The sequence below is a fragment of the Leuciscus leuciscus genome, assembly GCF_965113295.1.
Source record: "Leuciscus leuciscus genome assembly, chromosome: 23".
NCBI classification, from domain to species: Eukaryota; Metazoa; Chordata; class Actinopteri; order Cypriniformes; family Leuciscidae; genus Leuciscus; species Leuciscus leuciscus.
In genome coordinates, this window is record NC_138747.1 from 8,126,447 (window position 1) to 8,270,625 (window position 144,179).

The 144,179-nt window shown below is 38.8% G+C and overlaps 1 protein-coding gene across 1 annotated transcript; it reads left to right on the top strand.

Moving 5' to 3' along the window:
- Nucleotides 1-26,047: 26,047 nt before the first annotated feature.
- pcdh17 (protocadherin 17) lies at nucleotides 26,048-97,049 on the top strand. Its single transcript, XM_082156059.1, has 5 exons — nucleotides 26,048-26,570; nucleotides 27,331-30,133; nucleotides 55,956-56,014; nucleotides 56,144-56,316; nucleotides 94,860-97,049. The coding sequence occupies exons 2-5, from the start codon at nucleotides 27,653-27,655 to the stop codon at nucleotides 95,558-95,560; spliced, it is 3,414 nt and encodes a 1,137-aa protein (XP_082012185.1). The 5' UTR covers nucleotides 26,048-26,570; nucleotides 27,331-27,652; the 3' UTR covers nucleotides 95,561-97,049.
- The last annotated feature ends 47,130 nt before the right edge of the window (nucleotides 97,050-144,179 follow it).

Below are 144,179 nucleotides of genomic sequence, written 5' to 3' on the forward strand. Positions count from 1 at the left end.
ATTCCTTTCAGGTCAAGGGCTCGGTCCATTGATCTGGATATTTAATTTCATTCAGGAAAGCCCATTTGCAGAGGGATTCCATCTCTCTCTCTCTCTCTCTCTCTCTCTCTCTCTCTCTCTCTCTCTCTCTCTCTCTCTCTCTCTCTCTCTCTCTCTCTCTCTCTCTCTCTCTCTCTCTCTCTTTCATTCAGCAGTTTCCTTAGTTCAGCTCCTTAGTGTAGTTTTCAGAGGGGAGAATAGGCTGGTCTTCTCAATGACGATAACGTGAAAATGAAGAAGAGAAGGAACGAGGGAGAAAATAAGAGTGTGTGAAATGGCTTGAGTCAGTCTCTAGCGAGTGGCATCAGCAGGGTACCTGTCACTCGAGAAGGAGAGACAGGAAGACTGTGAGAAACACTAGCCTTTCTGAATGCGGAAAACAATAAAAACTTCTATAATGTACTCATTTTTAGCAAATGCTGATTTATTTGTGTGCAAATGACGTATACAATTATCAAGAAAATAACAGTTACTGAACTTAGTCAACTGTTTAGCATGTGTTGCAAAAGAATGCATAAAAATATAACCATAATGGTTGCACTTTATTTTACAGTACATGCACTTGCATACTATCAGTACTTACCTAAGAGAGTACTGGTTAATATAAGGTAACTACATGGTTATGGTTAGGTTTAGGGGTAGGTTCAGGGTTAGTACCTAGTTATTGTAATTACTATAATAAGTACATATATGTACATGTTAAATAAAGAAAAAAAAATCTGTTTAAATACTAGTTTTTTATCTAAATCTGCCAAATATACATTCCCCTAATGGCCCCGTTTATCACCATTGCATTTGTTATATAGAATATCATATAAATAAATAATAATGTACAGCTTTCATTAAAATAGCATGCTTGTGGTCTTTGCAGATTTCTTTTTTTCCCTAAAATGCTTCATGCATTGTGTTTTTTTTTTTTTTTTTTTTTTTTTTTTTTTTGTGTGATTTATTACCATTATAGTATTTATTTATAGCTTTTATTTTTATATTTTCAGTTTTCATTTTAATTTAAGTTTTACTTATTTTGTTTGTCTGTCTTTTTCATTTGTTGCTTTTTATATTTCTATTTAGCCTTAATTAACTTTTTTTTTATTTCAGTTTTAGCTATAGAAATTTTAGCAGCATACTTCAACTTCAACTTATTTTATTTCAGTTAGTTGCCAGGCACCATTTCCAATTTTTGTTGTAGTATTTCAGCTCAACAGAAGAACATTTCTGTTATGTTTACATTTACTGGACTTGTCAAGCTCACAATTTATTTTGTAAATAATGAATGCACAAAATAAATTATTACGTTAAATAATAAACTCCTTGATAAACTTTTACAGAAAAACTAAATTAAAGATTTTTTTTCGGGGGGCACAAATGACAAAATGATAATAATAATATGTGAATAATGTGTTTGTAATGTGTGGTTATTTGCTAGTCAGACATTTTTGCACCCTTTGCAACACTTTAACTTTATAACATTCAGCTCTGATGTGCGACAAAACAAAAATGTTTTGTTTGAAATGAATTGACAAACCTGGTGAGATTGCAATGGTTAATTCATGTATTTCAACAATGCAAGAGCCATGGGTGTGTGCCGAGTGTGCCAAGTGTTTACATCTTATCAAGCATCAGTGCGACTGGCAAAACAAGCACAGTCTTTCCAAACACTTCTGCTTGTCACAACATTCTCTGCTCTTATTTGTCTCAGCTAATGCTAATAAGCCTCATGTCTCACCTCTGTTCTAAACTAGGAACTGCAGAAAATACTCCGCTTGGTTTGTTGCCCGCTTTTCTGAAATCATGTGAAACCCACACATCACATCTTGGCTGGTGCTCACTGACCTGTTTGCGAGTTGTAGCCCCAGACAGAAGCCAGTGCTAAAAGCTTTGGCTCTGCGGTGTGACGGGAGAGAGATTGTGGGGGAGTTTGTGTGAGATTGAGGTGTCTCGTCTCAGTTTAATTATGGCCTGGAATGTAATCCAGTGTAGAGTTTCTCTGCAAACTGTGCTGCCCTCTGCTTTCTTGATTGACACAGGGGTTAAAATGAGTCTCAGTCAGAGATAAAGTTAGAAGGACTGCAACTGAGGGAAGGCAGGAGAGAGAAGAGTGCAAATTGTAGATGTTCACAAATCAGCGCCGTCTTTAGTGGTCACTTATGGACAGCGTTTGGGGGTAACGCATTACAAGTAATGCAAGTTATGTAATCAGATTACTTTTTCAAGTAACTAGTAAAGTAGTGCATTACCTTTAAATTTACAAAAAAATATCTGAGTGACTTTTTCAGATAAGTTTGTTCATTGACACTACTCCTGTCCCCATGTTGAGAGAAATCAGGAATAAATGCAGAGGCGTTGTGTGCGCTGTGTAAACATGATGGTTACTGTAGTTGTGAGAATGCATTTACTCATCTCACTTGCACAAAAACAGACTCAGTTTTCCTCAAAATAAATAAAAACAGTGAAATGCAAACCGAGAATATTATGCAAACCTGCAATAATTAAATATGTTAAACAACACAAATATACTTTATGTATTTAATCTCACTTTATTAACCAATGTCTTTACTGCTGATCTTTGATGATCCAATTCAACCATAGGAATCAGCAAAAAATGACGTTAGTGTAGTGTCTTTATTTTTTTATTTTTTTTATTTTTTTTTTACTGTTGAATTAAGAGAACTTATTTCGCCCTATTCTTCTGCAATCCAGAATGGCAGCACAGATGAAAGGCTTGTTTGAGCTGCGCCCTCTACTGTACAGGTGTGAATTTGCACTTCCTTCAGCCGGCTTATTCACTTTTGTCGTGAAAGGGCCTTTTAGTGGCAAAAAGTAGAACTTTTTAGTTGTTTAGTTATTAAAAAACAAACAAACAAACAGACCCAGCCCAGGTCCGAAGAAGTAACATAACATAATACTTTCCAAAAAGTAACACAATTATATATATAGGCTAAGGGGCAAATCGCTAGGCCACTGAGATTTTTCCGGTCTGTCTGGATCAGAAAATGAAAAACAAATAGAGTGCAATTTATGGTCTTTTAGAAGCCATTATCACAAAAGAAGATCACCAGGGTGAACTTTCTTCCTTCTCTCACTGTTTCCATGCTCTCTTTTACTATAAATGTCACTTATTCTTTTGGGATTCTGTCATTTTTCTTCTGAAGGTGAGGACACAACACACATTCTCTCTGTCTCACACACACACACACACTAAAGTAACCTTCAACAGTCCTCCTCCAAAACCAATAGCTGTATTTTGGAATTGAAATTCTAACAAAATATTCTTACTATGTAAGTATGTTTAGTATATCTAGTAGTAGGTTAGTGTACATTGACCTTCCATTTCCAGTGTGATGAATGAATCTGACTTAATTACAGCTGCTATGTTTAACTCTGTCTTTCTGTTAATATCTCTGTTTTTATTTCCCAGAAGTAATTCTGAAAGCCATTCACAAGCTTAAAGACTTCAAGCGACAACAATGCAGCATACTACTCTTCGAAGAATTTATCTTGGAATAACCCCTGCTGTGTCGAATAATGTTTATAAAAACAGTAGTAATCAGGAAGTAGTAAGCTAGATAGATATGCAGTTTAAACAGTTTTCTTTCCTGATGTTTTTTTTTTTTTTTTTTTTTTGTTAAAATAAGAAGTTGGGGCGCAATATATCGAAGGGTAAAAAAAAACCAAAAAAAAAAAAAAAAAAAAAGCTTAAAAAACAATTTTAGTTTGTAATACCCTTTAGTACTTTTCAAAATAAATGGAATAATTGGAAGAATGTTTTACAAGAAAGTGCTATTTCTTACTACTTCAAAATATCATGTTTAATTCAGTGTGTTACTTGGTCTTTCTTTGTAATTATTTTTGACATTTACTAGCAATTTCTGAGTGCAAATAGTTTTTACACCCTTTTTTCTTTTTTTTTCTTTTTTTTGAGGGTGGAACAATATAAATTATACGAGCACAACTTTGCCGTTGCAGGCAGGACTAAAAGCCATTTGAAATTGTCTTTAAAGTGCAGAAACAGTGCAAAGTTGATTTCTGGAATAGTCTGAAAGAAATTGTAAGTGTTTAGGGGTGAAAATCTAATGAAATGTGTTATACTGTTTGTTGCTGCAGAAATTCGGGTCTACATCTTTAAGCACTGTCGATCTGACTGCCCTTTCAGCAGACGGATGGTATCATTCAGCCACCAAACAGCAGTGTCATGATCACACCGTATCGCAGGTCCTCTAAAATGACCCTTAGTTGCAAAAAGAGAGGGAGAGACCGTGAGACGCCTAAAGATGATGAAGTGCTTCCACAGGCCTAGCTGATGGACTGGGGGTCAAAGGTTAGGCTGCAATGTGCTGTTTTCCCTCCTCTCTCCCTCCCTTCCTTTCTCTCTCTCTCTCTTTCAAAGTGTTACTCTCTGTTACATCCCCACATCAAAGAGGACTGACTATTCTATCAATTTCAACCTGGGGAAATACCAAGATACAACAGAGAGAGCAAAGGAGATGAGAGAGAGCGAGAGGGAAACAGAGAGATGAGTGTGTTTGGTTGCTAAGGAACTGCTTGGTCGAGCTCAGATTGTACTTTCTGGTGTGTGTCAAAGTGATGGTGTGGAAACAGGAGGAACATGAAACCACTTTCTCTCCTTATTTTCATCTCCTGAAAAGAGAGATAACCTCCAATCAGAACACACGCATCGGGTCCGAGACCTCTCTTTAAGAGGTTAGATTGTAGCCGGGCCGCTTTACCTCATCAAACTTTATGGTTAACCTCCCATCTCTGCCTTAGCACACCGCTGTTAACCTCGCATCTGTATCGGTGTGAACTTTACTGTTAACCTCTCGTCTCTACCTCTGCAAGCTTTATTATTCTCCTGTGTAGCGCAATGAAGCACGTGTTTTAAAGTGAATAAAAGTCATAAACGGAGAAAGTATGAGGACTTGATAAAAGATAAGGAATGAAAGTCCCATCTTTCAGTTAAAAGAGCCAATCAGTTTATTGGTAGATTAGCAGGGCCGACCTGAAAAATACAATTTTTCACTTAGTTTGTTTTTAGTTAAAGTCACAATTATGATGACATTTGTCCCAGATGTTATTGGTGATTTGAAAAATGTCATTGGAGCATAAGCTCAGCCACCAGTTCTGGAGATCTCAGTCTATAAGTAGATAGGAGAGACTACGTGCTTTTCAAAAATCGAACACAGAAATAGCCGCCAGGGACCAAGATGGCCACCAAGTGAACTGACTTGCTTTAAATGGAACTAAATCTGATAAGCAAGAAGCGTTTAAAGCTATAAAGTTCATGTAAATCTGAATTTTTTTCCCCTAACCAGATACGGCAGGACATTTAGTATTTTTCTTGGTTTCTAGAGAGTGCATGCCTGATGTATTTTTGCAGGCCATCCCAGCAGTTAGCATCACCCTGATTCCATTGACAAAAAGCCAACAGGATTTTTCCATTGGCTTTTAGAATATTGCAGAAAATAAGCTGTGTCCAAACAAAGTTTATGATCCGTGCACGTTTTGTTCACATATGAACGCAATCTAAATTTTGTTGGAATCTACAAGTTGAAAAGTCTGAGTTTACCGGTTTGCCATGTTGATGTTTAATGTCCCCAAAAACCTTTGTAGTCCCATTAGCCACTTGAGTCCCCAGCATGAGTTTAAGGCGACTGTTATTTTAGAACGCAAAGTGTGTCGATTCGAGGCTTCTCGCAACCAACTTTTTGTCCAAACAATCCTCAATTGTGTGGTGTCATTACGATTATTTTACTGCTCCCAGTCGCGTCGCTGCACGCACAGTCCCAAATCGTAAATATCAAACATGTTTTTCTTCTCAAGTCACGTTCGATCTTGTGAGTCTCTATGAGATCTTGTCTCAGCACTGTGAAAATGTTACAATCAACAGGTGTGTGGTCTCGTCCGGACACATTTTCTAGTGTGTGCATTCGGAGGATTATAATGCTAAAAATCGGTTTAAACTGTACTGTGCTCTCCCAGAGTTTTAAAATCGGTTAAAATCGTGTTTCGGGGGTGGAGGGGACAAATTTAGGGCAAAAAAATGATCTGAGGGGGCAGTGTCCCCTTTTGCCTCCTCGTGGCGCCAGGCCTGATGCCTACCCTAGTATGCAAACAATATATATATATTTTTATTTTATTTTTTTTATCATACCCTCATTGGGGGCTGAGCCCCCCTAATATTGAAATCCTAGAATTCTATTTTTAAATTCTTCTTCTAGTCTTGATTGATGGTCAGCTGGTCTGGTCAGGGCATTTTTTGATTGTTAATTTGTATATATGCCATATATGATTGTGATTGTGATGTCTGTGGGAGTATACTGCAAATTACTTTCCCTAAGGGGATAAATAAAACTAACTAACTAGAATCGCGCCTGGGTGAGTAAATGATGACGGAGTTTAAATTTTTGGTGTACTATCCCTTTAAAACATAAAACATATTGGCTTTGATTGCATGGTGTTGCATGGTGTCACAGAAGACGACTTGTTGCTGGAAACCTATAGAATCACACCTGGTTAGGATGCTTATATGGTCTATGAGAGCGACAGAAATATATGCAAACAGATTTGAATAACTATATGCAATGTAAGGGCTTGAGGCCAGTGAGCTCTATGGATGTAATTATGGAGAAGGCGTGGTGGAGGGATGCCAGAAGAATTTTGTTAGGGGTGAGTTGAGCAGCCATGTATACAGTACATCCTTAGAGATGTGATTAGCATACTTCTATGAACCTTTTGTTTACTTTATTATTATTATTATGTTCAATTTTTCATGTCACCGGTATGAGAGTTATAATCATTTCTTGGTACCGTTGTCCACGTTCATAATGTACATGAACATTTAGAATACAAATCAAGTTATTATGTAATTCCTGTGTTTTTTTTTTTTTTTGCTTGTTTTTTCACACATGAATTCACACCTCGTTCCACAGGAGGCCAACGCAAATAACAGCAATTACGATAACCACATTCACGCAAAATAACTGTGTTTAATACCTGCTCCTTATGGGTCACACACACACACACACACACACACACACACACACACACACACACACACACACACACACACACACACACACACAGTCTGTTTGTGTTTGTGTGTGCATATGAAAAAGCAGAAAGTTTGTGATCAGCAGAGGCCACGGGTTAAAAGTTATAAATAAAAAGAATATGAAAGCACAGAAGACAGTGTCAAGGTTGAAGGCAAAATAAATAAATGACAGTGAATGACAAAAGGTTATAAATCATCATTCATTGAAGATAAATAAAATGAAGGCCTTGTCATTTGAGGACAGCTCTCAAGCACCAACATAGCCAAAATCTCGTTTTAAATTTCTACCTGGCTTGTTTATCTTATGAAAGAGGAAGTCATTGCAATGCTACATAAACAACAATATTGTGTTACAGGCTTCATTTGCCTAATGCTTACTGATGAGATTTAATCTGTCCTTCATGCACAGACACTTTCACAATGTCCTGGTCTTTGTCCTTAGTCCCTTAGTAAGAAAAAAGAAAAAAAAAAGGGAAAAAAAAATATCTCAAATACATACTTAGCATTAAAGTTTGAAGCATTAAAGCATCAGATTGATACTTGATGATTTTTGTTGTGTCGTATATATAAAGAGTTTGTACAATGAAAGTCAATGGGGTCCAGTGTTGTTTAGACACCACTGACATTCAAAATAACTTGTTTTGTGTTTCACAAAAGAAAAAAGTCATACAGGTTTGTAATGAACACTGGTAGCACAGATAATAAACATGACAAAATGCCATGTTTTTTTTTTATTTTATTTATTTTTTTTGTTTTTTTTTATACATGCTGATTGAACTGTTGCATTTCTCTCTAGATTTGTTCTATTCTATTTTTCTACAATGTGTTTTTCTTACAATATTGGATAACAGCCAGATCTCTGAAAAGATCAAGTCTTTTTGATACTACAGAGAGTTAAAGTTTAAAGTTTTAAAACAAACATAATATGTTGATTTTGAAATTATTGTTATTACTTATTTTTACACAGAATCATCTCTGTCTCTGAGACCATAAACAAAGACAGTAAAGTCAATCTAAAATGAATCAGAATCAGAAAGAGGTTTATTGCCAAGTATGTTTGCACACACAAGGAATTTGGTTTGGTGGCAGAAGAAGCTTCCAGTATGCAGAGACAGCAACAACAGTACTCACATGGTAAAATAAAATATTAACATATATGTGAATAAGATATTCAAATAGAACAGAATAATGGAAGTGTTAAATTATGCAAAACAAGTGTGCTGCCCCACAACTCTTCTGTTCAAACACTGATCTGTTTTTCCACCATCTCTCAGACTGCTTAAAATGAGTGAACAAGCTTTGAATATTTCATTAGTTCGCACATATGATTACCTGAAATACAGAAGCTCTTAAGATAAGGTGCAGTTTGTGCTGAGGCAGTTTTGGAGGTACCACTAGGTGGGGTAAAAGAGCACATGAGAAGTGATTCATGTTGAACATAAATCATTAAATGCACTGTCCCAGGACTATTAGCATTGAAATTGATTTTTGAAATGAGCTATACTAGAAATAATTAAGCCTAAATGTGGATAGGATGTAGGGCAAAATAATAGCTTGCCCAGATGTCTGTTCATTTGTATGCAGTGCAAATATTGGGTCCAGTATGGAAACCAGGCAAAATGGGCTTGTACTGTATAACATTTAAATTCAACACAAAATATTATTTTTAAAAACATGTTTTTTAAACATATATATATATATATATATATATATATATATATATGAAAAAAAAAGAAAAGTCCTAGTTTGTGATTCATCAGTGCATCAGTGTAAATGTTTGGCTATGTAATGTTTAATCAAAATGTGATGAATGTTGTTCCACTATCTATCTATCTATCTATCTATCTATCTATCTATCTATCTATCTATCTATCTATCTATCTATCTATCTATCTATCTATCTATCTATCTATCTATCTATCTATCTATCTATCTATCTCTCTCTCTCTCTCTCTCTCTCTCTATATATATATATATATATATATATATATATATATATATATATGTATGTATATATATATATATGTATGTATATGTATGTATATATGTATACTGTACATATGTATATATTTTTTATATATATATTTATTTATTTATTTATTTATTTATGATCAAGTCAGGTCCCTCCTTCCATTCTTTCCCTATATCCGGTTTCATTTGACCTATTATGTCCTTTTACAAAGTCTTGATTTTGTTTTTGGGGTCTACTCGAATACTTTTTCGGGTTGGGGAAAGCCCTGGCAAACTACTTCGGAAAACCCATTGCCAAGAAAATTTGTGTACAGTCTCTTGCGTTTGGCGAGAGATGGCCATAGAATGACCAAGAGTTGGATACGACTGAAATGGTAATATAGACAGAGAGAATACGCTTTCATGCTTGAATGTAAAAAAAATAAAAAATCACAAATGTAATATTGTTGCAGCACCTCTCTTCCCAGTCTGTCAGTAACGCTATGTTTACTTCATGTCTCTATGAAGCCCCTCTTTCCGAAAAGCACAATGTGCTCTGATTGGTCAGCTGGACCAGTGTGTTGTGATTGGTCAACCGCTTCAAGTGTACTTCAGAAATACCACGCCCCTCACCATAACTGTAGCTGTGTCCCAATTCAGGGGCTGCATCCTCCGAAGACCGCATTTGAAGGCCGATTGCGTCACAGCGGCGCGACGAAGGCTGTCCCAAGTTGAAGGATCCTTCTAATGCTGCCAACCATCAGTGTTGCCAAGTCCGAGATTTTCCCCGTGGAATTGGGCTACTTTTAAGTTGTTGCCGCGGGTAAAAAAATGTTATGCTGGTTGGTTTCCATCCCCATAAGCACGATTTCGATGCTCCAACACCGCCAAAACATCCCTCAGACGGTGGAGAATTCGGCCGCCCGATAGAGAAGAGCCGATGGGCTTTTTGGGCTACTTTTGTTGCACAGACCTGGCAACCCTCCGTTCTTACCAATCTTTTTTCCCCGGGCCGCGAAGGATAGAACGAGGAACCAGCACCAGCCAAGAGAAACAAGACCGAGAGGAGGAGCTGATTGATATATTTAGGGAGGACATGAAGTTTCAGAGAGACAGAGCAAGGAGAGAATGGACAGATTGTTTTCTCTTCTTGACAGATTGGTGGAGAAATAAACTTTTGGTTATGTGAATTAAAATTTGTAAATCAAACAATCTTATACATAATTTTTTTGGTAAGTTATAATTTGTAAATTAAACAAGAAATAATTTCTGTGCATTGTTTATTTTTGTAATGCAAGTTATAACTTGTAAATGTAATAAAGAAATTATTCTGTAAATAAATTTTTGTCATGTCAATTAATTTGTACATTTGTACATTATACTCACAGTACATTTTACAACTATTTACAAGATAAGTTACTTTTAAAAGCTGCAGTCCGCAGTTTTTCCTCTTTGTCGCCATCTCTGTTGGAAATCTGCAATTGGAGTTATTCGCGGAATTATCAACTTTACGTGGGTTGTGCCTCGGCATGGCACAGCGTGGATGAATCCAATGTTTTGAGGAGAATGTGTGGCTGTCAGTCACCGTGCCGGTGTGGATACTGTCATTGGCAATCACAGATTCTACTTTCTGGAAGTATGACCAAAATAAGAATTTTCACCGGAAAATGTCGTCTGAACAAGTAACATCCACTTTTGTTCTGACCAACTAAGGGGAAAAAAGCATTGCAGTAAATCGCGCCGATTAAATCTAACGCTCGCTTATCATATCACGTCAAACCGTGCAAATTATACTTTGTTCTCAAATTGTTAATGTTAACAACATCAGCATTGCGTGACTACATTTAATGCCCTCCCGATATTTATCCTTGTTTTCGCATGGGCCGGTTGCAGTCTCTTTTTTTCTCTGAAGCCTTTCGCGTTTCAGAACGGGTGAATCTCCAATTGTCACTGGTGATTGTCGTTTGAACCTTTCTGGATCTGCCATCAAATTGCTAAGTTTAATTATATCAAGTGCTGTGAGAAAAGGCTATAAATCTCCACCTCCAACATCCTCACACGCAACTTAGCCTACTAGCCGAGACACCTTCTTTATGTGTACAGATGTGACGTAATAACGCAAAGACATGCTCGAATTTCCCTCGGAAATCCACCAGTACCACTGGAATTAAACACATTATTACAAGCTTACCATTTTGAATCGAGCTAAGGCAAGCAGAGAGTTTTGAACACTGGCTGGTTATGTACTTGCTCAAAGATTTATTTTGAATAATTTTTAACCCAAAAAAGCTACGGACTGCAGCTTTAAGATAAGAAATACAAAATAAAAATTTAAATGAACAGTATATATAAAACAGATTGGAAGAAAACATTTTTCTGTAGACTTTTATTGAGCTGAGCAGGAGATCGTGGTGGTGCTGCACACACAATAGAGACACTGGTAAAGCCTCTGCCGGTGGGACATCATCGGGGATGAGTGCATATTTCCACTGTCTACCAACAGGTTTGTAGCGCTGACTCAGACGTGGGCTGCCATGTCACTGAGATGTTCTCAGAAAGAGGGAAGAATAAAAGAAATTAACTCACATACTCAAAAATCAAACCATAAAATATTTTAACATGCAAAACCGTTCTATGAGCTAAACTCTGCAGGACAGCAGCCCTCCAGGACCGAACGTTACCTATCCCTGATCTATAAGACATATTTTTAGTGTTTCTATTATATACTGTTCATATTTTTTTAAACAATATCTAATATCAAAATCTAATATCCATGTGTAAAAAAGTCAGTTTTTCATAAAAAGTACAATATTTGCCTCTGAGATGAAGTGGAGTTGAATCTAAAGTACTTCAAATTTATACTTTAATCCAGAGTAAATTTATGTCGTTACATTCCACCACTGGTTATTTGGAAAATGAAATTAACAAAATGTATTGTCACATTAACAAATTGTTGCTAGCTGTGTCCTGGGAGTTGTTCAATGGGACGTTTTGTCGCCTAGCAATTGTGACAGCCATTATGACGAGCGGCAGTAACATTGGTACTGGACTTTACATATAAAACTTTTTATATATATATGAATATATATATATATATATATATATATATATATATATATATATAGTTACTGCCTAAAACAAAACGGGGTTGAAACCCTATCTAAAAATGTACATAATAAAGTCTAAATAGTATAAATAGCCTATGTAAAATCACAGACTGATCACATATAAGTCAACATTTGAACCTTTATTGTATTATACATATTTTTTTCTTTCATTTTTATCATTAGATACATTAGATACAGGAATTGGGACACAGCTTGTGAGTTTCAACACACTACTAACACAACTCTCAAACCCCACTCCCCCCTCTCCCCTCTTTTTTTCTTTGCTTTTGCCTTGGGCAGGAATTATTTAAAGTTCCCCTGTGGTGAAAATCAAGCTTTTAATGTTGTTTATATGCCTATGTGGTGTTTTTAATATGCTTTAGGACAAACCATGTACAAATTCATAAGTCAACACTTATACGCTGAGTATTTTCTCCTTATAACTGCATTGAACCAAAAGCAGTCTCAAAACCGTGGTTTAAAATCGCTGGTGTTTATGACGTCACAAACTACCTTGTAACCAATCACGTCAACGTGTGGATCTCTGAGCTGGTGTGAGTGAGTAAAGGCGGGACTCATTTGCATATTCATAAATCCGCATATACTATATGAGGTAAGGGTGTAGAGTTACATTCAAGCTATTTTAAGACACAAATACAAATACATAGAAATACACAAGGAAAAAAAACTTTTAAATACATATTTTTTGTGATCAAAGAGGAGATCTAAGGGATACAATTATTGACTTCAGGGGGACTTTAAGTGAGAAATATTGTGACATGTACCTTACCAGAAGAAACTTAAGACTAAAATGGAGGCATTTCAGTTTAGAAACAGTGCTTACTAAGAACTCCCTTTGTAGTGGACTTTGTAACTTTGCAGACCTTTTTCCTTCTCAAACAGCAACATTACACACTAACGAAAGTTGAAAATGTACAAAAGCGTCCTCTTTAATACTAAACCTGTGCCTAATTGTCTCTGTATTAAAATCTATGCTAGTTCATACCGTTCATAAATACATATGTACTCACCCCAAGTAATCTGACATGTTGTTACTGTAGTGAGATACAACACGCTGTGAGGTAATGGGTAAATTTAGGTCGTCCCTGTATTTCCCGAGAGAATAAAATCACTGCTAAACATCCTTAACCACATAACACAGCTGACACTCAACAGTCATAAATAATAGAGATGGTAGTGTTTTGCTCTTTATAGACAGCACATTGGGTATGGAGGAATGGTGTGCCAGGAAGAAAGTAGGGAATACTGTTTATTTCACTCCTCCTTGATTCCGCCTGGCATTAAAGAGTGCAGAGCGATAGGGAGAGAGTGAGAGCACATGTGAGCAGGCAGAAAGAGTGAACACAGCTCATGCATGAGGGGACACGACACTTGAAATGGGTTACATGCCTGACTTGGCTTTGTAGCTGAAGATAATAGCAGGAACCAGCTGTGAATTGCTGGTTCGATACCTGCACAAGCACGCTTCCATTTATACACCGCGGAAACACAAGCCGGCGCGTAGAACGAGGGAGAGAGAGAGAGAGGCAGAAGGAGAGCGAGAAAGAACAAACACTTAACAGCTATTTAGGGAGAGGATGAGAAGAGGAGAGAGGAAGGAGGAGGCAGAGAAAGTCAGAGAGAGAGTAAGAGTGATTTGTTTTATCTCAGCGGTGAGAAGCATCAATCTCTAATCATTGTCTCTTCACAGGTGCATCAGTGGGACATAGATCCGTCTGACAGCTATTTAAATAGGTGCTATTTTAGGGGGCGGAAATACATCAAGAAAGATGGATCAATATGTTTGGGCGCAGGCAAATTTGCCTTTGAAATCCTCCGAACAGCTGGATTCAACCAAATGTTTCATGTGTGGTATACTATTTTGTCCAATCAGCATCTAGAACCGGAATTATCTGTTTTATATTTAGCGATTGACTGATTTTGATCCTTCTTCTGTCAGTTCCAAAATCTGTTGGTAGCATTGATATACATATTGAAACTCAATGGGGTCGCAACCACACTAGACTCCATTGACTTTCATTGTATGGACAAAAATACAATGAGACTCTTTAAAATATCTTCTATTATGTTCCACAGAAAAATAAAAAGAAAGTCATACAGGTTTGGAATGACATGAGGCATGGCAAAATGTTTTATTTATCACATTTCTGCAGGGAATCCTGACGTATCTTCCCATTGAAAGCCATGGAGTGCGCTGGGCTGAGTGGTTAACCCCACCCTGTTAACTAACACTGTCAACCCTTATTTCCACATCAAAGTGTGCGTAGAAGGCATTGTGAGATCATAAGAGGCTGCTCTTAACGGAAGCGCACTGGCAAAAATACGAGTCAAGATGAGTTCGATGTGACTGAGTGTCTTATTCTCAGAGCCCCTTTTTTCCTCAGAAGTATTTTGGACAGGTTTGTAACGTGATCCAGCAGTGCCTCAATGGAATTATGGCCTGGTTTTCATGGGTTTCTGCTACTTCAGTCAGAAAAGCAGTGTGCAATTTGCTGATGCTCAATTTACCCCTTCATAATATGAATCCAAGCTTTTCAAAAAAAAGTTTTTTCTAAATTCACACAAAAAAAAAGGTAACACTTTACTTAAGGCCTTTAATGCATTATAAAAGTATTTTAATATGTTAATTATGCCTTCAAATTCACCTTATAATTCATTGTATGTTATAATAGTTATGATATTTTAATGTATTAATATAACAGTTGTACTGTAATTATCGATTCATTGTTGCACCTTTAGAAAGTATAGTGCTTTAAAACACCTTACAAATAACCAACTTCAGAATCTGCAAATATTATACTGCATTTCAACTTTGGTTACAGTTATTTTAAATATATATACTGTATAATGCATTAAAACATATATGAATACCTTTATAATGCACTGTACATAAAGGCTTTAAGTAAAATGTTAAAAAAAATATATAATAAATTAAAAGGGACAAAAAGGTCATGTTTCTTCCCAAAATGAAAATATGTAAATAATACATTTTAGTTTGCTTAAAGGAAATTAAGCCTATTTTAGGACAATACAGATGTTACCATTGTATTTTATTTACTGTATTTTTTTTTTATGTTTCTCTTCAAATTCATATTACTGTAATGCATTGCAATATTGCGTTACTCCCTAAAAAGTAACTAATTGGGTTACTTAGTATACTTTTCATGGAAAGTAATGCATTGTTACTTTGCCGTTACTTTTTTAATAATATTAATTATAATCATTTGGTACATTTATAGAGAATTTTTAGGAATTATATAGGAATTTTTAATGATCGCAGAGAATCAGGACCTTGGTTTAATGTCTCATCTGAAAGACGGTGGCTTTTTCTCACCTGGTGCAGAGCTGGGCTTGCTTGTTTGTATTTTAATAACAAAAAACATAAAATTTTTGGCAAAGGCATTTTTAAACCAAAATTTAAATATATAGGCCTCAGACCAAAGGACATGCTAATTTAAGCCTGTACAGTAGAGGGCGCAGCTCAAACAAACCTTTCAGCTGTGCTGCCATTCTGGATTGCAGAAGAATAAGAAGAAAGTTCAACACTCTTACTTCAGCAATACAAACAAAAAAATGTATTATTGGTATGGTTGAATTGGAAATCATCGAAGGTCAGCAGCAAAGACATTAGTTAATAAAGTGATATTAAATAATTTTACTGTAGGTTTGCGTTTGCATTTAACTGTTTTTATTCATTTTGAGGAATACTGAATCTGTTTTTGTCCAAGTGAGAAGAGTAAATGCATTCTCACATTTAGTGTAGAACTACAATAATCATCAGGTTTACACAGCGCACACAACGCCTCTGCATTTATTCCCGATTTCTCTCAACATGGGGACAGGAGAGGTGTCAGTCAATAAATGGGAAAACAAAGTAAATTTTGTCACTTACAGTATATGAAAAGGCAATTATTTTGTTGTAAATTAAAAGTAATGAGGTACTTTAGTTACTTGAAAAAAGTAATCTGATTACTCGCGCTACTTGTAATGCATTACCCCCCAACACTGTAAAATATGTATACATAGTGTTAAAATAAAAAGGTATTTCAATAAAAAAGAAAAACATGTACTATGATAACAAAATGAGTATTATTATAATGAGAACCTAATGAGGTCACCATTGAGAATAATTGGAATAAAACCAAAAAAATGTCTAGTAATTATAATTTTGGGCAAACTTTTGCATAATCGTCTTAAATAAAATACATCTTTTTAAAAAAATGTATCTGTACATATTGGGATGAACTGCGACTATTGTCCCAAATTGATCCTAAAAGCTTTTATATGAAAAAGGTCTGTAATGGGCTATAACCAAAAAACAATTTAAACAAAGATGATGTACTGTACATGATTTCCAATCTTCCAAAGTAACCGAAGATAAATAAGTGGAGAAATCCAATGAATTGTTCTCCTCTTCGCTTCCTGCTCGGTCTCTTTCCTCCAAAATGACCCCTTGTCCTCGTTTTTCTCTTCGGGTGAATAATAACAATAATTGTGGGCTAAATTGCAGCTTGAGAACAGAGTCGCCTGACAGTAGCTTCCTCAGGCACGATTCAGCCTCATCCTGGCTCTGTGACACGGTCTCCAAATATCCATCTAAAACATGTATACACATATACCTTTCATTGTTTAGTGCATTATTACATTACATTTTTTGTAAATGCATGACTCTGTCACCCTTAAGTGGTTCTCTCATTTGATATATACACTATAAAGACTCCAAGCAAAAAAACTCAAATAAAGTGTAATTGAGAGGACAAAAAGTGAACTAGCTTGTGTGAATTAGTCAAGGACAAACTAAATTAAGAGCTAAGAAAAGAATTTCATCCTTGATAGAGTCTTTGACCTTGTTATAATTACTTTGTTGGTTGGAATGAAGAAAGGAGTGAATGTTTGGTTCTGTAGAGTAACCTGACGGAATATGGAACGGAATAATTTTAACCTCATTCAGTCCGATTTTTAACACCAATAATTGCAACGTTACATTGATGTTCTCCGGGAGCGATATTGAGAGAGATTTTTTTGTTTCTGATTAAAGTGACGATGGATTTATTGAAGATTTCGTGTTGATTCACATTATTAATTCATGAGTCAGGCTGTCAATCATGTGAAAACACTTCTGTGAGCTCTCAGCAGACACACACACACATACACACTTGTCATACAGTACTGTAGATGTGAGAGCGGGGGATTTATTTACTGTGAATAGGATGCTTCACCTACAAATATGCAACCAAGAGCATAAAAGTGACTTTTTTAAACATTCTCCATGGCATTCTTTTTGTAGCTCAACTGGTAGAATAGCAACACTAAGGTTTGATTCCCTGCAGGGAAAACACAAACTGATCAAATCTATACGTGCAGGTAAAGCCTCTGTTTATTTAATGGCTCATGATTGCTTTCATCACTTAATCTGTCAGTATTTATCTGCATGTTGATAAGACACACAGTTTGTCCACTGTTGCTCAGTGTGTCCAGCTGAATGCTAGTTATTTTAGTCAAGTAATTTATTATGAAGGCAGTATTACAATTTTGTGGCTGTTGTCCATGATATAAATACATACACATCCCATAGAAAAATAGAATGTATATGTATGTTATATTAACATATTATTTATTCATGATTTAACAGTACACATTATTATTATTATTTATTCATGTGCTCTTGCAATCTTTAATACAAATAACTTTCCCTCCATCTTGCAGCAATATCTCTTTTACTGTCACGGTTTCAGGACCACCTGTCACTCACTTGACATCACAACAATCCAATTGATTGACAAAATCAAGTCCCACCCTGTAATTTAAGGCTCTTGTTTTAGCACAGTGTTTGATTGACAGGTGAGTAGGTGGTCCATTGCTATAGGGATGAATCAGGATAGATTACAGTTCACACCGCACGTGTGATGTGGTCGCATGTGTTTTTCACTAGCTGTTTTGAGTGATCGGCTCGTCAAACATTTTACACGGCCCGTTTGTGAAATAGATTTTAATTTCGGGTGTAAATGGGTATGAATGTCTTTTCGTCCTGATTTTTCCCATGCTCTTCTATTAGCTCTGATGTGATATCTCTTTCTTGCTCAGTATACAGTACATATGGTATCAGACATTTAAATGTTATAATATATTGAATAATTACCATGAATTGCATAGGTCTGTTGTATTTTGCGGTATGCAAAAATATTAACGTGGCATGAGCTAAAAAGGAAAGTTTTACTTTATCTTTACAGTTTGAGGTTTTTAAATTTTGCTGAATATTCTCAGTAGATTAAATTCTCAAATCATGTTTAACCTCCTGGCAAGCTAACCTATATTTACTCCAGTCTGCGATGTATTTTCTTTTTCTTTGTGTAGTTTCATTCATAGTTTTCGAGGATGGCGGCATCGTGGCTTTTTGTTACATGCAATTCGATCAATCTCAGACTTTTCCCAGTGAACTATTAGGGTGCCTTCATTAAAAACTTTAACGATTTAAAACAATTTCTTTACATCTTTAGGGCTCATGTGCCTCGCCTGAAATCATGTGCTGACCCAACTCCCCAGAACAAAGAAAAAAAAATCCCTCTGACCCATTTTAGTGTGAAGTAGTGCAAGTTTCTATTCCGTCCTTACGGCTGAGATGAACAAATGAGAGCGCGGAGGCCATCCCCGCCTTCTATAAAGAGCATTGTCTCACACAAACCAATTTATTGCAATTCCCACTAGGACAGAAATAGATTTGAGTATAGTGATTGTGCGCTGTTTTCATATAGACAATGATCATGCCCATAGGGCTGGAAAATGAGAGAAACACAGAGAGGAAGGCAGTGAAAAGGGATGTAAAAGTGCTGAGATGTTGGGCTGTGGAGACTGGTTAACTATCCCACATCTACAATGAACACACTCAATGGGTTCGTACTGTAACGGCCCGTCAACACCTCGAGCGCAAGACACAACAAAACCAGGAAGCGTGTATGGAGTGGAGTGTTTCTCCTTGTGGCTTGCTTGCAGTGTTGACACTTCAAAGTTGGCTTTGCTTCAGGGCTGATCAATAATCACATGTAGAGCATTAGTTTCTCCTGCCAAGTCTGTGTCCTGTTTAGATATATACACCAACCCTGTTGAGGCTTAAAACAATGGGCAACTCAATATGATGAATGCGGAACAACAGCATTACACACCAATTACAGTGAACGGAAAATGTGGGTGTTTGTGTTCAAGTGGGTTTTAGTTTAAAGAAGCAAAAACAATATTCTGATGGGTAGATGTACAGTCTATGTGTGGGATGTGATTTGAGTTAGGCTGAAAAGAGCTTTTAAAGGAATGTTCCAGGTAAAATACAGCAACTGAGGCATAAAACTTGTGTCTCAGTTCATAAAATAAAGCAAAAATCATGTACAGTAATGAACGTGAAATAAAAAAGTTTATGGGGCAAGGCATTTCACCTGAACACACTTTTAAGAGCATGATTTGGGATGAATTGGACAGCACCAGATCATTCATTTGTACCAAATAATTCTTATTGGGTATACCAAATATTTAACAAAAATACAAGCTTTTTCAGAGTGTAAGTCTCTGGAATAACTTGCCAATTTCTGTTAGAACGGTTACCTAGTTTTAAGAACTTGCTTAAAAAACATTTATTTTCAATAGCTTTTAACCAGGTATAACTTATCTAATTTGTATTGTATTTCTATTTTGTCTGACTTTATGTGTATTACAGCACTTTAGGTCGACCATGAGTTGTGTTAAAGGTGCTTTAAAAAAATAAATACAAGAAGACAGTAAGTGCATTACTGCAACAGATGCTGTCGAGAGTTGATATACCATTAATCAATATTTTATTTGGGTTTGTTTATGAGTAGATCTGTTGATGGACACTACCACACTGTTAAAGCTTGATTTATGCAAATGTTGATTGCCATGCTTTTTTATTTACTTATCTTAGATTTTCTATAAATTTATAATTTACACATACTAATTAGAAACGATACATACTGGAAATTTGCAGTTGACTGTAAATAACAAGTTGTGCAAGCTGTATTTATTATTTGGTGAGCTTGGGTTTAAGGTTATAGCGGAATGATTTCACTAATGATTGAAGTCATATGTAACTTCCTGTCATCTCCTGCATTATAAGAGTTGTTAGTCTCATAACACAGTGGTGATTAAATGGTTTGTCTGTGTGATTTCTGTAAGGTAGAACGAATTCAAGAAAAAAAACGATTAAATTATATATGTGGAAGATAGCAAGGAATTTAATGTGTTTTTATATGGCCAAAGGGGCTGCTTTTAATGTAAGCTCAAGAAACGTTCAGCTGTTTATTTCTGAATTTAATCTTCAAAACATCAATTAAAGTGGTATATTTGTATGTGCATGCAGTTTAAATCACTGTCATCCACTGATCTCACGTTCTCAGGGTGTTTCAGACTGACGAAACATTAATTAGAATTTCGCCTTTGTCAGCTTATCTCACACCTGCAGGACAGAAGTGAAAGAGAGAAAAAGAAAGAGAAGTTTGGCTCCACGGGGAGCAGGTGGAAGAAGAAAAGAGAGAGCGAACCCTGAAGTTCATCAATGCGCTCCCAATTTCTATAGTGGCAGGGCGAGTTTAACTAAGATTGAATCAAAATCAGAAATAAAGGTAAATTGTGATTTTGATTTTACCAAGTACATGGTGCCATTTACTCAGAAAAAATCGCAAGGTTTATAGATGCGCTTAAATTGAACTCCTTTTTACCTGAGCGCTGTGTTTTAGATAGATAGATAGATTGATTGATAGTTTTGTTAAGTCAATATTTTTACTGAATGCTTGAGTGACACTCATAAAACCAACGCTATCTCACGACCAATTCGTACGAATTCGTACGAATGATAAAAAGATGGCTAATTCGTACGAATTCGTACGACCTCACTCGTACGAATTTGTACGATTTGTCTAAACCCACGTGATGGGTAGGTTTAGGGGCGGGGTCAGGGGTAGGTCATTCGTATGAATTCATACGAATTGGCCAATTCGTAAAATATGTACGATTTTGCAAAAATCGTACTAATTCGTACGAGTGAGGTCGTATGAATTCGTACGAATTAGCCACTTTGTAAAATTTGTACGTTTTCCCGTGAGATCGGGTTGCATAAAACAGACATCAGCTGTTTTAAATTAATGGGTTAAGTGAATGATTCATTGACTGATTCATAAGGACACTTGTTTCATACATGAATGAATCAGTGTATTGAACGAATCGGTTGAGCGAATGAGTCAGCATCTAGCTCAAAGAGTCTCTGAAGAAACCCCACCACTAATGCCCAGACAGATAATGTGTCTTAGTATAACATCACCTGCTAAATTAATAAATGTAAACTTAAATCTAAAGTCTAATTGGATGCTAACCATTTTGTTCCATAAGCAAGAACATATAAGGATGTAAGAGTGTACTGTATGTTGATAATGGCATGTAATTCTGAACTTTAACCCACATCTGTCCTCATCACAACAAGCGCGCACATACAAACATATTCTAACTCATTCAAATATTATGCCTGGACTTACTGATGGGTCCAACCAAATCTGTTTTCAGTTTATTCTGTTTGTTCAGTGTAAATTAGTGAGATCTCTCTATACATCCAGCAACTCAGGTAACAAAGGTTCATGGTCTGCTACAAAAAAACATACATCCACTTTCTTGCACTTTTACTTAGAATCCAGAATGGCACACAAACACCTCAGCGTCATGTCTCTGAATCCAGCTTGGCAAGGTTCTCACAGACAGACATCACCTCAGCATCATTACCAGTCCTCTGAATGCAGCATGGCAGGGACTCCACACAGAAAGAGCGAATGAAGCCAGCAGACCTGTCGCTCTCTCCTCCTCCGCTCAGCCAAGGCCCTCCTGCTGTTAGGCGGATTGAGGGTGGCTAGCAGGGTAAAGTGGAAACCTTCTTCTCTCAAACTGCTCCAGGTCTGACCCAGACATTTATTGCTTGGCTCGCGGTGAGATGGACACTGGGGCTTTTTCTCTTGAGGTGTTGTGGTGTCTGATCTGAAAGCCTGCTTAACTGTTCTCAACACTGAATGCCCAGTAGGGGTGGGTGGGTGAGACCAGCTGTGTACTTCTATCACTAGTTTATTGACCTTTCGGTGTGTGGGTGGCCTGTGATACAAGTCATGATAGATAGATAGATAGATAGATAGATAGATAGATAGATAGATAGATAGATAGATAGATAGATAGATAGATAGATAGATAGATAGATAGATCTATCTATCTATCTATCTATCTTTCTGTGTCTGACGGACAGACGGACGGACGGACGGACGGACGGACGGACAGACAGACAGACGGTCTGATAATTAGATAGATGATAGATAGACAGACAGACAGACAGACATACACAGATAGATAGACAGACAGACAGATAGTCTATCTATCTATCTATCTATCTATCTAGACGGGCGGACGGACGGACGGACGGACGGACGGACGGACGGACAGACGGTCTGATAATTAGATAGATGATAGATAGACAGACAGACAGACAGACATACACAGATAGACAGACGGATATATAGTCTGTCTATCTATCTATCTATCTATCTATCTAGATGGACGGACGGACGGACAGACAGTCTGATAATTAGATAGATGATAGATAGACAGACAGACAGACAGACAGACATACACAGATAGATAGACAGACAGATAGTCTGTCTATCTATCTATCTATCTATCTATCTATCTGTCTGTCCGTCCGTCCGTCCGTCCGTCCGTCCGCCCGTCTAGATAGATAGATAGATAGATAGATAGATAGATAGATAGATAGACTATCTGTCTGTCTGTCTATCTATCTGTGTATGTCTGTCTGTCTGTCTGTCTATCTATCATCTATCTAATTATCAGACCGTCTGTCTGTCTGTCCGTCCGTCCGTCCGTCCGTCCGTCCGTCCGTCCGTCCGTCCGTCCGTCCGTCCATAGATGTGTGAAATTTTCTCTGCTGTCATTTTGCGAGTGCAGGGACAGAAAAGCTCTGATCTAACACACCCCTCCATTCCCTTACCATTGCAAAACAGAACAAGAGGAGAAGAGAGCAAACGCAGATGAAAATGTTACTGGAAAGGGCAGCTACACTGAACAAACCGCCTCCTCTGAGAATTGTCCTCGGCAGACATTAAAAAAAAAAATTCATTTTGTAGCACATAAAAGCCTCATCTCCATAGAAGGAAGAGAGAAGGAGACAGAGACTCTGCTTTTCAGGCAGCCAGTCCAAAAAGACCAGGCCCTAGCACAGTCTTAATACCTGAAGAAAAACTGTGCCATTAAATTGAAATTTAATCTTCCAAATTGTGTTTTAATATAGCTATTTGCTTCCATCCGTCCAAATGTGTCTTCTTTCGCGTGTCTTAAGGCAATTTAATTGGACTAATAGAGACAGCTGTTAATAACAGGGCTTCTATTGTGTGGCATTGGTGGTTTTCCATCAAGGCTGGACCCTCAGGACACACTAGAGTTTGAAGTAGATTCAGTTGGAATCCAGAAGGGAGCTTTCGGCTTCTACAAGCAACAAGAGATTTGACTCAGCACACACGCAAACACATGTGCCGTATGGCTTCTCTCATAAAGTCCCTCAAAATCCACTGAATTAATTCACATGTGAGCTTCAGCTTGCCAGTAACGCCATATGCATCTTCTATGTCAAGAAGAGGCATAAGAGGGAAGATGCAAAAAAGATGGATAAACACCCCCATCCTATAACACCTCATGAGTAGGACATATGTGCGCCACTTCCCAGAGAACAGAAAAACCTCATCATCGAAGTCAAGAGAAAAGGTCACGCTCAAGGTCAAGGATACAGCAGCCCACATTGAGCCTGAACGGGAAGATTTACAGCTGAAGCACTATCAAACGCTGCTCTATCAGCGCATAATCAAAGGGCATTAGAGACAGAGAGGCTTCAAACAGCCTGCATTACAGAGGCAGCCCTGTAATGATATGACAATGGAGAAGCATCTCTAGAATATTAAGGGACCATGCGCTGGTATTCACAATGAATTCAGACAGCGGCTCCAATCCCCATGTCGGCTGATGATGAGCTAGGCCCATGCGATCAGCAAATGAAAACTTGCGTCAGACAAAGGCAGCGGATCTAGAACCGTTTTTTTGTTACGTGCCATATCAAAAAGGATTACAGCACATGACTGACGCTTGATCAGTGGATAGGGGTGATTGCTACCTAGATATCTTTATTTTTGTTTCAGAGAATTGCACTACATTATAAATGTATTAAATATATAATTATTATTAGATACTATTAAACTATAATTATATAAATTAAAAAAATATATATTTTGTTATTAATATATATATACAAACTGTATATAAAATATACTGTATATATATATATATATATATATATATATATTCAATATTTATTTATTTGTTTCTTATATGGATAAAGTCATTATCTATATGAAATACACAAATAAATATTTTATAAAGATATGTCATAAAATATGTACACAAATAAATATTTAATATTCAATAAAAATACGATATAAAATACAGTATATACGCAATAATAACAATATAATATACAACATTAAATATACTATAAGTACGCTATGTACAATAAATTTGTACACACACACAACGCACGTAATGTGCCGTCATGAACTTCACAGAGTGAAAAACGAGGGGAACTCTAGTTGAAGGTTCAAAGATGTCCACTAGAGGGCCCAATGAGCTGATGGAAGCATCTTGTGTTTTTCTATTCCATTTTCATCCTTCAGCTGCTTGGCACAACTCATAAAGCATTTATATAGCATTTTAAAGCTAAATGTTGTGTTCCTGAGTGTAGACTAGTCTGAAAACCTTAAATATTTCCATGTTTTTCCTATGTATTCCAATATTCAAGATCATTTTAAACGTGGCTGTCTGTCTTAAGAGACATTCTATAAACTGTTTTATAATCTCTCTGTCTACCGGACATAATTGATAAACATATAGAAACACATAGATGCTACCTCTCATGCCATACTTTTTCTCCTATCTAATCATTACAGATATTGAGAATTACTTCAGCTAATGGACAACTCATTAAATAGTGACTCTTCAGAACTCCTGTTTTTTTGTTGTTTTTTTTTGTTGTTGTTTTTTTGTTAGTTCTAAAAATACCCTTTTCTGTTGTTTTTCTCTCCTTCTTTAGAGCCGAAGGTCAAATGTAAAGTCAAAAGAGCACCAACATTCTGAGAAAAAGGAGAAACAAGACAGGCATGCAACTTCAACCTATTAAACTGCCCAGTTAGTTCTAGAAAGCTCAGTGAATAAGACCAAATTATGATCTTGTGTAGCCTACAGGCAAATAAATGTAACGTTTCTGCTTGTTCATTCATCTAGCTCTTGTTCATTAGTACCTCTTCATCAACTCCAAACCAGAAATATGTTTATTTTAAACATATTATACTGGATATCATTCAGTATTGTTATAAATTATATTAATAGCCTATTGTTAGTATTAATAACAGTCACTAGTAGTAATAGTCACTATTATTATTCTAGTAAAACAAAACAAAAACCACCCCGTGCTGTGGGTGGGAAACAGACTGACCAATTTGCGAATATTGCCTATTCTGCCATGAGAGTCGCACAGTTTCTTTAACGTAACAATTTCCAACCCCGCTTGTAGCCCTCAAAGTACAAGAGTCTTTTATAAACTCCCGTCTGCGCTCAGAATCGCGTCCACATCACTCACATAAAGGACCTCTTTGAAAGCCCCGCCTATAATTTGAATTCCTAGAATCTGATTGGCTACGTTACCCCCTCCTCCTTCATCCATTGGTTGGCGGCGGATCAGTAACAATGTTTAATGCACTATGAGACAGAGTGAGACAGTCAGAGAGAGAAACGCACAGAGGAGGCTGAAGGGACACCGGCACGCCACAGTGCATTTATTCCCGTACCGTTATTGACAGCTGGTTTTTAGTGACAGTCGGATTGGACAGAACACTTTCGGTTGATTTCTACATTTAAACTTTGGACTCTCTTGTGTTTCCTCTTTTCGGTTATTTTCTACTGGGGACTAGACGGATAGCCTCCCGAGGGGCCAGGACGCATTTATCACGGGGATGTCTCACCCCGCATCATTGCAGTATAAGAGGCTGTTCGCGCTGGTGATATCAACGGTTGTGGATGTACATTTTACGCCTGGGACAAGATATATGTCCTGAAGCGTCTACAGCCTGAGTCCACGAGCGCAGGAGAGTCCCTGCATCCTAATCAGCCTCATTGACATTACAAGCGCACTTTTGGGGAGCACTTTATTTTTCCATACAGTCTAGTTGGAGTTTTTTCCACTCATCGGAAAGGTGCATTAAGGATGTAACTCGTCTTTGGTGATGGTTGTGCTTAGACTGGATAGCAGGCTACAGGTAAGTCTGTGTGATGTTTCTCGTTATCATTCTGTTTCAAAGTGTCACCCTGGAAGAAGAAAAAAAGAAAGAAAAGATGAGACGACATGTCATATATGCTCCCTGAGCTGCTGGATGCGCACAGTGTCAGTGAGGATGCAACAGCTTATACTCGTATTTATTCAATAAGCGCAGTATAAATAACCATCTAGGATTGTGTTTCATTTTCCCTGCTTTATGCGACTATGTAAGAATTGTATTTAACAGCAGGATTATGCCGGTTAAGAGGCTTATTTCAACGCTTTTGCATTCAAGGGATTGCCTTAAGACAGCAAGGTAGGCTATAGATATGGCATCAGTTAAGCAGCTGTTTCAGGACGCAGGGACACTGAAAGAGATTTGTCCGTTTTTATTTGCTCACCACCTTTATCCATAATTGCGCGTTTGATGCGCGTAACGCTCTTCGTGCCACATGGCGCATCCTCGACGCATTGCTTAGCCTACATGTTGAGAGCAGAATAACACAAACATCCACCTGTGTTTAGTGGTAAAGAGCTCGACGCATCTCAAGGTTAGATTGACATGCCATCCACGTCGTTCGCCAGGGAATGAGGAATTACGCATTAGAATTACGCGGTCACAGTACAGAGAAAAAAAGCGCATATGTTGAGACACGAGGTGTTTGTTTAAATCATTATGTCAGGATTTACATGATTAAGTGTAATATTACATGCAATAATATGAAATAGAAATGTTTTTTTCTTTTCTTTTTTCATTACAGGCGAAGAGGCTGGGAAAGGCTATTTCTTTGTGGAAACTGGATTGTGATTATGCCTCCAATGCGCCTGGGCGTTCAGCAGAATATAAATTAGCTGTACAGCCTCACCGTTTGTTGTAAAAACTCAGGATAAAGGGAGCTCTGCTAAGAAAAGAGCATTCAAGCTTTAAAAAAAAGCCCACATAATGACTTTATACATTTTTTATCATGAATCAGCAGCATGTGTGCTCAGTAATTGAAAGTATAAATTGTGATATTTCTGGGAAGATCAACAGGTCGGAGGCGTAAAACGCATCACAAACCTAAGGCACTCTCACTGAAAGGGATGCATCTTTCTGTTTTCCTTTTCCTACTTTTATGGGCGCAAGCCCTGACGTTGAAAAACTTGAACTACTCAATACCTGAGGAGAAAATTCAGGGCGTCATTGGAAACATTGCCAAGGATGCAGAGCTGGAACTGGGAGAGCAGGGGAAGAAATCCAACTTCAGGGTGTTGGAGAACTCCGCCCCACACCTTATTGATGTGGATCCCGAAAGTGGGCTATTATACACTAAACAGCGGATCGACAGGGAATCACTGTGCAGACAAAACTCCAAGTGCCAGCTCTCTATGGAAGTGTTTGCCAATGACAAGGAGATCTGCATGATTAAAGTTGAGATACAGGACATAAATGACAATGCACCAAGCTTTCCTTCTGATCAGATCGATATTGACATATCTGAGAATGCAGCCCCAGGCACACGTTTCCCCTTGGCTGCTGCCTACGACGCTGACACTAGGGAAAATGGCCTGAAAACATATCAGATCACGCGGGATGATTACAGTATATTCTCTTTGGATGTCAAATCCAGAGGGGACGGAACTAAATTCCCTGAATTGGTCGTTCAGAGGTCCTTAGATCGAGAGGAACGTAGCCATCACACTTTAATTATAACTGCCACAGATGGAGGGGAATATCCCAAATCAGGAACAATGCAAATCAATGTTAAAGTCACTGATTCCAATGACAACAGCCCTGTGTTTGATCAGCCCTCATATGTAGTAGAGATCCCTGAGAATGCACCCCTAGGCACAGTATTGATAGATTTAAATGCTACAGATACCGATGAAGGCATTAATGGGCAGGTTACTTATTCTTTTAGCTGTTACGTCCCAGACAGGATCAAAGAGCTGTTCTCAATAGACCCCCGAACGGGTGTCATAAAGATTCAGGGTAAAATCGACTTTGAGGAGAACCCAATTATAGAGATTGATGTTCAGGCAAAGGATCAAGGCCCCAACCCAATTCCTGGCCATTGTAAAGTCACTGTTAAAGTGCTTGACAGGAATGACAACTGGCCGTCAATAGGTTTCGTTGCGGTGCGTCAGGGGGCGGTTAGTGAAGCAGCAACTCCAGGGACAGTTATTGCGCTTGTCAGAGTCACAGACAAAGACTCAGGCCGCAATGGGCAGCTCCAGTGTAGGATTTTGGGAAACGTTCCCTTCAAGCTGGAGGAGAACTATGATAACTTCTACACAGTAGTGACTGACAGACCTCTGGACCGGGAGGTAAAAGATGAGTATAACATTTCTATTGTGGCCAAAGACAATGGCAACCCTCCCCTGAACTCAACAAAGTCTTTCACTGTTAAGATTTTAGATGAAAATGACAATGCACCCCGCTTCACAAAAATGGTCTACCTTCTCCAGGTGCCTGAAAACAACATCCCAGGGGAATACCTGGGTTCTGTTCTGGCACATGACCCAGATTTAGGCCAAAACGGTACTGTGTCCTATTCCCTCCTTCCCTCTAATGTAAGCGAGGAATCTATCACTACATACGTTAACATCAAACCGACTGATGGTGCAATTTATGCCCTGAGGAGTTTTAACTATGAACAAACCAAGTATTTCGACTTTAAAGTCCAGGCGAAGGATTCTGGAAACCCTCACCTGGAAAGCAACACCACTGTCCGTGTGAGCGTGCTGGATGTCAATGATAACATTCCTGTAATTGTCCTTCCATTACTTCAGAATGACACTGCTGAGATCCATGTACCTCGGAATGTGGGAGTCGGACACATTATCACCACCGTGAGAGCGGTGGACAACGACTTTGGTGAGAGTGGTCGGCTCACCTATGAGATCTCGGATGGGAATGAGGAACACCTGTTCGAGATTGATTCAGTGACAGGCGAGGTACGGACAGCCCAGCCACTTTGGGAGGAGGTGGCACCTGTTGTGGAGCTCATCATTAAGGTCACTGACCATGGCAAGCCGTCACTTTCCGCCATGGCCAAACTTATCGTCAAAGCTTACTCAGGGCCCTTACCGGAGGGTGAACCGCGCATCAACGCGGAACACCACAACTGGGACATGTCGCTCCCGCTAATAGTAACCCTGAGTATCATCTCGATCATGCTCCTTGCAGCTATGATCACCATCGCAGTCAAGTGCAAACGGGAGAACAAGGAGATCCGCACATACAACTGTCGCATCGCTGAGTACACTCACCCACAACTCGGCAAAGGCAAGAAGAAGAAGCTCAACAAGAATGACATCATGCTGGTGCAGAGCGAAGTGGAGGAACGGGACACCATGAACGTGATGAACGTTGTCAGCAGTCCCTCTCTGGCCACCTCGCCCATGTACTTTGACTACCAAACACGTCTGCCCCTCAGCTCTCCAAGGTCAGAGGTCATGTACCTCAAACCCACTGCCAACAACCTCAGCGTTCCTCAAGGACATGTTGGCTGTCACACCAGCTTCACCGGACCTGTTACGAACACCACTGAGACGCCAGTGAACAGGATGTCAATAATACAGGTAGGAAGGACAACTTATATTCTTCTTCCTTATTACCCTCCATCCCCCTCTCATCCTGCTCTGTCTCACTAGGTCAATACATGAATGGATGAGTAGATGTATGTGCATACAAAGCAGCGAGGGAATCATAATGTGGGGGGGAGAGGAAGGGGATCACAACCAGTGATAATATGAAACACGAGTCGCTCTCCACTCCTTGCCAGATGCCGAAGAGCACCTCGCTATCGTTTTTTGAAATCTAGCTTTGCTCATATTGTTTCAGGTAATGCGTTAAGAGGAAATTGAGTATGGAACATAACTCTGTTCTGGAGATATTGTTTTGATGTTACCTCTGGTGTGGAGAGATTTGATGCACTGACAGGTTCAGCCCTGAAGGTTTGTTATTTCATAACGGCCGTACTGTGATGATTTGCTGCTCTTGCCTAGAATATTTTTCCAGCTACTATATTGCGAATGAATAGAGCTTCAATCAATATGTAGTTTCCTGTGGCGCTTTGAATGTAAGGTTCCTACACTTTGCCTCTTACAATGACAGAATTGATGTTTTCATTTTTTTTCCAATACATGAAAATGTGTTTTCATACAATGTAATGTAATTTATCTTGACCTCAAACATTTCAATTTTCAGCCTAAACCTAACACCCTTAACATTTTACTTATTCAGCAGGTTTGTCACCTTCATACTCAAGAACGTTGTGACAATCCTCTCTCTATTAAAGACGTTCAGACCGCATTTCACCACAAGAAAGAAAGAGCTTTCCCAGATTTTCCTCATTCCTTGCTAATGCGTCTTTGTGTGGAGCGATTTGGTTAAGCCAGTGACAACTTATGTGTGTCTATGCTGCTAAGCCAGTTTAAAGTCATTTGAAATCTGTCGTGTCAGATGAGGCTAAAGTCACCTCTTTAAACTCTGTACATCAGGTGTGCGTGTGTGTGCAGCATCTGAGATTACAGCTGGCAAAATTTTTTATTTAGCTCTCTCTCTCTCTCTTGCTTTATTTTATATACATATTTCTTTGTAGTATTTCTACTTAGGGTTGTCTTTTGTAGTTAACTCTCTGAGAATGTGTATATTATCACATGTTGCTTTTGCTCATATTTAGGGTTAGTGATTTGAACAAACCTCCAACATTAAGTATTTAACTTTGGCGCAAAACTCATCCCACAGTGTTGCTATAGAAATGAAGTAAACAACCACCCAGAGCACATTAGCATTGTGGCTAATTGAAGCATTGTGTTTTTGTGGATAAGCATGAATTTGTGAGAGCAAGTATTGATAGTAAAGAGCATGTTATTCTCAACAGAGCATCTTGAATTATATTATGCATGTTTTGAATGGGTATCTTGTGTGATTAACCTTCTCTAGATCTGTGTGTTTGCTTCTGCGTGTGTCTGTTCATGATTGTGTGAGTGAGTGTGTTGCTATTCATTGCTATTCATTGCATCCCAGCTGCAGGTCAGAGGTCAGAGTGAGGCCCATTATTCTGGGCCCTTTATTAATTAGCAGAATAACTGCATAGGCTTCATCAAATCACAGACTCAGGCACTACAGCATAGATAAATGCTCTTCTCTCTCACTACCATCACTCTGTCTCTGAAAACAAACAAGTCCCAAAACACATACATAGAGTGCATGCTGTGTTTACACAGATCCATATAGTACAGGATATACTCTCCATTATTTACAGCAGAAGTGTGGCAGGAGGCAGATCTGCTATCCTGTTACTGAGCCCGTAAAACAATCTGGCCCTCCTCTCCTCTGGCCTGGAACAGAGAGAGAGAGAGAGAGAGAGAGAGAGAGAGAGAGAGAGAGAGAGAGAGAGAGAGAGAGAGTGGGATTAAAAGAGAGCCATAGAAATGTGAATCCCAGTTGAGAGGTTATAAAAAATGTTAGAAATCTCTCCCTTTCCAGTCCCTGTCGATCGATGTGTCCGGGGGCTGTCATCTGCATCTGTCATCAGAGCTAGAGATAGCCTGAAAGGTGAAAATAAATGGATATATAAACAAATATATAAATATACAAACTCACACAGTCCCCACTGGTTGCCACACAGCTGCACAAGGGAATTGTAAATGCTTTCCATCAGGCCCGGCGACAACAAGAGGGTAAGACCCGGGGCTCCGTAATGGTGTTTTATAATAACTGATCCAGAGGTTACGAACAGCTGGCCGTTGAAGTAATACGTCTGAAATGAAAAGAGGTTTAGGGTCAATTACAGCGCCAGGGCTGTGTGCTCTCAGAAAGCACAACAGAATGAGGGGTATAATTCGATTGGCCGAGAAAAGTTTCCTGGATAAACGGATGTAATAACGTTTAATTGCACCACAGGCGTCCAAATCTATTACTTAATGGCGAAGAGAGGTTTAAGAAAATCTTCAGTGGTCGAGATCAGGGGATTTTCCCTTCTTTTCTTTTTTTTTCACCTAGAGAGCATTTCAAATTCGTCCTCATGTTTTAAACATACTTAACCTCAGATCTGAGGCCAGAAAAAAAAAAGCTAAGATTTATTTGCAGACTTTTTGTTAAATCCTTTCTTTTTTTTTTTTTTACACACTCAGGAAAATTAATTCCCTTGCTTTATTTGGGCTTAATTTACTGTTAAGGTAAAGATAATGTTTTTACTGTTACTTACCTTAGTTTGAGAGAGTGGAAATGTGTGTGAGGATGAGCCAGAGGCTGCTGTGAGCATCAGCATTGGTGATCCAGGCTATAAAAGTGTCCCCAAGGTGGCGACAGTCTGCCTTCAGTTCAGAGTACTGTGAGCACATAGCAAAGTGAATGAGGCTTGATTTGAATGCACATGCTGTGTTCGCTTTCAAATTTATGTATTTTTTCTCTATGCGTGTCAATGTAATGATGCTTATGAAGTGAAAATTGCATGCAATTTAAAATCTTTTGATGCTTTCATCTGTTTGTTTATCCTAAATAGAGAGGTCAAATGAGTCACTTAAGGTCAAACCGGTAAGGCAGGAGTAGCAATTCATGTAGCGCTGGGGGAGGGCACACACTCCGGTTGTAAAGGTCAGCGTTTGGAGGGAGTTTTCTGCTGGACAATAGTGATGCCTCTCCAGGGATTGTCCGTCTGAGTTGTTTCTTTCCATTAAATGCACTTAATGCAGAAAGAGAGGAGTGGAAAATAGATGACAACAGATCACGCTGTTGAGTAACTGCCTTGATATGAGGGCTGTAGTTGTGCTTGTGGCATAATGTTGTTGTGTCGTGCAGTGAAGTCGCAGTGTTTCATGGAGATTGGGTTTCTGTCAACTTGTTTTTGCAAAATTGTGCGATAAAAGCAGCTGTCAGGTAATCAGATTGCTGCACGAGCTCTAAATGTATTGCTTTGGGAACTGAAGCGAAATACTGTCAAATGGCAAGGCATGAGACTGAGAGTCAATGTCTGACAATCTGTTTAGTGCCCTCTTTCTCTCTCTCTCTCTCTCTCTCTCTCTCTCTCTCTCTCTCTCTCTCTCTCTCTCTCTCTCTCTCTCTCTCTCACTGTGTGTGTGTTTTGCAGTGGGACAGCAGGAGTGTGAGCACAGTCATGCATGCTAATGGTTCTGTCCTTCCATGCTGCATTATACGATACATTGTGTGTGTGTGCGGTGTGGGAGGGGGATTAGTGTGTGTGTGTGTGTGTGTGTGTGTGTGTATGTGTGCTGGCAAATTGAGTCATAACAATTCCCCTTGATGAGTGTAACAGCCCATTGTTTGTCCTTCAAGTTCTCTTCTCTTCTCTTCTCTTCTCTTCTCTTCTCTTCTCTTCTCTTCTCTTCTCTTCTCTTCTCTTCTCTTCTCTTCTCTTCTCTTCTCTTCTCTTCTCTTCTCTTCTCTTCACTTCTCTTCTCATCAAATTGCAATTGCAAAAATGGAGTCTATAGAAAAAAAAGTAATTGTAAAGATGCATTTTCTCCCCTTTAAGCCTGAGAAATACAGCATTTGTTTATGGTTCTGAGTTAAAGACAAAAGACTGAGAGAGAGAGAGAGGGAGAGAGAGGAAAGATAATCATTTTTTTAAGAGGTGTTTTTTTTTTCCCCTTCTTCTGCCCCACCTTGTCCTTCTTTAGCTCTTGCGTATTAAATTTGTTCTTTCTTCTGCCCTTGGTGTCTTGTTCATATTTTCAGATGGCGTATTTGCGCTGAATTATTGATAGCCGGTTTTGATATACGCGTGTGATCGATGTGTTCTGCAGTATATGAGGGAAATCTAAACAGTACTTGTCTGCTAGGCTTAAACGGTGCACATGAGACCCTATACAGTAAATCCTGCCTTTGTTTGTTTGATTTCTCCAGCTTTAGTCCTTCTAGAGTTGCAGGGGTTTTATTTCTTTACCTCGTGATTTGTGTGGCTGTTTATTGCGCGCGTGTGTATTCCGCACTCATCCGATCCTCTGCTATATTTACCGGCTCATTAATAAATCATCAGATTTAACAGAACAAGACAAGACCAGAATGCCACGATAAACGTCTGAAATTTCTCTCACCACTTCATGTTAACAGCAGAGAGCGTCGCCACAAAACCTCACTTTTTAAAATCATATTTCAGAGAATGTGTTCATATTTTGGATGAATGTTGTTCATAAGAATGCCTTCTTCTGAAATAGATTGACGCACAACCATCTATGTTGCACAAGTAGACACCATATTTGACAAGTTTTTTTTTTGTATTCATCTGTGAAGAAGCCTTGGGTTTCAAGTGGTTTAGATACAGATTAGAAGAAGGATTGAGATTAGCCCAGTTCTTCGGGAGATGAAAATCAATCCTGCAAAGCCAGAAACAACAAAAAAATCCATCCGTCTGTCCTCCCCTCCCTTCCTCCTTCACGTGGTTGCTGAGTTTCTTTGGGTGCGCTGGAGTGTGTCAAAACCTCGGCATGAAAAATGTAGCAGGGAGGGTGAAAAGATCTCTGTAGTTTTTTGGCACTCATTTATGTGATTAATTACTGCAAAGCTGAAGTGTATAGATATGTGTATAATAGCAGAGACATTTGTTGAACTGCATATATAATGTATGGCAATTCTGGAAATCCAAGTAATGCCGTTGAATTATTTATTGAGTTGTATACTTAATAACCCAGCTCCGTCCACCCTGCGTGGATTTGGAATCCCAGACCCGTTTGGGAACCAGCGGGCCGAGGCCATTAATAACTCATAAACGCATTCGTAATTTCACCCCGCCTTTGTACAGTTCCGCTTGAACGATGGAATTAATCATGAGAAAGTCATTGTGCCGGAGTCGTTGGGCTAGATTGACGACGTGGCTTCAAATGCACAGACGAATGAATGAATGGATGAATGACTGATACATATGGTTCTGAGAAATGAACGGATATGAGAGGTTGTCGGATTTCTTCCTATTCTTTTTCGTGACCAAATACATCTTATCTAAGTGAATTTGAAGCCAGAGACACTGCTATAGTTTACAGTGTTCCAAGTGTGCTGATATTTCATATTTTGTCAAACTGTAGGCCCTGTGAACATTCAGAAAAGAAACTTAAATATCTTATAATTCAAATAAATCTTTAAACACTTTATTTTTAGGATGCTTAAAAGCTAGAATTGTATATATCCTACATAAAAATGAAATTGTTATCAAACTTTTTTGCACAATTTGAAAAATAAATAAATAAAGAAGCTTGATTGAAAGTGACTTTTTTTGTCACTTTTGTCTCCCAAACAAGTACATTTTCTTTTGAGAACATTTGTTAGGATTTATTTGTTGGTGTGAAAACGATGCCACAAGTGTGGGACAGTTTTTGAAACATTTATAAACAATTTTCTCATAAATATTGAAGTGGCTGACTTTGTTTAGATAATTTTATGCTTTTAATAATTCATTTTTTAATGATGGATTTTCATATTTTAAGATTGAAAGTCTGAGTCTGGGACAAGAGCTGTGTTGATCTAGGAGAGTTGTGTAGTTTGAGATGTTAGTTTTGTCATTTTTGCAAAGGGTTGCAAGTAATGCTCCCATAGTGCAGAGGTTATTTAATTACTTAAGCAAGCACCAAAACCTAAAGTGTTAAATGTGAAAAAAAGATAAATAATCCAGCAAATGTTATAAGACCACAAGATTTGACCCTTGAGGCAGAAAACATTGAGGCACTTAAGCTAATTTGCTTGGTCAATGGAAAGGAACTCATTGATGGACATACTGTATTGGTGTGGAACATCCTAAACTGTTTTATGTTCAAGTTTTTAAATCATATATAGAGCATTATGTAGTCAGTGTACTTTTTGGAGTTTGTTTGAACTATACCTGCATGTTCTTTCTCTCTATTGATTTCACAGTAAACACCATGTTCCTCTATCCTTGGCCACAAGGATGTTGCACGATGGGGTGTTTGGGAAACAAGTCCTAGTTACTCACTGTCAATATTTGTAGCAGTAATGGCTAAAGCTAGCCTTGCTAACGCTTCAAGGCATTGGCGTTGGAGTTGCTGTCAAAGGTTTGGTTGCTTATGTGCTTGTTTGTTTTGGATGGTAGGATAATCTAACCCTGATGTACATGGTTTAGACTGTGTCAGTGATGTCGGGCAGAGTGACGCCCACATTTCAGATGGCTTATGGTTGTGTGTGCTCTCTCTCTCTCTCTCTCTCTTTTTCTGGCACCATTTTCCAGCTAGCCCTTTTAGCCATGTGGCGCTTAGATTTTGAGATGAGACACTCAATCAGACAAGTGCTCTTTAATTAGAAACGAAAACATCATCTGCATGTTTAAATGATGCGGATGCTAAGCTAGCAGTCTGCTAGGTTACATGTGTCAAATGGCTGACCTTTGCCATTGTTCCTTCACTCTGAATGCTGGAGCAACTTGTAAATAGTTGATGCAACAATGTGGCGGCTAAACACAAAGTCAAATCAAATTACAAGTCCTTAATAAAAGAATCCAACACTGACAGTGGACCAAATAATTTAACACATGGCTTAAGTTTGTGCTGGATGTAATGAATTAAATGAAATCCTACACACTGATAGTGAAAGACTACATTCAAATTGTAACAGAATAGATTAGATCTGTTTTAGTGCTTTTGCTTTGAGTTGTGCTCTTTTTCTTTTTCTACATACACATGCAGTAGAGAGTTGATTTAACTTAAAAAAAAGAAGAAAAAAGAAAGAAAATTGGGGTTAATTGTGAAAATTGTGACATTCAGGTGTTAATATTTTTTTCCAATGTCTTTTAAATTGATTTTGATTGTCTGATTCAATTTTTTTTTCCTTTTATCTCAATGTATCTTTTCTGTATGTCTTTGTAAAGTGCTTTGAGATGCAACTTTTAAAAGCGCTATATAAAATAAAGTTTATTATTATATTATTATTATTATTAAAAGTTGCCATATTTGATATTTACTTCAATTGCTGTGGTTACAGGTGTTCACATATAGACAGAAAATGGGTCTCGTTCACTAATACTTGCGTGGATTATTCGTATCTATATGCACAGAACCATTTGAGAAAATGTTTTGGTTACACTTTATTTGACCATATTTAGTTTACAGTGTACTTCCCCAAGAATGTACTGGTAATATTATGTAACTATATATAGTTATATAGTTACATTATATTACCAGTACATATACTTTATACATGTTACATATACTTTATGTAACATGGGTTAAGTTAAGGTTTAGGGGTAGGTTCAGGGTTAGTATAGGCTAACTATAAGCCAGTTATTGTAATTGCTATAATAAGTACATAGTATGTACATGCGGGAAATGACTGTAAAATAAAGTGCTACCAAATTTCCTCCTAATTCACAACGCATGCATACACACATGATTGTTTCCCTAAATTCCCTAAGTTCTGGTGTTAATGAATGTAGAGTATTCTAAATGAGCAACTATGTAAGGTTAGTAATTTACATAAATCACATCCAAACCATTCCCATATAAAATCTTTTAGAGTTTCTTCACTCTCAGCAAACATATGACACTCTCTAAAGACATGCGATTATTGCGTCCATTTGATTTCAGTTCAGTTGTTCCTTTATTTTAAAAGACATTTAAGTACGAAAGTGATTGAGACCCAATATTCGAACCACTACTGCAAGATAATTGAATGAACAGGCAAACCGCGAGTCACACCTGTTAGTAAATGTGGTTGTCAAATCCAGACTTTGTAGCCAAAGAAAACAGCAGCAACTTGCTTCTAAATTCTACTCTCAATCAATGCAAACAGATCGTTTTCTCTTCGTCTTCACGGCAAAAACACACACAGCTGTCTGTTGCAGCGCGTTTGGCCACAGGGAAGCGAGTCCTCACAGCTCTCTGCTGCGTCCTTTCTCTGTGTGTCAGAAATCATGGAGCATTGTTCAATCACAAGCTGTGCTTTCAAGCACCATCTCTCCTTTTATTATGTGCAGATTGCGTCAGTTCCCCTGCAGGGCCACTCTAGACCCCGAAGGGTTCTTGGAATACTTCCCACGGGGCTACTTCTGCTAAACTGTTTAAATGGCAGTATCCACTTAAGGATGTTTGTTTGCTTCTCTTTTATTTACTTCTTTCATTTTCTTCTTTACCCCTGGTTTATTTATCAAAAGACAAAGTTCCTACATTAGCATTATATTTCACAGAGCACACATCTGGGAATTTACATGTAGATGTTGTAGAAGGTAACGATAAAAACGGCATCCTGTTTCAAAGTCAAACGATGGGGAACATGTTTTATTAAGTGTTGGCAGTTGTCCAATCAACAGATCTTTTTTCTTTCAACAGATGTTTTCTCAGGTACATTATCACAGTGGGAATTGTGGCCTTTTTTTCTGGGAAATAAAAGAGAGATCCATTTCCCACCTCCTTTCCTTCTTCTTTTTCTCGCATCATGTCGTTTTACAGTTTGAGGAACTCTTTGCAAATTTCCAACGGACATGTTGCAGGTTGCCAACGCACTTGTCCTGATGTCATAAATGTTGTCAGAGAAAATAGGTAATTAAAGAAATCCCGGTGGCATAAACAATAATTTTGCGCAGCTCTCGTCCGCCTCAGGGTGATGTTCGAACAAGTTCTTCGTACTCCTCTCATATCTTATTCCTCATACTATCCACTAGCTTTAGTGAAATACCTAAAGATAGCTCCTGGCTCTAGGCCTGTCTTTCCAGTGAGGTGTTGGGCACAGAGATGATGGCTCTCTTTCGAGATATCGGATTGCCATGTGACAGGACCGGCTGGTAACATAAACCCTGCATCTGTGGCCCGGTCAAGTTTAATGAGTGAGCTTGTCAGCACTCATGTTTTGTACACAGTCTTATATGTCTACAGTTACATCTTTTCACCTGCAGCTCTGCACTGATGGGCTGAGGGCTGTCAGCATCTAAAGATAATGGCTGGCGGTTTATATGGGGCTCTTATTTCTGTTTGTTTTTAGTAAATACAATGTGAAAATGCATGACTGACAAAAACCTTTTATTTGTTTATGGTCAGTTTTTTTTTTTTTCACTCTATTTCTCTGTCTGTGAGGGTGATGTCCTTACATGTATGCTTGGGTTCAATAATGCAGCCTTCAAGCAGAGACATACAGTAAGAAATATTTATAAGTTGACAGGTGACAGAATTCTAATAGGAAAATGAATGGGAGAGATGTCAACGCTCATTATGGAGGCTGTGGGAATGGAAGTTCTGCCTTTTTATTATTTTATTTTATTTGCTGTAGAACACCAGTTTACTTTTAGCCAGAGTGTGATTTGTCAGATTTGATTTGCTAATTCGAAAATATGTTATTGAAAATATAACATAATATAAAAACCGTTTTGGAGATTCTAGTCTTTCCTCATTCAAGTATACTCTCAGTAAAAAATGGTACAAAAGCTGTCACTGGGACGGTACCCTTTTTAAAAAAGTTTCCAATGTACCATTTAGGTACCAGTATGTACCTTTAAGGTATTAATATGCACTATTTGGGTTCTACTCTCATGCATTTTATTTGCTTTATTTCTTTTTGCTTGCTTTCTCAAAAATATGAATACACCCAACTGTATTCATACCAAAATCCTTTTAACAGTAGATTCTTGCATTCATCTTTTAATTGAATCAGTGTACAAGAAGCTGGTATATTATGAAACATTTACTTTTACATAGAACTAAGGGAGATAATATTGAACTTTTAATGACTGTTCATCAGTTTAGTATAGTAGACAAATGCAAAGTTTCTGAAAGTTGATTGTAAATCAATGCCGCACTCAAGTATCTGTATTGTTTCACAGCACTTAAACACCAGAACAAAGATTAGCGTATAGCCATCCACTTATATTTACAAAAACAGTATATCAAAACATGCTCAAGTTACAAGCAAATATCGAAATTAATGTCTTGAAGGCCGCCCCATCTTCCGTCTTTAAGAGAGGCATCATTGGCGCCCTTTTAAAGTTAGATCAATCCACAGTCTCTGCACGATTGATTGATCCAAAGAGCGAGAGGTTCATAAAGGGCCGATCCAGTCGGAGAGTTGTTTTCTAAGAGACCACTAACACACTCGGAGCTGATAATTACAGCCTCGCTTTCTCTTACATGCTCTCTCTATGCTTTTGTCATTTCACATCAGAAGTGCAATGGCTCATGTCGCTGACAACTAAATCCAAATTTCGGACAATTAGATTATCTTGTCACCATAGCAAACTTCACACCTTTTCATCAATTGATTTTGTTAATAAATGAAGTGGTGCTCTCAAAATCTGTTGCCTCCATTCTGAGCCGGATCTAAGGTCAGTGGATATTCAGGGCTTAGAGCTGCCTTTCTGACTGGTTGTTTTTAAAGGGATAGCTCACCCAAAAATGAAAATTCTGTCATTTACGCATGTCAGTCCAAACCTGTACGCATTTCTTTCTTCTATTGAACACAAATGAAGATACTTTGTGTGTTTTTGTCAATACAATAAAAGTCAACCCCTTTGATTTTCATAGTATTGGTACTGTTGATACATTCATCAAAATATCTTCTTTTGGAACAACACAAGGGCGAGTATATGAGATAATTTAAAGATAAAAGGATAAAAGTACATTTGGAAGGGTAAACTATAATTGTTGGATTTTAAGTTTGTAAAGTTCATATCTCAATAAAAGAGGTTTGCAAGTACTGCAAATGTCCTGGCTTGTCTTAAACTTTGCCATCAAAATCCTCAAGCACATCTATATATTTTTATGTCTGGATAGATAGAAAATTAGACCGTAAAAAAGCGAACAGGTTTAATATATCTGGTGTTGACTGTAGAACATAACGCTAAACGATAATTTATACAAGCTTCAATAATGATATTGTAATTTATGCCGATAGTCAAAAGTCTATCTTGTCTTAATTATAGAACATAATTACAGCCCTAAACGGATTTAATAGTGACAAAAATGATCAGACATGAAAACCAGTAAAGACAAGTTGAGAAGAAGAAAAAAGGATTTGTTCAGGCCGGAATCCTGATGAGAAACCGCCATGATGATGAGTCTAACAAAGGAGTCAGTGTTTTCACAACAACCAAAAGGTATAGCAAAGCCAAAGCGGAGGTCACATTCAGAAAGAAAAAAAAGAAAAAACTCATATGGAATTTTATTCAGAACTGTTGGGAAGGCGAGTGGAGAAGTCAATCATTCCTCTATATAGGAAGAAAATATTGGAGGGCAGAAAGGAGAGAGACATCAATTGACTCAGTTCCTTTAGCTCTCTCAATCTCCCGTTTGAAGGTGGAAATTTAAGCGCGTTTGAAGGCAAGGTCGGCCGAGTTTATAGCTTTAGATTATGCAATTGTTTCTTCAGGGGTTTGCTGATTAATTCCATACTCTGGCTGACAGGTTCTTAATGCACAGCAGACAGGGCTGCATCGGGACGTTCTGACAGCATTGTATTAAGCAAACCATGCTTTTCTCAATTTATACACACACATAAAGAGAGATGCACGTAGCTGACCCTGAGAGAAATGGAAATGGAAAGAGAGAGAGTCACCTTGGAGTGAAAGACAATTGTTCTGAGCGCTGCCACAACAGTAATGCGTGCAGGCTTTTATGTGCGAACGTGTGCGTTTTTGTGTGAGGCATCTCTTTCTGGAGTTGTTTGGAGAGCAGTCTAGCGGCTTAACAATGCTTTCTTTCATTACTATATTGAACCATATTATATATTTAATTTTCTTCTTTGCTTATGAATTGTTTATCATCTCCCCATGACCTAAATTGGAGGCTCTGTTGCTCTGTTGAGTCATTTGGCAACATTTTAATCTTTATCAAAGCATGTTGGATTGCAGAGGAAGGCTGCTGCGCTAATGAATGGAGTCTAATGGAGTCTGGTCCCACAGTTTCTGTATTCTATGCCTGGCTCATGGGAACCACTTTATGTGGTCTGCTGTAGATTATATCATGTAAAAAAAAAAAAAAAAAAATTAAAAAAAAAAATTGGTATGCTGTAAATGAATTTGGGAAGAGATCTGAAACTCATTTGCTCAGCTCGTCTTCCAGAAAGCTCAGAGAGTGGAGATGTTTAACCACCCTCCTTTCATTATGCATCGCAAAAAGCTGTAGCTAGTTTGTTGATTTTTAATTAGTGGTGCTTGCTCTAAGGTTCATGCTATCATTCATCCCTATATTCATAGGGATGTGAACAGAACATGAGAACTACATCTCGGCATAGACATGACCCCCTAAAACAGCTTAGCAGCCACCTAGAACACCCTTGAAGCACCTCAAAATCCCATACCAACTAACTAGAACACCCTATCAACTAGAGCTGCACATTAAAAAATCATGATCTCGATTCAAACACCTACACGATCTCATTCCTAAATGACAACAATTCGCCTGTGTCACAGGCTCATTGGAAAAAAATTCCTGTGGCAAAATTTTAGCAAAACACGAAATACGTACCCATATGTACATATCACTGCAGTTTCTAAAAGAAATGAACACTAGAGGCAGTAAAACAACAAGCACTTTTAATCGTTTTCACACAAAATTATGATTACTGGGGAACATTATGGATTAATAAATACTTGTTTTCACGCGGCTCCTTGCACAATTATGTTTTGACCTTAAAACACTTTTTACCATAGTGCATGATTTGTAAACGAATATATTTTGGAATTTAGATCACTTAAGCAGCTCCATATCTTCATTAAGCATTAAGCTTGCTCATTACAAAAATGTACTTGTGATGTGAAGAGCTCGGGTACGAATCCCGTGCAAGACAAGTCACGATAATGAAGTAATGAAGCGAGTACATTTTTATGAGTGAGTCATTGAATCATCCATTCAAACTCAAATATATATTTTTTTATAATTCATTCAATGTAATTAAACATTTTAAATAGACTGCAGCAATTAACATTTTGTCAGAACCTCTAGTAAATTACATTGTTTAGTTGTCTGTTGAGAATCGTGATCTCTCTTTGAAACTAATAAAATATGATTCTCAATTTATCCAAAATCATGCAGCTCTACTATCAATCAACCCCCCAAAACACAATAGCAACCAACTAGAACACCTTAGCAGCTAACTAAAACACTACAACCCCTTGCAACTCCCTCAAAATCTCCTAGTAGCAATCACACAGAATGCCCTATCAATCACCAAAAAGCACACAAGCAACCAACTTGAAACATGACAGCAGCTTTTGCACAAGTAAGCAACACTCATATTTGTGAGAAAAAAAGAAAAGAAAAAAAAAATCTGGTTCTATATAGTCTTTGTGGCAGAGCGTAAGTGTAAGTGTATCACAAAGCGTAAGTAAAAAAAAAAACAGTGGGAACATGAATGTTTTCGAGGTCAACAGCTACACACAGTCTCTCTTTCCTATCTCCTAAACTGCTACTAATTAATCTTTTGCTGTTACTTGGATTACAGGGTTGAGGTCTGGAGCCTTTAAGAGCCAATCAGAGATTAATTGTGTTGGACATAACATACTCTGAAATGAGTTTTCTCCTCCATTACTTTGTTTTCAAGCCACCTAGTTATTTAATAATTTTTTTAACTGATTTCACACAGTGGCCTGACGGGTCTGTGGAGATTGTTCCTGCGTGACGGCGGGAAGCGGTTTGGCGTGAAACAGCCTCTATTTTGAGAGAGCGTGTGAACTGCTGTGTTAGGAATTTCAGGGAGAAGAGGAGAAGAAAAGCGATATTTCATTCCCCGAGGCTGAACATGTCACTGATGCGGTTTGGTGATACCAACACAAACGGTCCAGTGACATAGCCAGCATCCCATTTTATACTTCTCCTCTTCTTAAAAAAAAAAAAAAAAAAAAGCTTCCATTAACAATAGCTGTGTTCATAAAAGCATGCTTATATGAGAGATGAGAGGCCAGCTCATATACTCATCACTGCGCGTTAATGCATTAGTATTTTCAGCATTCGGACCTCTGAGAGGGTTGCACATAAATAATCCATCATTTCTCCTGCAGAGATCAGGTTCGTTCATTTATTCACATAAGACTTCCCGATACGTGCATAAGGTTTCTTAATACACACAACACTTTTAAGGTCAGTGGTTCTAAACAGGTCCTTCACATTCTGATTTGTTCAGATAATCATGCATATTTACTAGGATAGCAACATAAATATGCTTAAAACACTTCTTATAGTTTATATATATATATTAGAGGTGCCCGATTCTGGATAAAGTAAGAATCACGATACTTATGTGATCATTTGAATTATTTTAAGACAGAAATAATGATTCTGTGTGGTTGAAAAGCTTGTTTGTAAAATTGTTTCATTCCTATGCATTGCAAAGGCTCTCTCTGGCTCAGTGTCAGTGCCAACGCAGATCTAAATGTTCCGGTGTGATTTTGTCAAAGGATTAATAGACACAGGCGAATTGTTGTTTTTCAGAAATAAGATCGCATGTGTGATGAGAACCGCTAATTTAGCTAGTTTCTTCCATACGCACACACACCCACGTTGCAAAGGCCAAACGCAGCATGACACCAGGGGGTGGCTTAGGCAAAGCTGTTGATAGCCTCAGCGCCCAAATCACTAACAGGTGGTCAAAGACTGGGCTGGGCTCACCGTCTGCAAACTGCATGGGGTGTTTTTCAGTGGATGTCTTTTCTAAGGAAAGATTAAGAGGTCTTTGACCTGGTGCACACTAGTTCTAACACCTTCTTTAGCAGAGTTAACCCCATTGGTGAGAGCTGTAAGGCTATTGGCAGAGGGGTTATCGTGCTTAAATAGGTTTAGCTTGGCGTGCCCGTTATCTGTTTTGCGTTTGAAAGACGACCAAGTGTTGTTACCTCAGTTCAACTCCGGATCCAACTTCCAACACGCTCCCACATTCAACCTCTCAGATACTTATCCAGTGATAATTTGATCTTCTGCGTCGAGGCCGGAGAACCCCGACCACAGCTCCATTTAAGTTCCCAGCTCCAGCCTTTTAACAGCGAGCAGATAGGGCCGACATCGAGGGCCGACGTCTAGTTGGATGTGTTTTGTGGTTTGGCTTGAAGTTTTCAAAAGGCCTCCGTTACGTAAAATGGAAAAACTAATAATGGAGGCTCCAGCAACACAGAGAATTGCTTCGTGCACTTCTCACAAACATGGACTGTAAAAGTTTGATGCACAAGTTGAGCATTTATACGGCTTAGGTTACAGTTTGTCTCTCAATCTCGTTTTCGTGTCATGCCTCATTGTCTTTAATGAGGAGATATATTTGGGAAGAAGCAGGTTGATATAGCTAGCTGCTAAGAAGCTTGGGCAGATTTGAGTGTATTGATTTTTCCTGTTCTAAATCTGTTGTCTCCATCTTACGCTCTTTAAAGGTACAGTAAGAGATTTCTGGTAAACGCTGTTGATATTTGAAATCACCAAAACAAACACGCCTATACCCAAAAGCATCACACCCATATCTTGATGCCTCTGCCCCCACATTCACGTACAGTACATGCTATGTAACACAGGCAATGATGTCATCAATAAGTGAAAGCTATGATAATTCCAACGCAATCTCTCAGTCATTTGTTTAGGGGTGGGGTTAGTGGTGATGACGCTTTCTGAAAAATCGTACGAATTCGTACGAGTGAGGTCGTAGGAATTTGTATGAATTAGCCACCTCGGAAAATACGCAAGAATTGCAGTGAGATCGGGTTGGATAATTTAGGTTGAATGTCTAATTCATTCCGATATTAAGGCGGGACCTCCTGCCTGATTATACCCGTTCTTTTTAAAGTTATATTCCCCTGACATTTTCCTCTTTTGTATTTTCTCTGCCATCTCCCTCTTTCTATAGTCGTTCTGCTAATGTCCGTCTTGTGCACCGAGCTCTCTCTCCTCTCCTATCATGAGTGGACACGCCCCTTACTGCTGATTGGCTACAGGTGTGTTTTGGTGCTCGGTCCGATCCATTTTTCAACAACTTTTTTCAAAATATCGCTTACTGCTGCACCTTTATCGTTTGAATTCTTCTACATTAATATGTTGTGCCTTCTCTGTATGCATTACATTTTTTTGTTCCCTTTCAGTTAAATGTCAGGAGTCCATCTCTTCTCTCAGCAAGCTAAACAGTAGAGCATGGTGCTAGCAAAGTCATGAGTTTGATTCCCTTGAAATTAATCAAGTGGTACATTGCATTCAGGCATTCATTTAAGGATGATTTGAATTTGAACGCATGAATGTAAAACTTGTTTTGTTATGATTGTTTTGTAATGTTAATGATTATCTTTGGGTTTTGTGTGTGAAATGTTAAGGACTGCTATCTTGATTCATTTTTAGATGCATGCCCCAAGATATCTTCTGATTCTGCAGAGATCCTCATTTTAAAATATTGCTTGCAGTAACTTCTCCTCATTTATACAAAATGTTATTCTGATAGCAAAAAGCAACAAAAAGCTGTGTGGTTCAGTTGGATCATTTGTCTTCACATACAGCTCATAACTGAATCAAAATAAAAAACAGGCTGTGAGATGAAGAGTGTTTGTTTATGAATGTGAGAGGCCGCAGTGGAGCAGATCTTTAGCGTGTGTCTGAGAATGTTTGTTTTTGAAGTGCTCTAAAAGCTTTGTGCTCTTCTGCGAGGTGTCCTCAGGGAGGTCTGGACCACCAGTGGTGGAGAATCAGGAGGAATCCACAATCTGCTGTGTGAGGCTCTGAGCTTTCAGGAGCGACCTCGGACGATTAACAAATCAATTACACGCCGCTGCATTTCGTTACAGAGGAACATGTGCCATAGCTCTGTAACCTCAGCATGAAGCCGTGCCGATTCGAGACACCCTGCACTCTGACCAACCCCTGACGGCACTGCTCCAGCCGTGAACCCAACGGGTGACCTTATCCAATAATAGAGAGAGTAGATTGCACATGTTTGTTTGTCTTCACATTCACTGAAGCAGAAGTGTGCTTGACATTTCCAAAGCAGTACCTCGACTCTCAAAGCCCCCAGCGGAAACTTTAACACCCTTCCGCTTAAGAAACACGTTCAAGAAATGGTGTCATAAACCCATAACCACTCTTAATTAGTGCACGGTCCATTTGTGGACATCTCTATTTCGAATATAAACCTACATTATCTCAAGTATCATGTTTGCGTTTGTAGAAACCAGCTTTTCTTCTGAACTACAGGGTTCAAATAAGGATTAACTGTCACGCTGTTTGATGTTAACCGTCTCATCCGGGGTTCTCTTCTGTAACACCTTTTTGAAATTCTAATTAGTCCCACACACTTCATCCAAATGAAATAAAATTATGTGGGAGATTTCTGCACAAGTAATACATGCAGTGCAACGTGGGAAGTGAGGTTGTTAAGCTGGGCACATTTCGGCCGAACCGCAGGGCTCGCTACTTGAAAGGGAATAATACAGGAACAAGAGGTGCACATCTTTGAACAAATTCGTTTTGAGCAGGATCCCCCCCCCCCCCCCCCCCCCCCCCACACACACACACACACACACAATTTCATATCTTTGAAAAGAATGAATCAGATTTAGATTCTCCATCTATTGCCTTCTTTCCCTCAGTTTCCTTTAATCCTACAATATATATGCACATTATTATTATAAAAATATGAATATGAACTAGAAGAAAATGTAAAAAATTCATTTTGAGCAGGATTATATATATTATATATACAACATTTTATGGTACTAATATAAATATGAAAAAGAAGAAAATATGGTTAATTTTTTATTATTTTAAAATGTGTATTGTATATAATTTTTTCATATTGTTTAGAATGGGATGGCACAAAACCGTTTATAAACACATTATATATTGGAATGTTATAGTTCATATAGATATTTTTATTAATTGGAAAAGCCACCTGTTTCCTACAATAACTCTTGCTCCCTAAAGCCTTAGAATGGTTAAACCATCCACCATGTTTCGACTCAGAGAGGTTATCCCTTGTATCACACCTCTAATGTGCTTAACTAGAAAGCCAAGCCACCTCTCTCTCTATCTCAAGCTCTCGTTCTCACCCTGTCCCTCTATCCTTGACGTCTGCCTCAGGTCTCACCGTTGTATCCTAAATTTCCTAGAGAGTCTGAGCATGAAAAATTACACTGGCAAGAGCCTTTTTATATCTCATAATGAGCTTAAGAAATGTATTTTCCACTTCGCTTGTTTTTAAGAACAACGACCAGAGCTGTAAGGACGAGTTGAATGTCAGAAAGCCTTTTGTTTCTCACTCAGAAAACCTGAGAGGCTTCAATAAAGCAAAATGAAAGTTTTGAAATGTGTTTTTTTTTTAGTTTTTTTTTCAGTGTACTCGTACTAGAAAAGGACAGCTGCCATCTTTTCTGTTAACATAGTTATGGGATTATGTTCTGCATTTCCCGAGAGAAAATTGGGTCTTATCTGGTCTGTATGACAGTTGCCACTGACTGCATCCATGTCAGCCGGACACAGGCGGTTGGGAGATAGAAGCAGGTCTGCCCTGAAGCATTTATAATCCCACCCGGGATTACTGTAATCTCCCTCTCTTCATTTTTGAAATCGGGATTTGTGAAAAGAAATGGTGACTAGATGTGGTTATTGCCACTGAGATACACTGGCTCACATATGTATAAGTGCTTCTTTTGTGGCTCAGATCGCTTGTTCTGTAGTTATGACGAGCGCTGTAATTGCTCTCAGAAAGGATTTCATGTATTAAAAACACAAAAGAACAGACATGCAAAAATGTAATGCAGATTTTAGCCTAATTTGCCCAGTGTTCTTGTTCATGCATTAAAATAGGTTTTATTCCAAAAGGCTTTAGGATCAGAAAATCGTGTGAGGGGAGACATTCTATAATAATTATTAGCTTTTCTTATGAATATTAAGTAAGTCACATGACCAACACAACCCTCCCACCCTTATGTTGTTTCAAACCTGTGTGATTTACTGTCTTTTGTGGAAACCAATAGATGATAGTTTGGAATATGTATTTTTTTTATCCATACAATTAACGGCAGTAGGGTCCAGTGTTGTTTTCGAACCCATTGTTTTTTATTGTATGGATTTTTTGAAGATAAAAACAGTCTCCAAAATATCTTCTTTTGTGGTCCACAGAAGAATGAAAGTGATACAGGTTTAAAAATGAAATGAGAGTCAGTAAATGATGACAGATTTTTGTTTTATGTGTCCGGCTGCATTTTTTGTCTTTGTATTGTGACCAAACCAATCAAGAAAAAAAAAAAGTTTAGACATTTTTAAAAGTAAAGTGGATAGTCACAATGGTTGTTATGCACCTGTCTGGGACCGTTTTAGGACAATGATATCCACTCATAAGTGGACATTTGGGACACAGATTAGACTTAGCATTAATGGCGATTTAAACCCTTAAACAACAGAAAGCGGAGTGTCGTGGCTATTATATTTAAAAGGTTCCTGTCAAATCCAAGCTTAGATAAAAACGGATGACCTGTGGTGTCTGTTGAGCTCCCCCGTTATTAATCTCGATGAATATAACTCTGACCACAAACGTCTAGATTCATGTGGCGTTAATTTCAAAGGAAGCAATTAATTTTTCAAAACTTTTAACTGGGGAGACCAGGAGCAGGAAATGGCATTTGGTTCGTTAAGGCTAGACGATAGATAGGCTCAGTAACCACAGGAAAACATGACCGGCTAATTGAATTTGATCACTTGGTAATGCACCAGAGAAATGACCTAATCAATGCTCGTGCCATTGAGTAGGCCATTCTTTGTCTCTGCCCCTATAATGAATGCATCGCTTGAGAGTCCGATTATTCTGTTATTCATTTGAGTCGGCTCGGCACGCACAGGGGTAACTTGTCCTGCTCTTGTTTGTTATGTAGTTGTAAACATCGATCGCTCTTTGTTTATGAAGCTTTATTGTGTACATTTCGCAAATGCGATTCCACCCAGGGGCTTGGTGTTCAAACAGCCAAACAAACAGACGCAAAAAACGGCTTGTTTGCCCTTGAAACCTTTGATTCTCGATAGCCCGTCATGTCAGATGGCTGTTTTACACTCAATTAGGGAGCTATTGGTGCCCAGTCTGTTTGCAGTCAGAGTTTGCTTTGTTTAGTTGCTGTGAAAGTTTTCTTCTGGGGTACGGTTAATGTGGAGATATAAATAAATCTAAATTAGGGATGTGAGCTGCATATATTTGACGTTCATTTTTGGTCACATTTCCCATAGTATAATGCATTTCCCATAGCTGCTTGTCACAAAGTTTTGGTGGTAAATCCAATGCAACAGAATATGAATAAATCAGTGACGTGTTTAATACCTATGAGAGCATTTTAGTGCCAAATTAAAATAAAACATTTAATATTTTGATAATAAAGTCATAATATTTAGAAAATAATCTCATAAGAATAGTCATTACGAAATAAAAGTAATACTATTTTGAGAAAAAAAAGTTAAAATAATGAGAGAATGAAGCTTTTTTATTTCATTTTATTGTATTTAATTATTGTATATATTAATTATTTCAACATTGCACAAAAACGCTAGTAAATGGTGGTCACTAATCCTTATTGTGGCAGTGACATTGATGATGAAAAAACAGAAACAACTAAAAAGTCTGTTTTAAACAAAGTGCAAACAGCCTTAATTTTACTTTGCTATGGTCCAGTGTAAACTTTTACGTATACATTAAATTGTAATTGTACACTACTGAATGTTTGTCTGTATGCTAAATATAGCCACCATCCCAAAAAGTGACGAGTTTGTCAGTAAACTATATATATTTGTCCACTTGGCAGACTTACAAGGTTGAATTGAATGTAATGCACACATGCTCTTCTCCGAGTTGTGTTTGTATTGTCAGACAGCAGAGGGCACATATCTGGCACGGTGAAATACCCAGATGCATTTCACAAGCCAGAGAGCTCCAATGACGTTCGAAAGGCAGATGGGCATATATGCTGCATAAGCATCCCTTCCTTTCCCTCATGACATCTTCCCCCTCACCTCCATACCTATCGCTTACAATGCCTCTAGATTTCATTCTCTGTTTGTCTTGTAAACACGCTTATGCACACACACACACACAGGTTTGCCTGTCTTTTGTTCATTTGTCTCTATTGAAAGGAGGCATCTGGCTGGTCACCGTGAAAACACTCTAGAGAGTGTAGTGAGGATTCCTTGAAATAGATGAGCCATTTTCTGCCTCTCTCTTGAGAGAGTCTGTTTTTCTCCCACACACTCCCTTAGACAAAGTTCCACTCGTTTTGTTGCTTCGCATGAGTTTGCTTACCTGTTGTTTGGGGAGTTTATGTTTAAAAGTCTTACAAAACCTCCTTTGGGGAGATTTGGGGATCACACAATTCAATTCATATACATTTGTATTAGTATTTATAAATTGTCATTATTTTATATTATTACTAAATAAATAATTACTAAAATGTATATAATTGTATTATTTTATATATATATATATACACACACATATACACACTAGGGGTTGAACGGTTTTTTTAAAGTCGACATTTATGTGATGAAAGTCGATGTCGACCAGTCGCTGATGACGTCATCGATGAACAAATGAGCCTGAACCTCGAGCTGAGACTCGAACGCGAGTTGCCTTGTGCACAGCTATGGCATATGACAGCGCTTCTACATAACAGTTTTTTTTTTTTTTTTTTTTTTTTTTTTTTTTGGGTAGTTATATTTCTCACAGATTTCTGCTCATTCTAAATCAGATATAGATAAAGTAGCACAGTAAAGATTACACATAATATGAATGCGTGAGAGAGCGATTGTGTGTGAAGTGCACGTGGCAGTGGCTCTAATAGTGAAGCTGTGGGTTTTAGTTACTAAGAAATATATGCTAGAACTTTTCAGTTTCTAAGCTATTTTATTGATGTCAAAGAACAGAGTTTACAATACATTTCTGTGCTACTGAATGATTCTGTGCTCGCAATCTTCACGTGATATGCGCACTACTGTATGAGTGTGTGTGTGTGTGTGTGTGTATACAGCAGCAGTTTAGAACAGCGATTAACTTATCTGTACAATAAGCTGTGTAAAATGTGCATTCACTCGATCAATGTTGAGCATCCATATAGTATAATCATATTGTGGAGCACTCTCTGAGTGTGCATTTATTTGTCATTTAAACTGAAACGGAGCGTAAAAATGGACTTCAAAGATCTCTTATCCTGTTGTGCCCTCTATAGGCCAATGATCAGCGATCAGGTGTGTGTGTGTGTGTGTGTGTGTGTGTGTGTGTGTGTGTGTGTGTGTGTGTGTGTGTGTGTGTGTGTGTGTGTGTGTGTCAACATCCTTGTTTTATTAAATAACTGAGGTATTAGGTTTTCCTGTACTCAAGCACCAATGGGCAAATATTGGTGATAGTTTGTATAAATATTCAGTTAATGTACAAGCAGTGATGTTTTCTTTGAACAATGTATTTTGAAGTTAGGAGTTAGCCGTTAGCGTTTGTCTCTATTAACAAAGAAGCATCTGGCAACTTTGAAAATTCTGATAAAAATAAAAGAATGGTAGAAGTTAGAAAACTGCTGAATCACTTACAAAACAAAGAAAAATCTAGAAATCAGTCATGGAAAGTCTAGAGTATTTTGCTAATGGCTCCAGTCGAAAACATGCAGATGGAAGCTAATCCTGTTGTTAATACTTGTTTGCTGCATTACTGCAAATGATGGTCCAGTGCCCTCATTTGGGAGTTAAACACTCAATTAAAACAAGCGTAAGTTTAGTAACAGTGATAAATAGTGTTAGTCATTAGCTGTCTGCTAGTCTGTTGCATGTAACAGCTGGACTGGATATGAAAATAGCAGAAACGCAGTTACCTGATGCCATACACCTCCGTGTCTCATTAAAGCCAGGACCTGAAGTTGTAAATATCAGTATGTGCTAATTGGCAGGAGAATGTGTGATCTGTACTACTGTAATGTACTTTATATTAGCTTGTAGTTGTTGATACAAAGCGTTTATTTATAGCGGCTCACAGCAACACTGTTGGAACGAACAGGCGACGTTGGCTGCCAGCCTGCAAGATCGTGATTCGTTTTTTTCATGGTTGTGGATGTTTTCTGATGAAGTTTTTGCGAAAGACACATGGAAATGGAAGGAAATTTAAATAAGCGGGCCGCATGGAGCCGTGCATGACCCAGAGCTGCCACGGCCAGCGGACACAGCTTGCGCTATCTCAGGAAAAGCCTCATGAATCTCGACTGAGACCGGCACTATCCTCTTCGTTCTCTCGCTCAGAGATTTTCTCCAGGGGCAGTTTGCACACAGGCAGGATGTTGTAAAACACTTCCTCTGAAAGTGCTCTTATCAACCTTTTAAAACGCAGACGTGTGTAGGTCGTATTGCTGTGATTCCTGTCGCTGCCAAGGGCACACTGGCGCTGCTATCAAAATGAGCCATCATCCTCCGTTCTGGCACCCCTGCAAATATTTAATTAATAGATAGTGCCTTTTTAACTTATCTTTTGTAATTGCTGGTTTTTGCATTCTGGGAAAATGGCTGTAGAGCTATTTGAATGCACTGAATTCACTCTTCTTTTACCTTGAAATAGCACAGCTATGCATCAACGCTGTGCAAAAGGTTGGTTTGTCCCCTGACCCCTGAAAAGGTGCTTTTTTTCCTCGGGAAATAAAGTTAAAAAAGTCGAAATGAACCAAAGTTCGCTTTGAATTTTCAAAAGGCAATTACAACTTTAGCTGTAAAGCATTCCAATCGCTGATTTAGCCTTTGGTTCGGCTTGTGCATCTGCGCTTTTTATCTATGGCTGGAGTTGAAAGACGCGCTCCGTTCTGCGATAGAGAGTCTCAACAAAGCTCCATAAAGGTCACGAGGGTACAGAGAGGCCTACGTGACCTTTCACACAATCCCATAATCCCCTCCTGCTGTGGCTTTACCGTCTCGTTTCATCGTTTCAGCCGTCAGTGACATCGCGTACCATTCAAATATCTCCTTTTGAAGTCCAACAGTGCGTTGAAGAAAAATATTATATCTCTCTCCAGCAAATAGAAATTGTATTATGGCGTAAGGTTTCAGAAGCGAAAAAAGAAAATTGAAAAGATAAACATTGCTATCGCACTTTGATTACATAGCAAGTCTTTTTTATGTAAAAGTCTAAGATCTGTTTGCTTAGATCTTTTCCTGGTCGCATCTTTCAAATGTCTTTGAAATCAACAGGTGCGATTACAGTTTTATACACCGAGTACATGTGGTAATGTCAGGCATAAAAGCGTATATTAGTAATAAAGAATGTTCCAGCACTGCATTACTGTACCATCAAGATGTCTGAGAGGTTTTATGATGGTGAAGAGAGAGAGGGATGGGGAGGGAGGGGGGAGATGGGGGGATTGGGGGGTGTGTGGACGGGATGGAGAGGAGGAATAAGGCAGTGCATTAGTCTCTCTCAGTCTCGTGTTTAGCCGTGTCAATATTGTCTGGACCACAGCTGAGTCCAGATTCTCTTCCGTTCCACTCCGTATTGACTAAGTTACTGCTCAAACACGTTGTGGCATCATTGATGTAACATTGAGTTGAGTAATTGAAACCTATAGAAGAGAGATCAGAGAGGGATTGTTTTTTGATATAACTCTGTAAAGAATGGTGAAGTTTACTCAATAAAGCGCTTCTTATTATTACTCAGCTTTGTCTTTGTGTGGCAGAACTGATTGGTAGACTTTGAGACATTCTCCTTTTTCACATAATGATGATAGATATGCAAAATCTTCTCAGCTGAAGTAAGAGTAAGCATGAGTAAGCATGAATCTCCAGAAAGCTGTACACAAATATATATATATATTATTTTTGGGGATTTGGATTAAATATGACCCACACATGTTTATTGGCATTCACACATAAAGAAAAAAAAATAAAAGAAAAATACATGATTGTTTTCCATGAAGTATTAGAAAAGCATTAATACACACCGAAGATCAAAAATAAAACATGATGCAATAAAATAAACTCTCAGCAAGACATTAATGAGCATTAAGATGCTGGCAGATCAAATCACATCACTGCAATCCTGTTTAGTTCTTTATTTTATACTTAGTCACTCTATAAAGTAAATACAATTAGCTTCTATTAACTACAGTAGTTGTGAATGGAAGTTCTCAGATGAATAAAGAAGGTTGTGCATGTGTGGGTGAGTGCGCAGAGCCTTTAACAACCCATCCTCTCATTTTCTCATCCCAACAAACTCCCTCCTCTTCATTACATTTTCTGCCTTGCTCCTCCACTCTTATTTGTATCTAACAGGTCATTAAGTTCACAAATGTGCAATTGAGTGTTTTGGATGTTTAATTAGCATGTTTCCTTGACTAATTAAAATGCACAAATCTAAGGATTAAAGCCCCCCTCTTTTTCTGCTTCTCTCCCACCCCATTTTATGAATAATTAATCAATCTCTTTCACCAGGAGATTCAGTTGCACACCAGGACACATTTCAGTGTCGTGCAAGACGTAAACTCTTTTCCTTTTTCCTTCACAGACAGACAATTTTCCTGCTGAGCCCAATTACATGGGTAACAGGCAGCAGTTTGTTCAAAGGTAAGGCCTATTTAACAGTTTTCTCAGCTTTATTTGTCTTGAACTCCTCTGCACATGAATGTTCTTTAGTTTAGAACTAAAAACCCATGCCCGTTTGATCATTCCCGTCTTGTTTTTTTCGACTTGTAGCAGCTCCACGTTCAAAGATCCAGAGCGAGCCAGTCTCAGAGACAGCGGGCATGGGGACAGCGACCAAGCGGACAGCGATCAGGACACTAATAAAGGCTCCTGCTGTGACATGTCCGCTAAGGAAGCGCTCAAGATGAAGGCCACTGGCCTCAAGCCTCAACCACTTGAGCAGGGTGAGTCCTTCAACATCAGGAACTTAATTTAGAACCAAAGATTGAGTTGTTTAGAGTCTGTCTCTCTTCTTGTGTCTTTTTGAAATTCGCTCAAATTCCTTATAGATAAGGACGTTCCTTACATTCCTTGTGTGTTTGTTGTCTTTACCTGGCACGTTCCACAAATGCAGTACACTTTTGTCCCATGGTTTTATAGGAACTATTCGATTTTAGATACAATGGTGAACGTTCCACCTTGGAGGCCTTCTTGATTGTTTCTATCAATTAATATCATATATAACATATACAGAAAATCCTAATTTGAACAATCTGTTGAATTGATATTAGCCATAACAATTCATTCATTCATTCATTCATTCATTCATTCATTCATTCATTCATTCATTCATTCATTCATTCATTCATTCATTCATTATTCTTATTTGTGGAAAGTGTCATCTTTCTCTTTGCTGTTTTCCTCTGCATGTCCCTTTCTCAATCGAAATGAAAGCTTTCAGTCAGAGGTCTCAAACGGTTATTCGTTTCCTGACCTCACCGCAGTTGAATCTTCATGCTGTCTCGCTCTCATTTTCGTAACAGCTCATCTCTCGCTCCCACTCTTTCGCTCTATTTGCTTTTCAAACTATCTTCCATCCTTTAGACTCCCTATTTTCCTTGTCCTCTTTCCTCCATCTTTCAATTTCTCTCTCTCTCTCTCTCTCTCTCTCTCTCTCTCTCTCTCTCTCTCTCTCTCTCTCTCTCTCTCTCTCTCTCTCTCTCTCTCTCTTGTATTCCAGCCACGTTCTCAGTTTATCAAAGCAGGCAGGCCCATTATGATTTTATAAGCCAAACCACTCTAGCCGTTCCATTTAGTGAGTGCTGGTTAGGCGCTGGTAGGCGCTTCCTTAAAATTTTGATAATGGAACATGGAAAATGACTTATCATCCAGCAGGCCATGTCACATTCTCAACCTGATTAAATATGAATAATTATTCCGGCTCTCTCTTGGTAGGACAAATTACTCGTGACATGTTAGAACAATAACTTCAGATAAGAAAGCAGTCCCATACTCCCTTTCCATTGCACTCGTTTGCGAAAGAAGCATGTAAAGATGGTTTTATTCATCTATACCCAGGTCTATTGGGCCATGTTGAAGACTATTACACTGGGGCCGTATTCCACAAAAGACAATCTGAGAAAAAAAAAAGAAAAAAAACATGAGAGAAAGAAAGAGAATAAATGGGCCACAGAAAGCAATACATCAAATATAATGGCACAATTAATCAATAGAACAGAGGGGAATCTGCCGCTATCTGAGCCGAGGCAGCGGACGAGTACGCCAAGCCTGTCTGCCTTGATTTGGCTTGTGTGTGTATGTGTGTTTTCATTTGGATTCAGGAATAGACTGAATGCACTGGCAAGAGAAATTGGCCAATTAAAGGGGCCCATATGTTTCATATTTTGAGAATGTTGTTATTTAATGGTGCATGGGAAAGGGTTGGAGAATGGCTGAAATTAGCTAGTTTAACAGTGTGACTCACTTACACATACAAAAAGACAAAAGCCGCAGCCACAATAGTCACATATCCAACAAGCTTTATAGTTACCTAAGCCAAGAACAATAAAAACCTGACAGTCAAAAGTGACAGTCTGCATGTGTTTTATCCTTATTTGTAGTTGTCGTCGACTCTTTCTGCATGTTACAATGTTAGCAAATAACTGATGACAAGTGAAAGTTTGAGTGAGTCAATCATTCACTTAACCAATTTGTTAAAAAAAAACTTTGGTTTATTCAGACACAAGACAACTGACTATCTTCTATAAGTAAATCGTTGATTTACTGAACTAAAAACAATCTGCTTAAAAACTATGATTCATTCCGGAATTAAACGACTGACTGTCTAGTGAATCATTTACTCAAACCGAATCATTTCGCTCACAAACACTGATTCATTCAGGAACGAAGCGGCTGACTTTCTAGTGAATCATTTTCTCAAACCAAATCGATTCATTAAAAAAGGATGATTCATTCAGGAACAAAACACTAGAGCTTTGATCAGAGACGCCAACCAGTTTCCGTTTTGACTTATTAGGATTATTTCCATTGACAGAGAAAAACCTGGAAAGAAAAACATATTCCTCAATATTTTCGTTGTGTTTATTGAACTCTTATATAAAAGTGGTGTCAAGTGGTGTTTTTCTGCGTGGAAAGATGTACAGTAGGCTGTAGTCAATGAAACACAGACACTGAGCAGCGTTAGTACGAAATCGCAATCAAACTGTAACTCACTGCTTTGTGTTTGCGTTAAGTTAAATATGTTGTCTACTCGGATTAGTTTTATAGTGTATTTAGTTATCCTCTCAAACGGGTCCCTTTTGATGACCAAACTTACTTTACTTCCTTTCCTCACTCTGTTCTGTTTTATTGAGTATTGAAATCAATAATTAAGCTACAAGACAGTTAATTGGGAACGGCTGTCTGTTTTGTCAATATATCTCCAGATATGTCCAGAGGGCTGGGTGTATCTTCTCTCAGACAGGCACACTTTAAACTCTCTCTCTCACTGAAATGACACATGACAGTCTAGAAAAAGCCCAGGCTAGCCTAGAGATCCCCTGTGTCCTCTTGTAAGCATTATCACATCCAACATTAGACCGTCTCCACTACCACCAGCTTCTAAATCTGTGTTAAAAGCTTCTGAAATGGATATTTTACAGTTGCTGTATGCTATAACAACATTGCTGTGTAGTAAACATTATGTCTCACTACATATGCAGCGTATTATAGTGGTGTCTTTAACAGTGGAGTATTATAGCTGTTTATGGCAGCAGGTTATGGTCAGTGGATATCAGTATGTGTGTGTGCAGAGGAGCTGCTTGGGTTTGATGCATTATTTAGGAAATGGGAACTTTTTCTGCCTGCTTTTCCCTACTTTATCACCCTCTCTTATCTCTCAATCATTGGCTTTGCCTCATATTACACTATATATAATATTTATAATTATCATTAAATTATTAAAGTGTCCATTATTACAATTATTTGTTTTAAAACTTAAAAGCAATCAATACTGCAGGTGAAAAAGACTTACCAAGTAGCTTCCTATTCCTTTAATGAGACACTTGAGCTTGTTTGTCTTTCACAAGTTTTGACAGTTCATAGTGCAATTCTAATTGACGTTGTGAAGAATAGGTTGAAGTATGGGTGAGACGAGTAGCAAACTATCTTCTGCACAAATCAACCTCTGTGCAATGCCTTTTTGTTTTCATTTACTCACCCTCAAGTTGTTCCAAACCTGTACACATTTCTTTGTTCTGTTGAACACAAGGGAATATATTTTGAAGAATGTTTTAAGCATACAGTTTAACTGTTTGTTTACAAACCATTGAATAACCAAACCATTGACTTCCATAGTATGTAAAAAAATAAAATAATAATACTATGGAAGTCAGCGGTGCCCCACAACTTTTTGGTTGCAAACATTCTTCAAAATATCTTCCTTGGTGTTCAGCAGACCAAAGAAATGTATACAGGTTTGGAACAACTTGAGGGTGAGTAAATGATGACAGAATTTCCATTTTTGGTTTAACTATCCCTTTAAGAGCTAATGGATATTATATACTCTTTCATTAAAAGGATCCATCCATCCATTATTTGGCTTCATAGTCTTTAATCAAAATCATTATTACTTTTTTGTTCTGTGCAATTCTAGTATTGAATGCCTACTTTTCAGTCAATTCCTGATTAAAAAAAGTCCCATCCTGCATGTTTTTTTTTCTCATTAAATGTGAAATACGTCACATTACAGAAGTAAAATGCTATTTGATGTTGACTTTAAGTACCCCCTCGAGTACGTTGTGAATTCCATTTCTAGATGCGTTTCTAGATACACATACATGCTTGGAATATTAACTAGCTGCTGTACCAACAACTGTTATTGCTGATGGCAAATTGTGTATTCATAAGGGCAATATTAAATATGCGAATGAAAAAAGAAACAGAACAAGATCTTAATCGCTGGACGGAGTTTTTCTTATTATTGCATGCATACACATGCGTGTTTTCACTTACTTTCAGACATGCACCCTAGCTACTTTTCAGGGTTGTGAGAATGTAATGCCCGTATAAGTGTGTGTGTGTGTGTGTGTGTGTGTGCGTGTGCGTGTGCGTGTGCGTGTGCGTGTGTGTGTGCGTGTGTGTGTGTTTGCAATTTTTCATAGGTAATATTTCAGTCAGGCAGAGAGAGACCCAGTCTGTTCACACAGACACAAACAACAGAGGGTAGTAGAAGACAATACTCATTTTCCTCTCTCTCTCTCTCTCTCTCTCTCTCTCTCTCTCTATATATATATATATATCTCTCTTTCGCCATCTACTCTAATTATGTTCACCCTCTAGCGCAAACACATTCATAGAAATCATAACAGGGAAGACATACGCATTGTGAATAGAACTGCAGTCCCGCATGGATCTAGTGTCATGTTTTGATCCCTGTAGAGAAGAGTTAGTTTTATCTGCCATGTTCCTCTCGCTCTCTCGTTCTCTCTGCTCTTAATTGGATCAGAACCAAGTTGTTCTTAGAACAAACACAAGCTCTGTTCCAAAACCTAGTGAGCTGCCTATACATAGACAGTGTTTTAAGGCATCATGTTCCCAATGGGAATGCTGTTCTAAAAACATGGGTTGCAATTTGAGATGTTGTTTTGGCCCAAATTTAAGTACCCAGAATGCATGATGGTAATTAATTTTTTATGTGATTTATAAACTCTTTTACTCAATATTGGCGTGTGCTATCCATTTTTTTATTATTATTATTTAATACGCACTCTATTTTTCTTTCTGTTTCTGTATGTTTTCTTTCACTCCCCTCTTTTCCTTCCTCCAATATTTTTTGTCGCCCGGCACGTGTGCAGTCGTGAAATTGATTAATTAGGCTCTCTAAATTGGGAGCTGTGTATTAATTTAGCAGAAAAAGTATTTTTCGTATTAATTGGTGATTAATTGATGTAAAGTTTTGCCTGCAGCATGGGCTAATCCTGGAATGTGTTCATCAGCGGCCATCACACGGTCCGATACGCACGTATACGAGTAACGAACACCAGACCATTACACGCAAGTCCCGAGATGTGTACCTTGCGATAATGTGTGCGTGTGTGAAAAGGTCCCATTAGATTGCTGTGTAAGTGTTCTCGATGACCTCTCTTAATTGTGTTTGATTGGAGCGCGATAATCAAATTGTCTCACCTCTTTTCCACTGTAATGCTTCAGATTATTCGTCTGAAGGAACAAAACGGGAGAGAAGGATGGAGAAACTGAAATAGAAAAAGAAATTATTTAAATAATTGAACCAGTGTCTTCCAGTCTGCTAGCTGGTTAGCTTGGGTTAGGGTTATTTTAGTATAGTATTATTTTCTAGAATTTTTTTAAATTAGTTTATCTGAAATGACAAAGAACAAATTAAATCAATGTCATTTCCGCCCATTTCCGTTGCTAAATGGGGAAAAAAGGAAATCATACAAAAGGAGGAATTTAAACTAAAGGTTTAAAGAGAAATTGCTGGAAAAGACGTGTAGATTGTGGTTATAACTGCGCATCGACGAGGTGAGAACCGAAAAGCCTCAATGCAAGCCGAACGCCAACTCAGCACCCAAATGAAAAGAACTGCTGGAAGTTTGAAGGAGAAGGAAGGTGAACATATTTTCACTTACCTGGGCTGCGGTGACGTAGTCATCAGCGGTTAGTTGTTTTTCCATGCCCCAAAACAAAAATGTACATTTCTGTTTTTTCCTTTGCAAAAATCTGATCTTGTTCATGGGAGTATGGAACTTCCGAATCTGTGGTCTTTGAAATGGAAATGTATGCAGCTTTGAACGTAAGATTTGTCATATTGTTGTGTTTTTTGTTTGTTTGTGGTTATTAAGAGTGATCATTTAAAGTTTTTTTTTTTTTTTTTTTTTTTTTTTTCTTGTACGAAATACAAAAAATATTTCTAAACTGAATCCTATGTCCTAAAACCTTGTGGTATTTATGCTATTTGGGTTATATTTCTTAAAATATTGACAGGGTTACTCCTGTCTGGCACCCAAATTTAACTTTAATTTACACTAAATCATTTTTTTATTTATTTATTTATTTATTTATGTATTTATGTATTTATTTTTTATTATCGGGTCACCACCGTTACTAGCTATATATATATATATATATATATATATATATATATATTCCATTTTCATTTTAGTTAAAGTTTAAGTATTTTTTTGTCATTTGTATTTATTTACTTATTTTAAGATATGTGCATATACTTTTCTAGAAAATTTTCGATTATTTTTGTACTTCAAGTAAAAACTAAACAGAAATTACAAATGTTGAACTAGCTTTTCTAATAATGTTTTTTACGTTTTTAGTTTTAGTTAACGATAATAACCCTGGTCCAGTTAACCCCTGCTATAACTACACCATTATGGTGCAAAAGGAACATATATTGCTAGTATTTCATTCATACATGCACAGATATATAAACTCAAACTTTTATGTCAGATGTTATTAATCGCGATTGATCGTTTTGAGAGTACTCTTAAAATCGTGAAATGGGTTTCTATCTGCATTTGATGTCACAGCGCAGAATCATCATGATAATGAAGGATTAGAAGTGTTTAGAAGTGTTTTAAAACACTAAAAAAAAGTATTTTAGCCAATCAGCATCTTCGTGCTATCACTAGTTGTGTTCGAGTTGAAGTGGTGCTGTGCAGATTGATCGGTGTATAACATGAAAGTCCCGAGAGAGCGATAAGAGAGTAGGCGGCTTTTTAATCGCTCTCGTGATACTTTGATGTCATACACCGATCGATCTGTGCAGCGACGCTTCAAGTCAAACACACCTATTTTTGTAAGGGTTCAGAGTGATTAGTCACATGGCATTGGTTCAAAATAAAAACGTTAGCAAGCCAAGCACCTGCCATTAAGATGAATGAGAATGCTAACGGATAGATTTCTCCAGACACAAACCCAGTCACCCATTTCCCACTCTTTTTTTTTTTTTTTTTTTTTTTTTTTTGCCGTTGTAATCAAGATCTCTTTTACCCACTTTATCTATTGGAACAAAGCGCTGTGATGCTTGGTCACACACACATTATAGTTTTGAGACTACCTGAGAGTGACGGCTGATTGATTCTCTGTGGCCACCGCAGTGCTTTGAATTGAATAGTCAGGTGGAGGCAGGGCTCTGGGAAACAACAGACGCTCCAACAAGAATCCAAAATGCGTCAGAAAACCACACAGGCAAAAGGTCTGATCAGACATATTGATTGAGATCCTGATTCTACAAGCCTTGTTTAACTTCCCTGCCAGAAACAAGATTTATTCATCAATACATGATTCATTCAGCAGGGCCTTCGTTAATGAAACAGGTGCTTGAAAACGCAATGTGTTTAAAGACGTCAATCGGCATTCATAAAGCTTGTAACTTGGAATAGTTCACTCAAATATCAAATCATTGTAAAATATATAATAACTGAAAATGTCATTGACATCAAACCTGGTGTGCCTAATGTTTTAATATGAGTGAAAAAATGCAGTGGACATAATGGGATCTGGTTGAATCAGACTCATTAAGCTATGATATTATTAATTTACATTATTTTTCCCTGCCTACGCAGGTTGTGTATGCATTAGCAGAAAAGAGTTTTTCAAAAGCAGAGAAGGTTATTACATTTTCCTCCAGAATATGCACTGATGATTCGTGCACATTAAGATCAAGGACGTTTATTTCGAATATAATGTCACGTTGTCTTTAAGACCAGTGCATTAGTTTCTCGCACTTGTTTTGTACGTGGCATCAAACGCTTCAACGGAAAGCACAGAAAAAGGGGTACGCCAAGTTCGTGTGGTGTGCTATAAAGGGGCTGAGATGATATTTCCTTCAGTTAGGAAATAAATCAAGAAACGAGTAGCACTCTGAAAACCTACCTAAAGGGATTGATATATTTTTGTGTGCATATCCCTCTTTGTGATCCTTAAACACATCCACTTCAAAAGAGCAAAATCAGTTAATTAATGACATTCTAACAGATGCCCTTTTCCCACTTGTTGCCTAGGTAACCTCCTCATCCTGGCACTCAGGCATTATTTGAATCCATATTGACAGATTTGAATGTTTTTTGCTCCTTTTTCCGCCAAAAAAAGGTCATTTCCTGTCATTCATTTTTTTACGCCCATATTATGAAGATGTTTTTTAGACGAAGATGCCGTGTTTGAAATGGCTCCACACTTCTCCAGGGCTATTCATACACACTCTCAATGGAATATATAAGCACTCTTGGCTTTCTTCTTGTCAATTCTTTTCAGGACTCTTCATTCACCTCTTTTCCTTAAGTTCCACATCTGTTTTATTCTTTCTTTTCTGCCAAGAAAAGCGGGTCTGTGTAATACAGATAAAGAATGGTGTGTGTAAATGACTGCCACAAGACATCAGGCTGTTTTTTAAGACGGTAGAGCTGCAGTACACACGCGCGCACACACACACACACACACACACACACACACGCAGACACTGTTATTGGTGATTCATATGTCTACTCACAAAAGCATTGGCTTGTGGAGAAAATGTGCAACTTTTAATGGTTGTATTAAAGGGTTAGTTCACCCAACATCGTTAATATAGTCCAAGTGACTACAGTGGCTCAATATTAAGTTTATAAAGTGACGAGAATACTTTTTTGTGCGCAAAACCCCCCAAAAATAACGACTTTATTCCACTATTCATTTGCTTCTCTCTGGGCCTCGAGTTTTTTCACGTAGTATAACTGTGCAGCGCTTCTGTGTTGTACGTCACACGTAGGCTCACTATTGGGCGACGCTGATCATGTGTGTGATGCGTGTGACGTACAACACAGACGCGCTGAGCAGTTACACTACGTGAACTAACTCGAGGCCCAGAGAGAAGGAAATGAATAGTGGAATAAAGTAATTCTTTTTGTTTGTTTTTTGCGCACAAAAAGTATTCTCGTCGCTTTATAAACTTAAGATTGAGCCACTGTAGTCACTTGGACTATTTTAACGATGTCTTTAATACATTTTCTGGGCCAGCAAGTTATAATGCCTTAGAAGCCTATGGAGGAGTGATCCAGCTCTCAGATTTAATCAAAAATATCTTAATTTGTGTTCCGAAGATGAACGAAGGTCTTACGGGGTTGGAACAACATGAGGGTGAGTAATTACTGACAGAATTTTCATTTTTGAGTGAACTAACCCTTTAATACTACAGTTGCTAAACTGCACTCACTAGTTTTAACTCTAAAATAAAATAAGAAAACAGATTGAAAAAGGCTGTCATACAAAAAAATTATAAACGCATGCAAAAACAAGAGAGAACCAACAACATATTAATAACTGATAATGTTTTAGTCAATGTTCAATGTATTTTTTTACATTGTAAAATAAAACCTGTAGTTTGCCTTTTTCCGTGTTTTCACTGTTATATGGTAGGGGGCGCTATGACACATCTTCTGAAAGAGTACTGAATCACCTGATCAAAACACATGCGAAGAAGAAGCAGAAACAAGCAATATTATGTGTAATTATATGCATATGTAAAATAACGCGAAAACATATTTTCCTCATATTTTGATGGTTCAATCGATCTTGTAGGGTCATTAAAAAACATTATTTTTGTCCACTACTGTATATTAGATTTATTTCAATTAGCCAAAACTGTTTTTCAACACTTTTAGTTTCCGTTAGCAAAAACAACATTGACCATAAGTGCCCTTAAAATCAGAGGGAACTAATGTATTGATATCAGATAATATTTTGGTTGATAATGTTGCTCAAGCTTCAACCCTAACCTTAAAATTGACCCACATCCTACTTTGTGAAATCACTGTAAATGTTCACGGATCCTTTCCTTTCTGTAAAGCAGTTCTGTATGAATTTCACTCTTGCACAACTCCATAATCTCCAAAATTTATCTCACTGAAGTTTATATTGCAGAAACTCTGGAAGCAGGGCTATATTTGAGTTTCACAGGAATAGACTCAGCTCTGTCATCAATGCTTTCGTGAGTCGACTGTCAGTAAGAGTAATCACTGTCATTGTATCGCTTTAAAGGGACTCAAATATGCATTAATATCACATAAATCTTACAGTTTTAGACGTCAGTTTATTTTTCATGTTTGACAAGTTTCGTATCTTTTTTTTTTTTTTTTTTGAGGTAGAGCTGTCACAACACATCTGATTTAGCCATATAAGCTCTCGGATTTGTTCTCTATCAATTCCGACAACAACAGACGTGTCGCAATAATGTAATTGATTTGTAGTCGAGAGAAAAACGTAGACAAATTAAAGGGTCAGCAAATCTCTTCTGATTTATTTTGGTAATTTTTTGGATACCTCTCAGCAGTGCGGTGATTCATCAGTCAAAATCGCTGAATAGTTAATCACTTTCTTTGCTGTATTTTTTAAAACTTGTAAATGAACTTTGTGCAAATGAGATTTTGATCAGAACATACATCAAAACAGATCATCTGTTTTCATGAGTCATGTTTCCAGAAACGTGTGGGCGAGAGATATGGGTTAAAAAACGTCTCGCAGGCACGCGAGCACCAGATCGGCCGTATAGCAGATATATGGCCTGTGACTGCGTGAGCATGAAAGCAGCTGACCTGCCGGGTCCCGTGGGGAACGGCGGCTTTTCCCTCATAACGATTACAAATCGCCAGCAATGCAATTACCAGGGGCTAAGCAATGACTCTGGCGACTTAAACAATGGTAGCAGGTCTCGGACAGCATTGTTCAATGGCAGAATAAAGCTGGAGATTTGCTGCTCTCTCAAATGCAATAAGACACTCATTCACTTCTGCAGAGCTTCTGGGGCCACTGAATGCTGTTTTCAGGGGCCATCAAAGTAATATTCATGCTATTAAGAGACTTATCCAAACATTTAGCATACTGGATGCTATGCTTTCCAATGGAGATATATGTCTGCATTACACTGTAAGAAAAAAAATAAAAAAATAAATGGTAATTGGTCATTTTATGGCAGGACGTTCTTCGTTATGTTTACGAATAATTTTCCTTTAACTCTAATGCAATGCGTAATTCAAAGTATATTGTGGGTAACCTTTATTTCTATAGCAGTTTATACAATACAGATTGTTTCAAAGCAAAAAAAAAAAAAAAAAAACATTACTCTAACTTAACCTCTAACAAGACAATGGTGTCATTATTCACCTCAAGTCTATTCAAAGTTGATTCAATTCAGTTCTGCAAAATTTGTCAATTACGAAACAAATTTGATTAAGCTTGAAAGCAGCTCTTCAGAAGACAATAGTGTTATCATCCAGCTCAGTTATGTTCACGTTTTGTTGTCATATGATAGTGTTAGTAGTAAAATCGATAATATTACTGAATATATTTCACTTTTATGGACTTTTAGTTTTATCGCCTGTTTCCTGTTTCCTAGTTTTCCCGTCAGTCATCTGTTGCCTTGGATATTGCAGCTGATCATTATTGAGTTAATTATCATTAAGTATTTAAGTTTTGTTTGGTATTTGCTATGCACTCGAGTTGTTTGCTTTTTGCTAATAAACCTTGTTAATATTTTGAAGTTCTTAACCTGCCTTCATCTTCATCTTCATCAACTTTGGACTTTAAACGTGACAAATATTAAGTTTTCTTTTTTTTTTTTTTTATTATATTTTAGGCCTTATTTTTAAAGACTTTTCTTATATTACATTACAAAATGCCCTGCGCTTAAGTGACGTCCTCGTTTGTTTGAAATACCCACATTAACGTTGTATTGTCGTTAAGAACAACAGCTGGTACGGCTAGCCTCGGCGGAGAACTCTAATTAACGTGTTTGTACGCATAGGATCTAAACAGGTACCATATGGGAGATTGTTGGTTCATATTTCTATATCACATCTGTCTGGTAAATGTGATTAATTGATGTTTAATGGCTTGCATCTCAATTCTATTGATCAAAAATGATGTCTCAGGAATTCAGTGCTCAGGTTTCAATTCAGTGGTGTCAATAGAATCGAGTGAGGAAGTGAAAGGAGCTTAATTTCTGTAAAACTCTGCTCTTTTGCACTGGAAGTGTAAAACTCTTGTGTCAGATGGTAGCCTTTTGTTGATGTTTCAGATAATTATTTCATCACCCCGAAATCCATGTGTTTTTTTTTTTTTTTTTTTTGTCCTCATTAATAGTCCCTCTCCTGCAACAGCCTTTGTTCTCTAACTGAATAAGCACGACCCAATTGATGCATGTGCATGTCAGAAGAAACATTTGGAGAGGGAAATTAGAAGCCTGAGCAATCTGGAGTAGCGTGAGTCTTATCATTCATGTATCACTCTTGTTGTTGTTGTTGTTGTTTTGTGTCCTCACCTCACTCGTTCACACTCTCCGGGCTCAAACGCACACACTTAAAGCAATTTAGTCCACTAAGCTAGCGCAATCCTACGGAAAGGCTGCAAATCTTTTTTAAGGGCAATATCAGGAGCTTAGGATTTTGTTTCCTTTATTATAGGAGATTTAAGGGATTAGCTTTCACTCTTAATACACAAAGTTTCATTTTGTTCCATTGTGAGTGTATTTGTGTGGTAACTGAAGCATTGCAGACATGAGGTTAAGAAAATATGTCTTGTGTCCACCATCCAATGTTGACTGATGACTACTTTTGTCTCATGACTCACGAGTATGAGAGCGTCAAGATCCTTTAACCCAACAAAACCTCATAATTCCATGTGAATGAAGTGTCGCATGCAGTTTGGACTGTCTCTGCTTGTTTGCAATGCAAGGGTAAATAAAGAACTGGTCTTCGAATCAGCACAGTGTTTTTATTACTCAAGAAACTCTCTATTAAGGCTAGGCTATATATATTAAGGTTTTATGCATTTGAGGAGCGGAGAAGAGTGTCTTAGTCTAGCATTTGTCGTTGAGTCGTATTCAAACTGTCTTAAATAGCACAGTTCATCTTTTAGATTTTGCAGACAAATGACAGAAAAAAACTGAGCGCTCACATAGCTACAAGGAACTTTATAATCTGTAAGTTGATGAAAACGTAATGCGTTAGACTTACTGCCTCAGATGCTGTCGTCCTAATGACAGACAAAACACGGATGTCCGAAGTTCAGTGTTTACTGAAGAAATACCGTTTTTTTTAATTTCCTGAAAAGTAGTGGTTTTGGACATACGAGGTTTCCGCCCGACAGCGACGATGTTTAATATGATATTTGCACATTTGTAAAACAAATTATTAACATGAACAAAACTTTGCTGAAAAACCTGACATGTCTATGTCTACATTCAGATACTCATATGTATGTTATAAAAATATTTCATTGATTTACATTATGAGCAATCAGAATTTCATCTTACTTTTTGGCCATATGAATATCAGCAACTGCATGCGCTGAATTGGAAAATAATACATATTTTTTGCTCAGTTTGGGCTTCTGAATATATATATATTTTTTTGTTTTCCTCCTGAGTTCCTTATTCTCATATGAGCGGTAAAATCTATCAAATATGCTACTCAAAAAAAACAAAAACAAAAAACAAAACAAAAACACAGGCAAACCAGATTTTTACTTATTGATTTAAGTTTTGTATAAAGGATCAATAAACTGTTCTATTTCTAAAAGATATATATATATATAATGAATTTAGTATTGCTAAGTTTGGCTAGTTTCTGTGAATCATTTCAAACTACATTTTTAAACTCAAGCTTCATTTGTGTCAGCTCTTAAACATGTTCCTGGAAGCCGTCACACTTTTCTTTTCTTTTTTCAATATTAAAATGTTTTAGTTAATATATATATATATAGATAAACAATAACCCTTTATTTATGCATTATGCATAAAAGGGAAAAATCGATTAATAATTACTATTAATACATTGCCTTGTTTATTTAGTCAAAAAAACTGATTGGTAAAAAACATTGATTACTTTTAACTAGATATAGTTCTTACATTATAATTCTTTTTCTATTTCTATGCCCAGCCCTTGTGTCTGTGTGTGCATTTACCCACATACCTCTGTTTCATGTAATTAAGCTGGAACCTCATTAGCCCCGGGTATCGCGGTTATGATATTTGAGAGTCATAACGACACTGTGTCCTCTGCCTTCTAAGGGAGCAAACCATAAATCTGTGACATTAGCCCGCCGCCCCTGTCGCCGTGGTGACTAATTATGCTCTGTTTGTATAAGTAATGGCTTATTCTTCACGGTACAGGGTGATCATGATTAAGAAGGGACCCGCCGGAGCCGTAGACTCATTTTCCTTTGCTCTCATTGGCCGCTCGCTCATCATCTCCCGCTCTCCTTAAATGAAAACTCATTATTTGACGTGTGCTAAATGCTATACGGAGTGTTTCTCCCACTAGCCCATACTGCAATGAAGAAATTAGGAGATATTAATCCATAAAAGGCTAATTTATACCTCACAAGCGAAGTGGACAAGGACTCGTTTCAAAGAGGAACTTTAGTGGTGGTAATTGGAGGCTAGTCGCAGTGTGACTCGCACGCTTGTCCTTTATGATCTTTTGCATCTGACCTTATCATTTGTTCAAACGCTTTGACATAAAGGTTGGAAAAAATGTTTTTCGGCAAAAATAGGCAGCCTTTAGAAAATTGATAAAAGGTATTACCCTGGGCAACAATGCTGTTTCTTTAATTTTCTTAGACCACAATCCTGTATTACTGTCTATGGAAAAATGCTTTATGAAAGCAATCAAATTTGAGTACAGACAGCATTTAAACTGGGCTCAATGGCTGTAAACCATTACATCCAATATCCCAAGAATCAGCAGTAGATTAATATACTTTAACAGTGCTTGAGAGATCTTCACATATGAGTTCATAAAACAAGCCTGACAGCTCCAGATGTAGGCTTCAGTATTAATGCAAACATCAGCCTCTTTGTTTTCTGTCATACGTGACCCGTGGTAATTTTTTTGTAGTTTACACAGTTACGGACAGATGGAAATACCCAAACCGTGTCTGATGATGTATGTTATAAGCCCCATTGTTTTTTAGGTTTTTGTGTGTGTGTGTGTATGTGTGTGTGTGGTCTTTCTCACTAAACAGTCAGGTTGTACATTATGTAGTGTCTGGCGTTTTCTGTTTATGTCACTGCAATTTCTATCAAACATTTGCTCAGGGTCACTGACTGGTTTACATTTATTGCATTTTCATGTGGCCTTCTGTGTGTGTAGGTCAAAAACAAATGTAATTTCCTGCTGCAAATAGAATTAAGGGAAAGATTAGACATAATAGGTGAGATTTATAATGGTGTCACCAGCCAAGTGTCAAGTACATCACTTTCAATTTCAATTGTCCCCATTTACTTTCTTAAAGGGGTAGTTCACATTTAAAAGATTCTGTTGTAATTTGTTCCCCATTATGTCATTTGGCATTCTTTCTTCTTTGGAACACAAAATAATGTGTTTTATAAAATGTCACACAATGACAATCAAGGGGGTCCAATGTTGTTCGAACCCCGATGACTTTCAGAATATCTCCTTGTGTGTCATACAGGTTTTGAACAACATGAGGGTGAGTAAATTACCTCATTTTAATTTCCAAATTAATAATCCATTACACTTTATTTTAAAGTGACGTAATAACATTGTAATTACTCAAATAGGTACGGAGTAATATTAAATAACTACATGTACTTATTATAGAGTTACAGTTAGGGTTAGGGTTTGGTTTAGGGTTAATTACTTGTAATTATGCATCATTTACTGTTATTCAGTACATGTAACTACGTCACCTAAAAATAATATGTTATAGGATGATCTCTTTAATACACATTCAGTGGTGTTATAGTGCACAATTTATGCACATTATTCCTGTTCACAATCCAATCAATTGCTGATGGAAAAAATCTCAACGTGCAACATCCATTTCAGAATGTCACTGTAGGGAAGTAAATGATATATATATAAGCAGTTTAGCCTATTAGCCTGATCTATTTTTGGGATTCAGAGTAGCTGTAGATCATTTTCTTCACATTTTCTCCATCCCTCTTCCATTAATGTTTCTTAAACTGATTATTAACTTTGATAAGCACACATATGTTGGATTAATTAATGTGTCTAGTCCCTGGGCGATTCGGCTCACGTTTTAGTTCTAACCTTTTACTTTAAGGCATTGTTGGGTGTATAATTACGCTTGGCTTAATTAGTGAGTTATTAAGACCTGTGATGAGATATGACAGGATCTAATGGGCTTAAGAAAAAAACTGTCTGAAAGGAAGATTATAAAGGTTGCGTTGAAACTTATTGAACTGCAGTGCAGTTCGTACAAACAACTTGATTAAGTTGAAATTGCCTCTTAAATGGTATTAAATGGCAACACGCTAGTAGCTAGTAGCTTGGACTCTGCCATCTGTTTTCACAGACAGAGCTTAAGCGTACTCTCAACGCTTGGGAAAACTCCCCATTTGAGGAGGGGAAATTGATTGGACCTATCAAAAAATAATCGGGCCTTATTGTTTGTTTCCTGAGGTTTTTATGGGCTTTTGCAAAGACACAAATTGGAGACCTTGGTTCAAGTGTCCAATCATCTATACAGCCACCCTTCCTCATCAAGTCTATCAAAATCACAATCTCAATATGTCTGTCCTTTCTCTCTCTCTCTCCATCCGTCTCTCTGCTGTAATGAATTATCCATTATTTCCCTTTTATCCACACTGGCTTCTTCTGCGATAAACAGCTTGTGCCAAATGTGACCGCATGCTCGCAGTGATTCGCAGGAACCTTGTTCTCTGCGACGTCTTCCATCTGGAACCAGTCTTACCCATATATATATATATATTCCATTCCATGTCTTTGTCAGATTGGGAGCAGGTTAGAAATAATTCATGGTCATGTCCACTTTCCTCAGGCACGGCTCCATTTCGGATTGCAATGTCTTACCGGCGAACCAGGGAATGTTTTATGAATCATTAAGAACTGTAGAACATTTATGCTAATGACTTTGAACTAATTTTAACTATTTCCTCAAGGCAATCTTAACCACTTTAAGGTCTGTTAGGAGTAAAGCTGAACATCAGATATTTAGTAATAGTTCAACTGTAATAGAAAATGATATCATTTACTCACTCTCATGACCTGTATGACTGGCGTTATTCCTGTGAACATAGGAGGAAACATTTCTGGCCACTTTTTTCCTTGCAGTTTTAATGAATTGAAGATTTTAAGCTAAAGAAAATGAATACCATAAAAGTATTATTAAAGTCTCAATAGTTTTGTGTGAGGAAAGATTTACTGATTTACTCATGAACTCGAGCACTGGTTCATGAACAAATAATACAGACAGGTTTTGTGAATCTGATCAACTGATTCATTGGAAACTGATTCACTGAATAATTTGTTCATGAAGCAACTCTCATGAACACGCTAGGAGAGAGGTGCATATCAAGGTTTTTAGTGAATAATGACTTCAGATTTTACACAGAGCTGTACAACTTAGAAAATCGACTTGGAATCACATTGACTAATATTCTCATGTTGCTTTTGTGTCCTTTTTAAGCTTAAAAGCTTGATTTTTTTTTCTTTTGTGTTAAAGAAATGCGTAGTGGCTTGATCCACATACAGTACAGGTGAGTGATGACAGAATGGTGACAGAATGTTCATGTTTGGCTCAACTATGAGGCTCCCAAAGTAAAGTTCCAAAACAGCTTAGTTACACATACTGTTTGTGCGTACAAATCTGACAGGATTAGTTCACTTCAGAATTAATTTCCTGATAATTCACTCACCCCCACGCATCCAAGATGATAATTTCTTTCTTCAGTCGAAAAGAAATGAAGGTTTTTGAGGAAAACATTCCAGGATTTTTCTCCAGACTTCAATGGGGTACAACGATTTGAAGGTCCAAACTGCAGTTTCAATGCAGCTTCAAAGGGCTCTACGCGATCCCAGCCGAGGAATAATGGTCTTATCTAGAGAAGCGATCGGTCATTTTCTAAAACAAATACAAATATATATACTTTTTACCTCGTCTTGCACAAGCTCTGCGATGCGCCATGCATCACGTTGAAGGGTTGCGCGTGTTCCAGTTCAAAAAGGTAGGGTAGGGCGAAAAACTCCGTCTCGTTTTCTCCTCCAACTTCAAAATCGTCCGACATCATTCATTTACTTTTTTTTTTTTTTTTTTGTGAACTAATCCTTTAAGATTTCCTGCTCTCTGCCAATTAAAGGGGAAACTGTTGCAAATAAGCTTTTTGTTGGCCATTGTTTTGCCATTACTGGAAGTTTAACGTGACCCTGGTCTCATATAGGAGGCATGTAGTGAGCGATTAGTTTGATGAATCGTGCTGCGATGGAGTGTGTTGTGTGGGTAAGACAGGCCAGGGCAGAGGAGCGAAGGCAGCCTTCGGGCCTACAGATGGCCTCCTGACCCGTCTTTGGCACATTACTCTACTTTAGCATGTATATTATGTGTACATGCTTGAATGAATCTGCACCTCTGTGTTAGTTTAAACTTGCGTGTGTCCGCCTCTCAAACTCTGCGGGGGAAACATGTTGTCCAGCATCGCGATAGCAATGATGCCCCAGGAGGAGATTATGATGATGCATCCACACTTTCTGGCTCTCTGCCTCTGCTTCCCATCTGTGCTCTGTCTTCAGCGAGCGTTTCGGGTGCGCTCGTGTAGTAGTGGCATTTTTAGAAGGAAGTGCAAAAGAAAACATAATGTGTTGTGTTCCAGAAAAAGAAAAAAGAAATCCTTTTATTAGTCAACATATTAGTATTAATGGAATAGTTCAGAGACAACAGGAACGACATGAGGATGAGCAAATGCTGACAGAATTTTTATTTTTGGGTGAACTGTTCTACAAGGAACTAGACCAAAAACAAGTAGATTTGCATAATTAAACAGTCATCTTGCATATTTATTGTTATATAAAGTGTGGTGCTCAACACTTTTGCTCTTGTCTGCCTATTCTGTTCTATAAATGATGACTTCCTGTTCTGACAGCTTTGGAAGATTCTAGAGGTTCTGCTCTTTAAGTGACATCTCCTATCCTTCATCTTCAAGCTGTGTTTAAGCGAGCCTAGGGATTTGAGAGAGACGCACTTGAAAACAGTTTGTACTCGTTGGGCTTATCGTGGTGCGCTTGTATGTATAGGTTTTTTTTCCCCAATGGGAAATATTTTGTCTCAGTTTAGTGGGTATAAAATGCTCAAAAACATATTTTTTTTCTGCCTTTACCGGCTCTTTTTCATTTATTAGTTATTTTGGTAACACTTTATTTCGATGGTGCATATTGAGGCTCTCCGACTGCTTTCAGAAAAACAACATGGGTTTGTTGAGATAAGAAAAGGAAAAAGCAAGAATAGAGTAAAATAAAAAGCAGGTCAGAGCCATGGCTGGCACTTAGGATTTTGTCAAAATGCTCCACAGTGATGTGAGTCACTGTTGTTATTGTCAACTAAAACTAAGACCATTACAAATAATTCTGTTAATTGAAATACAATATAAATATGTATAGGCCTGGTTTCACAGACAGGGCTTAGGCTAAAGCCAGGACTAGGTCTTTTGCTAAATTAAGACATGTAGCTTTTATAAACGTGCGACAAAACAATAGCACTGACAAACTTTAAGATACAGTATGTCAGTGCAAGTTGCTTTCAGTTAAAACAGCTCAAACATGCATTAGGCTCAAGCCTTGTCTGTGAAAAGGGTAATTGTAATATAATATTACACAAAAAAAAAAACGTAAAAATGTCACTTATTTTATTTCCATTTATATTTTGAAGATGAAATACAAAAATTACTTCAACTGAAAAAAATATTACATTTAAAGCTACATAGAAATATAAAAAATCAAACCTAATAAAAATGACAAAAGCACATAGCAAAATTACTCAAATTAAAATGGAGCTAATGAATAAATACTACAATACTAAAATAACACTAATGTGAGTTTGAATCCAGCTTGATCCAGTTCCCCTACTTCTCACCATCATTTCCTACTGTATATAAATAAAAATCATAAAAAGACCAGATGATATAAAAAATTGTACACATGCTCTAGTGTATTGCATAGATGCACTTTTATGTGTGGGCGACCAGGGTTCGAGTCTGACTCAGGGTCATATCCCCATCCCACTTGGTCCGTCTGTATCGTTTCCTGTTTCCTGGAGGATAGACAGAGATGAACAGGCTGAGTGAGGAAGGGGAGTCGTGCTGTCTCCCCTCAGGAGGTGAGCTTAAGTACAGTTCTGTTGTTTCCTGAGGGCTATAAGCCACCTACAGTTCAAATAATAATCAAAAGACAAGCTGTTGAGTCACTGAGTCTGTGTGCTTTATGGTAATTCGATGGATCATTTCGGTTTATTACAGTTTACGTATGTGAAGATTTGGCGTACAAGCAGGGTTTGATGCTTCTACATCAGTGTTATTCACCTATCAATTCCCTCTGATTGTAGGGTAAAGTTATGGATTGGTTAGGGATAGGGATAGGACTACATTTTTGGACAGGAATGTTGTTCCAGGATCAACAAAATATCTTGACCCAGGAACGCGTCTTACTTGGCAAAATCACGGTGAACGACCTAAAGTCCATATGACATTAAAATGGGGTCACTTACTTTCTATACACAGTTGCTGTTTATATTTAATTATATATTTATTATAAAATTGTATATTTATATTGTAATATATATTTTTATGAAATTTATATTGATACAAAACATTTATTTTGCTTATTTTCTATAATAATATACTGTATAATCGTTCAAAATAATTTTTATATAATCATTTTTACTCACCGCTGAATATCAGTTTCACTTGAAAATGTCACATTACGGACTTAAAATTGGATTCCAGTGTTTTAATTAAGCATTATTGACTTCTTTTCTCACGCATGATCATAATTACTATTTGACATTTCTCCATTATTCTCATTATTTTGTGTCTTTAGCAGAGAGTGACAGTTACTCAAACACGCAAGCTGCAGCACAGGCCTTTCTGATTATACAAGATGTATAGAGTCTAGTATTTGAATCTGTGTGTGATCATTTGTGTGAATGTTGGGAGTGTTTTCCCTCGATAACCTCAGCTTGTTGCATTTTTTTCTGTAGGTTTTTTCTTTTCTCCTGCTGAATTAAGATAAGAGCGGTTTGTTAATTAAACTGTCACATGGCAGCACCTTGAGGAATCGCAGTGAAAGAGCCGCTTTAATTGGGAAGCTATTGTCTCAATACAGACACTCATCTTATCCAGTGACTATCATATCCGAGGACAGGGGGGAAGTATCACATAATACAACACGAAGTCAAGGAGCGAAGGGATGCTGTTCCTGATATATGTTGTGTTCAATTGTGTTACCTTGTCAACATGTTTTTTTTTTTTGTTTTTTTTTTTTACCAATCTTTCTCTCCTCCTTTTTTTAGAAACGAAGTGTTCCTGTTACTGCTTATACCTTAACGAAACTCGTTGTGTACTTTTGTCAGTAAAACAAAGATAATTGGAGAGTTTTACAAGAAAATACTAGTCTTAAAACTTCACATTTAATTCACTTGTCATTTCTTTGTAATTATTCACGAGTTCACATGTACATGAAATCAGTACTAATTTATGCGTATTTGGCGTGCGAGCATGGAATTTGGCCCGAACCCAGAGTACTCCCCAAAGTGTTTTTTTGTTCAACATAAAAATGATAGCTTAATTTGTGTAATTGTGTTTTTTTATAGTGGATAAACAAAAAGATTGTGAAAAGGGGGGAGGGGGGGAGGGGGAGAGGGGGGGGGGGGGGGGGCATGGCTCATGTGGTAGTGAATTTTGCACCAATAAGCACCTTTAATTTTTTCATAAAATGTACCTCTCGCTTTTCTTTTTTATTCTTTTTTTATTTGCATCTGAGGAGTGTGCTCAGGGGATCAATGCTGTTAGGTGATGAACTTCCTTGGCCAGGGCTTAAACTGTAAATACCATCAGCAATTAACACTGATCAGGAAGAAAAAGAGAGAGAGAGAAAGAGAGCAATTTAGCATCAGAGTCCTGCGTGGAGGATCAATTATTGAGATTCTCTATCTCTGAAATTTACATCCCCTGGTGCTCATTATATTTGTGGCTATATTGGGTTGTGCTTATGAATGTGTTTTGTAATGCGGTTGTTTTGGAGCTATAGATCCACAGTCACATGAAGGCTTGCTCCTCTAGTGTGACAAATTTGTCCGACCATCTGGGCTGAAGGTGTTCAAAATCCGCCTTGATTAAAAAGTGCAAATCTGGAGATCACAGGCCCACTGATCTTCTCCTTCCCGAGCCCACAGAAGACCCCTTCAATAATCTCATCTGGAGATTATGATGATGCTTCTTTAGATGAGGGTGTTTTTAAAGAGGGTGGGAACGAGACACGGAGAAAACACTGCTGTTGTAGCTAGGCAACACATATTATATTTGGACTTGTAAAATGGAAAGTTCCAAATTTAAACTCTGATTGGATTAACCACATTTGAAAGCCATTATGTTTTTTGTTGTTTTTGTTGTTGTTGTTGTTTCAAACAGTGCAAAAAATAATTGGTAACACTTTACAATAAGGTTCATTAGTTAACATGAATTAAGAATGAACAATCCTTCTTCAGCATTTATTAATATTAGTTAGTGAATATTAATTTTAGATTTTAACAAAGATTACTGTAACACATGTATTGCTCATTGTTAACTAATTAACCTTATTGTAAAGTGTTACCAAATAATTTTCTTACTCATTTTTTTTTGTTAAAAAAAAAAGTTCAGATGTACACTTCTTAATAAATGTGGAAATCGTACACATTATTAGATAAGAACAACTGTAGATAAGATGTGTTTACTTCAAATTTGTGTTTTATATATATACAAATATATATATATACATTGATCATCTATTACCATATTGCTGATGCCAGTTACCGTGTTTTACCAGTACCTTCTTGGGTAAATACAAAATCAAGTGTAACCAAATACGTGGTAAAATCCCAGTAACATGGGCCACTTGTGGCGTTCCGCTTTATTGACCAACTGTGTTTATGAAATCACGTGTTCCGTAACCTGGTTTCCACCAGTTAAATCAGAATGAAACAAACATTCAGTTCATGCTTCGTTATCACCGCTGCCAATTACGGCCATGTCTCGGAAAATCGGTTTTGCACAGATCGTGAGCTGCCTATCTGAGTATTTGCCTCCGAGCTTTGGTTTCCCACCAGCCGTTCACAATGGCCTCACCCCATCGCCTCTCGTAGGCACGTCTGCGTGCAGCTGCTACATCAACATGACAAGTGTTTCTAGAACATTCTTCATTGTTCACTGACCAGTAATCGAAGTGCAATGGCCGCCGTCGGGGGATATTTTCTGCTGTTGGGCTCTGAAGAGCGAGCACCTGGGCCTGCACTGAGAGAAGAGAGATAGTCATGCTCAAACACACCGCCTCATTGTGATTTCACCTCAGGCTTCGTCACTCTGAAAGAACTTGTGGCCAGCTTCAAATCAGTTGCGTTTTGCTCGTTCATTTGAATTCACTGTAAACCTCACACTCCAGTGGTGGAGTGGGACACATTATTTTAAATTAGCTTCTGCTCAGTAAGTGCAAATACATTTATGACCTCTCTCAAACTGTGACCAAGATGAGTTTTATTGCTTAAAGGAGAAAGTGAGACCAATTACTCGCTGTTTTTCGTTTGGTTGTATTCTAGCCCAGTCTTAAAACACTCAGTATTCCTCAATTCCTAACATTAGCATCTTTTGTCATCATTTACTCACCCTCATGTTGCTCCAAACTGGAATGATTTTCTATTCGGAAAGATATTTTAAATGTTTTTTTGTCCATACACTGAAAGTCATTGGGCTCTGGTGTTATTCTGGACCCCACTGACTTTCATTTTATGGGCAAAAACTATTTGAACTTTCTTCAAAATAAATCTTCTTTTGTGTTTAGGTTTGGAACGAAATGAGGGTGAGTAACTTATGACAAAATTTTCATTTTTGGGTGAACTATCTCTAACTCTTTCCCTGCCAGCGTTTTTTGAAAATAGCAAAATGTTTTGTTTTTTTATCATTTTCACAAAAGTTTCATGGCCCCCAGAATATTTTGTTGTATAAATATCTGAATATGCAATATAGTCAAAGACTATCCTGATCGGATTCAGAACGATGATCAAATCATAGATGGAGTAGATTGAGTCCATCAACACCCCCAAAGCTTCACAGTCCTATAGCTCGTCCTGGGTCGACATTTCATTCCGCAACAGGCAGTTTTGATTTATATGCTGTTTAATGTTGATGATCGCATTATTTTACATATGCATCTGCTTACATATGCTATCACTTGTTTCTGCTTCTTCTTGTGAGTAAAGTAGTTCTTCTTTAAAGTGTTTTTTAAGATGTTTTTTTTACAAGGAAACTCAGCTCTGCTATACTCTGATTCCAGAGAAAACATGAGGACATTCATAAATATAATCTGTAATTCAGAACAGAGAAGCCCGTGGAGCATATCTAATCCCAGTGAACCGGTTTTACTATGACCACAGTCTGTCATCAGCTGTGAACGTGCTTTCAAGAGCATGTCACTTCCTCTCCTGTTACTACAGCAACTGTGTTTTTAGATACGAATTAGTGGCTCCAGTAATGTGTTGTTTGGTTGTCAGTGTTAGATGTACATGTATTATGAGGTTGTTTACAAGCCAGGTGTTTTGCTGAAATCTCAGATCTGTGTTTTAACATTGTTGATCGTATATAATCCCTTTCTTATCCTGTGTGAACCCGCTAATCTTTGACCTTAATCTTAAAATGACACAGATTATTTTTTTTATTTTTTTTGTCTCTTCCACCTCTTTAACACTGAGGAAAAGGAAAAAGGAAAATCATCCGTTGATATCATTTTATTTTCATGGAGAGGAGTCAATAAAAAGTCATTTGAGTTTATAATGCCTAAAATTGTATTCTTCATAAACGGCATTATAAATTACCAACCTGCAAATGTGGAAAAATAAATAAATTAGCAGCTAAAAACAGCTGAAATCTGATATTGAAGTGAGACCTCCAAATGGGTGTCCCTTAACAACATAAAGGCTAAGCATCTCTTATTGCATTTCAGTCAAGCATCTCTTTGTAATTTGATCAAATTTATGAAGCAGAGAGTAAATATGTATTTATACGAAAGTTACAGAAGCGTTGGGGCTCTAGACGGCGCAGTGATGTGCCTGTCGGAGAAGGAAAGGTCAATGCTAATGTAATAAAGTGAAACGGAAATCTGCTAGCATGCTAAGCCTGGTAGCGCGGCAGGATATGGAAGCAGGATAAGAGCAGGACAGACGTGTGGTCGGAGTGTGTTCCTTTGCTTTTTAACCAAGTTAGGACCAGAATTCAGACATTTGATACTTTAAACCGAGAGAACACTCTCACTTTAGTCACGCTTTTCTTGTTTGTTCCATTTTATGGTTGTTGTCATTCACTGTGTGTGTGTGTGTGTGTGTGTGTGTGTGTGTGTGTGTGTGTGTGTGTGTGTGTGTGTGTGTGTGTGTGTGTGTGTGTGTGTGTGTGTGTGTGTGTGTGTGTGTGTGTGTGTGTGTGTGTGTGTGTGTGTGTGTGTGTGTGTGTGTGTGTGTAAACCATTTAAACTATTCTAGCATAAATTGTTGCACTAAGTTCTACATTAAATTGAATTGATCAAAAACAACAGTAAGGACTTTTATTATGTTACATAAGATTTCAATTTCAAATAAATGCTGTTCTCTTGAACTTTCTATTCGTCAAAGAATCCTGGAAAAAAGTTTCACATTTCCAGAAGAAATATATATTAAGCTGCACAATGATTTCAACATTGATAATAATGAGAAATGTTTCACCAAATCAACAAATTGGAATTATTTCTGAAGCAAAGACTGAAGTAATGGCTGCTGAAAATTCAGCATTGTATCACAGGAATAAATGACATTTTAATTGCATGTAATATAAATTAAAATAGATAAAGTTGTAATAATATTTCACAGTATTACTGTATTTTTGATCAAATAAATAGTGAGCATAGAATACTTTTTAAAAACAATAAATTTGTGTATATATATATATATATATATATATATATATATATTTAAAAATTCTATATATACTGTCCCAATAAATAGAAATGTGTGTGTTCTTGTATTTATGGAGACACAAATATGAATAATGACATAGGTATTACAACATAAAATGGAGAATGCCTATGGAGAGTCCCTGTAAGCTACATATTCGTGTGTGTGTGTGTGTGTGTGTGTGTGTGTGTGTGTGTGTGTGTGTGTGTGTGTGTGTGTGTGTGTGTGTGTGTGTGTGTGTGTGTGTGTGTGTGTGTGTGTGTGTGTGTGTGTGTGTGTGTGTGTGTGTGTGTGTGTGTGTGTGTGTGTGTGTGTGGACTCCTGGTGTCAGCTGCAGAGATTGGCACTTCCGTCAATGGAACGCTTGCTTATGTTTGGCGCCTTGTTGCTAAAGAGATGGTGGGCATTGCAACACTGTCCACAACTGCTTTGATCACAAATACTATGACAAAATCTGCTTTCTAAAATGAAATGTATTGATTTATTATTTTCAGTAATGTGTAAATTAGGGCTGTTCATGGATTTGCTAAATAAATTGTTATCTAAATTCAATTATATGACAAACAGTAATTCATCAAAATAGCAGCAATTTGTTTTACATATTAATATTTCCTGGGAAAAGCCCACATTCCATTAGAAAAACATTGAATTGACATCACAAATAGTGGCTTTAGAAGTCAGTGTATGTGCTTCATTTCATTAATCTTTCACTTTTTAAGAAGCCGTAAGTAAATCAACTCTTCAGCTCATCGCTTACTGTGGACTGGCAAACACATGTGTCACTTCAAGCTTAAATTGCTTAAATGGTAGGAAATCCCTTATTACAGCATTTACAGGGTCAGGAGGCATAATTAATAGCATAACATTTTTTTTTATTATTATTATTTTTACTAATCACACTAAATTGAATTGACAGGCGCAGTTTAAATGCATCATCTCAGCAATTTGTGAATTAGAATGAGGACGGAATGAGTGGACGGTGCAGTGGAGAGGGATTAGGAGAGATGCAAGGAAGCCAACGCAAAATTAAAGGACTGGAACAGCTGTGTGTCAAGCTGTGTGAATAGAGAGGGATCTGGCTGCGCTCTCTTCCTGTCCCACTGAAAGCCACTCATGAGATTCAACAGCTTTCTCCCCATGACCCTCAATGTTCACACTGAGAGGGCCGGCTTCAATGGATCAATTACCCCAATGATTACGTTCATCAAATACTTGATTGAAACTCAAATCCCCTCACAGAATTAAATGTTTCTCTCTTTCAGATAAGAGAGATGGATTAAAGATGCTTTCGGTCTGTCAATCCATTGGTCCTTTTGCCTGTATTTCGTCTTTTCACTTATTCCCTTTCTCTATCTCCCAACTCCATCTTCCTGTCTATTGTTCACTCGTCTTCATTAAAAGGTCACACCTTATCTCTTCAAGTTGATTTCTGATTCTTTTTTTCCCCTCCCTACATCCTTCCCTCCTATTCCGCCACTTAATAGGGTGAAAGCCATCTCCATTACTGTGAAGTTGTATACACACGAGTACAGATAACACCCGCTGTGTCTAGTAATGAGTGACTGGACATCATCGAGTGTGCCTGTTTAGTTAGCTCGCGATCCGCCTGCATCTCGGAGAAAAGGAGATAATTGACAGACGTATAATCCTCTTCCTCCGCATGAGACTCCGGGGAACCGCCGCAGTGACAAAGTGATGACACGTAGAAAAAGTATTAAATTCAATTGTGGGAAAACAGCAGGAGAAGGAAAGAGCGCAGACTGAGAGTGACATTTACATTACATAAAGTGATTTAGAAAGAGAGTTGCTTAATGCCAGTCACCATTCCAGTCAAATCACCTTTATTTAGACCCATGTAGGGCAACGTTTTGGTGTTTTTGAGAGACTTGTTTACAGGCTGTTTTGCCTGGTTAGCATTACCCGGTTAGCTATGTTATGCTAATGGGTACCTTTATATTATAAATTCAGGTATTATAGACATCCTTCGTCAAAACTAATATGATGTTTCCAGATGATTTAGTTATTGTCAAGTGAGGAACAGTCCTCTTTTTCCACCCGCTGGGTTTTTTTTGTCACTGAAAAACTGGTGGGTTGCTTTTGTAATACTAGATGAGTCATTGCTTTCCGGGCTTAACATTAACAGTTTATTATTGTAGAAAATAGAATGCAAAGGTAAAAAGAGAGAAGGGGAGAGAGAAAAACAAAACTGTACAAATGCCATTTGGGGAAATTAAAACAGATTAATACAATTAATAAAAAAGGCGTTATGTGTGTTTGTTGGCGTAATTAGTCGTAGTTATTATAGAAGCAAGTGGGACTTGAGTCACAGTAGGTGTGTGTGTGTGTGTGTGTGTGCACCTGCTATCCATTTCTTTCCCACCTGTGGAATCCCGCAGTGGTTTTTCAAGCTTTTCCAAGAATGAACTTTGGCTGACGCGGCAGGCGATCACAGCACAAAGACTAAAGGATAGCTTGAATTTGAACTGGCACGCTCACTAGAAGGATATTACAAAAACTTCACCCAGCATGAACGCGACTTCCTCTTTTCCTAATTACAAAGGTGTAAACGACACAGAGGACTTCATTTTTGACTTTTCCACCTTTTTCTCATCTTTCCCGTGGCCTCGAAATGGGCTGAATTTTTCTGAATGCACACACAGCTGAAGATCTGCACCTGTTTGTCCCACCAGTCACAGCGGCTCTTGCATATTTACAGCACACATAAAAGGCATACAACAGAGTGTGTGTGTGAATGAATAGAAATCTCATCCTGTTCTACCCACTTCCCTTTTTTTTTATTCCAGGGGTCTTTTTAGGTACGCATCATTAGAAATCATGTTCTGCCCTTGTATCACATCTGTGGTGCAATGGTTCTTTTGTGTTCACCTTTCTTCCTCTCTAGTTTCCATTCAGCCATTGAACCTCAGTCCTATACACAAATATTGAATACACAAGGTCTCTTTAACACTTTTAAAGCATTTTTAAAAGGCAGGCATTATTTTTATGAACTTGCCAAATTAGGCACAGGCTTTACCTGATGAGCTGGTGTATATGGGATATCAATACAGATAAATAGCTAAAAGGACAGGATGTGTTTTCTTTCTATCAGATAACAAAGAGAGAGATGATGTGATCAGTTAATGAGTAGCTGAAGTACTGTAATGAGAAAGATGGGACATTGAACGCTGTACTTTTTGATGATTGAGCATCTTTTGTGCAGTAGTACAAAATAAAAGGTGTGCAATGTATACTTTTTAAAGACAGATTTTTGTTACATTACTGATATGCTAAAGTTTTGTTATTTTTTGTGGATTGCAAAATTTGTATATATGGGACTTGACATTAACATCCACCAACCCGCCAAATGCGGGTGGATTTCAGCAGTGGCGTCTAACGCAGTTACTATTACAAGCCACTTTGGTGGGTTGAAATTTATATATATAATATACATTTTTACAATTGCAGTCTTTTAAAAAGGCATCTGAAATAACAAACTAAGTGCAATGTAGTATCAAAAATATTTTTTTGCAATAAGTGCACGTAAACAGTTGAGAAAGAAAATGCATGTGTAACAGTATAATGGATCTGTGAGTGAGGTCTTAAAGTGACAGCAGCCTAATATACCTGCTGCCAAATTACGAGATTATATAAAAAATATCTATATGGGAGTTTTTCCCCATGGTATCAATGTCAAAATTGTGGCCAGTGAAAATGCTGAGTGCCGTCTAGCCACAGTGGCTGTTGAGCAAAAAAAGTTAATGTCAAGCCTTGTATATAGGAAGTGGTTTGTAATTTGTAATGTGAGTTCAACGTTTGTATAAACACATCCAGAGGGTAGAGGACAGATCTGAGTGTGAGTGTGATCACTGAGATCAAAGATGCTGAGATGCTAAGTCCTCTTTCACAGCTGAAGTGCCCAATGATGCTTTCAGAAACTAGTTGCTGGCCAGACAAATGTGTAAACACACTCACGGGGAGGCACAAAACCACACAAACCTATACAGCACAGAATGAGCTAATTTCGCCCTATTCGAATCCACACAGGAACACTCGCACAAACGAGTACGCTTAGTTGAAATGCGACATCCAGTGATCCATAAAAGTAGCCCTGGACCTCCTCCCCCATAGTACCTTTCATGTGTGTGTTGTGAAGGTTAGCACATTCTCTTTGAAAGGCCAACAGATCTCTTCCCCGCAGGTGAGCGCTAAGGACCGTAAACCCCGCTTTGAGCCCCTGCTGCGCCAAGAGAAAAACATCTCTCGCTAACCTCTCTCCTCCACACCGCACCCATTCTCTCCCTTCCACTAGTGTCTCGTTCCACCAACTTCCGTCTTCAAGGAGGTCCTGCGTGTGAATGGCCATTGATTTCGTCTTTCTGTGTTTGTTTGGAGTCCTCTCCTTCGCCGTCTACTCCGGAGGCGGGCTACCCTGAGGCCTCGGCTTAGAGCAACTTAACCAGGCATTAGCTGCCTGCTGCTCGGCTGAGAATGCATAATGAAAAGGAGCGTTTGATCGAAAGACATTTGTCCTTGGCTTAGTTGAAGCATCTCTGCGTTCCCTTGCTGTTTTCGGGTGGCTTGTCAATGAGCCTCCCAAGAGTCCATCGGTATTTGCCTCCATACCACCCCTGTCAACTTATCCTGTATCAAAGTGGTCTCTACAAAGGACTTTGGTAAAACAGCATAGGTACACATTCAAAAATAATGGTTCCATAGAAGAACCACTTTTGTTTCCCCAAAATCCTTTCAGTGAACAGTGAACCTTTTTTTTTTTCATAGGGTGTGTTCACACTTTGGTCTGGACCTAAAAAGAAAATGATACATTTAACCCTGGCTTATAGAGTTCACTCTGTCATTTTTAACACCAAACCAAAAGGCATAAGGATAAGGTCTCAACCTGATTGTACAAATTTTATAGGAGGTATATTTTGTGACGAAACTCACCGAACATCCAAAACAATGTTGTGTGCTAAATGCACTGTACTTCTACCCTTTAGGGTACAATAGATTGGCACTGGGGCAGTACCCTTTAAAGGGAACTTTTTGTACCTTATTTACTCATAAAAGTACATTGTAGGACCTTAAGTGTGCATATTACTACTCTAAGGTATTGAAATCCACATTATGGCTAATTCTGACAGTGTATGGTTGTATTTTTACCAGTTGAGTACTCACAAAGAGCTTATAAAATGTGTGAGTCAAAACAGCACTAGGAATTCTTCCATTGCGCACATAAACAAAGATCTGCTGCAAGGAGATGGCGGTTTCAACGCCTGTACCGAACTGTGTTGAATGTGATTTCACCAAGTACAACATGATCCTGGATCAACATCTTTGTTGATCCTGGAACAACATTCCATTCAAACAATCAGATTTGAGGGACAAGTTTAGAGTTTATGTCAAGTTTAGGCTTAAAACCAGGGTTAGGTGCTTCTACATTGGTGTTATTTACCTACTATTTCCCTCTGATTTTAAGGACAAGTTATGGGTAGGGTTAGGTTTTGGGGAAGGGATAGAGTTAGGACTACATTTTTGGACCGGAATGTTGTGACCACCGAACTGTAATGGGCAACACAGCTCCTATGATGAAAAGAACCAGGTATCTTTGAACATTCTGTCCTTTTTAGGGTCACATATCGTGACATCACATCCTGTTTTTTGGTTCGTTTAGAATTATTTGGTATGTGGAATTGAAAGGCTCCATGGATGTTAAAGGTTCTTCATAGACATGGCATAGATGCCTGTAAAGAACTTTTATTTTTAACTGTATATTTACATATTTAGCGCGATTTAGACCCAAGAGGAAGTGAGAGAACTGCGGTGAAATGTTCAAACACACAAACATGCACACAGGTGCAGCGCCAGCCTCTCATGAAGGCCTTAAGGCCTGTTCCAGATGTCCGCTGAGCCTTTAAGGTACAAGGCCGACTACACACACACACACACACACACACACACACACACATACACACATCCCCCTACCAACTGCGCCCCAGTCTGCCAGGGCACAGGTGCGAGCGCTCTGATGCTACCCTGCTCACGCTGAGCGGGCGTATCACACTTTCTACACAAAGCCTGTGTTCACTATCCCTACCCCACTGCGACTGTGCCCTCTCATGCACCCTCACTCGACTTCAATTCCCAATGTAACACCTTTTCAGATGTAAGGCGGTCCACGTGAATGCTAACATGCAGAACTAGCTGCTAACATCATATTTAATATTTAATATTTGATGTAACATTCAACAGAATATCGCCTCTTTATCACCAATTATCATAAACAGCTCGGCCTGCAGTTAGTACTTCTTATTTATTAGTAGTTCTTAATTTTATTTTCTATGATTTTAATTGATTGTTTCCTTTTACCTCATGGCCTAATGATAGTTCTTATAATGACATCAGAGCAGATTTATAACTGTTGCCTGAGACTATCAACCTCTGTTTGCGCCCACTGGTGGCATACAGCAGATTGAGAGAGAGAGAGACAGAGGGAGAAGTTGGAATTGATGTTGGCTGCGAGACACACTGTGGACCAAGAAAAGCAGGAAGCTGGTAGTGCGGTGCTGAGATCGGGAGGGGTCACTGGCGAACGAGCACAGAGAAACGGAACGACGGGGCTGAAAAACGAATTGCTAATAAAAGATTTGGCAGGAGGCCTTAATGCACTGAGTTAGAATATACTATCTGTCTCTTTTTCTGTCTCCTTCATTCTGTTTCCCAGCTGGAGAATAAAATAAAGCACCTAGTCACCCAAATTCTTCTGAGAAACGCTGGCATTTGAAAGCTTCCTCCTTCACTGAGAGTGCAAGGTGTTTGTTGAATGGCTTCAAATTCTTAAGTGGCCCAGATTTTTACTCTTTCTTTCACCCACCAGGCTCAGAGGGAAGGTCTACCTCTGGAAAATTCTTATGACATCATACAATATATTACAAAAATAAAAAAATATGTCAAAAATAGAAATAATTATATATTTTTTAAATAATTGTATGACATCATAATTCATTTTGTAATGTGTTTTCGTTAAAATGATGTCATACATATGTGTAATTTGTTTACAATGTTTGGGAATATATTGTACTATATATTACACAAATAAAGTAAAACATAATTACATTTTATGACATTTAAATGTTAATGCTATTTTATTTTACAAAGTCACCTCTAATCACTGTTGCTAATAGCATAACATTCATTTTCTGATAATTCGTTTTTTTTTATTATGATTATAATTAAAACATAATTAAGCTGTGAGAGGTTGAGCTAATATTGTGAATACAGTCAGACCTTAACTGTGCGTTCACACCGCCGCCGACTTGAGCTTCCAAAGTTACCGGAAGTCATTCATTTTCAATGGAAGCTGGCTTCTCTCAGCTGCAAGGAGCGTCAAATCCATCGGCGTCGCGTTTTGGGCGTTTTGAGCGTTTTGAGCGTCAATCTGAAAGTTGAAAGAAGCTCAACTTTATGGTAATGAGCTATGACGCGGTTCAGCGGCAAGCAGCGGCAAACGCCAGCAACCAATCGGAATATAGACGTCCTTCGCGCTGGCTGATTCCGGAGAAACATACGATGTAAACTTTCGTTCCTACCAAAACATTAGTTCCGAGAAAATGGAGGAGAAACTGATAATCACTGTTGCTGGGTTTCCTATCATTTATGATATGACGTTATTTTCATATAGGGACCAGTTACAAAAGAGAGAGAGCCCCGGCCGCGCGCGCGCACTCACCTTCAACGTCTTCAAACAATATGTCTTGCTCTCTCTCCCTCGCGCATATTAATCAAATATTTTTTTCCCGACCAAATGTGACCAAAACGGTTATGAAAATGCTGTCATTATAAAAGGTTCCTAGTGTCAATGTATTGCTTGGTTTTTTTTTTCTGTTTACATTTCATGGTGTGACACAGACTTCAGAGCGGCCAAAGCGTCAACAAGCTTCCCCGTACGTTTTTGACAAGCGTCCTTGACAGGGCGGCCAGAGCTTCTTTGCAGCTCAAGTCGGCGGCGGTGTGAACGTACAGTAAGGCCATTGTTAAGAAAGCCATGCACTACCTACAACCCTTTTAGACGTGACTATGTTCATAATATAAGACAACTCAACTCAGATGCAGCAGGGAACAAACCAGAAAGTAGTGAATGTGTTATGATGTGACCTTCTGTTAGGAGTGTCATATAAATATGCTGTTTTCTTGAGTTGCTGCTTCGCCTTTGGGACTTTGTGTGCAAAGTAAAATGAGATTTGTCATACACACATCATTAGCTTGATGAGTGGGACAAGCGCTGTGCTTGCAGAAGTCTCGTGCTCTGAAACTGAAGTCTGTGATTCGCTGTAAATGGTGCACAGAGCCGAGCGTGCGTTTCTTGTGATAATAATTGGGCAGTTGATGTGACATTCCTGTAGAGTGGCCGATGAGCAGTCCATAGCTCATGAAGAGCCATTCAATATATAGATCTGAGCGTGAACTGTCAAGAAAACACAGGCATGTCACACAATACAGTTATAATGAAGTGTCCCCAAAACAGCTTGTAACCTTGTGTGCTGACTGTACGTGATGGGGATTGGAGGTGGCAATAATTCACACCATGCCTCCTGCTCTGTATCTGGCGACGAATTAGTGGCCTCAGCCGGTGTCACATGTCTTATTGTTAGTCATGGCGACCCTGCCAAGACTCAAGGTCACTTGTTCCGCCCAGGCATGAATAATCTATTGAAGGATTGGTTCCTCCTGACTGGCTGCATGGAGATGTGTCAGCATGGATTATTTATGCTTTATTGTGCCTCCACTCATTGAACGAGCAGTCGGTCCTGGAAAAAGCAAGTCTGATTTGCTTTCTTAGCGTAGCTGGTTACTAGCAACGTTTTTTCGTTGTTATCTTTTCCGCTTGAAATGCCATTCAAAATATTGGGGGGGCAATATTTTTTGATAGTCTCTTCTGCTCACAAAGACTATTTAATTGGGAAAAAAAATCAGTAAAAAGAGTAATATTGTGAAATGTTAATACAATATAAAAACAGTTTATTTCAATATTTAAAATGTTATATATTCCTGCGATAACAAAGCTGAATTTTCAGCAGCCACTACTCCAGTCTTTAGTGTCACATGATCCTTCAGAAATCATCGATATTTTTGTTGTTTAATATTTGTGTATGAGGATTATCTGATGAATAAAACATTTAAAAGAACAGGATTTATTTGAAATAATCTTTTTTAACATTTTAAATGTCTAAATCTGATCAATTTAACGCATCATAGCTGAATAAAAGAAAAACAAACTGACTGTAAATGTTTGTTTTGGTAGTCTTGCGTCTAAAGGTAATATAAAAGTGTGGGGCAGAAAGATACGCACACGCACATACACTGTTTAGCATGCATACCCATGTTAATTTATGTTTAGGGAAGATAAATCCAGCAAAACAGCTCCGATTCAAAGCCTTTGTGGATCTGAATCTCTCTCTGTGTGTGTGCGTGGGAGATCTCATTATTTAAAGTGGACAGCATGTTCTTCCTCACCTTGTCATGCATGCTAGTTTGTGCCACTCAGGACTAGCCCTTGTCTTCCTCTTGCACAACACAAGAGCACCACATTCTAAATGTCAAGCTCTTTCTCCCCTCTTATGTGGTACTCACCCCGTCCTCTCACACTCTTGCAGAAAGCGTCCCTGAGGACGTACCAGCCTGCTGACCCTCCAAATGCACAAACAAATTTTATACATGGCACAAAACCCTAGGTGTCCCCCTAGTATCGGTCTTTGGCCCGCTACAGAACTCAACTTTCTCGGGTGGCTTTCTCTCTGCTCGGTCCACAGATGCACCGCAGATGTCCGTTTGTGTGTGTGTTGGAAAGACATATTTTGACCTCAGGAGAGGCAGGTGCAGTGTACCGTTACCATTGAGAATGGGTTGGGGAGTTTGAAAACTTTTTCAAGGTTAGCAGAAACCCCACAGACCAGAAACAAACTGAACGGAACCCCAGGGATGGGCTTTTGTTGGCCAGACACACGCACAGTGAAATCAGGAACAATAGGGACTCAGGAGCCGAGTTGCAGAGGATCATTTTTCATGACATGGCTTGGCCTTTAGCAGTGAAACATCTGAAAGAGCAATTTAAAATATGATTAATGATGATAATAAGGTCAAGTGGTCATCATTTATACACGCCGAGCCTTGCTCATCGTTTGAAGAAAGAAAACCAATTGACTACACTTCTGTGAAAGTAAACACAGATATCAGTTCAACTATGAACACTTTAGCAGTGACAATTGGTGCACTTTCACTGAATGAGGTGAAGAGACAGTGATTTCTTTTCACAGAGAAAGAGTAAATCTAGCTGGCTCCGTTTCCAAATCGTACTGCTCTCAAACTTTAACTGGCTTTATGAATTCCTGTGTCCCATTATTCATTTCATGAAAAAGAAAACAGAAGCGACGTGAAATAGAGCAAGAAACAAAGGAGTAAAGTGAGATGAATATGGCATTTCCATAAGAAAAAAGTTTCTAATCTGATCATGCACTGTTTGAGGTGAAGAAGAGATTAATATTTTGGGGAAATCAATAACACGAATGAAGATTACTCCAGCATTTGCACTAGGCATTTTCCGATCTCATCTGTTATTCCAAGACACTTAAATGGGTGAGTGATGACTGCTAGATTATTGAAAACAGTTCTTCTCATAAATTCATGAGGTTGTTTGTGTTTCCATGTTTTTGTCTCCCAAAAGACAGACATCATCAAACTATTAAATATGAATGGAATACTTTTGTTTGTTCTGCTCAAATCACTGCACTTGACTTGTCAAACTCACATAGAACCGATGGCACGGGTCCCTAACTGTGAGGTCTGCGTGTGTTCACGACCCGGGTCTCAGCTTTACCTGAGCTCTTTGAGCATTTATATTCACAGGGCAACAGCTGTGCTTTCCTTTTCACTTTTTTTAACTTTCATTTTTCATGTTTTCCCTTTTGTTCCCTTATTTTTTTTCCCCCTTTCTTTCATTTCCCATTTTAAAATACATTATTTTTTAATCCTCTTCACAGTCCTGGACCCATTTGACACACCATCAGAACAGCCCACAATAATCCAAAATGTGGTTTCTTCTGAGCTGAGATGAAAGGGGGGAAGACGCGCAGGCACACACACACACACACACACATACACACGCAGCACTGCACTAGACACTTGGCTCTGTGATATGGCAGGGCTGCCTTGGGATAGCTTCAAAGCCCAGTGACATAAATTTATGATAGCAGCACCACACTTTTTGCCAAAACTGAGCTGTTGTTGTTCTACTGAGTGGAGGGTTGAGGAGAGAGGGAGGGTGTACTGTAGAAAATATGAGCATGATGGTGAGGAACGTGCAGATTCTTTGCCAACTTTTTGATCACGTTTATGGAAAACTCACTTATTTAGCCAGATAGTTCCCATTCTTCCTCTGAATACCTTCTTTTATATAATTCATGACTTTGTTTAGCTTGTTTCTGGTATACTATGCAGAAGTTTGGGGTCTGTATTTAAAAAATATATATTTTTGAAAGAAGACTCTCATGCTCACCGAGGCTGCATTTAAAAAAAAAAAAAGAAAAAAAAAGATATATATATATTTTAAAATAGAGATATTGTGAAATATTATTGCAATTTAAATAGCATTTATTTTAAATACAAATATTTTGTAACAATGTAAAAGTCTTTGCCATCACTTTTGATCAATTTGATGCATCCTTGCTGGATAAAAGTACTAATTACTTATACTGACCCCAATGTAGTGTATATATTAATAATTATCATTATTATTACTAATAATAATTCAGAAGAAAGGGCTTTTAGAATGATTCAATAAAAGCACCAGCTCATAAGAGATGTTTTTTCATGAATCAGATTACACTAGCTTTCTGTATGAATGTTGATTGTGCTGGTACACTGTCTTTTTATCTCACCAAATTCAATTTAGACTGCAAACTCAGATTCACAACTCAGGTAAAATGTGATTTCTTTTGACATGGCTCTGCTGATTTAGCTCTGCTGAAATGTGGTGCAGGAAACATTGACTCAAGTGTTACGTTATCTCAAGATGTTTTTGCACTGATGACAGATTTGTTCATTTGTGACAAATAATCTCTCACTTGAAATTCCTTTCATTTGTGATGTTTTTACTTCACTTAATTATCCAAAATTAGTCTGAATTTCCAACGCTATCTCACAACCAATTCATACGTAAATGTGTAAAAGGTGACTAATTCATACGAATTCGTACGATTTGTCTAAACCCCAGTGATGGGTAGGTTTAGGGGCGGGGTCAGGGTTAGGTAATTAGTACGAATTCATACGAAATGGGCAACTCGTAAAATATGTATGAGTGAGGTCGTATGAATTCGTACGAATTGGCCACCAAATTTGTACGAATTGCCGTGAGATCGGGTTGGAATTTCCACATGGCTATTTAACGTGTTGTTGATTTTCCAGAAAAATCAATCTTTTTCTCTCTCTCTCTTTTTTTTTTTAGAGGAGGATTGTGTGAACTGCACAGAGGAGTGTCGAGTGCTGGGTCACTCTGACCGTTGTTGGATGCCCCAATTTCCCGTCGGGGCCGGAGGAGCTGGAACTCCCCAAGCCGAGGGCTCTGACTACCGCACCAATCTCTTTGTCCCTGCCGGCATGGAAGCGGTCGCAGTGGAGACCGAGACTTACGAGACAGTTTGCAACCCCAATGGCAAAAAAACGTTCTGCACATTTGGAAAGGAGCGTCGGGACCACACCATCCTGGTGGCGAATGTTAAACCCTACCTAAAGACCAAACGTGCCCTCAGCCCTCTCTTGCAGGAAGTCCCATCTGCCTCATGTAGTCCCACCAAAGGCTGTAGTACAGGTTCCCCGTGCTCTTCGGCCAAAGGCATGGGTGACGGAGCAGAGGCCAAGCCCAGCACCAGCCACTACGGACCCCCAGACGGACAGTATATCTCCCCGAACAAGCAGAACAAAGAGCAGGGCTACTCCACGCTGCCTCCCTCTGACCCCGTGGCCAAAGTCCTGGCTGAAGCGCGTTCGCGGATCAGCCAGGAGACGGCAGTGGAAATGGACTGCGTCTTGGAGCAGGGCGGAGGAGAGATGGGCCGTGGCACCATGGACGCAGACCAGGTGGTCAGAGACATCGACAAACTCCTGCAGGATTGTCGGGGAAACGAAAAGACCCCCATCAGAAAGTAAAAATAGACTTTGAGCGAGCATAAGAAACTACATCGGAGACTACATAAGTCGAGACACTCTCCGAGAGAGTGCGGCGCAGATGGGGATGCTTTTTAAGAACAAAAAATATGCGTACTTGAAGATCTTGAAAAAAAAAACAACAAAAAAAACATAAGGAGCAAAAAAAACTGTTCGCTTTTGTTCGTCTGGACGCCGTGTTGTGTTTTGGGGGGCAAGGGAATTCCTTTGGAGTTGCAGAAGTTGCTGCTTCTGGCTTCTTGTGAGCTTTTTCTTCTTCTTCAAGTGCCCACCAGCTTCAAACTCTTTCTTACAGTGACGTCTTTCTGTCACTCACCCGCAAGATGGAGCGTCCTACCTTTCTCCTCCAGGGACTTTTGGAGGGGAAGCGGGTAGACGAAAGTGGTTTGTTATGACAATCGCAAATCAAAAGGGTTCGGGGTGCATCGGACGCCCCAGAACAGATTGACCACACCAAGACAGAGACTCTCTCTTTAACTTTTATTGGCTTTGTAATATCAGCATAAGAAGTGCAAATGATATCAGCAAACTCTGTGTGTGGGGCCTCAAATCTTTAAGGGGGTGGGGGGTGGGGGTTGATTATGAAATGTAACCATTCTTCACCTGTCATTTCTAGTCACGTGTAAACTGTGTCCTCCTCCCATGTATACGTACATATGGAACATTCCAGAACGGTGAACCTGTTACTCTCACTTTATTGGTCCTCTGTGATCATCTGTCTTCAGCTTTTCACTACTTTTAAAGTGACTCTCCACGTGTCCGATGTTAAGTTATAACAGTCACTCTCTTGTATATTAGGGACATTTTTCCTCAACTGTGAAAAGATATATCTATATATGCATATAGATAAATATATATAAATATATGAACTTATGTATAGTGTCCAGATAACACTGAAAATATTTATACATTTTGTAAAAAAAAAAGATGGAAAAAACATTAATCTCAAAAAAAAAAAAAAATGAGGGTGCGCACAGGATGAAAATGCAGTTGAAGATATTTATTAAACTGCAAAGGACACTGTTTTCGATTCCAGAAAATCTACATTAACAACAACAACAAAAAAGATTTTAAAAAAGGAAATGTCCCTTCACATTGTCACTTATACACAATATCATTTTAATGTGTAAAATGTATCCAATTTAATGTGTTTACATCAAAACGACATATTTTTATTGATTTTTCTGCAGTTTCTGTGCATTTGAGCCAAATTGTTACGTGTACAAGAGCTATATTGTGTATTTTATTAAATTAATATATGGTTGTGTTGTAATATACATGGGCTTATATTGTACTTGGCAACTGATGCCTTAGTAGTCGTCAAACTCTATGAGTTTAATTTCCATTCGGTTTCATTCTTGGTTCACTCTTTCGCTCTCGCTTTCTGCTTCGCCTCGCTGCTGTGCGTTTGGACAGGTTATGTTGTTTTAAACACGTGTTGGAAAAGACTGCTTAAATGACATGTTCACTACTTGCTGAGTAACTTGTTTTTGTCTACAAGAAACAAAACTAAAAAACAGCCACACACAACTACAGTTTGCCTAGTTTTTTTACAATACCAGCACTGTTTTATGGGCAGCTAATTTTACAAAAATGTCCATTGTCAGAAGTTCTTTGCAAGTGTTGTTTAGCTTCTTGCTCTATTTTGATTTGATGAGCAGAAACAAGTCCTTGGTGAATGTTTAGTGATGCTGTCTAGTCTTTTTAAGGTCATTTGTACTGCAGAGGTTTGGAAGGCTTCAAAAGAACATGCTGTTCGTTTAATAATAAGGACCAAAAAGTGGTTCCCTCTGAGGAACTAGTGAAACAAATCAGAATTCATTAATCTATCTTTCTCTCAACGCATAAAGCCTGCCACTTTTGAAAAAAAAAAAAAATTTGTTGTGACTTTTGTGCTGTTCCACAACCCAATAAGCTGCCTTTTTGCGTACTGCCTCAATTCTATGTTGATTTTAAAGTCACCATGAAATGAAAATTGACCATTCTTATTACAGTATTTATTATAAATGATTTATCCATGCACATCATGTGCCCTCATAATCTTTAACCAAAATAACTTTCCCTTCCTCTTGCAATGACTTTTTTGGCTTGAGGGCGGGACAACCTGTCACTCACATAAGATCAACCAATAGCAAACCACAATGATCCAACCATCCAACCAATACCTGCCAAAATCAAGTACCACCAAACGTTTTTTTTTTTCTTGTTTGAGAAGCCTCACTTGGTATTGTATACCTCACAATAGGGAAGAAAAGACTGCCAACTTCCGTTTCACGCTGACAAACAACATGATATTTTGACCACGGCCATACATTTTAATATTGAATCAATTTAGTTAGAATCAACATTTAAATCGTTGATCATCCACCATCTTGGTCATCCACTGAGCTTTTTGCAATGTATCCTGCAAAGTTTTCTTATTTGCTGCCTTTGAAAATGGCCAAAAGCGAAGGGAACTTAAAAGACAGCATAAATAAACCTAACTTTTGAAACAACCTTTGCTCACTAGGTTCTTGGGAACAGAACTGTCGTTTTCATCTTTCCCGCATAAAATGGATCTCAGTTGTAGCAGTATTGGTAGCTCAAGCTATCATTCCAATTTAGCTTAATGCTCATAATGACCTTGTGCACTCCTCAAATCATAGAATATAAACAATGAATATATGAATATATACATATATGTCTATATGTTATTAGAACGGTGCCCTGCCCACACAGTGTACTTTGGGATTTGAACTATTCCCAGGCACAGCAATTAAATGAAAAAAAAAACACAAAAAAAACACTCCTTTTAAACGAACTGCAGTTTTATGTTATGTTTTCAAAGTTTTGCCGCATTGTGACTAAAATGAGCTGCCACAATCACAAAAGAAGCAGAAAAAAACTCAAGGGGAAGAAAACCATTTTCATGATCGGCTATTTATGTCATCAGAAAGCGTTGCCCGCGGTGTGCGTTAAACACAGGTCGCCCTGCACAGCTGCCACAGGGAAGGGGAAAAAACTTCTCTCATCTTCCATAAAGACGCAATCGTGTCTGTTCCATTATTTATTTATATATTTGTTGTTTTATTTATTTATTCATTGTTCTATCCGTGCATGTATTCCTGCTTCAAAGGAGGCTCTCCTAGACTTTCTCCTTTTTTTTTTTGTTGTTGTTGTTTTTTCTCGTTTCATTCTTTATTTTCTACACAGTGGGTTTATCAGTATCCGGGAAAAAGAGAGCAAAAAAAGCAGTTTGTTACGAGAAAGTGAAAGAGAAGCATATCTAAATGAGTTTTTTTTTCTTTTTTTTCTAAACACAGTGATGAGTCTGACATGCCGACACACTTGACACAACCGCAACAAATAACAATACACAGCACGGCGGTTGCGTCTCAGATCTCGCTGTGGTGTGTGACACAATCACTTTTTATTTTCGACTGAGCCGATTCTCCGTGATCAGCGCACTGCCATGCTTCAGTCTGTTTCATTTACACAAACAACGTCTTCAAAAGACATCAAGGTTCTTAAGAACGCTTTAACCTAAAGCCACACAGATAGAAATAACTTCCCTGCTTGTCGCTCAGCTCAGTTTGTTTCCTTTTTATATCTTTAGTTAAAGTTCATTTTTTTATTGCTCTTGAATGTGTGAGTCGAGCGCCGGTGGATGCCTCCATGTCTATATGTGTGTATGAGAGAGCTAGTTTGTGTGTTAAATCTTCTAATTACCCCAAATTCAGTCTCTCTACTATGACTGCCTGTTAACACTGGTTATGTTTGCAATAGTGGGGGATGTCGTGGCCTATTGGTTAGAGAGTCAGACTGGTAACCTGAAGGTTGCGGGTTCGATTCTCAATACCAGCAATGACTGAGGTGCCCTTGATCAACCCCCAATCACTCCCCAGGCACCACAGCTCCTAAAAAGCCAAAAGCTCCCTTGTTCTGCCTCCTCTGCCAGGTCTTTCAGAGCCTTCCTCAGGTTTGAGCCTGAGATTCCAAGATTCAGAAAGGTAGTATGTATACCAATAACATTTAGATTATGCCAGGTTGTTGTGAGCCAATCACTTGAACTGCAAATGTCATGTGAAAGTCAAGACAAACCTTCACTAGCAGGTTAGAGGGATATTAAAGGCTGCAGAGAGGGAAAAATATTCCCAGTTCATACAATCCCAATAAAAATATCTTCTATAATGAAGTATAACATATAATACAATATCTGTGCTTATGGGTACATTTACACGACAACTATATAATAAAAAGGGAAACGTTTTTCCTTTGCATTTTTCGCTTACAGACGACAACGTTGTCATACCGATCCCCGTTCACACGGATCCGCGAAGACGATTTAAAATGCTGTATTATGCCAGGCCAGTAGTTGGCGATGTCACTTTGTAAAGAAAAACGATGCGCCTATAGACTGAACACGTAATACGTATGCGCATGACGTCACTGTTTTCACAAATTCATGTTTTTGTAGTTCACACGGAGACAATAACGGTATCACTTTCAAAAACTTGTATTTAAAAAGTCGTTTTCAAAATTTGTCATAACAGCCAAAACGCATAAAAGTTTTTATTTGAAAATGGTGTCATATAAACGGCCCCTCTTTTTCTGCTACTTGGAAAAAATATATACAATCATGTTAGTTGATTTCCATATGAGGAACGAACCAGAAGCAACTGAGATTGACTTGCATTGTTTAATTGGACTGCCAAATGTTATGACAGGTTTACACAAAATTGGATTAAAATGCTAAATGATTTTAATTAGTAAAAATACATTTTATTTCAATATAATTGGCTGTCACTCACTGAATTAAACATGCAATATGAGTCATGTAGCATACTATTTTTTAAACATTTAAAGTTAAAAGCTAACACTTGTTTTGAATAGCAGACAGTATAAAGTATAAACTGTGCAGTATTTGTTAATTAGTAAGCTAGTATTCTATTCTTAACAGTCATATTGGTTTATTTCCTGGGTCTCCAAGGATTTTCCATGAGGCCTCCAATGCAGCACAGTCTCTAGGCACTGCCTGTACATGTAATGCTTCAGTCCTCAGCTGAAGTGGGAAGGCATGGTTTATTATGCTAGCCTTGTGAGCTATTTGCTGTCTAATGGACTATAAGTTGCTGAGGTCAACACATAGTTTGAGATCCAGCATAAAGCAGTTTCCTCATTATTGTCTAATTATACTCAGTAGGCATGGAGAGAGATTGATTGCAGTATTAGTGAACAGGGGTATTTTTGGCCATCAAAGTCTAAGATGTAAATCCATAATTGAATGAGACTTTATACATACCCCCTCAGTTGCAACACGCACACAAAACAACAAAGCATATGGATGAGAGCTATTATCTACGGCTGTATTCTATGTGATCTATAACATTAAAAACAAAAAATATCTTATTAATAGATGTGTCTCCGTGCTTCTTGTCATCGTTTTGCCATGGTACACATTAAAAGATTAAAAAGCAGCCACCCCATCTAGGTTTTGCGTTGACGAAGATGACATTTTTTATTACAATCATCAAACATTGAGGCGAGGGGAAAATATTTATATAACGTATCGCAAATCTGCAGTGAATTTCCATAGTATTGGTTATCGCATGTCATTCCCACCCGCCTCTTGTACTCCATTGCTTTGGGTTGAAGGAATCTGTTTTTTTGCAGAACATGGATGATATCTTTAAAGTTTAGCTCCAGGCTAATGATTCTTAATTTATCTCATTAGTTCACATTCCCACCACTCAGAGAGATTAAAGCGCGAAGGTAGCCGACAGGCATGAGTCAAGCAGTGGTATTAGTCGAGCGTGAGGATGCTCTGAATCACAGCGATGGCACTTCTGCACAGTTCGGATGCTTCAGGCACCCGGCCAGAGGAACCTACAGGCAGGTTTATACACGAGAGCAGCTTTACTAAAATGACAGACAAGGCTTATAACGTAAACATCCTCCTTCTTTGCATAATGCGGGGTCCTTTTTTTTTTTTTTTTTTTACCATTAAAGATATAGTTTTTGATTGTTGTTTTGATTTTTTTTTTTGGTTGTTTTCAAAGGAAGTCACAGAGTCAATCTGTGTAACTTTTATACACAATCAAAATGATATGCTTTGAATAAAAATAAATAACAATTTACATTAGATACATTGCAAATTAGTAATTAGTAATCACTGTAGCAAAAAAAAAATCTCTTGATAGCCTATTTCTTTAGAAAATAGTAATATAATAACACTGATGTTCAATTAACACTTATTTATATTCATTTAAAAAAGCATTATATATATATATATATATATATATATATATATATATATACACACATATATATATATATATATATATATATATAATGCTTTTGTATAATATAATATATGTAATATAATATATATAATAAATAATCATACGTATATATATACAGTATATATATATATATATATAATCACATTGGGAATATTTTCCGTCGGTAAAAAGATTTGCAGTGGAATAAATTCAGTTGGACACTGATATCGTTAGCCCTAAGAAATTAAACAGAAAAGTAACTCACTTTCCCACTTCTAAGCCAATTAAGAATTTCGCGCATAATGCGTGGTACAATATTTATTTTTCAAAATAATGTTGGATGAAAATTCATTTCCATCTCTTATCTTGTATTTGCTTCAATTTGCTGGCGCATTTCATGTGCATTCCTTCTTGTTTGTATATATCAGTAGCTTGGGGGCAGGTATTAATTAATGAGAGGGAGGATTCTGGGAGAAATAAAGTCTGGTCTTTTGCACAGGGCTTTCCTGTGCCAAGCTCATTTAGCTCAGAGCTTTTTCTCTGGGTGCCTGTCCGCCGTAAGCTAGAAAGACCTCTAGCTAAGGCTTAAACACTGGGGCAACTAACAAGCATCACTATCTGAACTGTGCAAGAACTGCTTAACTTTACAAGTCATTAACAACCTAGAAGATTTGGGGAATTTATTTGAATAAGATAAAGTCTTATTAGTAATCCACTGTGAAGTGCGCACCAGTGCAGGCTTGGCATATGGGGCATATAAAAGAGGCGAAATTGTCTCATGGACTACATAGACTTGCATGAAAGTGCAACATTTGGGACAGAAATATTATGATCAGTTTGAGCATTAAACTACATTCATGCAACAGTTGCTCATTGATATGCGTTATTGTGCAATGTTTAAGAGGATTTCAGTCAAAAATGCCATCACGAAGCGACCACTAACAGGAAATGAAGTCATCAGCTTCATAAAGGGCAACTAGAATGACCTTGTTTTGCACACCAAGGTGACAAACCACACCACGAAGATGCTAACACAGGAAGAAATCGTAGCCACATGCTTGCTTGAGTGCTGAAACTACCATGTCATCAAACAGCCGTAACAGAAGCAGCTGAAAAACGATACGCCTCAATGTGAGAGAATGAGAATCTGCATTCATGGCCTTTTTGTGCATGATTGGGTGAGACCTTGATTAAACCAAATGAGGAAAAGTCCCCTACATGCCTCCTTTGAGAAGAGCCTTGCCTTGTTTTGCAATAAAAAAAATTTAATGATATCTCTACAGGCATCAAAATTAAGCAACAGCAGAACAGAGATGGACAACAGCAGCAAAAAAAAAGTTCCAATTACCAATATCAGATCATCGCACAGCGGCCATGTTGTTTTTTATTGGATTAAGTGAAATGTCAGGCAGCTAATTAGAGAAGTCGAACGCGCTCTGCCCGTGTAGAGGAGGGTCGTCATATCCCCAACATTACATTCAAAGGTTAATCTCCAAACCCTTCGAAAATATTGTAGCCTGAGTGTAAAGTGCATTATTTGTCTGTCTGCCTGTCTCACGTTGTGCTTTATTTAGAAATATCTTCCATTAAAAACATACCTGATGTCTCTGAGCTCTCATTCTGCTGTGCAACAAAAGCATGTAAATGGGAAAGTATATACTTTATATACTTGGCAATTATAGAGAGCAAAAGTGTACATCATACTATGATGTATGGATTCCACAGACTCATTTGTCTTGCACTGTTTTCATATTAGAATTAGTAAGTAGCTAAATCACCTCAAAGTCAGCATGAAATCTGTTTTCTAAATGTATGTTATCAATCTCACTGTGAACGATTCAAAGATGAAAAGATGAAATTATGGTTTCCATGCAATCTGCCAAAAATCAACACTTTAGTGTTGAAAAACTGAAAAACAGCAGAGTCTACCTTTATTGTAGCTTGTCAAACACTAAAATATAAAATACATGCAAACTTGTACAATTTAAGACTGGAAGTTTAATTGAAATTGAACACTTAAATCCAAAGAAAATTCATAGTTTCATTATTCAGAGTTTCAAAGTAAATAAATCTGTCAAAGGATGTTTTTGGTTGCATTTATTTTTTATTTATTTTTTGGATCTCAATTACTAGACTAGCACTGAAAATAAGTCTGAGAACCCAATTTTACCATCACAAGTGTTTGAGAACCAGACATAAAAAAGGCAGAGGCTATTTACACTATGTATAAATAGCAATAAATACTGTTATATTTATTGTAGTCATAGTAGAGCTATGTTGCTGTTTTGAGCTGATCAGAATCCCCAGACAAATAGAGCAATGTTGGCACCTCAGATCCCATATTATGCTTTAGGGGGAATTCTTAGTATCAAATTGGCTGCTTCTTTGCAAATTGAAAATAAAGTTTCCAAAAAACGATTTGCTATGATTTGTGCTTCTAATCCTGTAGTCACATACAATTTAGGATGGTTTAGCATGGTTTAGCATGTGCATTTGGAAACAACGTTGCTTTTAGACATCTTTCCATCCATATATGAATTTATTTTTCAACTAAATGATCTGCGTTTGCTTTGATGGGAAGGCAAAACCGCTGAACCTGAGGGCTATTATGACTGCCGTCTCCACCCAGTCGCTTAACACACACAGCAGCGATCCGTGACAAACAGGGTGTGCTCCCGTGCCACCCCAGGCTTCTATTTTTTATGCCTTTGTTTTACAGACTATAAACGACAGCCAGCACACACACACACACACACACACACACACACACACACACACACACACACAACTGCTTGGTAAAAGATGCTCTCTCTCGTAACAAAGCAGCAGTCAGAACATAATGAGTCCTGACAAGTCCATAGATGTGAGGGATCGCGTATGCCAGAGAAAATGAAAAGGTCAGTAAGCAGTGAGGAAACTTAATATGAAGTAGACATATGAATCCTATCCAAAGAATTATTGCCATTAGCAAAGACCAGCAACGCCCGACAGCGCCAAATCAATTCATAGATATATGCAGAGATTATGCTCTCCTTAATTCAGCTAGAAGGGATTTGCTTCATGTGACCTGTACCTTTGAGTGCCGCTCTTTTAGAAGACAGAACACAGAACACTGATGAATTGTTTTTTGGGCAGCAAATGAGAGCCTGTGAGATTCTAGGAATCAGAAGAGCAGTTTACTGCAGTCTTGAGTGCTGTACTGAAGGGTAAGTTTACCCAAAAATGAAAATTCTGTCATCATTTACTCACCCTCATGTCGTTTCAATCCCATAAGACTTTCGTTCATCTTCGGAACACAAATGAAGATATTTGTAATAAAATCGGAGGGATTTCTGTACCTCTGTAGACAGCTACGCAACTGACACTTAGATGCTTCAAAAAGTTCATAAAGAGATTGTAAAACTAATCCATATGAATTGAGCGGTTTAGTCTAAATTCAATCTGTTCATCATATAAAGCGATCGTGTCTCTTCAGAACGTGTCTCTTCAGAAAATTTGGACTAAACCGCTCGATTCATATAGATTAGCTTTACTTTCACTTTATAAATTTTTTTGAAGCACCAAAGTGGTAGTTACGTAGCTGTCAACAGAAATCGATCAGATTTAATAAAAAATATCTTTATTTTTGTTACGAAGATGAACAATAGTCTTACAGGTTTGGAACAATATGAGGGTGAGTAAATGATGACAGAATTTTAATTTTTGGGTGAACTAACCATTTAAAGTCGACATGAAATCAAAATTGACCCGATTTACTTCGTTAGCGCATATTACTAGTCTTGTGGTGAACAATTAATCCGTGCAAGTTAATACACAGAAAAAAATTGTTTGCCGTGGTAATCTTTAATCAAAATCTGAAAAGTTACTTCCGGTCTGGAATGGCGTTCCTTTTCTGATGACATCAGTTTGATGGCTTGGGTTGAAAACGCTTAACCACTGTCCTCAAACCGTTAGTCTGTAATGAGCGAGAGATGGAGAGGAGGAGCGCTAGAGTAAAACCCTGCCCTCTGTTCAATATTCCGTTTCACTTGGAAATACGTCACAACACTGGAGAAAAGTCGTTTGCAACTTCCAGTTCACGGGGACTTTAAGCACACCTGCTTGTCCGTGTTTTGATCAGTTTAATGTATACGTACTGAAGAAAAGGTTGAATTTCTTTCACACACAAAAATTACAAACCCCAAAATTTAGAAAATGTTCTCCTCAAATAATGCACAGAAGCATTAATACAAGTGCTTTAACCATTTTGAACATTCCTTTCATTTTTTTAGCTTTGTACTATAACAATTGTTATTTCTTCTAAATCCAAGACACCCAAGATAAAGGAAATAAAGTATAAATGAGGACTCTATTAAGTCTCAGGGGAAGCTACACCTTGCCCTACATACTTACATGGAGTGCCACTATAACAAGCAAAGAGTTGCCAGGCAAAATCTGCAAACACATGCTCATCAAATGGCAACTCATAAGATCAGCTGAGGATGGATTTTTAAAAACACTAGGTTGATGATCTGTGGTCAAACACTTAAATCATTAAAAACTACACATTGTTTTTGGTGATGTTACTCTCATGCATTGGCACAGAAACGTACCCATTATTCACAGTTGTGAATGTGGAGGTAAAAAAGGTGGAGGTGTCATTTTTCATGCTGCGTCGTAGAGCTTTGTTCAGAGCACCAGCCAATATGAGGACATTCCTCACTGGAATTAATAGACTGTGATCCTAAAGACTGAATGGAAAAATGAAAGAAAAAGAAAAAGGTGCTGAGATAAACGAGGATAACAACCTTGAAAGAAGAGTTCACCCAAAAACACCATAAAAGCCTCTTAGAAGTCTTCTGAAGACGTTACGATTTCTTTGTGTGAGGATCAAACCAAAATGCAAGTTATGTAGTGATCATATATGTGACCCTGGATCACAAAACCAGTCATAAGTAGCATGGGTATAATAGCCAACAACACATTGTATGGGTCAAAACTATAAAAAAAAATGTATGCCAAAAATCATTAGGATATTAAGTAAAGATCATATTCCATGATGATATTTTGTACATTTCCTACCATAAATATATAAAACATTTATTTTTGTGAGTGAATGCAGCACAATCGCAAACATAAATGGACAAATTTAAAGGCCATTTTCTCAATGTTTCGATTTTTTTTGCACCCTCAGATTCCAGATTTTCAAATAGTTGTATCTCGGCCAAATACTGTCCTATCCTAACAAAACCATATATCAATGGACAGCTTGTATAAATCTCAATTTCAAAAAATTTACCCATGTGATTGGTTTTGTGGTCCAGGGTCACATATTATGTCCATGTTCATAGTTAAAAAATGATCCGTCAGCTTTGATATCACTACATGCTAAATGCTATTGGTTCTTAAATATCGATATTAAACATATTAAACAAACCAGACCTGAGAATGAGATTTGAGAGATTTATTGGATATAAACAGTGAGTTCACACAGAGTGAGTTTTTCCATTCCACTGCGCTACTTTTCCATTGTTTTTCTATGTAAACACATGATAGACGGACATGTTTGACCATTGCGGTCATGTTTTGAAGTGTCTCCTGCATGACAAGGCATTCTAAAAACGGAGCTATCAGGTTTAAAGTATTAAAAAAATTAAAACGCATCTCTTGACCTTGCTTTTTTTCGTGAATGGCCCAGAAAGGAACAGTGTCGGCCCAGATCCGGCCTACATCTGGGCCGTGTGGAATCCACATGTACAAGATGTGGGCCAGATCTGGGCCGACACTATGTTGCTGGCTGGGCCCTAACAGTGTTGAATCTATAAATCTACTGTAGCTGTCATTGGTAAAACGTGGTCCAATAGCATAGTCGTTTTCCATCAATGATACAAGTAGGGTAACCTGCCAGTAATTCACACACCTTAAACAGTCATACACACTCTTTCTAATTTCCCTTCAGGCACCAATATCTGGAATGCAAATTGAAGACGCATAATCACATTTAAATTAATACTTACTGCATTCTGCCCCCCTTTTTTCCCATTTAAACTTTGTGTTGACACTTGTGTTGCTCTCCCGGAGACCACATCCTGAGACATCTAATTAAGTTTGCTTTGTTATGGAACGCTAAGGCAAACAACAACACAAGGTAATTAAAGCCCGCCATCACCAGTCTTTTGTTTTGGCCCAAGTGACCTGCTATGAGGCCTTGACGGGATTTTAATTCTCTTTATCTCAGGACGCCGGCGTTCGCGTCTCGGCAAACGGGCTGACATGGTAGCTGTCACCCCTCGGAGGAGATTCTAGCCTGGCACGACACTGCTGACAGCGGGATGTCTCTGGTAATTAGGAAGATAGGGCACATCAGCATGCAGCACCCAGTACATGTCAGACGCACGGGATGAACAATGCCCAAAATGATCCACTCATGATAAAGTACTTGACAGAGACAGTGTATGTTCTGCCAGGACTTTCTTTGACACTTTTAACTCTGAGATCGGTCCCTAATTATACAAATGAGGAAAATAGATTCCCAAGTGTCAGCATGAGTTTGACAATAGTGTGGCCTGAATGTATTAGATCTATCTATCTATCTATCTATCTATCTATCTATCTATCTATCTATCTATCTATCTATCTATCTAAAACCAGTTAGTATCTGGTGTGACCACCATTTGCCTCACGCAGTGGAACACATCTCCTTCGCATAGAGTTGAGCAGGTTGTTGATTGTGGCCTGTGGAATGTTGGTCCACTCCTCTTCAATGGCTGTGCGAAGTTGCTGGATATTGGCAGGACATGGAACACGTTGTCATATACGCCGATCCAGAACATGCTCAATGGGTGACATGTCCGGTGAGTATGCTGGCCATTCAAGAACTGGGATGTTTTCAGCTTCCAGGAATTGTGTACAGATCCTTGCAACATAGGGCCGTGCATTATCATGCTGCAACATGAGGTGATGGTCGTGGATGAATGGGACAACAATGGGCCTCAGGATCTCGTCATCACGGTATCTCTGTGTATTCAAAATGCCATCAATAAAATGCACCTGTGTTCGTTGTCCATAACATGTGCCTGCCCATACCATGCCACTGTATGGTGTAACGGTACGCGTATTCGTATTAAACCGTTCGGTACAAGGCACGCATTTTCAAACTGAACGGTTATTTCAAATGTAAGCGCGTCGCGAGCGCGCTCATAATGTAGACGCTGGCGCAACCACAACATCAAATGGCAAACACAATGTAAGCGGAACGAAACTGAGCTACTCGTGACGGACTGTTTATCAGTTTGGACCAAAGCAGCGCGAGCCGATCTAATACTACACAGCGCTAAGAGATCCAGTAAAGAAAGCATTTGAATTCGCCACTAAAGTAATAACATCGCTGCAAGATCTAATGAAAAACATTCACATTTCTCCGTTATTAACAGATCAAACAGCGCTGACGTGGAAACCAGAAAGAAACATTGTGACATGAATGAACTATCCGGTGATCAGCAACATTCACCATGGATTTAAGTTACTGTAGTAGCCTAACACTAACTGCAACTTTGGAAGTTTGGCAGGAATAGTAGGCTATAATGCTTTCAAGTAACGTTATGTCGGATTTATTTCGACATTATGAATAACATTGCTGCCCTCAAATGTTAATCTGAACTAAAATAAAAAATTGTTTATAATCACAAAATATTACATTTAATTTTTTCCAAGGAGCTGTTTTGTTTTATATGCTCCTAAGAAGAGTCAATTATAGCTCCATCATTGCTCAAAGAAAAAAATATCATACTTTATGATGTTAGTTTTAAATTAAAAAAGAATAAAAATAAAAAATCAAGGAAATTTCTCTGGCATTTCTTTCTTTGTGCTGTATCGAAAACGTACCGAACCGTGACACAAGTGTATCGTATTGAACCGAATCGGGAATTTTGTGAACCGTTACACCCCTACACTGTTTATTTTCTGGCCTCGAGTTGGACAATAAAGTTGAAATTTAATTTCAAATGGTTCTCAAGCAGAGAGAAGAGAAACATTTCTCATTCAAAGCACTGACAGCAGTGATTTATGTTTTCTTTTTCAGGTTTGAAAATGCCATATCCAATACCCTGTACCATTCAATTTTATTTTATTTAATGACATTTATATCAAAGATACAGGAGAGTGATAATACACACATAGCAGCCAATAAAATCTGTTGTTCAATATCTGACTGCTTGTATTGCCTCATGACTGATGAAAAATTTGCCTTGTTGTGTGCAGTAGAATTTTGATGCATCGCAATGCATCGTAGAATCGAATTGAATCGAATCGTTACCTGGTGAATCGTAATCGAATCGAATTTTGAGGGCAGTGCCAATGCACACCCCTAATACACGCTGTCTGCCATCTGCCCTGTGTACAGTGAAAACCGGGATTCATCTGTGAAGAGAACACCTCTCCAAAGTGCTAGAAGCCATCGAATGTGAGCATTTGCCCACTCAAGTCGGTTACGACGACGAACTGCAGTCAGGTCGAGATCCCGATGAGGACGACGAGCATGCAGATGAGCTTCCCTGAGACGGTTTCTGATAGTTTGTGCAGAAATTCTTTGGTTATGCAAACCGATTGTTGCAGCAGCTGTCCGGGTGGCTGGTCTCAGACGATCTTGTAGGTGAAGATGCTGGATGTGGAGGTCCTGGGCTGGTGTGGTTACACGTGGTCTGTGGTTGTGAGGCCGGTTGGATGTACTGCCAAATTCTCTGAAACGCCTTTGGAGATGGCTTATGGTAGAGAAATGAACATTCAATTCATGGGCAACAGCTCTGGTGGACATTCCTGCAGTCAGCATGCCAATTGCACGCTTGCGACATCTGTGGCATTGTGCTGTGTGATAAAACTGCACATTTTAGAGTGGCCTTTTATTGTGGCCAGCCTAAGGCACACCTGTGCAAAAATCATGCTGTCTAATCACCATCTTGATATGCCACACCTGTGAGGTGGATGGATTATCTCGGCAAAGGAGAAGTGCTCACTAACACATATTTAGACAGATTTGTGAACGATATTTGAGAGAAATAGGCCTTTTGTGTACATAGAAAAAGTCTTAGATCTTTGAGTTCAGCTCATGAAAAATGGGGGCAATCTACAGTGGGGAGAACAAGTATTTGATACACTGCTGATTTTGCAGGTTTCCCTACTTAAAAAGCATGTAGAAGTCTGTAATTTTTATCATAGGTACACTTCAACTGTGAGAGACGGAATCTAAAACAAAAATCCAGAAAATCAAATTGTATGATTTTTAAATAATGAATTTGCATTTTATTGCATGACATAAGTATTTGATACATCAGAAAAGCAGAACTTAATATTTGGTACAGAAACCTTTGTTTGCAATTACAGAGATCATACGTTTCCTGTAATTCTTGACCAGGTTTGCACACACTGCAGCAGGGATTTTGGCCCACTCCTCCATACAGTCCTTCTCCAGATCCTTCAGGTTTTGGGGCTGTCGCTGGGCAATACGGACTTTCAGCTCCCTCCAAAGATTTTCTATTGGGTTCAGGTCTGGAGACTGGCTAGGCCACTCCAGGACCTTGAGATGCTTCTTACGGAGCCACTCCATAGTTGCCCTGGCTGTGTGTTTTCGGTCACGACCCATCTTCACTGCTCTTACTGAGGGAAGGAGGTTGTTGGCCAAGATCTCGCGATACATGGCCCCATCCATCCTCCCCTCAATACGGAGGTGGAAATATGAAAAATGTACTGTTGATTTAAAATGCTCAATTTGATATTACATTGTGGGTGTAAATGATTAGGCTTTGTCTTGGTGTTGATAACCCAATGCACAGGACAATGGTGTCACCAGAATAAAAATATTCATGATTCTGAATCTGAAAATACAGAATTATTTTATACTAATATGCTTGAACTCACTGACTAGATATATTTAAAATAATGTAGGCCACTTTTTACTGGTAACAAGACATTTGGCATTATCAGGACCCACAAATATTCCCCCACTGCATTATTATACTTTATATTCAACATTATATATAGTAGTTTAATGGAGTACTGACACTAAAACTTTTGAGAATGTTTTTCTCACACAGTAATTTTTATTTTGGGTGAACTATACACAATATATATTGTCACTATCCATGATACATACTGTAATGTTGCAATTTTGCAATGTATTGTGACATGATATATTGTTACACCCCTAATAAATTTACATTTGATATAAGGTCTATAAAAAAAAAAAAAACTAAAAAAAAATTTGGGGACTTTGCCTCTTGATTTTAAAACACCACCGCACACCAGCACATTCCTAGTATTTGGCTCAAGATGTTATGAAATGTACCTCTTTCAGCAGAAGTATAAAACAAAGGTAAAGTGAAAATTGCACAGTTAATTGGCCTTGTAAGATTAATGCATTGGCTAAAGTGCAAATTATTAGTTTGACATAATTTCTTTAGAGCTACTCTTGCATTGGAAAACTAATCAACACTCATAGTGGTATTAAAGTGTCTGAGTCACCATCCTGGCATATGGGATATATCTGTGATTTTCCCTCTCTCCTCATAACATATTACTAATAAACTTTCTGCCTATCTGAGGCCTGTGACCTGTGAAAACACAGAAATGCTAACAAAGCTGATTAAGCTCGGCACAATGTCTCTGGTCTGATTGGTGGGCCGCCTCTCTTTGAAAGCTCCCGCGATGACAATGAAAAGCAAAACGAATTGATGAGACAGGCCAGCCTGAGCCCCGGTGGACCCACTATCAAAGCAAATCAGCAGGAGACAAACACAGAGACAAAGTGATGCTAAGCTAATGGCCCAGGAACACAGGCAGAACTACCAGTGAAAACAGCAGTTTGGAGCGGATGTTTCTGGTGTAAATGAATGCATGGTAAGCCAGTGTAACCATTAGCTCCTAATATCCCTCCATGGTTGATTTTTCCTCTCCAGTCAATACAGGAGTAAAAACAGGACGCTAATTGGCCCTGGAAAGCTACTTGCATCCCAACACCAAAATATTAAAGAAACAGTTCACCCTTAAATAATGACATAATTTGATTTACTTACCCATGACGTCTCAAACCCATATAGCTGTACCACAGGCTGTCGAGCACCAAAATGCACAACAAAATTACTATTGACGAAATCCATGCACTATATTCCAAGTCTTCTGAAGCCAGCCAATAGCTTCACATTGCAAGTGCAATGCTGTACCAGGTGAGCTGCTGTACCGAACAAGTTTACTGTACAGAAAAGTTGTACATATGGAGCTTGTTGTGTAATGTAAGTGTAAAAATGTATTAGTTTACTATAAATGTACTACAAATATTTTGAGGTCATGACATAGTATTTGTGCAAGGAACCACGCAAAAATAAGGTTTTATTAAACGATAATCTGTTCCTGTAATCATACAACGCATACGTTGTATACGTCATGACCAATTCATACGTATTTTACAAGGTGGCTATTTTGTACAAATTCGTACGACCTCACTCGTACAAATTTGTATGATTTGTTTAAACCCCAGTGACGGGTAGGTTTAGGGGTGGGGTCAGGGGTAGGTCATTTGAATGAATTAATACGAATTGGGCTACTCATAAAATCCGTACGATTGAGCAAAAAATCGTACGAGTGAGGTCGTACGAATTCGTACGAAATAGCCACCTCGTAAATTACGTACAAATTGCTGTGAGATAGGGTTGTAATCATAATATGTCTGAGAAGACATATGAATTGACAATGGTTTGTTTGTATATGAAACATTTCCAGAGTTTTGCAAAAATTTAGGTAGGGGCACGATTATCCACTGAACCAAGGTTGGTGCTAACAGACAAGTTCCGACAGTTTATAAGAAGATAAAAAGGGCTTTGAAGTTTGAGAACCTGGATCATGTTCCTGTTGGTGTTAAGCTATGTTTTGTGGTCAACACTGCTTAGGATTTGACTGACAGCTGAACAGAAGAACTTCGTAGATCGCCAGCAAAACACAATGTGTCTCTGAGGCTAGTGCTGATCGGGTTACACATGGTACATCTTTCTCTCTTCCTCCCTCCCCCCTCTCCTGTTGATGCTCCGGAAAAACTCGGGCCATTTAATCCACAAGCTCTATCGCCTCAGACAGACAGCTCCGTTGTTTGGCGAATAAATCTGATATGAAACTCAATCATCAGGCATCTGATAACTCGGAGCGGCGGTCATGCGATCACCTCCATGCTGCTGGAACGATTTTAGTGCTCTTTCATTCATCACGGAGAAATGTATAATGCATCTTGTCGAAAGAATGGCGTTCATGGGAGCAAATTAACTTGAGTGATCTTCGAGGATCTTCGATTGTATGATCTGGAACTCCCTCATTAGTTCCAGAACTTCGACCCTCATAGCATAAAAGAGCTCTCTTCTTCATTACCATCCATGTGGTTATCAAACGCCCTCCCCTGGTGTGCGGGAGGCAGGCCCATGTCTTATCTTAGAGATCAGATATTTTGATAATGATTTCATCCATTTTGGAGTCCCGGGGTGTCGTTAATTCAGAGTCGAAACATATAAACACCTCCCAACCCAGATGGTAGACCATTCTGCTTTTGAACCATTCAATTTGCTGGGTTTTTGTCGTGCCATGGGTAGGAGGGCTGCAGCTGGTGTGGAGCGAGGACGAGAGGAAGAGAGGAAGTGCGTATGTGTAACAGACAAAGAGAGTGTCAAAAGGGAAGAGATGGAATGCCGATGTGTGTGTGTAATTTCTAGACCACGTCAGAGCCTGATGGCCCTATGCAGAGATACTGGAGCAGAAAATGATCACATAGGCCGCATCGCTACCATGGAGGTTTGTTCTGTTCCTCAAAGAAAAACAACAGCGGCAAAGACCGTAAAAAAAATAAAAATACATTTGATGATAAAAGACTCCATCTGTCCATCTTGATTTCATTATTTAAAACAGCTTCACAAAGAATTTGCAATGGAACAAAAACACAATGGAAAAAACTGTCTCTCTGTATAAAACATATTCTCTGTATTTTGAACAATTATTATTTACAATTAATCAGAAAAAATATAAATTTCAGCTAACATCCTTTCTGTATGAAAAGGTAATCTTTTTTCCCTCAAGGTAAAAAAAAAATATTATTATTGTGAGATACATTTTAAAATAAGTCTGAATTGTTAGATTTAAAGTCATATTGTGAGATATACAGTTGCAACTGATATAAAATCAAAATTACTAGAAATAATGTCAAATTACCTTTTTCATTCATTCAATCATTCATTCATATAGACTTCCTGTCTACTGTATATAGAAGCCTGTCTCACCTCAGAGTAAAAAATAAAGCGCAATTGTATGCTACATTTTAAAATAAGAAGTCGGAATTGTGAGATATAAAGTCGTAATAGTGATAAAGGCACAATTACAAGCAATAATGTCAAATTACCTATTCATTCATTCAGCTGATGTCCTGTCTCTATGGAAACCAGAGTAAAAATAAAATAAAATAAAAAGTCACAATTGTGAGAATTAAATGCCATATTGTGATATCTGAAGTTGCAATTGTGATAAAGTCACAATTACAGTCAATAATGTAAAATTGCCTATTTATTTATTCATTCATTCATTCATTCAGGTCGGGATGTGTCCATGGTCTCTTGCACATGCATATTTAATAAAGTAGGGTCATGCCTGAATAACAGATTTTTTTCAAAAATGTTGTTAGATGTGCTTGGATTTGCACCCTTAATAACAAGTTGATGTTCAACTAGTAATATACCTGGCATGCAAACCTCTCACTTTGTTTAAAAAAAGAAATAAAGCAATTTTTTTCAATACAAACTTGCTTGCAAGGAGGTGCTCCAGACCCTTTCTGCACCCTGGGTTTGATATTGAATTCGGGATCTCGGTAGAACTCGGTGCTCTCTGTGTGCTGGTGGCAGAAGGGCTTGTGTTGGAATTTGTGATGAAGAGGGGAAGGCTGGGATGTGCTTGGCCCACTGAGCTCCACATTATGGATGTGTCCACGGCTGTGAGGCTGCATGTCTCCGTGACAGCTTCTCTCTCTCTCTCTCTCTCTCTCTCTCTCTCTCTCTCTCTCTCTCTCTCTCTCTCTCTCTCTCTCTCTCTCTCTGTCTCTCTGTCTCTGTCCGTCTGCAGCACGCCGTGTTAGATTAGAAAGCCTGTCTGCTTTCTGCTCCGGGACGGCCAATGCATTATGAACACCACAGATCTGACAGAAGAGAAGAGAAGGGGTGTTTGTCATATGTAGGGCTGGTTATTCCTTTGCAAGTATAAAGAAGAGCACTCTGCTGTGAGATCCAAAACACTGCGCCGTTGTAAATACTGCAGACAGAGGGTTTGTCACTCCGGAGTGCCGGAGTCACATTGCCTGAGACTTGGCAATATGCCTCTTGGCTCTGCGGTGACAGCGCCATATATTGTGATGTATTGTTGTAAATGTTTAAATGCATTCGCGTCTAAGCTGGCAGAATTGCGCTGTAATGTAATTCCTTACAAGCTATGGGGAGGAAATAGTTCTGGTGTGAGCGTGCGGTGACGTTTTCGTGAATGTGATCGATTGTATTCCGCTTACAGGTGATTGATGTGCGTGAGCGGGGCCCTGTGTATTACCGTGCATAATTTAGCCTTTTGCTCTGTTGATAGAGTAAGCTTTCAACCGAGCGCGTCTCACAGGAGATGGACGTTATCTGGGCGCCAAGTTTCCGTGGCCGTTTGAAGTCGCCTGTTTACTGTACAAACAGGTGAGTCACAGTTAAAGAACCTGGGCTAAAGCTAACAAGCTTACCGCGACGTGTCACAAAGTGTGAATCTGAATAACTCCTCAAAAGAGAGTTTCGAAGCGATGATACGGGTGTCAGGACTCAGCGTACGATGACACTTGTTTACGTGACAAGTTCAAAATCCGCCTTACGAAGAGCCACCATGCTTATTTGAATGAAAAATAACTTGTGCCCCCCCTAAAATATACCATTTGCATAAAAGCTTTCATTTAGCACAGATGAACACGGGAGGCGAGCGCAGAGCTTGCTGGAGATTAGAGCAGTTAATTTGTCACATTAAGAAGAATTACGTGTGTTTGTGTCACTGAGCAGAAGGAAAGAGAGAGTTTAGTGTGAAGGAAAGAAACGGCGTTTTAACGGATGGGCACGGGCAAACAAATAAAAGAATAAATGAACAAACCGAAAACAAACAAATAAATACATTTGAGCCCGCAACAACTAAATGACAAGAGTAACAGTATTAGGAGGGATTTCAGGAACTAATAAATGAGGGTGCTTAATGGTGGCTAAAGAGAAAAACAAATCTAAATGGAGCTTGACTTATGTGGAGGGAAAGTAAATTAACTCAGTAAATAAAAAATCTAAAACACTGACCGCATTCACTGTTTTGTGGTCTGATAGGGTTGGATAAAATGTAGCAAATATCACATTTAAACAAACATTTGTTTTTTAAGAAAACACGAGAGCCGTGAGAGAACGGCTCGAGGCCAGTCTCGTAACTCACACAGAGGTGATTCGGACGCATGAAAGGAGGAGAGATGACAGTGAAGGTCAAGAGAGGACCAGGCCTGGACTATTTTACATTAAAACATTATGACATTCGAAACATCATTTAAGCACATACAGACATCCAAAGATAACCAAGGTGGTCCTTACTCAGTAAACACACGTGTGTATATATATATATACAGTAACTCGGTATATAACAGTAAACACACGTGTATATACACACACACTACTTTACTAATCCTCCTAATAAATGCAATACAACTTTAACCAAAAACCCTACATATTTTTTCTGTCTGTTGCGTGGTCTCTGTGTGTGTGTGTGTTCTGATTAAAATGATTAATGAACAAACACACAACACTGGCGTCCTGCAGAACGGCAGACGTTTGAACAGATGATTGCTCTGACATTGACGGATGTAAGACAAACGTGTTTAATGTTCCAGGTTCAGACAAATCTAGAATGCCCTTATTACAGACTCCAAAGACAGCGCTTGTCTTTTGCAGCAGGCTGTTTATTGAATAGAAAGCACAAATGGATACAGAAATCCTCCTTTTAGTCCTTTGTGTTGTAAAAATAAAATAAAAAAAAAGCTTTGCACCAGATAGTAAAATCACCTCCCCCTTTAGCTCTCTGCCCCATAGTGGGTGGAAAAAAAGAAACCTTTTTTTGCACCTGATTGGCATTTTCCCTCTTTTCTCCAACATGGATGAAGGTCAAATGAATAAGACCGCTGTGCAGGGGTAGCTTGACATGGCTTGGAGGAGTGTACTTCATTTCAGCCGTACTTGTTGGATAAGGCTTTCGTTACTTTATTTCTGGAACTCTCGCCGCTAAACACAGGGGAGGGACAGCTCATGACAGGAGCAGGGCCTTTGTGATTCTGTGGGCAGAATGACCCACACTTTAACAAGCAATGACTTGTTTTATAGGCCTGAAATCCACAGCACTGTATCAGATGGTCACTCAAGCAAGTTGTGGCCTCCTGCTAAGCAAACACTCACAGATACATGTTTCTGCACTCCATTAAAACTGTTTCAATCACATTTTGAAGGACCACCTTGGTTATCTTTGGATGTCTGATATGCTTAAATGATGCTTCGATTGTCATGATGTTTTTCCATAATGCTAGATAAAATGAAATGATTAAATAAAATGAAAATGTTGTGATAGTTATACCCAGCTAAAAAAAATATATTCTAACAGCGTTTTGCTAAATGTTGTTTCTGAGTGTTCCTTAATGTTTTAAAAATGTTTTTTTCTTGGTTATACTGTACGAATGTTAAGGGAATATTCCATTGTAAAGAAAATTTCAAACATTATGGCAATGTTACTTTTTTTTAACTTTTTTAACGAAACAAGTACGTACATTTAAAATCCGTTACACGAACATCCAACTAAAACATTTCAGAAAAAAAAAATAATCTATTAACAATGTATAAAATGACATGTTTGTGCTAATATTTTGAGTTACACCTTATAACTTTGAATGAATATTCTAATAATGTTACTGAAAGAATGTTTGTTCATAACTTTGAGAGAACATTGGCCATTCTGAGAATGTTCCCTGTTATAGATAGTTGAGTATACTGTACATTTGTGTACATTAGAAGCAAGCAAGTACATATTTGAGACCTGACAGACGGGTATCTAAGTTAATGCAAAAATTTGCGTTAAGATTCAAGAAATAGAACCGAGAATAAGAACAGTAATATCCTTTCTTTTTTTCATTGATAGTAAAGAACAAAAATATATCTTTATAACAAACACTAACTTGGTTGTTTGCATAGTCCGAACCTGAATTCAAGTTTCATAAGCTTTTTTAAGAAATCTTTATAATAATAATTAATATGCTACATTTATATTTGTACCTAAATATTAATAAATGTATATTAATATATTTTAGTTATTTAATTAATAAATAAATCATTCATATTATTAAATTCCACAAATACAAACTGCTCTACAAAGGCTACAAGCACCTATGGGAAAATGTGAATTATACTTCAACAGAAGCAGTTACAGTAATTGGACTGCATTCATTCCAAAACTTACCGTAATGGTACTGGAATCCACGTGAACCTTACTGCAGGTCAAACAGACATTATGTCTGCACCAAAAACTTGTGTGAAAGCGTCCACAAAGATAGTGGTGTGTCATTCTATCTTGGAAACTCTTATTTGTTATGGTAAACAGTTTTGGTTTCCACAGACATCACGCATTCCCTGCAATGTTCTGCACTGAATCCTAAAGCCAGACAACAATACGCTACAATATTTTACTCTCTAATTTAGCTGTTAAGACAAATGCAGATACGAAGGTGGTGCGCCACCTTGCTTCGCCGATGTGCATTTGTAATTGTGTGGATTGCTGGGGTTTCTGATGTATGACAGTGAAATAATGGGATTGTCTCACCTGTTTTAATGTCCAGAATCCTAAAAATGTGTGTTCAGTGTGTGCCAAGATTGTACTGATCCACCTATCCCTAAAAAAAAACAAAAAACAAAAAAAATACATTTATTATTATAATACTAATCAACATCATCTCACACTGCATATTTTTTTATTACTTTCTGTTTGGCCGTGGTTAATGGCAGACCAATTTCTTGACACCTTTTTGACCCCGTGTGTCATCTTCCCGTCCAAGGGCGTCTCTGCGTGTGGCGGAACTGTGCGAGAGAGAACGGCTTTTGCGCGTGTGCCAGCAGTGTTATCTGGAACAGCTGGAGGTGTTTGAGAGAGAAGCGTTTTGGCTCGTCCTTGGTTGAGCAGCATATGGCAGCTGGCCCGCACCTGTAAGCCTTGACCTCCGCATTCAGACCCGGTGGACAAACACTTACCACGAAATATAGCACATTAGAGCACTGTGGATTCCAGGCTGGAAACCAAGAGGCTTTAGAGTTCAAACCACTGAAGAAATGATCCAAGATCTGGACAAATGCTGGGTTCCCCTTACACCATTGTGACCTTGAGCGAAAGGAGACTGGCCCTGTAGTTATCGTAATGTAAGTTGCTGCTATATACTCTCTGGAATACTAGATTCTGATTGGTCAGCCAAGGGGTTTAGTTTTAATATTACTGTAATAGTGTTGCAGTGTTCGTCTTATAAGTTTGTTTTGTATGACGTAGGCTAAGAGACTTTTTTTTTTTTTTTTTTTGTGGAAGCTTTATGATAATATAATTAAATAAAAAAACATTAAACTCATATAAATGTCCACAAATGTATATTGAGCAGTTTATGCATTCATAGCACATGTAAAATAATTGGAACATTTTGAAAAGAGGGCATTATAAATTCTAGAGGGAAATCAGATGCACTGAGATTAATTTGTGTCTGTAAAACTCTCTTTAATACTTCTTAAAGTAATATTTTAAGCTGATATGTTGGGATGTTCCACAGTGTTTTCTGTTCAGAAACCGGATTTGAATCCATTTGTCAGATTTAGCCTAAATTTAAGATTTACGTATTTGAATTGCATATAAATTTCTCATACTTTTGTATCACATAAACTAATAAACTTAATGTGATCCATATTTGCCAGTCTTACATAAATGAAACTGAGAAGAAACAAGTAAGATTTCTGTACTTATAAACTGAATGTTTAAAAAAAAAACAAAAAAAAAACATAATAACCATGTTTATTATCAATAAATAATTTGTTTCTAAATAAATCTTTTTTAATTAATGAATACTTGTTCCACAGCTGGTCAAAAATGTAATTGTTTTCACAATTAATAGATTTATACTGATTCTAAGCAATTTGAATAAATGCATTTTTAAAATAAAAAAATATGGTTTGTTTATTTTAAAATCAGAAATTTTATATACAATTCAAATCTGAAATTTAGGCTTAAATATTTGTTTGTGTGTATAAAATGGACTAAATTTAGTTTCAGTGCCAAATTAATGCACAAATAATGATGACTCATAGTGGATAATATATATATATATATATATATATATATATATATATATATACTGTATATTTAAAAAAAAGAAAAGCAAAGACATTACATTCAAGTCCAGTAGTGTTCAAAGTTGTGCTCAGGTCACCAAAAATCACACTAGCAGGATAGAAAAAGGGCAAGCGTAGGTTTGATACGATGTATGAAGATATGTGTTTTGTGTTTTGGCAAGCGTTCTTTCATCAAGTGTGTAACATTCTATTTGTTTCAATTCTTGTGGTGTTGGTGCCAGCCAGCATGCCCCATATGACCCCAATGCCATATTAGCGAGTTTCACAAAAGCAAAGCTGTGCTGTGAAGTTCGCAAGCGTCTCTGACCCATGTCAAAGCTGGTTTGTCTTCAATTGTAATGGCACAACAAATATGAAACATTCTTATTTAGCTTTTTTTTCTTTTCTTACACACTAAAAACGTAAACAATAAAGACTTGGCTCTCTTCGCTTTCTGGAATGATGTATAAGTTCTGCGTCTCTAATGATTCCGGGTGTCTGAGCTATCTCGCCTACTTCAGCAGGCATCTGCCACCAGTCCTCGACACGCGGTTCACAAAGTCGACGGAGGCCGCTTCTGAATATCAATTCATTAAAACGCATCACACCATAGCAGACGGCTGTGTAAGATCTATTTCTAGTGAATTAAACTGCTCAGCTCAAAAGTTGTTTGCTCTAATTCATCCTTATGACTCAACGAGCTAATGCAAAGATTTTTAAAGAAAAGTAAAAAAAAACAAAAAACTGCAACTGACGAAAAATCTTCTTGTCAATAATGGTAATTACAGTGTAGGTCTGCACACTGTAATTACCCCTTTACTCTTTTGGGGTTAATTCCTGTAATGCCCTTGATAAGACCTGATGCAGGAAGAGGAAATATACTGACCCTCTGTGAGTGCCCTCTAGCCTGGTCAAAGTGATTACCCACAATGCACCGGCTGGCGCAATCTCTGAGCCATCTGTGTGTGACCAGGGAGTGGCAGTGGCTCCTGTCCAGATGTGACACGATGAAGGGGATTGGGGGAGAGACTGAAGAGGATGAGTGGAGGCCGGGTGGGGGCTGAAGGTGCAGGGCGTCAGGACGAACGGGCTGTGGGGATCTGACGGGAGCAGCTGGTCGTTACATGTGTATAAGTTCAGCTGTAATGCATTAACCCAAGCAGCCGCCCAATCCCTTATACGGACACACACAGCTAGAGACACCTTGGTACAGGCCAGGGTAAATGGGGCATTGTTTTGTACAACACGTGTACATATACAAAAATGCACACAGTCACGATCAGTGTTGTGGAATGTTACTTTTAAAAGCAAAGCTATTCAATATTGCATTACTCCCTGAAAAGGTAACTAATCGCATAGTTACTTTTTTGGCAAGTAATGTGTTACTACATTCAACACTATCTCACGACCAATTCGTACGAGTGAATACGAGGTGGCTAATTTAGATGAATTCTTACGACCTTACTTGTACGATTTGTCTAAACCCCAGTGATGGGTAGGTTTAAGGGAAGGGGTCAGGGGTAGGTCATTCGTATGAATTCATACGAATTGGGAAACTCGTAAAATATGCACGATTTGGCAAAAATCTTACGAATTCGTATGAGTGAGGTCGTATGAATTCGTATGAATTAGCCACCTCGTAAAATACGTACGAATTGCCGTGAGATTGGGTTGGTTACATTACATTTGCTTTACTTTTTCTCACTTAGGCTGGGCTTGTTTTTTAATAACAAAAGGTTCTATTTTTGGCAAATGTAAAGACCCTTTCACATCAAAAAGTGAAATGAATAAGCCTCTGGCTGAAGGAAATGCAAATTCATGCCTGTACAGTAGAGGGCCATTCTGGATTTTAGAAGAATAGGATATAGGAGAAGTTCTTACTTCAGCGATAAGAACAAAAACATGAAACGCAAATGTGATATTTAACTAAAGTCATTTGGTTGAATTGGATCATTGAACGTCAGTAGCAAAAAAAAAAAAAAGTTAATAAAGTGAGTTTAAATACATAAAGTATATTTGTGTTATTTAACATTTAATTATTGCAGGTTTTGTATTTATCATTACATTTGTATGCACTTTTTTCAGACATTATAACAAATTCCATGGTCGCCTGTTTCTAGAGTTTTCTCTTTTCATCTCAGCCAGTTCCAGAGAGAGTCGATCGACAGTGACACACCTGACTAGACTTATAGAAAAGGCATCTGTGTCGTTGTGTTATAGTTTGACAGTGAGACTTCTCAGGTGAATCTAATGGGCCATATCTAATAGCCAAGTGAACAAAGAGATGAAGAGTTTATTACGCTAACAGCATTATGTGTATATCTGGGCAAAGCATGGCTGTAAATCAGCTCCAGTGGTTTTACTCTCTCACAGTGACACTTTAAATTCACAATGACAAACACCTCAAATATGTGCCTTAATATTCTCTGCCTCCCTCTGGAAGACTTCATGCCATCTCTCGCCTGTCTAAATATACTCAAGACAAATGCCTCCAATAAAAGCAAGTTTTACAACAGTTAGCATAGCTCCTCTTAAAGTTTGGAGGTTCTTAAAAAAATGATCAGCTAAACTTTAATATATGTCAAGTTTTTGAAGGCAAGAAGCCACGAAACATGGCTTTCCGCAACGAAGCTTGCATATAAAGCTAAGAGACAGCCGGGATCAGAGCAGGCGGTGTAAAAGTGATGCTATTTGAGCCCGTTTTTTATGATTCTGTACTTTGTGATTTATAGCAGAGCTCTTCCTCATAAGTGTTGAGTGTGTAATGTCAGTGAGATATATTGTTGGCGAAGTGAGAAAGTTTTTCTCAGGTTGTTGGGATTTTATATCTTTCCCATTTTGATGGACGATTATAGAAAAAGGCAGCAGGTTGCGCCATAAATCAGGGCTCAGTCAATGAGCGGAGCAGGTCCGCCGTTTATGTTTACTAATTCTCCAGGTGATGTCGTAAAGAAGGAACGTTCAATGTCATCAGGGACTATAAAATGGCAAAGGAGGAGACCACTGTTTGTCTCTCTCTCTCTCTCTCTCTCTCTCTCTCTCTCTCTCTCTCTCCTCCACCCACTCCTCCTCCTGGTGAGATTGGTGCTGCATATCTAATAGCGGCCATGAGTAGAAACTTCTTACATGCTGCTTTTTATTAACCTGTAACTCCCGTCCTTGCTTATTCATAGTGATGAATACACAAGTTTTATAAGCTTTCTGCTCTTTTTTTTGCTTTCATATTCTACTATGAAACCGTTTAAGGCGCTGGATGTTATACAATATGTTGTGCCATGCTACATCAATGCAATATAAATACATTTTTACTTCAATAAGAAAAACAAGCATAAACAACAAACACACTTACCATGACATTACCATGTTGTTGTTGTTTTTTTGGATTTTTTTTTTACATGGTACCAAGGTAATATGTTTTTTTTTAGGAATGTACTATGACATTATAAAATGTACTATAAAATCCTGTCATTAAATATTCACCCTCGTGTCGTTCCACATCCGTAAGACATTTGTTCATCTTCAGAACACAAATTAAGATATTTCTGTCCCTCCATTGGGAGCAATGCAACTTACACATTCAAGGTCTAGAACGACAGGAAAGACATCATCAAAGTAATCCATGTGACTCCAGTGGTTTAACCTTAATTTTATGAAGCAATGCAATGCAAGTGCTTTGTTTGTAAAAAAAAAAAAAAAAAATTTACCTCTATATTTACAAAATAATTTTATCCAAAACGCGATCACGGAACTACGTCAGCGCTCGAGTCAACATAACACGCATGCGTCATGTTGCTCCTCCTACTGGATTACAGGTAAATATTTTTGTAAATAAAGCTTCATAAAATTGCGGTTAAAAATAAATAAGCACACTACAATACACTCTAATTTCTAAAGTGAAAATATTACCAAGATTTGTACTAAATATTTCACCTTAAAAAAGACCAAAAATGCACAGGAGATTGACTTATGAATACATTTGTTTTATTCATTTGATTCTAATTTAATGAATGAATTGAACTTATAGGGACTGTTCGTTCTCTTACGAGAGGTACTCTCGTACTGCGTAATATCTTACGCTAGGGGAAATCTCTTTTCCGCGAGATACTGAAGCCAAAAAATTATCCTTAATTTTGAAATAATGTAAAACGCGTTGCGGCAGCATGCAGACATAGGCGAGACAGCTCGCGCGCCTATTGGCTGCCCTGCGGCAACTGCAGCAGCCTATCGATAAGGCCCTATCGTGACGTCATCACCAATGGGGGCGCTTCGCGCCCCATACGTCACGTCCCGCCGAAACGGGCGTGGCCTGGGGCTATAAATATAGCATCGAAAGGCTAGCTTACCGATTTTTCATCTCTTCAGCGGAGCTCACGCATCGCTGGATCCAGAGAGAAGAAGCCGCGCCGTGGAAACAGCATTTCAGCGGGACGAGTTCGGTACCTGGAGTCGCTGGCCGCGCCGCCTTCAACCACCGTTCCTGCTACGCTATCCGGCGTTATATCCTTTCATTGCTTTGTGTGTGTTCGCCGCCGCGACTCACACTCCCTTTCTAAAAGAGCAGAGCGTCTTTTTCAAGATGTCTCGTCCATCCTGTGGCTCGTGCCGAGCCCCACTCAGCGACGGGGACCGCCATGTCATCTGCGTTTCCTGCCTGGGTGAAGGACATGCGGCTCTAGCGCTCGCTGACGGCGGATGCCCTCACTGCGAGCTTATGCCTATGGCGACTCTGAGGACTCGCATGGCAACTTTCCACGAGCCTGCACCCCCCGCTTCGACGCCGCGCCGTAAAAAGCGCCGTGCTCAGCGGATCCCTGAGCCTCCCACCGAGAAAAGCTCGCCGGTGCGCCTGCCAGCTTCGCCGTCTGCTTCTCTCGAGTCTCTCACTCCCGGACAGTGGCCGCCGCTGGCCGCCGCTTCCGCCGGAGATGACAAGGAAGAAGCGGCAGTTTTCGAGGAGGACAACTGCTCTATCCTGGCTTCGGACAGCGAGGATTGGGCGAGCTCTGTGGACCTCGCCCCTTCTTCTGCCCGCGAGTCGTCAGGAAAACGGGCCAGCATTGAAGCTGAGCTGATGCGTCTGCTCACACAGGCCACAGAGAGCCTCGGCCTCGAGTGGTCCGCGCCCGCCGAGCCTACACGCAACCGTCTGGACGGCTGTTTTCTGCAAGGGGACCGCGTTTCCACGCCCTCAAGACCCGCCCCGTTTCTTCCTGAGCTTCATGAAGAACTGGCAAAGTCTTGGAGCGCCCCTTTTTCAGCCAGGCTACGTTCCTCTGCTTCGGCGGCATTCTCCGTGGTGGACGGTGCCAAAGACAGAGGATACCTCGCTCTCCCTCTAGTGGAGGAGGCGGTAGCAGCCCATCTTTGCCCGCCCTCTGCTGGACGGCGGACTAAGACGGCGCTACCTTCAAAAGCCTGCCGCGCTACTTCCACCCTGCACAGTCGCGCTTACACCGCCGCTGGGCAGGCTGCATCAGCGCTACACACTATGGCCACTCTCCAGATCTTCCAAGCTAACCTTCTCCGAAAGATGGACGAGGAAGGCACGGAAGCAATCAACGTGGCGGATTTAAGGAGCGCTACGGACCTCGCACTCCGCGCTACGAAATCCGCTGCACAGGCCATAGGGCGGAACATGGCCTCTCTCACCGTTGCTGAGAGACACCTCTGGCTGACGCTTTCAGAAATGCCGGACTCGGAGCGCTCTGTGTTCCTCGACGCCCCCGTTTCTGCAACTGGCCTCTTTGGATCGTCCGTCAAAGATTTCGCGGACAGATTCGCTGAGGTACAAAAGACGTCGCAGGCCATGAAGCACTTTTTGCCAAAGCGCTCTAGCTCCGCATCAGGCCGCTCTAAACAGCCGTCTGCTCGCAGCTCGCAGCCACCGCCCCCCGCCGCCGCTTCACAGCGTCGACAGGCCCGGGACCAGAGACCACGCTCTCGCTCTGCCGGCCGCCGCCCCCCACAGCGTGGGACTCGGCCGAAGGTTGAGATGAAGCCCGAGGCCTCAAAGTCTTCCTAGCCAGCTTAGGAAAACGACGGTGTTCAAGCCCCGCTGCGGCCGGGTTTCCACCAAAACTTCCCGCTCGTCCAGTTCCATTACATGCGACTGTTCCAGTGTACTCTGCAGTAAACAAGTCGGTTGCATTACCCGCTTGCCTGTACACAAACGCCGTTTTCACGGCGACCCAGATAAATCCTGTAAAGAGCGTATTTTCTGGTATTCCGGCCACGGCCGACGGTGTTATGAGTGTAGTAAAAATGCCCACTGCCCAGTGCCCATTCCTACACACAGACACAGCCCGCCCCACAGGGCTCGCGCACATAAAATCGACTCATGTCGATTGCGCACAGAATGTAGTGAACGTGCCCACGTCCCAGTGCCCACAAACACTACACGCTGCATGTCTCTTGGTTTCTGTAAAAACGAAACCAACACACATACAACCGACTCAGGTCGATGGTGTTTTCAGTGCAAATGTGCCCGCTGTCCTGCGCCCACATTCACTCACAGACATGACGAATCCCTCGGTTTCCCCCACGCTCGCCGTCTCTCAGCTACCTGCCGTGAGAGAGCCGAGCGCGGGCGAACCGCCCGCTGTGATCAAAACACTCCCCGCCTCGAGCGCTGCAAATGCGGTGTCTATAATACAGCATACCGAAGCTCCCCGGTCGCCACTATGTCACGACCAGAGCTCCAATCTCATTCAACCCTTAGCTATGCACGCACATGCGTGGGCAAAGCTTCCCGGTGTATCAGAATGGGTGCTGAACATTATAAAAAGAGGCTATTCGCTACAGTTCGCTCGACGTCCCCGCCGTTGTGCGGTGCGAGTCGAAACCACGGTAGAAAAGGAAGTAGCAAGTGTACTTCGTACCGAAATTGCGAAGCTGTTGAGCAAAGGGGCAATAGAGCCTTTATCTCAAGCTCAGAGCGAAGGGGGGCTATACAGCAGATATTTTCTGGTTCCGAAAAAAGACGGGGGTCTCAGACCCATTCTAGATCTAAGACAACTGAACGTAGCGCTTTCAAAACGCAGGTTCAGAATGCTCACAACCAAGAAAATCCTCGCGCAAATTCGCCACGGGGACTGGTTTGTGTCAATAGATCTGAAAGACGCGTATTTCCAAATACAAATAGCGTCACGTCACAGGCGATTTTTGAGATTCGCCTTCGAGGGCCAGGCTTATCAATACACAGTCCTACCGTTTGGCCTGTCCCTAGCACCCCGTACATTCACGAAGTGCATGGACGCAGCCCTCGCTCCCCTGAAACTTCGGGGAATGCGAGTTTTGAACTACTTGGACGATTGGCTGGTTCTAGCTCAGTCACATACGGAGCTCATAGAACACAGAACCATTTTACTCGAACATCTCGAGAATCTGGGTCTCAAAGTCAACTGGGCGAAAAGTTCACTGTCTCCCAGTCAGAGAATATCTTTCCTGGGCACAGAACTGGACTCGCTGTCAATGACAGCTCAAATATCGCTACAGCGCAGATTGACTATTCAGCGCATGACAGAAACCTTCCGCCGCGGCACTATAGTCCCGCTAAAGAAGTTTCAAAGGATGCTCGGTCTCATGGCAGCAGCATCCACAGTTCTCCAGCTGGGTCTGCTTCGCATGCGCCCACTGCAGTTCTGGCTACAAGCGCAAGTACCGCGTCGAGCATGGACTTCAGGTCTCTTTCGTCTCAAGGTCGATCAGGAATGCGTCTCAGCACTGATACCCTGGAGAGCGACCGACTGGTACCAGTCAGGTGTAAGCCTGGGGACTTCCTCGAGTGTGAAGGTGGTGTCCACGGACGCCTCCACCTCGGGATGGGGAGCACTGCTCGAGGGCAGACCGTTTTTTGGCCAGTGGTCAGAACGGGAAAAGCTTCTGCACATAAACTGCCTGGAAATGATGGCAGTCGACAACGCGCTGAGGCGCTTTCGTCCCCAAATAGCAGGACACCACGTCTTGGTCCGCTCGGACAACATGTCAGTGGTAGCCTACATAAATCGCCAGGGAGGCATCACATCCCGAAACCTATACAGGTTAGCGAAACGCCTCCTGGTATGGGCTCAGCACATTTTGCGCTCGCTCAGAGCAGCGCATGTGCCTGGCCACCTGAATGTGGGACCAGACAGACTGTCCAGGAACAATGTTCCAGCAGGAGAATGGTCACTGCATCCGCAGACAGTCCAACTGCTGTGGCAGACATTCGGCAGAGCAAAGATAGACCTGTTTGCGTCTCAAGAAAACGCTCACTGCCCGGAATTTTTCTCAAAGAGCAGGGATGCGCTGGCCCACGTCTGGCCCCGCTGCCCGCTCTATGCCTTTCCCCCCATCACGCTCATACCTCAGGTATTAGAGCGGATCAGGGAAAGCAGATGCTCAGTGTTACTGGTTGCTCCGTTCTGGAAGAACCAGGCTTGGTTCCCAGTTCTTATGCAGCTGACGAGCACTGCCCCATGGCCAATACCAGTGAGGAGGGACCTCCTCTCTCAAGCCAGGGGCTCGATCTGGCATCCTCGCCCGGAGCTTTGGTCCCTACATGCGTGGGCCATCAACGGGTACCCTCTGATATCCCAGAGGGAGTGTTAAACACGATCATGCAGGCTAGAGCTCCCTCTACGAGACGGCTCTATTCCTCAAAATGGTCAGTGTTCTCCAGCTGGTGCACAGCACGCGGCTTTTCACCCCTGGACTGTGGAGTGACGGAGGTTCTCTCCTTCCTACAAGAGCTACTGGATGAAGGCAGAGCCCCATCCACGCTCAAAGTCTATGTGGCGGCTATAGCAGCGTTTTCCAAACCAACGCTTGGTCAGTCACTAGGAAGGAACGATCTGGTCATTCGGTTCCTTAGAGGAGCTAAGAGGTTAAATCCTCCCAGACCTCCCTCAGTCCCCATATGGGACCTTTCTACGGTCTTGGAGGCCATGAAGGGTGCCCCATTTGAGCCTATCCAGTCAGTAGATATCAAACACTTGTCTTTCAAAACGGTGTTTCTTCTGGCTCTCGCTTCAGTGAAGCGCATAGGGGACTTACAAGCGCTCTCAGTGAGCGCGACGTGTATGGAGTTTGGGCCAAATGACTCGAAAGTCATACTCAAACCAAGGCACGGGTACGTCCCAAAATCCCTCAATACACCGTTCAGGGCCCAGGTAATTTCCCTGTCTGCCCTGCCGGTCTCTAACGAGGAGAAGGACGCCAGCTTCCTTTGCCCAGTCAGGGCGCTAAGGGCTTATGTGTCCCGCACGTCTGTTTTCAGACAGACGGAGCAGCTCTTTGTTTCACTCTACGGACGTTCTAAGGGACTCGCCGTTTCGAAACAGAGCCTATCCAGATGGATAGTCGATGCTATAGCGCTGGCTTACACCTCTAAGGGCTTGCAGTGCCCATTGGGTGTCAGAGCGCACTCCACGAGAGGCGTGGCCTCGTCGTGGGCTTGGTCTAGTGGGATTGCCTTGCAAGATATCTGTATGGCGGCAGGCTGGGCCTCCCCGTCTACATTTATAAGGTTTTATAACCTAGAGGTTCCCGCTCTGCAAGCTAAGCTGCTTTCAGTCTAGAAATCGGTACTGTCTGCCCCGAGTACGTCCGGCCCAGAATACCAAAATAGCGCGAGCAACGCTCGTTTAGATCGCGCAGCTCTATGGGCAATGTGTAAGACCCACTATATTCATCAGTCCAGGCCGGGGTCGCCCTGACTGAGTAAATACCATCACTATAACTGTTCTTATAGGATGCTGCATTACAGGAATGATGCTGTTCTAGCCACTCTTCCTGGGCTCTCTGTGAGTCACTTATGATCATGTACTACATGAGCCCGGGCACCTGCCCTTGGGACTTTGGTGCTGGATCATAGCATGCACGGCGTTTTACACTGTTTCCCCTAGCGTAAGATATTACGCAGTACGAGAGTACCTCTCGTAAGAGAACGTACTCGGTTACTAACGTAACCTCGGTTCTCTCTAGAGAGGAAACGAGTACTGCGTATCTTGCCGTGCCTGCGCACGCTCCGGTTCGCTCCGGCGATGAAAAACCGGTAAGCTAGCCTTTCGATGCTATATTTATAGCCCCAGGCCACGCCCGTTTCGGCGGGACGTGACGTATGGGGCGCGAAGCGCCCCCATTGGTGATGACGTCACGATAGGGCCTTATCGATAGGCTGCTGCAGTTGCCGCAGGGCAGCCAATAGGCGCGCGAGCTGTCTCGCCTATGTCTGCATGCTGCCGCAACGCGTTTTACATTATTTCAAAATTAAGGATAATTTTTTGGCTTCAGTATCTCGCGGAAAAGAGATTTCCCCTAGCGTAAGATATTACGCAGTACTCGTTTCCTCTCTAGAGAGAACCGAGGTTACGTTAGTAACCGAGTACGTTTTTTATTTAAGGGGCCACCGGAGGAGTTTTGAGATCTGTTGTCAAAAAAAATATGACCCTCCCTTCGCCAGCAATACATTTTTCTATGACCCTCCAAAATTATTGTGAAAAAAGGCATGACCCTCCCCGATAATTTATTGATTAGCCTTTCGTATCACGATTTTTGATTTTAGATTTGAAAAAAATCATGTTTTCGGTGCTGATGCGGTGTGACTCGTTGAACATGTGGGTGGCGCTGCCAACAAAGCATCTAAAAGCTGTCACAAAGAACCGGCAAAAGTAATGATTATTAATATGTCAAGTATAGCAAGGAGACATTTTAATTGTTTATTAATAAACAAGTGTTTTCTGTGTCGACTGCAAAGATGAAGTTGACGATGCGTCGCGATCTTCTCAGAACGAGCCAGAGAGAAATGCACATTTCATGAGCAGAAAGCAGTCTGTTTTCCTTCGTTTTGAATTGTTCTGTTTAAAAGTAGACATTTCAAGCTTTCTATATATTTCTCAGGTCTGTGAGGCAAGTAGCCTACCTTACGCTGAGTTTCGGTTCATTTATGAGACAAGAGTTCAGTTCACTCGCCCGCGCCTCCGTGTCATGATTATCTATTTTCTACTATATTTACTTATTATTTATTAAATCCAGATGAAACATTGATTAAAATCGAGATACAATTAATAAAAAAACGAAATTCACTTTAAAGAAAGGCTTTGTGCTTTCTGTTTGAGGTCTCTGTGAAATTTCGCTTTCAGAGCAGTCATGTCCGTAATGGAGAACTGACCCGTAACATTGTTTTTTTTTTTTTTACATAAATGCGAACACGAAAAATAAAATAAAAATAATATTTTATGTTCTGTGGAGGCCGATCTTTATTCTTCCGGTGGGTATATATCTTTTGGTTTGCACAGTGTCATTTATAGAATTACTAAAAAAATATTTTGCCACCTAAAAGTTAAAGATTTTTTTGTGTCACGTCACATGTGTAGGCTATTTCCCTCATATTAAATATAAAACGCATGTGTAGACTGATATTTTTCGAATGTCTTGACTCCTTTCAGACGTTTCAAAATATTGGTATTAAATGCATTTTCTGAGAATTTATATTTCAAGTTTTGACTGCAAATGTCACATCCATAACACTGGAATCGCCCAATTTTAACGAATTTATCCTCAACTACACTGTTAAAAAAATCTGTAGAAATTACAGTATTATTGGCAGCTACTTGCCAGTAACTTACTGTAGATTTAAATTGATGTTATTTACTGGCAACAGTTTGTTCAAAGTTAAATGAACATTAAACATTAACAAGTCTTTCTCTTTACAGAATAAAACTAAAATAACAGCCTCATGCAAAGCATTCTGGGAACCAAAATCTGAAGGAAAATAACAGAAAAAGGTTGATGAAGATTTCTGGTTCCCAGAATGCTTTGCATTAGGTTGTTATTTTATAGTTTTATTCTGTAAAGACAAAGACTTGTTAATGTTTAATGTTCATTTAACTTTGAGCAAACTGTTGCCAGTAAATAACATTGATTTAAATCTACAGTAAGTTACTGGCAAACAGCTGCAAAACTACAGCAATTTTTTTACAGTGTAGTTTTTGTGGTGTAGCCTAGGTCTACGTATTTTATTACCGGTATGTTAACTTAAATAATACTAGTAATTTAAAGATGTGGTAGCCCTACATCTTACACATCGTGGAAACAAAATAAGAATGGAAACTAAAATATGGTAGTATCGCGCTACAGCGCACATTCTATCAGCAGCAGTTCTGGCGCCTCAGTCGCAATACTGTAAAACTCGACGTACGTTCACATCACATGTTAATGCAGCGCTGGAGTTACACTCACAGGACACTGTGACTGTGCACTTATTCGCAATCACAAAAGTTCATTATTTGCTCGTGCTTTAAAGCTTTGCCGGGTAAACATTTATTTGGCATTCTGTTCTGACATGATGCACTTTTTCTAAGCGCAAACTGAAGTGCGCGCGCACTGTCAAACAGCCCAAACTGGATTTTTGTTGGGTCAGACCCATCTGATATCGAAGGGGGTCTGATAACGCGAGATCAACATGGAGCTAAATGGAAACAAATAGCACCAAACAAGCCACTTTGAAATGTTGCTGTTTTCATGAATATAAAAGTTGGGTGACCCTCCCCCTAGACTAAAAAAAGTTGGATGACCCTCCCCTCAACAAAGAATAAAAAGACATGACCCTCCCCTATTTTCCTCCGGTGGCCCCTTCCATAAATACCGAACGGTCCCTTATAACACTTCATATGGGAGAGACAATCAGTGCCTCAGCTCATTCATCCACGTGATATATAAATATATATAAAAAGAGTTTTGTTGCTTTAGAACAATTAGTAGCTAAATTAGAAATTAAGCTACTGTCAGGCTACTTAATGAACATTACATAAACCTTAGTTCTTCCTGCTGTGATTCTATAATGTGTAATGTAACATGTGAATGAGGATTAATTATCCGTATTTTACATATTGCCCTCGTAGATCAGTATTTGATTAGCGCTTCAGTGATCCTGTACAATAAGGTTGCATACATTTAGCATCAATTAGCATCTTCGCATGGGCCCCGACAGCATGGGTTAACTGCTCATCTTCTCATAATTAGCTCTCTCTTGTTATGAGAAGTCTCCATAGAGCTTATCATAAGCACACGGCTCGTACTAAACTCTACATGCAAATTGTTCCTATGATTATACAGTATATGAGATTAAATGACATATGGGAAAAAAGGGAGGAAATGCTATCGCAAGTTGTTCAGCTATCATCTTGGAAATAAAAATAGTCGTCATCCGGGTACTCCATGAATACATGTGCGGGTCCTAACGCTCCACTATAGTGATGGGAACACTATACTGTAAAAGCATCGTCCTTCGGATGAGATGTTAAACCGAGGTCCTGACTCTCTGTGGTCATTAAAAATCCCATGGCACTTCTCGTAAAGAGTAGGGGTGTAACCCCAGTGTCCTGGCCAAATTCCCTCCATTGGCCCCTATCAATCACGGCCTCCTAATAATTCCCATCCACTGAATTGGCTCTATCACTCTGTCTCCTCTTCACCTATAGCCAGTGTGTGGTGAGCGCACTGGCGCCATTGTACTGTGGCTGCGGTCACATCATCCAGGTGGATGCTGCACACTGGTGGTGGTTAAGGAGAAACCCACTGATATGATTGTAATGCTCTTTGGGTGTACAGTATAGTAAAGCGCTATATAAATGCTTCATTCATTCATTCATTCGTTCATTCAATGCATTTAATTGCATGACTTGCTGAAATGGAGACAGTGTTAAGACATGTCTGTGCGCTTGTGTAGGAGTTTGTGTGAGCGTGTTTGTTTTCAGTCATTTTGAATGATGTTATCGAGGGCACTTGAAAACAAGGCAATCAGCTCAGTCTTCTAAACGGAAAGAGAATCGTTTATCACAACACCATGTGATCGACATCCAGTGTGTTTTTACGCCGTCGATATGCATATTAGTTTTAGGAATAAGTATCATTTGTTCTTGGGTTGTCTTCATGCTTTCAATAAAAAGATGTGTGTGAGACAGGTAATTCAGAAAATGACATGTGTTTCTTTAGGGGACATTCATTATGGCCGTGCTGCATGAGATGGATTCACTTTAAATGACTCATTTTCTCAACAGTCTCAACAGACCAATCACTGTTCTGTTTCATGATGCCTAACTGGACTCTCTCTTATGTATAAGGTGTGTTTTAGCATATTTTCCATAATGCACAGAGGCACTGAATCATTATACCACAAAAATATATCATCATATCACAAAAATATAACAAGTGTAGTCAATGTAGTCATTGACTACTTTTACATGCTGTCAAATATCGGGTTATGGTCGGGTTAAGGTCACTATTTGGGTTTCTGAAACATTCGGAATAACCCGTTTACATGCATGAGTAGAGAGAGTTACTCCTGTATACATGGAATTTGTAATCAATTGGCAATATCCCGATGTAAACGGCGACGCACGGTTGGCGTCTGGACGTACGGACAATGTTAAGCCGCAATGTGCGTCATTTCCGATTCTTCTTCCTGTATCCAAAGGCAACAACAACAGCAGCAGCACGCGGATAATGAATAGTTCGGGGCAGATAGCGATCGCCTTTGTTTGCGATTTCCTCCTCGCTCCAAAAGTGTGGTGCTGTGCTGCGTCTCGCCATGTTTACTTCTACTTCTTGTTTACTTCCGGTATACTGCACGCAGGTTTTTGTATGCGCCGTCTCTACTCAAAAGACCAAGATTCCTTGCGAATAGAACATGCGCAGAACACAAATCAATGTTCCTTTTGATGGGGATATGCCGATATGCGTTTACATGACCAAATATTCGGGTTAGAAAAGGGGTACCCCAGGGATAATATCCGGGTTTTTAAAAACCGGGATATGAGCATATCCGGGTTTTTGCCGTTGTTTACATGACCGGGTTATTGCTAATATCCCGGTTTTGAACGGGTTATTGGCTGCATGTAAACGTAGTCATAGTGACGATATTGAGGTCTAGGTAGATTATTAAAATCAGATTATAAAACAGACATACATTTGTACTTTTATAGGGGAGAGTGGGGCACAAAGTAACGCTTTTTGACTTTCTCAGTTTGTGTAAATCTACTTATGGTTCAGAGTATTTATTTTTTCCCACATTCATTTCCCACATGTCTAGTACAATTATGAGTTTTTGTTTTATTAATACAGTATATACTTTTTTTTATGATATACCCCGAAAGAATGGAAGTGAAATGTGACAACATGCCCCATAGGTGGGGTACATTGTAACATGTGTGGGGCACATTGTAACATGACATATTACAGCTTAACTCCATTAGTTAGCATGAACTAATAATGACCTGCACTTGCACAGCATTTATTAATCTTTATTGTTAACATTTACTAATACTTTATTAAAATCTTGTTAACATTTAATGCACAGTGAACTAATGAACAAACAATGGACAGCTGTATTTTTTTAACTAACGTTAACAAAGATAAAAAAAAAAAAATACAGTAACAAATGTATTGTTCATGGTTAGTTCATGTTAGTTCATATATTAACTAATGTTAACCAATAAACCTTATTGTAAAGTGTTACCTTGATTTTTTTTTTTTTTTTTAAATGGTACAGTATATAATTTGATGTTAAATGATACTTTTGACCAAGTAAATTTGATTTACACAATAAATGTGCATGGATGAGCCAAAACATTATGGCCAGTCACAGGTAAAGTGAATATTGTAAATCATCTCCTAACAAGGCCACATATTGAGGTCTGGGTAGATTATTTCAGGGGTTCTCAAACTTGGATCCCACCCCCACCTTTGAGGACTTTGCCTCCTCATTTCAGAATGGCACACGCCACTGCTGAGTCCATACCTCGGTGGGTCGTGCTATTTTGGCAGCATGCGGAGGACCAACACCATATTAGGCAGGTGGTCATAAGGATTTGGCTCAACGGTGTTGAAATAAAGCATAAAACATCTGTCTCTTACAGCCCATTTAGTAAACTTATTGTATTCTAAACTTATTTCCACCTTTTATGGATGAACTGTACATTTCTAAACAACTTTAATTTGTAGCAGATACACTTGTGAGTTTGAAAAAACACTCTCCTAACAATTTAGCTCTAGCATACATACAGTTTCAGTAATGTCTCGGGATCACTGTGATCTCTGTTCTAAGGTCAGCACACAGTCAGATCAGAGCCGGTGACCACAGCTCTCAGACCAGTCCTTTGTCATAAAGTAATAAATCAGTTGTGCTGAAATGCTTCCACGCTTTCATTTCATTCTGTCAACACGGCCGCAAAAGTCTGTGATAGGGGTGCAGAGTTTCACATTGATCTCCTGCCAGAGCTCTCGGCCACCATGACTAGGCGGCTTTTAGGAAAGATGTCGTGAAGAGCTCAGTCTCAAATCCGAAATGTCTGGGAGTGCTTGAGCACAGAAAACTCTGTCTGTAAGGCAGGTCTCATTATTTGTGAACTAGTGTTTAGATTTGCCCTGGGGATTTGTTCACTTACTGCAACTGAAATAAAGTGTTTTCCAGATAGAGTGCCAGTGTGCGTCAGTCAACTTTTTAGAGGCCTTCTGAAGCTATCGAGCCTTGCTTTCTCTCTCATACGACTTTAAGAAAGCACATACATGTCAAACATGATCTAATTAGTATTCATAATAAATAGTTGCGCAGGGCTTGACAGTAACACCCGCCAACCTGCCAAATGCGGGTGGATTTCAGCAGTGGCGTGTAACTCCTACAAGTCACTTTGGAGGGTTGAATTTTATATATAAAATGTAAATTTTTCAATTGGTCTTTTAAAAAGGCATCTGAAATAATTCAGTGCAGTGTTATCCAAAATATTGATTTTTCTGTACATATCGATAGGCCTACTGAAATATCTGAAACGCTTTCAATACTCATTTTCAGCATAATAGACACGATACCAGCTGCGCTTTCTCGCTCTCGTATACACCCAGGTTTACCCTGGTTTGATGGTAAAATGGTAATCATATTCATGGTAATATGATTACCATATTCATACACTAGTGTTCAGAATTGATACTTTCATTCAGCAAGGATGCATTAAGTAAATGACAGAAACATTTATAAAGTTACAAAAGGTTTCTATTTCAAATACATAAATGCTGTTCTTTTGAACTTTCTATTCATCAAAGAATCCTGACCTAAAATAAAAATAGCATTATTTCCACTAAAATATTAAGCAGCACAACTGTTTTTAATATCTAAATAATATGAAATATTTCATGCAACAAAGCAGCATATTAGAATGTTTTCTGAAGGATCATATGACAGACTGGAGTAATGATGCTGAAAATTCAGCTTTGCACCACAAATTGAATTCTAAATGATATTCAAATAGAAAACAGCTATTTTAAATTGTAATAATATGTCATAATATTACTGGTTTTACTGTATTTTACAGCAAATGTTGGAATTTTTGAAGTGTATATTATAGTATTTATAATGGTAAATCGTGATAATCATATCAAAGTTCCCTGTGCCAGCATTACTGTTTCATACTGCAACCAAAATGCTTTTTTTCTTTTTTTTCTTTTGTAAGTCACAGAAGCAGATATCAGCAAACATGCAAGATAACGTCTTCCATCTTCATTCTGTCAAATTATTGCTGCTTTTGTTATGCTACAATGTACACTTATTCACCTCTGCGGGTGGTTTCCAAGGTGATCTATCATGCATTCCATAAATTGTCCTTTTCTGTGAACTTCTGCTGCTTTCTGTACTCATTATTCTCAGTGTTTTCAAAACAACCGTTTAACGAAGATTTTTCCTCAACTCGCATAAATCTGCATGTTATATTTGTGATAAAGATTAAATATAGAAAGATAATCATTAGCATTGTTTTTGGAAAATACGTTGTGTTTAACCTAGTACCGTTCTTCAAAAGTGGCATCAAGCCACTAGAAAAGTAGAGTTGCTTTATCACATGTCAGACGGTTTGTTATGTAAATATCTTCTTGTGACCTACATGTCTTTAAAGCTTATATTTTAAGCGTGGCTCGGGCTATGCTAGCAGTGGGGTTTTTCCCTCCAATTGCAGAGGAAACTTCAAACAAACATCTCGACTGTTTCTCTCTCTCTTCCCATCAGCCGCAGCACTCATTTCCTCCGAGCAAAACACAGCTAAATATTTTGTCTCCAAAAAAGCAAATTTACATACTGTTTTGGAGGTAATGGAGCAAAAAGCTTGACGCGCTCACACGCAGACAGTGACTGAAATGAACTATTAGCCGTTTTCTGTCGACGTGGCCATAGCTCATTTGCGGTGCATTGCATAATTGTGTTTCATGCCCCCTTTTTTTCTTTTTTTTTGCAGGAGGGTGGGGGTTTTATTGAACACTTTGATGAGGAAATGCTATTTTTCTCTTTGCAGAAAGGGAGTTTGAGGACTCAAAGGTGGGAGGATAGAGGTAAAGAGGACTGAAAAGAGGAAAATAAACTCAGGCTTACGCTAGTGCATTTATGTGGGTTTGGCGAACTAATTGAATGCACTTTCGTTTTGTGATTGAGGGTTTTATGATCTAGAGGCAAAGCGGAGTCTGCCAGTGCAGTTCTGGCTCCAGAGACTCAGTCTAATCAAAATGGGTTTGGTGGCATAGCCCTTCAGCACCATGATATCTCAACAGACACTCGTGGGTTTAAGCCATCTGCCCTCAATAATACACCCACCACACGCGAGCTAAAGCTCAGTGACTATACCGCATTACTGCTCACCAACACCCGCTTTAGAGTTTAAAGGCACAGAAAAGTCCCCAAACCCCAACAGACCGGCAGAGCTTTTGATATAAAAGGGAAGCCTTGAAATTGAAATGCAAGGGGATAGAGGATTGTATTGCAAAAAAAGCTTTGTCAACATGAGCAAAGTTACACACCAATTCTTTGATGAGCCGCCTAGGTAAGAAACTAAGGAAAGTATCCTAATCGTGTTTAAGACAACAAGATTTTCTGATGTACTGTTAAGGTCTTCTGAGGAGCTTTGCCATTAGGCATTGGAAGAATAAAAGAGCAGCTGACATTAAGTACTTTTGGGAAGCTGAAGTCCTATGTGACATGCTGTACTTCATCTAAAACTATTTTAAACAGCACTTTGATCATTGATGATGACTATACATGAAGCTTTAATTATCTAATATAAATTAAAAGATTACATGGAATATTTATGCTTTAGTTAAACAGAAAGTGATTCAAATGGTAAAAAAAAAAAGAAAAGATGACCAGTTACAGGGCCGTAAATCTTCATCAAATAAAATTATATTCAAGAGGACCTATTATGCGCTTTTACAATGTCTTGATTTTGTTTTTGTGGGTCTACTAGAATAGGTTTTCATGCTTGAATGTTATTTTTCTCTGGGGTGCTTTTCCCATACAATGACTCGCTGCTGAAATATCATAGTATGATGCATTGTTGAAGAAAAGCGTCTGTTTCCCGAAACTGAATTGTCGTAAATTTGTCGTTCAACCACGATTGTTAATGATGTGATGCAGGTGGGTGGAGTAAAAACTTATTTTAATTAATCCATTTGCGATCAAATTAATGGCAGATTTTTTTTCTATAAATTACGGACATGGCATCTGAGGACTAATTTCTTTTTTTCCCCCTCATTTTTTTTTTTGCTTTATTTCCAGACTCACTCTTCTTACATATGCTCTTGCACATGCACATGCGCAGTCCGGAAAGTTCTCTGATTGATCAGCTGCTTCAAGCATGTTTTGAAAATGTCACGACCCTTACCATAACCGCGAGTACTAACACAGTACTAACACAACTCAACCAGGCCTTTTTATCTTTTTTTTTTTTTTTTTTTTTTTTTGCATATGCCTTGGGTGAGAATTATTTAAATGAGGAATATATGTTCCTGGAAACTCAAGACTACAACTGAGGCGTTTCAGGGAGTTCAGAAACAGTGATTACTCATTTAGAGAATAACTCCCTTTAGTAGACTTTGTGCTTCGTATCATTGCAGACCTTTTTTAATACTCAAACATCAACATTACTCACTAAAGAAAGCGGAAAATGTAAATAAATAAAACAAGAAAATGGCATAATAAAATACAATTCAAAAGTATAAGTTAAAAATGTTGTTGGACTTTTATGAGATGATAATTATGGACATTATGGTTTTAATTATGAACTTCTGACTTTGCTTGACTTGTTTTGGATAAGCATCTGTGCGGGTTTTATTATTTTATTTTATTTTATTTTATTTTATTTTATTTTATTTTATTTTATTTTATTTTATTTTATTTTATTTTATTTTATTTTATTTTATTTTATTTTATTTTATTTTATTTTGATGACTTTTATTTTGGTATCATGTACCTGTATTCTGGGATGAAACTCGGATGGGCAGAGCAGGTGTAGAGCTTTTTGATCTGCATGCCTCAAATGCACACAGAGATGTTTTTGTATGAGTATAGCACTATAAGTACAGCAAATTACTGTGTATCCAAAGTATATCCACAAGTACACATATATTTAGGTACATTCATAGGGTGGAGTTGATGCCAGACTACAAATGAACGTGATACAGGCCATTGTGTGTGTGTGTGTGTGATTTCAAAATTGCAGCATTACATCTCTGATTACCTCTTTATACAGCAGTGATCCTCGAGTCTGTTGTGAGTTTTACTCCTCCTCCTCTCTCAGTGGTGTAGTGAGTCTGTACTGTTGCCATTGTTCCTGAGCCATGTCCATCACCTTCTGTAGTCTCTTTCTCAAGTGCCAGATGTTCTGTCCTGGACACCTCCCCCATTGTGCTGGCACAGCAGGAGCTGATGAGAAACTCTTTGTGTGTGACCATACTCCCTTGCAAAGGTAAATTGGACACATTTTCTTAATGTACAGAAGTTTTTCCACCTTCAACAACAAAAAAGTGTGAATTTACTAAACAGTTGAACAACCATAGCGCACATTATTTCAATGACCTGCATTTTAATCACAAACATTCCAATGCAAGTTAAAGGCTCACATTTTAATAATATAATTCATGTTTACTAGAACTTGTTGTTAATAAAATGTCCTATAAAGAATTGGATTAATTTAAACACACATTAAATAATTTAGACATTAAGAATTAAGCAAAAACTATAATGCTTTTAAAATATAGTCCTGTTTAATTATGCTCTCTGTGAAGATATTTTTCTAAAGAACAAACTAAATGGACATTGAATGACGTAAGTAACACTACTGTAACATTGCATAAACTGCTTAGACTAGTCTTATAAGTTAGTCATCTTTTTTCTTGAAGACTGATCATTACTGTTTTTATGTCAGTAACATTAAAAGAATGATCTAATTTGATCAGAAAAGTAAGACTGATTACTCATTGGCTAACTGCTAGTTAGTCAAACTATCTGGATGTGTCTTTCGCAAGCTGTTTTATTGATGTCTTTTTGCGGGTCAAACACTGGCTAGGCGACTAGAGTACATGATGAGAAATTGTATATTTCAATAGGCTGAGTTATAGTGAATCTTTCAATGTTGATTCATGTTTATGTCGTGCTAGTGCTAGTAAAGCAGAAGAGATTATCTCACGCTGCGTGCTGCCATTTGAACTGAAACGATATTGTTTGAATTTGTAATTTTACACCTAAATATATAAATAAATTTGAATCTTTCATCACAAATAACACAAAAAAACCGGCGCATTGTGGCTTCCAGATCAAAATGATAGTGCATCACACTTTTTCGCTGTTGCCTGATTTGCATAATTCCTTGGTGACTCGGATGCTGAAACGGCAAACAGCGAGTGCAAATAAACGGCGCTATCGGTGGGCGCAAATCGTTATTAGTAAATTCCTACATTTCACAGTCCGGGTGGCACACATTCATAGACATGGACACAAGTTCAAAAACAAATCATCTCATGCACCAGAGGACACATGCAATTCCATTACATGCAGATATACTGGCAAAGGATGTGCACAAGTGAACACACAGTCTCCATCCCTCCCTCTCTGTCACACTCGCACACACACTAATGCTTTGATGAGTTAAATCCTTTGCTGCTGCAGTCCCTGAGGAAGAAAGTGGAAGTGTGTGTCCTAAATGATTGGCCTATTTGTGCAGAAAAACAGATTCTTTCATTTGCCTAACTCTTTCACGGTGCTTTGTTGTTGTGTCAGCTTTAATTTGGATCTGTAAACAGGTTAACTCTGTCTCTGCCTCTTTCTTACCGTTGAGTATGCCACACCACCTAATTAAGTTCTAAATGGTCAAAGCTAGACTTTCTTCATTTTATGAGCGGTAATTAACCTTTAACATTTGAGCTCTCTCTCTCTCTCTCTCTCTCTCTCTCTCTCTCTCTCTCTCACAAATCACACATTTCAGAAAAAAAAACAACACACAAACAACACTACAACTTTTTACACACTAACACACCCAGATGCATAGAATGAGTTGTCGGACAGACGGCTTTTGGTTCTTCTATTCAGTCTCGAGAAGACAGCGACAGCTTGATGGAGAACATGCTTTTTTGATGCATGACCACACTTTCATAAATGACTTCTGTCAGAAAGGGTTCGGGCGAATGTCATCTGCACCAGAACAGGATGAAGTGTGTCTTTCTCAGGTTGCCAGATTGACGGACAGACTTTTTGGCACTTGCTGGTAAAATTAGCATAGGTTGTGCATCTGTGTAGAACAAAAACAGTGGGCGTGCAAAACAAAGAGAAACAGAAGATGACAGCTGCCATTACTTTACATAACTTTTAATGCAGGATTGACAGGAAATGGGTTTCGCAACACAAATATTTGAGCATCAAATCTGAGAATAAATGTTGTCACATAAACACTGATTTCATCATGTCTCAAGTTTGCACTACAATTATATTTCTGTCATGACAACTCTCGGGGTGATTGGCATTGTAATGGATATGACAATATTTTAATGTTAATATGTTTGGTCTTGGCAGAATAGATCTGATACACTGCTGTTGTTTCTGCTGCAAAGCAAGTA

Bases quoted from the DNA above. Each gene is read 5' to 3' on its own strand.
- pcdh17 (XM_082156059.1), top strand. From the start codon at position 27,653: ATGCATCTTTCTGTTTTCCTTTTCCTACTTTTATGGGCGCAAGCCCTG. The intron at 56,015-56,143 runs GTAAGGCCTATT...TTCGACTTGTAG, and splicing joins AGGCAGCAGTTTGTTCAAAG to CAGCTCCACGTTCAAAGATC. The intron at 56,317-94,859 runs GTGAGTCCTTCA...TTTTTTTTTTAG, and splicing joins GCCTCAACCACTTGAGCAGG to AGGAGGATTGTGTGAACTGC.